General features: G+C 39.0%; 4 protein-coding genes and 1 long non-coding RNA gene across 5 annotated transcripts; 4 read left to right on the top strand and 1 right to left on the bottom strand.

The window, feature by feature from the left end:
• Positions 1-1,127: 1,127 nt before the first annotated feature.
• Positions 1,128-22,426, top strand: LOC129437431 (uncharacterized). Its single transcript, XM_073863229.1, has 4 exons — positions 1,128-1,252; positions 1,350-2,173; positions 2,260-2,664; positions 20,800-22,426. Exons 3-4 carry the CDS (start codon positions 2,592-2,594, stop codon positions 21,942-21,944), a joined length of 1,218 nt encoding a protein of 405 aa, XP_073719330.1. The 5' UTR covers positions 1,128-1,252; positions 1,350-2,173; positions 2,260-2,591; the 3' UTR covers positions 21,945-22,426.
• On the top strand, positions 4,189-9,839 carry LOC129436675 (uncharacterized). The gene is made up of 2 exons (XR_012367687.1): positions 4,189-9,358; positions 9,604-9,839. It is a non-coding gene; the product is annotated as an uncharacterized lncRNA (long non-coding RNA).
• Positions 22,427-28,905: 6,479 nt separating the features above from the next.
• mxf (myxovirus (influenza virus) resistance F) lies at positions 28,906-62,469 on the top strand. The gene is made up of 20 exons (XM_073863066.1): positions 28,906-28,928; positions 29,230-29,305; positions 29,373-29,440; positions 29,546-29,619; positions 29,688-29,761; positions 29,830-29,901; positions 29,966-30,096; positions 30,201-30,407; positions 47,464-47,672; positions 48,060-48,194; positions 53,211-53,376; positions 53,900-54,036; positions 55,865-56,063; positions 56,292-56,370; positions 58,754-58,876; positions 58,955-59,087; positions 59,186-59,344; positions 60,646-60,722; positions 61,221-61,487; positions 61,868-62,469. Exons 1-20 carry the CDS (start codon positions 28,906-28,908, stop codon positions 62,090-62,092), a joined length of 2,634 nt encoding a protein of 877 aa, XP_073719167.1. The 3' UTR covers positions 62,093-62,469.
• A 702-nt stretch (positions 62,470-63,171) lies between these two features.
• pgm2l1 (phosphoglucomutase 2-like 1) lies at positions 63,172-93,128 on the top strand. Its single transcript, XM_055195652.2, has 14 exons — positions 63,172-63,900; positions 64,782-64,949; positions 71,190-71,296; positions 72,046-72,130; positions 75,030-75,113; positions 77,110-77,303; positions 78,650-78,839; positions 79,283-79,380; positions 79,486-79,666; positions 84,549-84,642; positions 85,570-85,699; positions 86,660-86,849; positions 86,940-87,073; positions 92,767-93,128. Exons 1-14 carry the CDS (start codon positions 63,799-63,801, stop codon positions 92,867-92,869), a joined length of 1,860 nt encoding a protein of 619 aa, XP_055051627.2. The 5' UTR covers positions 63,172-63,798; the 3' UTR covers positions 92,870-93,128.
• Positions 93,129-100,872: 7,744 nt separating this feature from the next.
• Positions 100,873-103,137, bottom strand: LOC129437294 (olfactory receptor 52E4-like). Its single transcript, XM_055195450.2, has one exon. It carries the CDS (start codon positions 102,026-102,028, stop codon positions 101,027-101,029), a length of 1,002 nt encoding a protein of 333 aa, XP_055051425.2. The 5' UTR covers positions 102,029-103,137; the 3' UTR covers positions 100,873-101,026.
• Between the last annotated feature and the right edge of the window lie 18,759 nt (positions 103,138-121,896).

The raw sequence follows: 121,896 nt of genomic DNA, 5'->3' as shown, positions 1-121,896 counted from the left end.
TGCTATTATTTTGTAAAAAGTGTAAAAAGATCTTGCTGCTTTTACACTATTTTGACCAGCAGGTGTCGCCTCGCCAGCGTTTATGGTGTTTCGAACGCTTCGAAAAGTTTAGCTTCTCCCAACACTAGGCGAAAGTGTCCGACCCTTCGTGCTGCACAACAGCTTCGAGAAGCCTGTCGCCGATGATTGATGGCTGATCCCGACAATGCATGCTACTTGAGGTCCTTGAGATCTTCAGTAGTAAATTTACAACAATTGTTTTTGAATAGTATAAAGTGCACGATCACCAACATTAGACAAATATTATTTTAAATTTATAAAGAACATTTCATGACTTACCAGCTGGCAACGTAACTGTTACGTCCTAGGTCATTTCATTACCATTACAGTACCAAATCACACTCACCTGCGCTGTCTGATCGCTGACGTCACACATGAAAGTGAAAGTAAACCAGCGTTTAATCCATTTTATGCAGGTACAGTGGATTGTTTTTAATAGTGATAATCAAATGTTATATAGAAACGCGTATAAAAGCAATTGCAGATACGTTGTGTGATGTAAACGCTGGAGGATTTGAGAATGTGAATGCAGTCAGATTGCGTTGACTGTTTTTGACTGTATTCAGGGCTGCGTTCAGCCCCGACAAAACGTTGCACAACGTTGCACAATGTTTATTAAACAGAAACGGCGATGTGTTGAACGCCCTGTTGTGATGACGCAAGGTTGCAACTACGGTAGCTGAGAGGCCATTCTTTGTGTTCTTTTTTAAATGTTTCTGAAGCCTGATGAAATCGTTATAAATGTCTGTTTAATACTGTAAAAGACCCTCAATGTTACAGTCACTGACCTTGCCGTCCAGAATGAAAGACAACATTCCAACTTGAACCCATTGAGCGAGCTGTCTCTTTACTACCGCGTGGTTTTATACATCTTGCCGCTAATTGGGCCGACATTTATGACACACCCACCAAACAAGAGAAAACGCTTCTAAAACCTATTGCATTCCGTTGCACACCGTTTCCAGGAAACATGTCGTTTAACCCGGAAACCGTAGCAAAACGTTGTGCACCGGTGTGAGATTGAACGTGCCCCAGGTGTGTTCAGGCGAGACAAGACGCTTTTCACTTATAGTTTCTCTAAAAAACGAATCACCGAAAGATTTTTATTTTAAATATGCTAAATGTTATTTCTTGTTTGTTTTGTGTTGTCTGTGATTCTTCAAAGAAGCATTTGTGTTATTTTTGTGACCATGTGAGTAGCTTATATGCAAATAATATCATTTATCTGAATTATGTTTATTCACTTTGATTTTGAGTTTGTTTTGTGTCTGAATGTTTTTTTTATTTAGTGTCAGTTGTGGAGATAAAACATGGATCAAACATCAACAGATGAAGATTTTTCTCCTGGATTAAGGTACATTATCACAGGAAAATATAGCAGCCTCTTTTTTTATTATCTAAATCCTTAATACTTCTGAAAATTTCCTTGTACTGTTTTTTGTACTTTTAAAATATTTTTTAAATATGTTTTTATTATAAAGGATATTTATGTAAATAAAAGTATTAAATCTGATCTGTGTTATAGTGACCCTAGCAGCTTATCAACCCACCTGTGGTCTGTGGACGTTGGCGTGAACGATCAATTTACTTCTCATTTCGGTGTTTTTTGGCCGTCGGTAAAACGATGGCTCCGAAATCTTGTTAATCTGTTAGTACAGTCAGTCTTTCGCACAACAGCTGTTTCCATTTCGATGCGTTTTCACAGTGTTTTCGGCGATGTCACGCTGTACTCAAAATGCTGCCGCTCTGGCTCTGTCTTTTGCCACTCAGTGAGCGTAACCGCATTCCCTCTCGCCGACGGTGACGTCATGTGCATACCCTCTTTAGTCCGCCGATAAACCCACCCAAAGAAAGAAAGAAAGAGCGCTCGCGTGTGATGTGTTTGCGTATCCTCGTTGTTTTTCCTCTCTTGCGTGTTTCGTTGAGTTTTAACAGAGTCGTGTCTCTGCGTATTTAATTAAGTGTTTACGAGATGTGCTGTAAATCAGGATCTGATCTGTCTATTCTGGATATATTGAAGATTTCATCACAGTAAAATCTCAGCTGAAGAAAGGTGGCGTTACTGGTGACAACGCTGCAGAGGTCAAGAGGAGATTTAGCAAACAATCGAGAGGTTTGTGCTTCTTTAACTTAATTTTCCTGAATCAGACAACATCAAATACTTTATAATATTACTTCCTGTGTGTGTTGTGTTGTCAGGGTGTGGATTGTTGTGAATCTTCAGTGCATGTGTGATGTGACTAATGATGGGAGTCTGGATTCAGTGTGGATGAGCAGAGATCAGAGCCGCACACCACAGCCACTGCTGGACTCTCTCTGAAGAGAAATCCAGACACACACACAGGACTCCGAGCTCAGTCTGACTTTGATCTGTTATACTGAATCAAAGCCCACAGAAACTCAGGACACTACAGTGTGTTACAGTAATCAGAGCTTACAGGAGGATCAAGAGTCTCTGGATTCTGTCTGTAACACTGGAGAAGAGCAGCAGATCCTGAAGATAAGTTAAACTCATCGACTGCACGAACCCCATGATGAAGATTAAAACTGAACCTACAGAAGAGGAAGAACACACTGAGAAAGATGATGATTTTATTCCATCAGGTATGTGTCCTCAATTATTGTTGTATTTGTACTGTTTTTTTTTTATTGTCATGTAAAATTACGTGACTATTTCACGTATGGACCAACGTGAAAATGTCGCGTTTTTCCGCGTTTGAACGTGAGCATGTCGCGCTTTTCTGTTTGTGTCACTGTCACGTATTGGTTACAACTTTTTTTGTCCTTATTTCTTACCATTGTCGCTTCGGTTTAGGGTTAGATTTACATAAAATGAAATCCTTACCTAAACAAACTCTAACCCCAACGTCAGGCGACAATTGGTTAAGTTTAGAAAATATAAAAGAATAAGTTTGCATCTTTTTTTATAAACCAATACTTAAAGTGACAAATACTTAAAGTGACATATAACGCAAGCACCAAATCTAACCCTAAACCGAAGCGACAATGGTTTGAAAATAGGAAAAAAAGTTGAGTAACCAATACGTGACAGTGACACAAACAGAAAAGCGTGACATGCTGATGTTCAAACGCGGCAAAACGTGACATCAAGTTGGTCCATACGTGAAATAGTCACGTAATTGCGTGATATAGGGTTGTGTGAGTACCTGTTTTGGGTTTGAGTCACAAACTCAATAAACAAAAGACCAAAAAATGTGAGTACTTGAGGGGTTAAGGATATCTTTAATTTTATCCTAAATCACTTACCCCTGTGTCATTCAGGTCCCAGACATTCAGTCAAACATAAAAACAGGAGAAGGAACCAAGAAGAAGACCACGTGTTGGTTAAACCATGGTGGCTTATTTATTTATTATGACTTAAGCCATACCTAATGAAGGCTTTTCATTCATTCCTTCTCTTTTTTTTGTTTGACTGATTGTTTGACATCCTGGCTCAGTCTGTTGCACGATTGCTGAGCCAGGATGAGAACGTGCAGCTGTGTCAAGCCAGAGGGGTATTGCACAAAAGCAAGATAAGGGATCGATTTTTCATTAATCCTGGCTGAATTTAGCCCTGACTTGGTTGCATGAAGGGAGGCAAAATCAATCTAGATGGAGTTACTATGGAGATTTAGGGCCCTATCTTGCACCCGGCGCAATTGACTTTGTCAGTGACGCATGTATCATTCGTATTTTGCACCGGCGAACAGCGGGTTTTTCCCTCCACAGACGCACGTCAGCAAACTAGTGAATGAACTTGCGCTCCCTGGGCGGTTCAGCGCAAAAAAGGAGGCGTGTCCTGCATCCCTGATGCTATTTTGCAGTTTCAAAAAACAATTGCGCCATTGACCAAAAAAAACCTATTCTAAAGTCAGTGGCGCGTTGCGCGAGGTTCATTATGCTATTTTAAGGGTGCATGCTTGACCATAATGTATAGCGTGTGTCACAAGTCGGGGTGGACCCAGATGTAAATAAGGTCACGCCCCTTTTTCCACCTCGAGGAGATTCCCAAAGCCACCCCAATGACCAGACACACAAGGTAGGCATAAATTAAAATGTATTTTATTTAATTTACTTAAAAATAATAAATAGGGCAGGGAAAAAGGGGAAATGTTAGCTTAGCGTAGCGTAGCGTAAGTTCTACCAGGAAACTTGAATGTTACGTCATTCATTTCACAAGGCGCAATCAATCACTCCTGATTCTGATTGTATATAAGCCTCGTACTCACTTGTCTTTGCGTTCGCAGATACTGATGCCAGCATTTACACGCTCGATGTTCAGTGCATATGTACACTAAAGCGTTGTTACCTGTAAACACGCTGATTCAAATGATGAGTGATTTTATCGGGCATTCGAACTGTTTTCCTGGGATTTTCTCATCTCGTTTCGTTTCACCTGCACCATCGCGAGGAGCTCTAACAGAAGGTTAAAGACTTAAAAAGGGAAGTCTTCAAGCTTCCTTAAAAGTGTGTAACCCTGCAGTACACAGGGAAGGATACCACAGGCCGTTTCTTTTTTATGAACAGTGCAAGAACATTTGGATGATCTGTAAAGTGTAACCATAATATTAATTGACTGTCGCACACTCTGAACGCCCGCAGCAGATGTCACTAATCATCATTGATTGGCGAAGCGCTGCACCTGCACGCTGGGAGTCGCCGTGGCGGGTTTGGAAGAATGCTGAAGTTTGTTTTCTCCCTCATCACAGGATCTTTGTCTTTCATCTACAATACCAAATGCTCCGCTTATTATTGGTTTTAAAACGTACGCGAATGTTTTGTGAAGCAAAGACATGGAATCGACTTGGATGAAGAGACTATTGCTCGGGAAATTTCACACATTAAATTCCGCGTGTATGCAATGCATGACATGCTGCAAACAGGCAAATGACGCGGTCTTATGTTCGCGTGTTTCATTGGAATAAGGAATGCGCAAAGTATACAAGCTTCATCTGAACTGTCCCTTTCAGTGTTTTCCTAAAACATCAATAATAAGGTACTATTTATTCATGTAACAGGTCTTGCAACGTCCTATACCTGCTATGGTACTACAATGCAAGTTGCTTAATGCAATCTGTTCATATCAAATGCAAATATTCACGTTAGGTCTTCACTCACCTGACCCTAATTACAGACTTTAAGGATATTGGGATACGCTATTTTACGAACTTTAAATCTTATGGTAGGATACACCATTAATATATCATTGGAGAATAAATCCTGGTCATACAGCTTAAAGTTTTCAAGCCCACATTTTTGCTGCTGAGCAAATCGTAAGTGTGTGTGGTCGAATGGCAACAGTAATGCATATTGTCAATTTTATTGAGCACGGGGTTCAGCATAAATGTTTCTATCTAAAGCTTTGCGCTTTAAGATATGCAGTTATTTATGTACATGCATAAAGTACGAAAACGCATCAACTTATAATTGTACTTCTCAAATGAGACTTTATTCCAGATCTCGGGCAAATCCGAGCTCGGTCGCGTTGAACATGCCATCTATTTATCTGGATTATCTTCTCCTAAGGTAAGCTCTCTTATTCATTATACTGGATTGGCTGATATTGCACATTACATGCTTTTACAACCGAGAGATGGCAATGACCATGTCTCACAGCACGGCATGGAGACGGAGCTGAGGTTGTGTGGTGTATTTAATACAATTAAAGGTGTATTGTGTTATGCTGCCTTCACGTGCTATGGGAAAGATGAATTTTTTCTATTTGTGAACTGGTATTTACCAGCGTGTTGTGTTCAAGTGCCTTTTCCATTTGTGAACTAGAATTTACCAGTTGGCTACGTTCAAGTGCATTTTCCATTTGTGAACTGGTATTTACCATTGCTTTTGTTGTCATTAGGAAAATGAAAGATGGACATCCGGACCGTTATATTGGTAAAACAATTTTAGATTGCTTAGTTCATCTGCTACAGCAAGAAGATGATTTATTGAAACTGAAACGGTAAATAATACCATTACCATTACGTTCTGCTGCTCTCCGGCATTTTGGAAAGGTTAAAGGTAATCTCATCTCAGCTACTCGGGCATCAAAATATTTAATGAGTTGCCCAGTGGAAAATAACACATGAGGGGTGTTCATGTGCATTTTCCAAGTGGGATTTTGGTATTTACCATAATTACGATAGCATGTGAAGGCTGCATTATTCCTGAGGACTTGCCGTTGTTTTGGTCGGTGTGCGTTCTGCGGATGTCTCAACAAAAGTTGAGCCTGTACACCCTCATGTTGAGTTTGTTTGTTATGCAGTAGACCTCACTTATAAAGTCGAAAAACGCGCGCCTTGCCTCTTTAAGAACACGACAGGTTGCGTCAGTTTAAACCATTTAAGCGCATTGTGCTTGTTTGCAACGCAGGCACCCAGAGCATGCGCATGGGTAGGCTACAGCGGATGTCTGGACACTGGTTTGAAGATGTAATGTGACTGCTAGCTTTTAAATCACAGCACGTAATTCAAATTTTAACTGCTGTTGAACGTGGGCAACGTATGTTTCACCCGAAATGGTGCTGCACCAGATATAACCACAGAATACAAACACATTTCCTTCTTGTTTTAACATGGAACACAATGGAAATAATGTCTAAATATTTCTCCGAGTGGTGTTATGTCGAATATAGTGGTGTTCGATTATCTTATGTGTTCCAACTATTCAATAATAATCGTCATATGCTGTTTTAATGAATTCCAACATGACTGAAGAATTGGAATGCATCTGAAATAACTTGTTTCTAATTGAATTCTATGTTTTGTTTAAAGCCTGGAATACACCACAGGATTTTTGCACTCCAAGTTTGTAGCAGCAAACGCTTTGTACGGTGATCATGCTGAATTTCTGACACTGTCAGAAAACTTGTAGGCTATCTTGGACGCAAGACCAGGAAAACGTCAGTCTTTGAACTTCTCCCACCATACGACACTGCACCACCGACGAAGAGCCACGATCATAGAAATCATGATGACTGTTTCACGATGGAAATCTTTCGTCTGGGAAAGCTAAAAATCATGCAGTTATGATTCTAAATGATAACTTTACAAGAAACTTTGTCTGGAATTAGATGCGTACAATCCACTTACTCTGCATCCTCAAGAAAATAGCGAAACATGCATCAACTTTCCATATAACCACATTACACCGGCTGCTAGGATTTAAACCATTATAACAGCACGGACCGGATTCATACATGAGGCAAGCTATTTTAAAACTATATACATGTTTTTACACAGACTATGGGCATGCAGTTCTATAAGTGCTTTATTTTCAGTGCCTGCAATACCATCAGGGCTCTTTATCTACTTCCAGGAACTCTAATTGCAAACGCTGCAAGGATTTGAACATACATTATTGCTACATGTACAAGAAATAAGCTTTCGTTAGTATTGGGCCGTGCGCACTTGCGGCGTGCACGCAGGTTGTCACGTTTCATGTCCGCGGTCATGTGTGGTGCGGACATCGATCGTTTCTGGAATGACAGTGTGGCGGAGGATCTTCATTTAACAAATAATTCAGAACTTCTTAAGTGCATATCATGTAAGACTGTTAGCACAAACCTGTCACGTTTAATCATGCTATTATGGTTAGTTAAAGTTTAAGCTGTAAACTTTCATCTAGAAGGCTATTACTTTCGGAGTACGTCCATCTATCAACTGCACAAACCTACTGATACCGCTCCTCAGTTTTTGGGGGGTCTTAATTTACATTGTAAATGGAGAATTTTATAATCATCTGTGTGTCATGGCGAAGCAGGCAAGACAAGGCAACGGATCCAAATGCAATGGTTTATTTCTTAAAACCCAAAAGTGCACAAAGCAGAACCAGAATGAAGACCAGAATACAGGACTAAAAAGTGATGACAGCAAACTATACTTGACAAAGGACAACTGAAACACAAGGACTGTATATATTCATGTGGGTAAACAAAATAACAAGTCACACCTGGGAAACAATCTAGAACAAGGACCAACGAAATACAAGAACTACAGACATGGATGACATTACAGAACTTCAATAAAGAGTACAAGACTGGGGAAACAAGACACGACAGTGACACCGTGCTATCTTTAGCATCATTCAGATTTGTTTGTAACCATTTAATCTTCTCCCTACTTTTATAATGACAATATAAAAGCATGCATACATCAATTGTCTCTCTTCATCAGAAGCTGCGCTCCTAATTTCAACGTGTGCAGGAATTCAATATGACATTCAATTCAATAATGGCAAGCAATAATCAAGGTATGTCTTAAACAATTACTGGTGGTGGTGGCGTATTCAACCATGCTATATCATGGCCTTTGCACCATTTATATCATTTCTCACTCTGGCATAACGTTGCCTTCTGCGGCCTACGCGGCCTCTCTGCTATCAAGCCTAACAAGGGTTTAATTTCCGGCCTGCGCGGCCTCTATGCTCTCAAGCCTAACGTGCCAGCCTTCTACGGATATCCTCTACTACTGACGTCACGGTCAACATTTACAGACATGTTAATGGTATGTATCTTTTGTCAATACTGGTGGTGGTGAATCTTATTGCAAGCTAAAATGTTGGCTTTTCCTACTAGGCATATCGTTGCCTTCTACGGCCTACGCGGCCTATCTAACCCTGGCATATCTTTGCCCTTCATGGCCTACACAGCCTCTCTCGACACGGCATATTGTTGCCTTCTATGGCCTATGCGGCCTTTCCCACTCGGCATATCGTTGCCTTTTATGGCCTACGCGGCCTATCTCTATCTGGCATATCGTTGCCTTCTATGGCCTACGCGGCCTATCTCTATCTGGCATATCGTTGCCTTCTATGGCCTACGCGGCCTATCTCTATCTGGCATATCGTTGCCTTCTATGGCCTACGCGGCAATTTCTCTGGCATATCGTTGCCTTCCAAAGGCCTACGCGGCCTTTTCTCACTAGGCATATCGTTGCTTTCTATGGCCTACGCGGCCTATCTCTGTCTGGCATATTGCTGCCTTCTAAAGCCTACGCGGCTCTTCCCACTAGGCATATTGTTGCCTTCTAAAGCCTACGCGGGCTATCTCTCAGCCTATCTCTCCAGCCTATCTCTCTCTGGCATATTGCTGCCTTCTACGGCCTAAGCAGCAATCCCATGGCCTCTTACGGCATCCGTCAATGTCAGTAGATAACAATTTGTCTTATCTCTGTTTCAGGAACCTCTAAGAAACACTGGTGGGTACCGATCATCGTGATCAATTTTTGGGGATTAGATTCTGGCCTGTCTTCATCTTCAGACAGGAACCGCAAGAATCCGTGACCCCCGGATTTGAACTATGGTCGGGGCCTACGCCAAAGAACTATACTGTGTTATATTCCAGCCTTGGTTGCTAACTACTGTTAAATAAACTCATATCAATTCTTAACCTATCTTCGAGTCTTTCTGGTAGAAATGTTAGCTTAGCGTAGCGTAAGTTCTACCAGGAAACTTGAATGTTACGTCATTCATTTCACAAGGCACAATCAATCACCCCTGATACTGATTGTATATAAGCCTCATACTCACTTGTCTTTGCGTTCGCAGATACTGATGCCAGCATTTACAACCCACCCTCCCTACCACCATCACCAGGTCGGTTCCGTCCATACTCGAGGGGGATTAGATTCTGGCCTGTCTTCATCTTCAGACAGGAACCGCAAGAATCCGTGACCCCCGGATTTGAACTATGGTCGGGGCCTACGCCAAAGAACTATACTGTGTTATATTCCAGCCTTGGTTGCTAACTACTGTTAAATAAACTCATATCAATTCTTAACCTATCTTCGAGTCTTTCTGGTAGAACTTAAAATAACGGCCCCTCTAGGCTCTCTCCACAGCTCGGTTTCTCAGGGTTCACGCTGGCTCTCTCTCTCTTCCTCCACAGACAGCAGCTGGGACACAAAGGCACAGTGAATCGTTCTCAATTAGTTCTCTCACTTCTTCGCTGATTACAGCTGCTGGTACGTATGGTTCTCCTTCACAACGGGTCTCCTTAGAGCTCACGCTTGTTCTCTCTCTCTTCCTCCACAGACGACAGCTGGGACACAAAGGCACAGTGAATCGTTCTCAGTTAGTTCTCTCACCTTGTCGCTGATTACAGCTTCTGGTACGTATGGTTCTCCTTCACAACGGGTCTCCTTAGAGCTCACACTGGTTCTGTCTCTCTGCCTCCACAGACGACAGCTGGGGCACAAAGGCACAGTGAATCGTTCTCGGTTAGTTCTCTCACCTCGTCGCTGATTACAGCTTCTGGTACGTATGGTTTCTCTTCGCAGCTCTCTCAGCACACTCCTCTTCCCTGTTGATTGACAGACTGAACGGGTTATGCTATACTTCTCAGGGTGGCGGACTTACGATAACTGTTAGGCGCAATGCTTCGACTGGGCAGTGGTTTCCAAGATAGCGCCGGGGACCAAACCCTCTCGGCTAGCTCGTTGGTCCAACAGAGGGGCGAGAGCGTCACGCCGTCGCACCGGGTCGAGCGCTGCCCTTTCCTCGACGCCCGTTGGCGATCGAAAACCGGACCGGGGCGCCCCTTTGTAGAGACCTCGGGGCAGCGGATCTCCTTCGCCTCTAACTCTGTGATAAACAGCACACAGATAAAGTAGCAATGAAACTGGTAATACTCACACCGCCAGTCGTACAGATCTTCACCGCCACTCCTAACACAAATCCGCCAACCGTCTGGCTACGAAAATACTTCAGGAACTACTCCGTAATTTCTAAGGCTGAAACACACTCACAGCATAATCGTACACAGGGTTATTCTAGAATCCGTTTTCCTCTTCAGCGCCCCTAGCGAGTGACTGGAGGCGGGGTACGTCTGACACGACACAGCAATCTCACTGCAATATACACAGCACCACTTCAAAGTGAAATTTCTACATCCAAGACTCACCCACCACGCTCAGTGCACACAATAGACGCCCGTCTTCCTTCACCTCGCTCTGGGCGAGAATGTGGAGATGGTAACACGGCCTAGCAGTTGTTTTCCGTCACTGTGGCTGTCTCACACAAAGATCCTGTGGCTCACCCACCACGCTGACTCAGGGGCAGGGCCACCCACTCTCGCTGGAAAGCACTTAAAAGATATCCAGGTCAAGTACATACAAGGTACATTCAATGAATGAATTCGTTTACTCACAACTGCGGTGCTTCTGTTATCTCACGCTTCCTTAGTTTAACTTCTCCTTACGATAATTCCAGCTACACAGATAACGGTTTCTCCAGTCGTCAATACCACCACTCCACAGATAGGTACTCACGATAGCACGTTCCTTCTTCCTTCACTTCATTCATACAAGGTCAGTCTCCGTTTACTTTCCAACCCGTAAGGTCTTCAATATCTGCATCAGCCGAAATCCAACACTGGTCATAACAACAACGACTTCGGGGTGCTCCTTTTTAAAGATCCACGGCCTGCCTTCCGCCTCCTGTGGCTCTGTCCTCTTTCCAGTCGCTTAGCGATCCCCGGATCAGCAGAGCCTTCGGGCTCTTCAAAAGGTGCGTGTCTTTGTTTGCCTTTGGCAAAGGAGCTTCCCCCGTGTCAACCGCCGCTCGTGTACATCGCTCTCGTGTCAATCGCTTCTCTTTCTGTATGTCAGCAGAGCTATTTAAGTGCTTCATTTTCCCCCAGCCTCCAATCACACCTTGCTTACTTGATGCCTCACACCTGTGGCTCGTAAAGCCCTGTTAGCGTTGCCCTGGAAACCAGGAAGTAAAAAGGTCCGTCTTCATATGTGGCCCGGTGGGGAAACGTTCCGGGCGGAACCAAAACTTCCCTAACTTTGGTTCCGCCCTTAGAAAGATTGTCACCTTGTGACACGTGCACAACGCAAACAAACTTTGCTTATCTAATCTACACAGATGCAACAGTTATTTTACAATAAACAGTTACAATAAAAAATATTAACACATGAGATAAGGGAAATCATTGTGGTGAGCATTGTGGTGATAGTTTTTATTTATTGTGTGGCTGCGTTAAAAAATTCTCATGCAAATAATATTTAAAATATTTTCATAAGTTTGTTGTGTGGCTGTATTACGTTTATTTTATGTAAATAATAATTAAAATGTTTTCATAAGAAACCTTAATGTATGTGAACTTGATTTGTAAGTGTACTTTGGGGTTGGACTGTTTGCGTTTCTTGGCTTTCAGCGGTGAGGGTGGACGCAGCGATGTCCTCTGCTGGCGTCAGGTCATGTGTAGAGGCAGATCCACCTCCCGTTACATGGCGTGCCCGATTTATGCTGGCAAGCTTGGAATTCCCCCATCTCCTGACATCATTGTAGCACTTGGCGCAACGTCCTGAGGATGCCAGCTGATGAGACAACTGTGGCTATTTCCTCCCACGACTGTTTAACCGACGCTGATTTGGGCGGGTTTCTCCTATCCACATACAAAAAACAACTTCTCTGTCTTTGACTGCTCTTACAAGAACGTCGGTCTCCTCGGCTGTGAACCGCTTCTGGCGTGCGCCTGGTAAATCCGTCATAATAATAGTAACCCGCCATGGAACTTGCGCACTTGCGTTTATAGGGAATGTTGGATGACGTTCTGATTGGTTTATTTGACATAACACCCAAACCACACCTATGAATAATGAACCTACTTCAGACCAACCCCTTATTGATTTGCGCCTGGCACAAGAGTTATTTCTCCCACCGGGAAAATAGCAACAGCACCCAAGATCCGCCCACAAAGTCACTTGCGCTTTACACTTGCGTTTCAGATCATTAAAATAGGACCCTTACTCTTTGCAGCTAGCCTCCAGTCTCCAGAGCAGGTTAACAACCAGGCTAAGATTAATCCTAGTGATTAATTTAATTCAAAGAACTTTATACATCCCAAGGGAAATTGCTTTAATGTTACAATTATAGAAAAGAAAGAAATTAAAGAAAAAAGAAATAAAAACATAATTGCCCATCAATGATTTAAAAATTATTAGATAAGAAATATAAAAAAAAGGTAATTTACTTCAATAGTGAATGGTCCCAGCACTTACAAAGAGAGGTTATACAGCCTAATGACCACAGGTATAAAGGATCTTCTAAAACACTCAGTAAAACACTTAGCAGTGATCAGTCTCTGACTAAATGTACTTATCTGGTCGGCCAGCACCCTATGTAGTGGTTGAAAGGAATTGTTCAGAATTGAATTTAGTTTTGACAGTATTCTTCTCTCAGCCACAACATGAACAGAGTCCAGCTCCATACCAAGTACAGAGCCAGCCCCTCTTATTAATTTGTCCAGTTTATTTCTGTCCGCCACCTTCATACTAATTTCCCAACAGACCACTGCATAAAAAAATATGCTAGACACCACAGACTCATAAAACATCCACAGCACATCATAAAATGTGTTCTGATCTTCATCTAAGTCACAACAATAGAGAAACACAGTCTGCTTAAACTAATACCGCACAAGCATTATACATTTTCATGTTTTTATTGAACACAACATGTAAACATTCATAGTGCAGGGTGGAAAAAGTATGTGAAATCCTATGCTAATGACTTCTCCAAGAGCTAATTGGAGCCAGGAGTCAGCCAACCTGGGGTCCAATCAATGTGATGAGATTGGATGTGTTGATTAAAGCTGCCCTGTCCAAAAAAAAAACACACACACACCAGTTTTGAGTTTGCGGTTCTGAAGAAGCATTGTCTGATGTGAACCATGCCTCGCACAAAAGAGCTCTCAGAAGACCTACTGTAAGTCACAACAATAGAGAAACACAGTCTGCTTAAACTAATACCGCACAAACATTATACGTTTTCATGTTTTTATTGAACACAACATGTAAACATTCATAGTGCAGGGTGGAAAAAGTATGTGAACCTTTGGGTTTAATAACTGGTTGACCCTCCTTTGGCAGCAATAACCTCAACCAAACGTTTCCTATAGTTGCAGATCAGACCTGCCCAACGGTCAGGAGAAACTTTGGACCATTCCTATTTACAAAAGTGTTTCAGTTCAGCAATATTCTTGGGATGTCTGGTGTGAATCGCTCTCTTGAGGTCATGCCACAGCATCTCAATCGGGTTGAGGTCAGCACTCTGACTGGGCCACTCCAGAAGGCGTATTTTCTTCTGTTGAAGCCATTCTGTTGTTGATGTACTTCTATGCTTTGGGTCGTTGTCCTGTTGCATGTTCCATCCTCTGTTAAGTTTCAGTTAGCGGACAGATGGTCTTAAGTTTTCCTGCAAAATGTCTTGATAAACTTTGGAATTCATTTTTTCCATCGATGACAGTAATCCGTACAGGGCCTGAGGCAGCAAAGCAGCCCCAAACCATGATGCCCTCTCCACCGTATTTCACAGTTGGGATGAGGTTTTGATGTTTGTGTGCTGTGCCTTTTGTTCTCCACACATAGCGTTGTGTGTTTTTTCCAAACAACTCAATTTTGCTTTCATCTGTCCACAGAATGTTTTGCCAGTAGTGCTGTGGAACATCCAGGTGCTCTTTTGCAAACTTCAAACGTGCTGCAATGTTTTTTTTGGACAGCAGGGGCTTCCTCCGTGGTGTCCTCCCATGAAGTCCATTCTTGTTTAATGTTTTCCTTATTGTAGATTTGTCAACAAAAATGTTAGCATGTGCCAGAGATTTCTGTAAGTCTTTAGCTGACACTTTAGGGTTCTTCTTCACATCTTTACAGGACGACCACACCTAGGGAGTGTAGCAACAGTGCTGAACTTTCTCCATTTGTAGACAATCTGTCTTATCGTGGACACATCGACAACAAAGGGTTTTAGATATACTTTTGTAGCCCTTTCCAGCTTTATGTAAGTCAACAATTCTTGATCGTAGGTCTTCTGAGAGCTCTTTTTTGCGAGGCATGGTTCACATCAGACAATGCTTCTTCAGAACAGCAAACTCAAAACTGGTGTGTGTTTTTTATTGGACAGGGCAGCTTTAATCAACACATCCAATCACATCACACAATTGGCCCCCAGGTTGGCTGACTCCTGGCTCCAATTAGCTCTTGGAGAAGTCATTAGCCTAGGATTTCACATACTTTTTCCACCCTGCACTATGAATGTTTACATGTTGTGTTCAATAAAAACATGAAAACGTATAATGTTTGTGCGGTATTAGTTTAAGCAGATTGTGTTTCTCTATTGTTGTGACTTAGATGAAGATCAGAACACATTTTATGACCAATTTATGAAGAAATCCAAGTAAGCCCAAAGGGTTCACATACTTTTTCTGTACTTTTGTAGCCCTTTCCAGCTTTATGTAAGTCAACAATTCTTGATCATAGGTCTTCTGAGAGCTCTTTTGTGCGAGGCATGGTTCACATCAGACAATGCTTCTTCAGAACAGCAAACTCAAAACTGGTGTGTGTTTTTTATTGGACAGGGCAGCTTTAGGCCCTGTTTACACGTACATGGTTATTTTTAAAGACTGAGAGATTTAGCTTCGTTTGTGCCCCTGGTTTGCACGTGGACGGGGGGCTCGCCTCTGAAACCGATTGTTTCTGGAAACTCCGGCCAGAGTGCATATCTTGAAGATCTTCGGTTGCACGGTTGCATGTAGACTGAGACGGGCTGATGTTTGAGCGGGCAGCGTCGCAGAGTGTGCGCCGGAGCTCGCGCCTGCGTCAAAGGTGCGACCTATGTTTACATGTGACTGCTGCTCTGGGCGCTTCCGGGATCGCATTTGTGTTCGTGCAGGCTCGTTTCGTTGGTTTGTATTTGCAAATACAGCTGCTCCATTGTGTCGAGGAGCATAGACGAGTGCTCGGAGGTCAGCAATTTTACGCGTGTTTGACTTCATGCGGCGCTGCAAGAACCGACAGACGGATGATGTCAAAGTACCGCGAGAACGATTAGAAATTAGACCTCTACGTGTGATTCATCAACTCGCTCTCGCGGTACTTTGACGTTATCGATCACCTACTGCAACAACTCCTCCCTTCAACATGAAGAACCAGTTCGCGTCATCACCAGCGCTGCCGGTGATTGGCTTAAGTGGGCTTGAGCTTCTCTTGACGGCATATATGCACGGGTACGTGTAAAAAACACTTTTCTGAAAACTGACATGTGTGCACGATATTATTTTTGAAACCGGAGATGTTGAAATGTCCGTTTATGAAAATAGCCGCCCACGTGTAAACATAGCCTAAGTCAACAATTCTTAATCGTAGGTCTTCTGAGAGCTCTTTTGTGCGAGGCATGGTTCACATCAGACAATGCTTCTTCAGAACAGCAAACTCAAAACTGGTGTGTGTGTTTTTTATTGGACAGGGCAGCTTTAATCAACACATCCAATCTCATCACATTGATTGGACCCCAGGTTGGCTGACTCCTGGCTCCAATTAGCTCTTGGAGAAGTCATTAGCCTAGGATTTCACATACTTTTACCACTCTGCACTATGAATGTTTACATGTTGTGTTCAATAAAAACATGAAAACGTATAATGTTTGTGCGGTATTAGTTTAAGCAGACCGTGTTTCTCTATTGTTGTGATTTTATGACCAATTCATGAAGAAATCCAAGCAAGCCCAAAGGGTTCACATACTTTTTCTTTCAACTTTATGTCTATTTAATTTAATTTCATCTATCTACTCTTATCTACACTGTGTTCCAAATTATTATGCATCATAATGTATCACATACTGTATCAGTAAGATTTCAGTAAAAAAATTCAGGTTTTAAAGAACTATATTTTTTTAGCTAACTGATATCGATCTCAGACAGGTTTATTTATTAGTTTGCAGGGTGATCTTAGTTAAAGGGGAACCTACTTGAATTTTTTTTTCATTATTATGCAAGTTGTCGTACTTAAAATATGGGTATGAAAACAGATCTTTCTAAAGACAAAAAAGTGTGCATTGTCTTAAAAAGCTATTTATTTCCTATAACAATTTATATTTGCTGGAACTAAACAGAAATCATTGAATTAGATTCATGAGTGATTCACAGTATAGACAGAGGGTATGCATTGACGTCACTTTTTAACAAAATGACTTGTTTTCATAGTGGGTGCTGCGAAAATGCCAGTAAAACTGGCATTTGCCAGTAAAAATTTAGTTGCATTTATTACATTTTCCAAGCATCTGTGCTTTATTAGGTTGTTTGTATTGGGAAAAACATGACTTCACTACATTCTAAAGCATAGAATCATACTGTTTATTCTTTAATATTGAAGATTAAAATTTATTTAATACCCAATTACATTTAAATTGTGTACTTTTATTTGAGTAATGTATTTAAATATTAAATGTAAAACAAAAACGTGTATTTATGTAATATAATTCTTACTCTATTACAATAATATGCTTTGGAATCTATGTTTTCCAAAGAAAAACACGGATAAAATACAAATACATGAAAAAATATGTTTAACTACAAAGTAAACCCTCTGCTTGATAGGGACCCTAGCAACTTATCAACCCACCTTTGGTCTGTTGACGACGTTGGCATGAACAATCAATTTACTTCTCCTTTCGGTGTTATTTGGCAGTGTGTAAAACGATAGCTCCGAATTCTTGTTAATCTGTTAGTACAGTCTATTATCACACAACAGCTTTTTCCCATTTAGACGCATTTTCACAGTGTTTTCGCCGATGTCAGGCTGTGCTTAAATGCTGCCGCTCTGTGTTTTGTCACTCAGTGGGTGTAACCGCAGTCCCTCTCGCCGACAGTGACGTCATGTGCATACCCTCTATAGAAGGATTTGACTATGAAGGATTTTTAAGGAAAAGGCAACAATAAAAATGCCACTGCTAAGAAGCAAACATGCTGGTGTCTCTATAATACAAAGAAGATCTCAATACAGGATCGTTCAGTGCATAAAGCTATATTTCAACCCCACCCCCAAACTAAAGCTTCCAAAAATACAACATTTGCGGTGAGCTCAGAATAGATGAAGCTTTCAAACAGCTTTATTAATTTCTATAATACACTGAATACTAGAGATGAATGTCAGTCTGGATTGTTGGTGAATAGCCACTGTGTTTAAACAAGGTTGTAACATTATGAATAGGTGGCAGAGTAATGATTTGGACTGGAATATTGGGAAGTAAGATGGTAGGTCTCTTTTGGGTCCCTGAGGGGGTCAAAATGACATCTAGAAGATATGTAGAGTTCCTATGGGATATGAAAGGATTCATGTCATCTGAAATAAATTTACTTTCATGGAGGTGGATAATACACCATCCCATGCTGCGAAAAGCATCACTGACTATTTTAATTCATATGGGCATAAAATAAGAAAAAAATTAAGGTATTACCACCATCATCCGTTGAACTTAGACCTCTAAACAGTCTTTGGAGCATCATAATATGAAAGATCTGTGAGGTGGACAGCACTATAATTCATATTCAAACATCAACTCTGGGATGCAATAGTAGCATCTTCAAGTAAAATAAAGACAGAAACTATGTATAGACTTACAAGTTTAATAATTGGGAGAGTTAAAGTCATGTCAAAGATATGCTCATTATTATGTAACTTGTGTTAAATACATTTTTCGATTTACATGCACAATGTCATATAAGCGTAAAATACAATGTGTAAACTTACTGACTGACTTACTGAAAAAATAAACAAAAATGGCATCCATCCCAGCAAATAAGAACATTTTGCATGCTGGTGACTTGATGGCAGAAAGAATCTACGCTTTAGGTAAATAGTGTCTGCTGACAAATTTTATTGTCTGTACTGGTTTTAGCCATATATCTGGCACACGAATGGTTGCAATCCACTGCACCAATGGCAATAGGGAAAGCTGTAACACAAAATAAAGACTGTTCGACTGTTCTCCCAGTCAGATATTTCTCATGCCTGAATCCTAGTCTACATATTGACCTTGTTATGTACTCAATTGAAACTGCCTTCTTCATCAACCATTTCTTATCTCAACAACTGCATTTATAAATGTATTCATCAAACTGCTGACACCAGTCTTCATAATAACACTAAAATAACCGTATGCATTCTTGGATGGATGACGGTATGTCTATTTAAATGCAGGACCATGAAGTGACTAAACACATAAATATCTAGTAGGATTGACAGAGGAACTAGCTGATTAATCGGAAATGGTATATTATTTCTATACCATGCTGTGGATGTTTTATGAGTCTGTGGTGTCTAGCATCATTTTTATGCAGTGGTCTGTTGGGAAATTAGTATGAAGGTGGCCGACAGAAATAAACTATACAAATTCATTTTCAGGAGCTGGCTCTGTACTTGGTATGGAGCTGGACTCTGTTCATGTTGTGGCGGAGAGAAGAATACTGTCAAAACTAAATTCAATTCTGAACGATTCCTTTCACCCACCACATAGGGTGCTGGCTGACCAGAGAAGTACATTTAGTCAGAGACTGATCACTGCTAATACTGGGTACATACCAAAAGATTCTTCATCTTATAAGATGACAAACAAACGTGATGACAGAAAATCCTAGATTTAACTGTTTGCTCCTATAGTGTGTGCTATTATGTGTCAAAGACATCACACCACACACAAACAGATTTTTAACCAGAGTCTCGACTGTGAACACAGGAAATCCCACATAATCTCACGAGACTTCAGAATAAGCATGGCGGACGATATACAGGAAGACATTTCAATTATAGTGCTTGGAATAATTTTTACAAGACACGTTGTAAACATTCGTGCTGTTGCCACAAATCAATAAGCTGATCTTCCATCTCTGCTGTCCACATCAACTTTGGCCGTTTCTCAATCCGAAGGCTGTAGCCTGCGGAGGTCGCATATGCAGGCTGCATACATCATGAAACCTGGTTTATTCAAGTTAACTGAGCATTACATTCGCAAGTCACAAGTATATTACAACAATATACGATAAACTAGGAATAATAGTCAATTTTATAACTGTTAATATTCTGAAATAAGACAGTCTTGATGACGTCTATGCAGTCTGGAAATGCGACCTACGGATTGAGAAGTGGCCTTTGTGCTGCGCCATGACTGTTTCCGTCTTCCCTCATCTCGCTTTTTGATTGAAAATGGTTTCGTTTCACGTGATAATCTCAATAGCTTGCTTGCGTTTGTCCTCGGGATTCCCCACACACACATCAGGATTTCTGATTGTAAATATTCAACATGTTGAATATTTACGATTCGCGATCGGTGCGGCTCAGACATTCTTCTGAGCAGGTTCGAACACTCTTAACACACCTCACACGAATGGACAATCTGATAAAATAATCTGTAGAACCATCGCGATACTCGGGACATAGCTAGGATTGTCGGAAAGGGGGAAATCGGCCCCGATTATCTTTTGGTGTGTACCCAGCATTAGTGTTCTACTGAGCGTTTTAAAGGATTCTTTATACCTGTGGCCATTAGGCTGAATAACTCATCTTTGTTAGTGCTAGGATAATTCACAATTGAAGTAAATAATTTTTTTTTATATTGGTATAGTTTATTAATTTTTAATGTCGTATCTATTCGTTTTTAAATCATTGATGGGCATATATTTAAATGTATTTATTTAATTTTATTTTATGTCATTTCTTTTTTCTTTCTTTTCTATGATTGAAACACAAAAGCAATTTCCCCTGGGATACATAAAGTTCTTTGAATTGAATTAATCACTAGGATTAATCTTAGCCTGGTTGTTAGCCTGCTCTGGAGCATCTTGCTTTTGTGCAATACCCCTCTGCTTTTTTGTCTTTGGATTTGCATGCCAGAATCTCAATACTTCATCCTTCTTTGTGTAAATAAGATTGAAAAGACAATTTAATTGTTTCATGTTTCTTTCAGATGTGAAGAGTGATTCATGTTGTGATGGAGAATTAACATCCTCAACATCAAAAGAGCGACTGACAGCACAAACTCTTTCCTGTATCACCTGTGGAAAGACATTCAGCTCACAGAGACATTTAGAGAGACATGAGAGAAAACACGCAGAACAGAAACTCTTCACCAGATCTGAGATCAGCTTTACTACCTTACAAGAGAAGAAACTTCCTTCAGAAGAGCACAGAGAGAAGAAGCAGCCGTTTCACTGTGGGAAGATGTGTGGCTCTTCTTATCTAAATGTTCACATGAGGACACACAGTGTTGAAAAACCTTTCTGCTGCACTGAATGTGGAAAATACTTCAAAACAAATCAAATTCTTCAAGTTCATCAGAAAATTCACACAAGTGAAAAACCTTACAAATGCTCTCATTGTGAGAAGACATTTTCTCAGTCAGGTCACTTAAAAGTGCATCAGAAAGTTCATAATGGCGAGAAACCTTATCACTGTAGTGTCTGTGGGAAGAGTTTTAGTCAACAGACTACCTTACTAAATCACGAGAGAATTCATACAGGTGATAAACCTTTCAAATGCTCGCAGTGTGACAAGACATTTACTTATTCGTGTAACTTAAAAGTCCACGAGAGAGTTCATACTGGAGAGAAACCTTATAACTGTTGTCTCTGTGGGAAGAGATTTAGTCAATGGCATACATTACTAAATCACAAGAGAATTCACACAGGCGAAAAACCTTTCAAATGCTCTCAGTGTGACAAGATGTTTACTTATTCATGTAACTTACAAGCCCATCAGAGAGTTCATACTGGAGAGAAACCTTATCAGTGTGGTGTCTGTGAGAAGAGTTTTAGTCAACAGGCTACCTTACTAAATCACAAGAGAATTCATACAGATGTAAAACCTTTCAAATGCTTGCAGTGTGACAAGACTTTTTCTCATTCACGTTACTTACAAACCCATCAGAGAGTCCATACTGGAGAGAAACATTACGTCTGCAGTCAATGTGGAAAGAGCTTCACTAATTCATCTCAATTCAGAGTTCATGAGAGAGTTCACACTGGAGAGAAACCTCATCACTGTAGTGTCTGTGGGAAGAGATTTATTCAACGGTCAAACTTACTAAAGCACCAGAAACTTCATACAGCTTGATAAACCTTTCAAATGCTTTCGGTGTGGCAAGTCGGGTCACTTCAAAGCCCATCAGAGACTTCATACAGAAGAGAAACTTTAGGAGGCTGTTTACACTTGGTATTAAGATGTGTGGGGTTTTTTTTGGCAATCGGATCACAAATAGACGAGAGAGACAAATTCTGTTTACACCTGGTATTAAATCCATCTCTGTTGTCCACTTTCGACCACTTCTGTCATTATTACTGAGAGGGGGTGGTCTGTAGAGACTGTGGGCGAGTCTTTCTGCTGTTGTTTAAATGCGAGCGAGAGTAATGAGGAGGAGTTTACCAGTAGTTACGTGCGGACCGCGACAGCCGCTTGCTTATGTTGTTACTGCTGAAACCGTCTATAGGGTTGCCAACTGTCACTATGAAATACAGGATAAATAGTGGGCATACCGCAGCAGTGCGAGTATAGGTTTGTGTGAATATACAGGGTATTGTGTTAGGGGAATAGTCTGCTCATTTTCAATATTAAAATATGTTATTACCTTAACTAAGAATTGTTGATACATCCCTCTATCATCTGTGGGCGTGCACGTAAGCGCTAGAGCGCGCTGCGACGCTTCAATAGCATTTAGCTTAGCCCCATTCATTCAATAATACCATTTAGAGATAAAGTTAGAAGTGACCAAACACATCAACGTTTTTCCTATTTAAGACGAGTAGTTATACGAGCAAGTTTGGTGGTACAAAATAAAACATAGCGCTTTTCTAAGCGGATTTAGCTACATTTTATGGCGTAATAGCACTTATGGGAGTACTTCGACTCGGCGCAGTAACACCCTCCCTCTCCCATTATGAGAGGGAGAAGGGGAGCGGACTTTTCAGGCGAGTCGAAGTACTCCCAAAAGTGCTATTACGCCATAAAATATAGTTCCTCTTTTAAATCCGCTTAGAAAAGCGCTACGTTTTATTTTGTACCACCAAACTTGCTCGTATAACTACTCGTCTTAAATAGGAAAAACGTTGATGTGTTTGGTCACTTCTAACTTTATCTCTAAATGGTACCATTGAATGAATGGGGCTAAGATAAATGCTATCGAAGCGTCGCAGCGCGCTCCAGCGCTTACGTGCACGCACACAGATGATAGAGGGATGTATCAACAATTCTTAGTTAAAGTAATAACATATTTTATTATTGAAAATGAGTAGACTATTCCTTTAATCTACGTGTGACCAACTAAAAAAAAACTGTAGTTTGCAGAGTCAACATTAAATAACAAATAAATTAATTAAAGCACAGGCTGTGAATCATGCACGAGAATGTCCAAGCAAAGTTGGAAATGCTTTTGGGGCATTACCAGGGGGCAACCTTCCGATCTCTCTGATGAAGCCAATACAGAAGTGATTTAAACTGCAATTCATCGACTGGCCGATAGGGGCAGGCTCCAAAAGGGAGTCAATTCCCACACTGAAAAAAATGATTCATTGAATTTAATAAATTTTTTAAGGTAAGTGGTTGCAATCAATTTATTTAAGCTACATTTAAACAAAAGTTTTATATTTTATTTTACTTTACTAATCTTTTTTGTTTAAATGTAGCTTAAATAAATTGATTGCAACCACTTACCTTAAAAAAATTGATTAAATTCAATGATTCATTTTTTTCAGTGCATATACTTTCATGTTAAAATGGCCAACTTTACAGTAGAAAATAATATGTTTACAGCCTGGTACAAAAAGTGTTTTTGGTCTGTATAGCTAATTTTGCCCTTCATGACAACTGTGAGAGGGATGAATTTTTTGTAACTCATCCATTTAAATTATATTAAGACTTAAAGTTCTGCATAATTAAGGGCGTGGCCACTTGAGTGACAGCTGAACAGCCACTGGCGTCAATAGAGTCAAGCTAGGTGGGCGTGGTTTCAGAAACCAGTCACCTCAGCTTCACCCACGTCCCACCTCTTTACCCATTCGGATATCCGCGAGTGACGCGCGGCCAAGATGGTGACAGCAGGCACCGCCTACTTTGAAGGATTAGTACATTTTCTTAAAAAAATCCAGATAATTTACTCACCACCATGTCATCCAAAATGTTGATGTCTTTCTTTGTTCAGTCGAGAATAAATTATGTATTTTGAGGAAAACATTCCAAGATTTTAATAGACCCCAAAGCTTAACACTTAACTCAACAGTTTTTTTCATCAGAGTTTCAAAGGACTCATCTCAAGTGACCAACGCCAGCGTGACCTCACACAATGGGCCCTATTTTAACGATCTAAGCGCATTGTCTAAAGCGCACAGCGCAACGTCTAAATGGGCGTGTCCGAATCCACTTTTGCTAATTTAACGACGGGAAAAATCGTTTTTGCGCCGAGCGCATGGTCGAAAAGGGTAGGTCCTATTGTAATGGGAGTATTTTGGGCGTAACGTGCAGTAAACCAATGAGAGTCACAGATCTCATTCCCTTTAAAAGCAAGTTGCGCTGGCGCTATGTCTAATCCCTATTTAGATGACGGACTTTGTAAACTCAAAAACTAAACGGAGGTAGAAGATCCCAAGTTTAATATTATTTTTAAATATTTGTGTTGTTTTTCCCTTATATTGAAATTGTTATTTTTTTATTAAAACCTTTAAAACCCGTTTTCTTTTAGTCATGGAAGTAAAAAGCAGGCTTGTAATTGCTTTAAATGTATGGCTATCCAATATCATCAAAAAATTATTTACAAGTATGTAAGATAAGGTTTGTACTCTAAAAATACTTTATTTGTAACAAACAGGAGATAAAGAAATTACAAACGGCTCTCCTCACGTTTCAGCACTTTGGACAGCGGTTTTTTTTAGCAAAGAGTTTTTTTAAGCATTACTTACAAATGTTTCTCATCTCGCCATATCCACAGGTACATCATATACAATAAATCCGTGAGGTAGCATTAAAAAAAAAAACATTTAAAAACAGACGCATTTGTTTAAAGCAAAGCATTTATTTACTTATCAGGCTGCAGGTAAAGCAGCTCTTTGCGCCTTCTAACGTCTCATAATCAGTCCTCATTTATAAATATGTTCAAGAGACTCAATAATAATCTCTTAAATTCAATCCTTTAATCTTTCATATTTAAAAGCATTTTTGTGCTGCTGCGCATTTATGTACTTTATGATAAGCAAACCCGCGTTGTCCTCCCGTTTATAGGCGCATATTACTAATGCGCTCTTTAAATAACATTAAACATATTGCGCCATTGACTTTAGACTTTAGACCAGGTTTTTGTTGGTCAATGGCGTAGTCTATTTTAGTTGCCTCAAAATAGCAACGCGCCAACAATGCGCCTGAACACACCTCGTTTTTCAGACCAGAACGCCCATGGGCGCAAAGGGGGCGCAAATGCTTTGCTATTTAAACAACGCGGCGCTAAACGTGAAAATTAGGGTGGAAACTAGCGAAAGACACTAGCTTCGCGCATTGCGCTGCATTGCGCCGGGTGTAAGATAGAGCCCAATATGTCATCAAGAGGTCACGGATGACGAATGCGAAACTACGCCTCAGTGTTTACAAGTGTGGAGAAAGAGGACCGTTCCGATGTTGTTGTATGTAGAATGATAATAATTAATGTCTTTGTGTCAGTTTATTATTTAAAATGGTCGGCAAATGTGCATTTCATATATGTAACACATGACCTTTCTACGTCACTACACAATTACGTTAGGTCGCGCTGGCTTATCACAGGACCGGATATAGACGAGAAACTTGTGCTTTAAAAGTGTATATTTTTTATTTTTCTTTCTTTTTCTTTTATTTATCGTTTTGCTAGATAAGACACTTATGCCTCGTTTGGGATCGTTTAGAGTCCTTTGAAACTCTGATGAAAAAAACTGTGTTGAGTTAACTGTTAAGCTTTGGGGTCCATTTAAGTCCTTTAAAATGAGAAAAATCCTGGAATGTTTTCCTCAAAAAACATAATTTATTTTTGACTGATCAAAGAAAGACATCAACATTTTGGATGACATGGTGGTAAGTAAATTATCTGAATTTTTTTTTAAAGAAAATTGACTAATCCTTTTACGATCTTCAGAAACATATGGGTGACGTCAGAGACATTATGTCCATCTTTTTTTACAGTCTATGGGCATTACAGATTAAGGCGAAACAGCTAAATAATAATTAATTATTAATTGTAAATTTCATTAATGTTAGCATTTACTAATACATTTTTTTAATCAAAGTTAAAACTGTTAGCATTAGTTAATGCACCATGAACTACCATCAATTACTGTAATGACATAAACAAAAATTAATAAATGCTTATATACACTACTATATTTTTCTGCTATATTTTTCATTGTTTGTTCGTGTTATATAATCCATTTACTTATGTAAACAAATACAAACTTTTTTTAAAGTATTTCAGAAATTTGTATATCATATTATTCAGTACACATAAACGAATAATCCAGGGTCTGTTCTGTTCACACAGACACAGCTTACAGTCACAGATAAATATAAACCCTGCACGAGCATCTCGAGTCAAACTAGTGTACAATTCGCACAGGATGCCTGTAACCATAGTGACAGGTGTAAATTGAATGACTGTAACCTTATCAATAAAGTATTATTTTACAATAGAGGGAGCACTGAGCAATTTTAGGTAGGGATGCACCAATTTGACTTTTTCAGTCCCGATACCAATGCCTGAGCTTTGTATTTCTGTCAATTTTGGTTGTCATTTGGTAGTAATCAATCGGCAGGTGTCGCTATTTTACAAGATAAGCAGATATTAAAGTTTGAAAAAGATGATTGTGGAAAATGGATATTACTTGTGATAGTAAAAGATAATGAGTTTTAATGAGTTTTATTATTTTATTTTCATATATCCTTTTGCCAAAATTGTATGGGGAGGAGATTTTAATACAGGGTTTGATGAAACACATGATAGATGGCCTCCTAAGAGAAATTCTGGCCATGGTAGTGAATTGGCCAATGTATGTTCTAGATTGGGTATTATAGATGTATGGCAATATAAAAATCCAAACAGGGAGGAATATACATGGAGTAATAAGGATTCATCACTGTGCTCACTTATTGATTATTGGTTAGTGTCTAACAATATCATTAATAATGTGACCTCAGTCCTGATTGAACCAATGACAGATCATAAAGGAATATTTATTGAAGTAGGTTTGGTGCAAGGTAAATCAGATAAAATAAATAATAATTATTGGAAATTAAATAGTAAATTGCTAGAAAATGAAGGCTTCTAGATACAAATTAAACAAATGATTGAAAAATAGGACAGTTGCATATTGAGAAAACTTGTAAGGAAATACTGGGAATTTATGAAGTTTGACATTAGAACTACAGCTATTAACCAAGGAAAACTTATAACAAAATGTAAAAGAGAAATCAGTTATTGAGGACATTTTAAATTTGGGTAAAATAAAAAAGGAAGCCTTGAGTGTTACAGAGATTGCGAAATTAAATGTATTACAAACTGAATTAGATAACATATACAGTATTGTTCAAAATAATAGCAGTACAATGTGACTAACCAGAATAATCAAGGTTTTTAGTATATTTTTTATTGCTACGTGGCAAACAAGTTACCAGTAGGTTCAGTAGATTCTCAGAAAACAAACAAGACCCAGCATTCATGATATGCACGCTCTTAAGGCTGTGCAATTGGGCAATTAGATGAAAGGGGTGTGTTCAAAAAAATAGCAGTGTCTAGCTTTGACTGTACAAACTCAAAACTATTTTGTACAAACATTCTTTTTCTGGGATTTAGCAATCCTGTGAATCACTAAACTAATATTTAGTTGTATGACCACAGTTTTTTAAAACTGCTTGACATCTGTGTGGCATGGAGTCAACCAACTTGTGGCACCTCTCAACTGTTATTCCACTCCATGATTCTTTAACAACATTCCACAATTCATTCACATTTCTTGGTTTTGCTTCAGAAACAGCATTTTTGATATCACCCCACAAGTTCTCAATTGGATTAAGGTCTGGAGATTGGGCTGGCCACTCCATAACATTAATTTTGTTGGTTTGGAACCAAGACTTTGCCCGTTTACTAGTGTGTTTTGGGTCATTGTCTTGTTGAAACAACCATTTCAAGGGCATGTCCTCTTCAGCATAGGGCAACATGACCTCTTCAAGTATTTTAACATATGCAAACTGATCCATGATCCCTGGTATGCGATAAATAGGCCCAACACCATAGTAGGAGAAACATGCCCATATCATGATGCTTGCACCTCCATGCTTCACTGTCTTCACTGTGTACTGTGGCTTGAATTCAGAGTTTGGGGGTCGTCTCACAAACTGCCTGTGGCCCTTGGACCCAAAAAGAAAAATTTTACTCTCATCAGTCCACAAAATGTTCCTCCATTTCTCTTTAGGCCAGTTGATGTGTTCTTTGGCAAATTGTAACCTCTTCTGCACATGCCTTTTTTTAACAGAGGGACTTTGCGGGGGATTCTTGAAAATGTAGATTAGCTTCACACAGACGTCTTCTAACTGTCACAGTACTTACAGGTAACTCCAGACTGTCTTTGATCATCCTGGAGGTGATCATTGGCTGAGCCTTTGCCATTCTGGTTATTCTTCTATCCATTTTGATGGTTGTCTTCCATTTTCTTCCACGTCTCTCTGGTTTTGCTCTCCATTTTAAGGCATTGGAGATCATTTTAGCTGAACAGCCTATCATTTTTTGCACCTCTTTATAGGTTTTCCCCTCTCCAATCAAATTTTTAATCAAAGTACGCTGTTCTTCTGAACAATGTCTTGAACGACACATTTTCCTCAGCTTTCAAAAGCATATGTCACACCCCGGGGCTGGCTACTATTTGGCTAAAGCCACGCCCCTTTTAACTTCCACCTCGAGGAGGTCCCCAAAGCCAACCCAATGACCAGACAATGACGAGTACAGGTAAGTATAAAACGAACTTTATTTATTTAAATATTTAAAATGAACTTGGGAAAGGGGCAATTAAAACTAATGCTCTTGGCTCTGCCCTCCAGGTAGGCCGTGGCCCGGGAGAGTAACCGGAAAAGGGAAGGGGGGGCAACAGGGGTCCAGAGCACTGCAGACTGAAGGGGTGTGCGACTCGGGCTCCTGCCTGGTCTTAGCTATCCGTGGCTTCCTCCTCTTCCTCCTGGCGGCAGAAATAAAACAAGATGAGTGTTGAGTGTTGGGCCTAAAGGGTCCTTTTAGCGTACCTTTCTCCTTGTGGGGTTTTCCCTCTGTGCGTATTCTGGGGGGGTGGTGGTAACAACGTTCCTCTTATCTCACATGTATCTCTTTCCTCTCCTGTTCTTACAGGTGGCTGCAGACACAGGGAGTCGGTCACTACCAACTGCGAGGGACCTCCCCTCGCTTCCACTTGGAACGGAGTCGGGTAAGTATAGGGTTCCTTCCTTCTTCTCTCCCTCTCTCTCTCTCTCTCTCTCTCTCTCTCTCCACAGGCGGCGATCTCCTCTTCCTTGCTCCGCCGACTACAGACTGGGCACAAGGACACAGTTAGTTGGAACTGGTATGTTCTCACCTCTCTGCTGGATACGACGTGCAGTAAGCACGGGGTGAACACAGTTTCTACTCGTGTCGTTCACTCTCTCTCTCTCTCTCTCTTTCTCCACAGGCAGCAGCTGGGACACAGAGACACAGTTATTTGGACTTGGTCTGTTCTCACCTCTCCGCTGGATTCAACGTACGGTACGTAAGTACTGGATGCACGCGACTTCTCCTCGTGTCGCTCCCTCTCGCTCTCTCTTTCTCCACAGGCAGTAGCTGGGACACGGGGACACAGTTATTTGGACTTGGTCTGTTCTCACCTCTCTGCTGGATTCAACGTACGGTATGTAAGTACAGGATGCACGCGACTTCTTCTCGTGTCGCTCACTCTCGCTCTCTCTTTCTCCGCAGGCAGTAGCTGGGACACAGAGACAGTTATTTGGACTTGGTCTGTTCTCAACTCTCCGCTGGATTCAACGTACGGTACGTACGGGCTGCACACCGCTTCCCTTGGTGTAGCTCACTCTCTCTCTCTACCTCTCTACAGGCAATGGCGGGGACACAAAACACAATTATTCTGGACTGGTTTATTCTCACCTCTCCACTGGATGCAACGTACAGTAAGTACGGGGTGGACAACGGTTGTTCCTCTCGTGGTGCTCCACACGTGCCAATTCTGTACCGCACGTTCTCCGTCCCTGTCAATCAAATGACTTAGATAGATTGATTCGGATTAAACAGGGTGGCGGACTTACGACAATTGGTCTTGCTCGATGTGTCAGATGGGGCATGCGGTTCCTATGTAGCGTCGGGGGCGAACCCTCTCGACGAGCTCGATGGTTGCAGAGGGGTAAAACGTCGCACCATCTCACCGGCCCGAGCGCTGCCCTCTCCTCGCTACCCGTTAGGCGGTCGAACACCGGACAGGGGCGCCCCTTTGTAGAGACCTCGGGACAGGCGGGATTTATTACACCTCTCTCTCTGCAACGGTAAGTATTACACAGATGAAGGCATCAACAACAGTGACCCCTGGTCGTACTCACACATCCGCGAATCCTCCAGCTCTTCACCGCCACTCTTTAATCCACCCAAATGTCAAGACGGAAAATCGTTCCGGGGCACCACACCGTTACTTTAGGCCTGAAGCGTGTCCACAACATATAATTTACTGGTTTCACTAGAACCGGCAGCCTCTTCGTCCTCCCTCGACGAAGTGTGCGAAGGCGGGGGTTTGTCTGACGAGACACACAGCAATACACAGCAATACACAGCACCACGTCAAAGTGAAAGTTTCCACAGCACAAAGACTCACCCACCACACTCAAGTGTACACATAGGACGCCCGTCTTCCTCCACTTCGCCTAGGTCTGACTGGCGATGAATAATACAGCCTAATTGGTAGTTTTGTCGCTGTGACTAGCTTCAGCCAATGTTCCTTCGGCTCACCCACCACGCTATCCTAGGGGTAGGGCCGCCCTCCTTCTCCTGGAGGTATACGCTATAAAGATAGGTTAGGATACAATGCGTCTTCAACTGAATATTGGTACTCACGAATGTTGCAAACTCTTGTCCCACTGTCCTCCGTTTTGGTTCCCACAAACAGTCGACTCCAGCCACAAAAACGGCGTCTCTTCCCCCAACAGGGTTACTCAGCAACTTCCTGTATCTCAACAATTTTCCTGCAGGTATGTACTCACACTAACTCCGTTTCTTCTCCTTTTGTTGTGTCTCGGTTTACAGCGTTTCCGTTCACTCTTCAACCCTTAAGGTTCACGATGTCCTCACAACCATGCAAGCTTCAGCCTGAGAAAGAGAGCTAGACAGCCACAATCAGCGCACCGGACGAGCACAACACAGCACCTCAACACTGCACACAAAACGAGCCCCAACTGTGATTTAAGCTGGTCTTAAATACTGCCCTGTTCAGCGTGTCCTCCAATCACCAGCCGCTCCTCATAACTACACACAGCTGCGCTTGATTTGTTGATTTCTCCGCTCGCGGCGCTACCGGAAGTTCCGGTGTCCATCTTTTCCGGTCCGGGTGGAAACACTTCCGGGCGGAACCAAACTTCCCTAACTTTGGTTCCGCCCCTGAAAAGATCGTCACCTTGTGACACATGTTCAACAAGTGTTGGCTTCATCCTTAAATAGGGGCCACCTGATTCACACCTGTTTCTTCACAAAATTGATGACCTCAGTGATTGAATGCCACACTGCTATTTTTTTTTGAACACACCCCTTTCAACTAATTCAACTAATTGCCCAATTGCACAGCCTTAAGAGCGTGCATATCATGAATGCTGGGTCTCATTTTTTTTTCTGAGAATTTACTGAACCTTCTGGTAACTTGTTTGCCACGTAGCAATAAAAAAATATACTAAAAACCTTGATTATTCTGGTTAGTCACATTGTACTGCTATTATTTTGAACAATACTGTATGAGGATAAAGCAAGAGGAGCATTTGTGCAATCTAGACTTAAATGGTTAGAAAAAGGGGAAAAAATAAATGTTTTTTGCCTCGAGAAGAGAAATGAAGAACAGTGAATTTGCATATTGTCTTAAAATTAATGATCAACAATGAAACGGTAGATAATCATTTAGTCATTTCAAACTATGTTGCCCAGTTTAATAGTAATTTGTATTCCTCCACCTTGACTACTTTTTTTTTTTTAAATAGATCAGGATTTTTTGTACTTGTGTGATAAAGAAATTTATATTAAGGAGTTGAGAGAGTGTATTAACCTGCTTAAAAACAACAAATCACCCGGCAACGATGGGCTAACAGGACATTACAAGACTTTTTCAAATGAACTTTCAACTTTTTTATTATTAGTTTTTATAGAAGCAATAAATAAATGTGAATTGCCAGCTTCATTAAAACAAGGCGTTATAACATTGATTCCCAAACCTAACAAGGAAAAGTTATTTATTGATAATTGGAGCACAATCAGTTTGCTCAATAATGTAAATTGTTTGCAATGATTTTTGCCAGAAGATTAAAACAAGGTTTAAACAAACTCATAGATGAAGAACTGTCTGGTTTTATGCAAGATCAAAAAACTTACGAGAAGTACTGCACATACAGGTGCTGTGCAACAAATAATCAATGGAAAACCAACAGAAAGACGCCGGCACACTGATAATATGCTCCAATATAATGATTTAATGTTGCAACGTTTCGACCATTAAATCGTTATATTGGAGCATATTATCAGTGTGCCGGCGTCTTTCTGTTGGTTTTATCCAAGCCGTCATATTAGGAATAATATTAGACTAGTCTTTGATATGATTGACTATAATCAACTTATAAATGATGACAGTTTTATTTTATTTATTGATTTATCTGGGACTGGGTATAGTTATTTGCAAAAGTGAAAAACAAAGAAGCCGGTTAAATTTTGAACCAATTATAAAAAAACAAAAAGAAATGTAATTTGTGGTTAATGAGGGATATATACATTTTTGGGAGAGTATTACTGTCAAAGGCAGAAGGTATTTCCAGATCTGTATACACTTCTTTATCATTAGATGTGCCTCCTATTGTAATAAAAGACTTGGATAAGATGTTGTATGATTTTATCTGGAGAAAAAAGCTATAATTCAATTGATATAATTCCGGTTAATCTGGCAGGTTTTCATAGACAGGCACTGTTAGCATGGAACTTGTTATATAAACACAATTTCACACCACACAGTTATTGCATTTGGAATGACAAAGACATATTATTTTAAAACAAATCACTTTTCTATCAAACCTGGATTAACGAGGGAATTATTTTGGTGAAACAGTTATTAAATTCTGATGGGTATGTGCTTTCATACACTGATTTCAATTACCAGTTAAACCAAGAGAATTTGCTATTGTTCTTGATGTTTCTTTTAAATTCCAAAGTGTTGTATTTTTTTTAAAGAATTCTAGTTCATTGCAAATAATATGGATGACTTTTGTGGTAGTATATAAATTGGTAATGCTAATATCTTGAAACAAAAATAACAATTATAAGAAAAACCCCTTGTTTTGTTTCTTTTCCTGCAGTAAGATTTTGGTCTTCCTTATTTAATAATATATACTGGGATAAAACATGAAAAATACTGAACAAATTTTGTGTCAGTAATAAAATTAAGGAGGTGTCTACATAGAATTTATCCTGTTTAACATGTTTTGGGGAGATTTAAGCTTAATATTTCATATGCTTGTGAATTTTGTGGACAGTAAAAGGAAACAATTTTGCATCTGTTTTATCATTGTATCTACTCAAGGCTTTTCTGGAAAGATAAGATATAATTTGGAAAGTAATGAACAATATATTATACAGCTATTTATTGTAACATATACACAAAACAAAATGGACGCTTTGTAAACCAAACCTGTCACATTTTATATATAGTTCCCCTTTGGAGAAAGTAAAAAACAAAAAAGCTCTGAATACAAAATACTTTAAAAGTACTCTTTTTTGTCTTTTTTTGTCTTTTCTTCTTTGTTAACATGTGAATAATTATGTGAATAATACCTCATGTTTATATGGCATTGAACAAAATGGGTTTTCTACTTAATGTTGATATTCGATGTAACATATACTGTATGTAACACTGTAACATGCACAAAATACGGAACAAGTTGTGTCGCATAATTATGTTTTATTGACGTAGTTCATGAGGAACGCATCAAAATAAACGAATCAATTGTTACCAGATGTCGACCATCAGTAATCAACAAACTCTAGTATCACCACATTGCAAAACGTTTATTAAACAGAAACGGTGATGCATTGAACACCCTGTTGTGATGACGCAAGAATTACAACTACGGTATCTGAGAGGCCATTCTTTGTGTTCTTTTTAAATGTTTCTGAAGCCTGATGAAATCGTTACAAATGTGTGTTTAATACTGTAAAATACCATCGATGTTACATGCACTGACCTTGCCGTCCAGAATGAAAGACAACATTCCAACTTCAACCCATTGAGCGAGCTGTCTCTTTACTACCGCGTGGTTTTATACATCTTGCCGTTGATTGAGCCGACATTTCTGACACACCCACCAAACAAGAGAAAACGCTTCTAAAACCTGTTGCACGCCGTTGCACTAGTGATGCAAAGTCCGATTCATTTTCGCGAACCGGCTCTTTTCGGACAGTTCGGCTCATTGAACCGGTTCAAAAAGCCGATTCACCGGTTCCTGACGTCATCATGAAATTACATTACTATACGCATTTATTGTATCAATGAAACATTCAAATAATGTCGTTTGTGTCAACACATTAAAACATTTAGATAAAAAGTTTTTTTGTGAAGGCATAGCTGATTTATTGCCTTGCATTCACAAGTTAGTAATGTTTGTGGTCACAGTTTAAGTCGCGGATCATAAATAATTAATAAATCGTAAAAAAAATTTGACAAACCTACAACTTGAATAAGATTCCTAAAAGACACTGATGCACAATTACGGATATGTGTAAGTATAAATAATAAATAAACTTGTGTGTTAAACTCATTGGTCTTCCTTAAACAACTACAATATGATTTGCATGCAAAATAAATCGTATCATAACTAAAGCTTTCTAATAAAACAAGCATATCAAGAAACTAATAAAACAAGAAACGTTGCGCATCAGGCTCGTTCAAATCCTCGGTGATTCACACGCAGTGTCAGCAACTCATCCGTCAGAGTCGTCGGCAATCCTCGCCTCGGCAATCATCGACAAACTTCGTTCGGTTCTTTATGAGTCCGACGTGCTATTTCGGCTGTGCGTCCTGCGTCATCAACCCGGAACCTATGCCCAAAACTAAAGTTCGATTCAGTTCGATTTGCGAACCGGCTCGACCGGTTACTTCATGAGAACCGGCTCAAAAGAACGATTCGTTCAAGAACCTAACATCACTACGGGCTGCGTCCGAAAACTCTAAATTGCTGCCCTCTGAGGCAGCCTTCCAAGGCATCAAGGCATGTCCGAATTCAATGTTTGGTTTACTTCCTGTCTCCGGAGATACCTATGCGTGGACGTACATTAAGAATGTGATTGGTCGAGTCCAGTCGAGTTCGAAAAAATAAAATGGCGGCCAAGGACGCGACTGGGCCACCAATTTAGTGTAAATAAAGGTATATTTTCACTTTTTACACCGTTTAATTGCATTTCTAGCGAGAAATTAGTATTGTAGTTTTCAAATATGTGATTAGTTATCACAAAGGCGCTCTCTGTTTAAATTTCAAACACGCTGCCTTAGAAGTGTGTCCGAAAGTCTTTCTCTGAGCTACCTTCATGCCTCCGAAGTCATTTCCTCATGAGGCAGCAAGGCAACGAGTCACTGCCTTGAGTTTTCGGACGCAGCATACGTTGCACACAGTTTCCAGGAAACATGTCGTTCAACCCGGAAACCGTAGCAAAACGTTGCACACCGGTGTGAGATTGAACGTGCCCCCGGGGCCTATACCATGAAGGTAGCTGAACAAACTCGGGGTTACAGGATTGGTTTTGACTTGACAAAATGCAATCAGGCTTTATTGGTCCCATGAAGCGGCTTATCAACTTTCTCTGTCAACTCAGGCTTTGATCTTTACGCTATGATTACTCCACCCGCGCGTGCACATAAAAGAGTGACATTGGCACCGAACAACCAATTGGAATAGAAAAGGGAGAGAGCACGTACGAGCAGTGTATTTTTTTTTAGCGGAGGAGCATGAGCTAATTATACAAAAGTATGAAGATTATAAAAATTTATTTCAAGAGCGAAATAATACTGCCTCTGCTCTTTTTAATATATATAACATGTAGGCATAACATGTACTTCATTGGATAATATATTTAGGTACCCAAAGTGAAATATGCTTTTTTTAAGTTAATGTACACCGTTAAATTTGTTAATAATTTTATATATATATATTTTAAGAAATGTAAAGATAAAGTGAAAGGAAAAATAAAGATAGTAAGTCCGTTATGAGGAAGTGAGGTAATGGAGGAAGAGATGGGTTTTTTTAGCCGAGTCTTAAAGACAGCTACAGAATCAGCAGATCGTGTCATGACCGGCAGATCATTCTACAGTTGTGGAACAGTTTAATGGGCAAGCATTTAATGGGCAAGTAGGAGTGCTTCGCCTTCTGAGAATATAGTTCCCCAGTATGTATACTGTTAAAAGATGGCTGTGACTCATATAACCTTGCTATTTGCACACGGTGTGACTAAACAAATCACAACAGATATATAGGAAAATGTTCACGTTATTTTGTCACTTATTGAGAGCAGTATACTAGCTGGAGCTATTCACTTCCAGTCTTTGTGCTAAGCTAAGCTAGGGGGGGCTGCTTCAGACAGAGTTCCCTTTCGAGAGCGGTCACTCGACATTGCGTCCGCTGACGCTATGGGGAAACTCCTCCCTCTTCCGGTTTCTGAAGCTTTTATTGAACAACGCCAGTGTTCTGGCCAATGCCGCCCATGACAGCCTTATAGGGGCGGGACTTCCGCTACTATATAGCCTGTTTAGGCGGCAAAATACTCAGATTCTTTCTCTTCACCGTGACTGAAGCGTCTCGCCGTAGATCGTCGCACTTGTGAGGGACGCAAGGATCGCGTCCCTTACACGCGTTCTGGCAGAATTTTACAAGGATTTTGAGCTTCGCGCCTCGAGTGAAGGACCGTGTATCTTATGGACTCCGAGATATATCGAATCACTGCGTTCTCGGCAGCAAACCACCGCCGCCAGTGCGCCGTTGGTGGCAATGCTGTCAAACTGAGGAGAACGTCGCGTGCGTTCCACGGTAACGTTACCCGCCCTATTAGCCTCATACCCCCGGGGTATCCGAGGTTACGGACGCGGGAAAGACACAAGGCTTCCTTTCCCCACCTACGCAGTGCGGAAAATGCCACAGTGTGCACAATACATTTATACCGTTGCAATACCCTCTCATATATGTTTGTCCTGTACTTATAGCGTGCTTCGGCCGCTCCCCTTACATGATTAGACCCCACCCTGGTGTCTGCTTTGTAATTTAACGCACTTCGGCCAGTGCTAGCATGCACAGACCCCCTTCGGGACCGGTCGCATGCGAGCACAGCGTGCAGACGGCTCCTTTCATAAGACCTTCACCTGCGACATGGCCGTCTGTGACGCTTGTGTGGATGTAACTTAATATTTTCCTTGGCTTCTTTGTGTGATACAGTGCGCTCTGGCTGATTTTAGACGTTTCAGCCATTAGCACAGCGGCTGGCCTAACATAACATTATGCTCGCCTCGGCTGTCCCGCGTGAGCCGCGCCCATTTTGGCCACGTCACTACGCGCGCTATTTTGCGTAGCGTCATACGTTCACAAGGACCTGCTATTCTTCGGACGTACTGAGGGGGGCAGCAATACACCATTAATGTGTCTAAGCTGCCGCAAAATTATACGAGAAGAAACGTTACGTATGCAGAGAGTTATACTTGTGCCTGTTATCCATGCTACACTTATTGCTCTTCGTATGATCAGTGATGGTACCGCATCACACACCACACACACATTCACGCCCCTCGTCTGTTTCGGGTGACGACGGGAATATGTGTTGGCTATGCTTAATGCTTTCAGATGTTGTGTTCAATGGCCGCTGACGGGCAGCGAGCTACCAATCAGCACAACATCCTTCTGTGCCATGTTGACATTCCCTCTGCACTTGTCCTCTTTCAACTATGTGCCAATTGAGACCATATATTTAGCAATATACAGCTCTTACGGAGGATACATAGCGCACAGCGCTCAGCCATACTCTGAATGTGCCCGTTAAACACGCGCTGCAAAGAAAAAGGGGGGAGGATAATGTCGGGTTTGATCCTTCGCACTGAGTAGCGATCCGTATCAAAACGCAATGCACAACTCACAGTGCTCAACCCCGCTCACCATGCATCCGTTACACACGAGCTGCAGAGCAATGGGGACCGACCGAGTATAGCGAAGTGTGTTGAGTGTGGCCGCTCGCTTCGCACAGCGATCTGTCTCGACACACACACACATCTAAGCAGTGCACAATGCATCTCGCACGCCCCCGATTGGTGGCAACGTTGCTCTATACTTACGGATTGCACTATATATATATATACACATTTCTTATAGCAGCCTATACGTCTGGCTATTAATGTATATTTGCATTGAATAGAGGCTTATTGTACTGCATTCCACTATATATATACTCATACGTATATTTATATATATTTATACATTAATAGCAGCCCACACGCCTGGCTATTAATGTATATCTGCATTAAATAGAGACTCATTGTACTGCTTGGCACTATATATATACTCATATGTATATTTATATATATTTATACATTAATAGCAGCCTGCACGCCTGGCTATTAATGTATATCTGCATTAAATAGAGACTCATTGTACTGCTTGGCACTATATATATACTCATATGTATATTTATATATATTTATACATTAATAGCAGCCTGCACGCCTGGCTATTAATGTATATCTGCATTAAATAGACTCATTGTACTGCTTGACACTATATGTATACTCATACGTATATTTGTATATATACACATCATTAATAGCAGCCTACACGCCTGGCTATTTATGTATATTGGCATTGAATAGAGAGGCTATCTCTCTCCTCACTCATCTTGCTCTTAGCTCCCTGGCTGAATGCAGTGAGCCGATGCGGATGTAAACTTGTAGGAATTATGTTGCTGTACCAACAGAGGATTACTATCATGCCTTACACATCCGTGCAGTGTTCGGGCAATATCTCACTACAAACACAGGTATCTGACTCCCTGCGTGCGCGTGGCGAGCTGTTACTAAGTTGTTCATTCTTAAGGAAGTGTCTCTCTTTCTCTCGGGTTCTGCATCCGACCTTGCACAAAGCAGCAAGCCACTGCAGACCCAGACTTGGTTTTTATATGGCTCTATGTGCGGCAAGTGAGCCAGTGCCCTTCAGCGGATCACTCCGCTAGATGATTCACACACGTCTGGGTTGTGCACTATGTGGTACAGTTCAGGAGTTTGCAACATAACTGTACAGCTGTTAACAAACTCTATTAAATGGCAACCTTGCTTCAAAGCACACAGTATGTGGCACCCGACACACACAGACGACCGGTTACTATCCGTTCCAGTGTATAAGGAGTGTATCTCCTCGCTCGGTGCTATTGCAGAACCTAGCTCTGTTCTTCCATGGCGCTGTGTAACACACCATTGCTTTATGCCACACAATATGTAACTGGAATCCTGTGCGCTGCAATCCGTTACAGAAATGTCCCAGATGCGTGGAGTCGAATCTGCACTTGTATCCTGCATTCAGCCATCCAAGCGGTGAGCTGTGACAGTTTTGACTGGTCGGCCATCAGTGCATGTCTGAACACACAACCCCTGTGGCCCTACAGCAGCCTCTCAGGCACATATGGCTTGCTCGGCGCTATTATGATTTGTCATGGGTTTGTAACGTCTCCATATGATGGGTGGCTCACACACCTATGTTTAGCAGCAGGCTTGTTCCACAGCTGACAACATATACTATAATAGGCACACGCATGTGTGATCGGAGCCATTGCAAACATGTCAATATGGAGCTACAACATCCCGATTGCTCGGCAATGTTTAGCCCATTACCTTACCCTGTACAGCACTCAATTCCTCCCTTGGCTAACGCTGCTGTGATACAGAAGGGAGAGAATTATGAACACCCGCTTTATAGGGTATTTGTATATACTTTTACCCAGAGCGGCTGCCAATTTGATTCGACACAGACCACCCCAGCTGTGCAGTCCTGTCGCACAATCAGCGCAGCGCGCCGGTACTGAGTCTGGAGTTTACGAACGGGTAATATAGTTTTTACCTGACGAGAGAGGTAGAACAGCTTGTGCAGCCACTATTCTCTCACCGTTGACTATGACCTCTGTTGTGATAGGAGACTACTAGCCACGCCGGTGGTGCTTATAGCAGGTTTTATGTAGACCCGCACACATTCACAGGGTGTAACGCTGTTCCCTCTTAGCTGAGTGTAATGCGCATCCTGCTATCTTATTGCCCGTTTGGGATTGTACCAACCAGCCACAGACACACTCCTTTGATTAAAGTAGTTTCTGCATGCGTGCGTGTGAGCATATAAGCACGGTGTGCATGCCAGCTTTACGTTTATGTGTTTCATGCGAGCCGTCCCCCTCAGGAGCACTCTGGATATGAGTCTGCTCTGAGATATTCCACCCGAGACACTGCTGTGCTGGTGACGAACGCCTCCGTGGTTGACCGGCTTACAAGTTCACAGCGCACTACCTACTGTACCAGACAGCAATTTGCGTCTGCTCTTCATTAAGCAACTTATGCCCTGGCTGCCGCAAATGCGACACAGACTTAAGGGCTGTTAAGGACTTTAGAATGTTTGAGATTGTTTGGACGTAATGAATCAGTACATGATGGTGGAAAGTGTAAGCTTTGTCCTTATCAGAGTTGCGCTTTGTATGAAACACGTTGTGCTCGGCCAAGTGCCAGCGGTTATGTGTTGCCCTATTTTGGTTTTGCTGCTTATACACGCAAAATCAGTAAGGACAGCGAGCCCTTTCTACAAGACGCCCTCTTTACGCAGCACCTGTAATGGTGTGAAGCAATGACTACGACCCGGTGCACTGTCACGTGTCGAATGTTCTATCTTTGCAGCAGTGCACAGATGAAGGAAAAGTGGGCTGTCTACCCCAAAAGTTTTTCATGCAGCTATCACTGCATTTCATGCTGGTGCCTTGGGTGCGCAGTGGCCAGGCACAATTAATTCTCTTAAGTGAGAGAAGTGGCCAATCATTTGCATATTTTAGTGCCGTCATGGGCTGTACATGCCCTTAAGGGACTATGTGCCAAAACCACCCTCAGCGCAGTTAGAGCATAGACGGTTGCATAGTACCTTCCCATCTAGCTGATGTGAGCTGTGCCCGGTATGAGTCTTATACATTTATCTAAGCACTCCGCTCTGACATTACTGTTAGAGCAACTCTTTATGCTTCAGAGATGGGCTGTGGCATTTGTTAACGATCGCTGTGACCTGCCCAGCTCATTCTAAGAAATTTCCCTGCTCCACCTAAGCAGTCAGCTGCTGGGATCCAGCTGGGTTCACTGGATCATTAGGTGATAATGAGGGCAGCACATTACTGCCACATTGGCATAGCAGTGTTATTCTAATTCGGCAGTCGCACTATCCGACGCCTCTTCATAGTTTGTACTGGATGGCCAGTACAGCTGATGTATTAATATGGAGCCGCGTTTTCGCTTCTTCCTTGTACTTTCACGCTAGCTATCTTGGCCATCGTGCATCATATGTTAATACCAGCAAATACTCTGCGTGGATATGCTTGCTACCGCCCACATTGGGTCGGCCTAGCCATTGCTGTTGTAATGTTACAGGTTGCTTATCTGCTGTAGGGCTGCAATAAGACCTACATGCAGCCTGTGACTGTATGCATTCTGTTCTGTATAAACTCTTGATTGAGTCCCTAGAGACTCAGGCATCCAATCTACTGTGCGTTGGCTTACACAGACTGGACGGGGATTAGGCACCGACTCAGGCATTGTGGTGCACAGACTTGAGTAAGCTTCACTGGAGCTGCTCTTCGCTGTTCTCACGGCGTGTTTGAATACATTCCCCATAGCGTCAGCGGACGCAATGTCGAGTGACCGCTCTCGAAAGGGAACGTCTCGGTTACTATCGTAACCTCGGTTCCCTGAGAGACGGGAACGAGACATTGCGTAAGCCGCCGTGTCACTGCTCAGATCAGCTCTACTGTTCGTTCAATCGAAAGAATCTGAGTATTTTGCCGCCTAAACAGGCTATATAGTAGCGGAAGTCCCGCCCCTATAAGGCTGTCATGGGCGGCATTGGCCAGAACACTGGCGTTGTTCAATAAAAGCTTCAGAAACCGGAAGAGGGAGGAGTTTCCCCATAGCGTCAGCGGACGCAATGTCTCGTTCCCGTCTCTCAGGGAACCGAGGTTACGATAGTAACCGAGACGTTACAGCATGCACGGAGATGAGAAAGGTATGTGTGGACATATCTAACTCTGGGGGATACAGTGAATAAGCTAAATTCCCAAAATGTGGGCGTGTTCCTTTAAGTGACGTTTTATAAAAAAGTGAAAAAAAGAAAGTAAGTCACTGTGCTTTCCCTAATAAACCAGGGTGTCATTTTCAATATGGTTGGGGAAACTCCATGTCCTGTAAAAATTAATATAAACTGCAAAGGGAATATTGGCTGTTACTGTATTTTCTTCAAAAAATGTAAGCATTATATAAGCCAATTTTATCTTAAATATTTTAGTCAATAACTAACCCTTGTAAAATGTACTAAACTGCATAGCTGTAGTAAACTAACTAACAGGCACGTGCACACATAAACATCAAAGGGGGCTTGAGCACCTGCCCTTTTTATTCACAACTGATGTCTGTCTGTTTCTTGTGTTTTTTACTTGTTACTTATTTAATTTAACATTAATTTATTCAGTAATCATTTAAATGAGATTTAAACTCTTATAAAAGAAAAATAGCGCTATTTGTGGTACATAAACGGTTAACAGATGAGTCCCGCCTCCAAAACTCACATCGCTAATATGATTGGCTTTATTCCAACTTCTGTCAAGCTGCTGAATTCCAGTAGTAAACTTTAGCAGACTAAAGGGCAGTACACTCGCACTTTTATGCACTTTGCACTTTAATTACCATGGTCAGTATATAGATGTTGAGTTTATACCTTTAAATGTGCTCTGCTGTTCTTATCCTCATGTTATCTTCTATTTTACTGTATTGTCTTTGTAACTTATTTTGTGTTGTTTTTAGAGGGATTTTAAGAGTTTTTGTGTTTTGTTTTGTTTTGTGTTGTCATGTTGTAATGCAACAGATTGTAGCGCTAATAAAGTGTATTCTATTCTATTCTATACCTTTCCTAAGTCCCGCCTCTCTAACTTACTTCGCTTTATGATTGGTCGTGTCTTTACTCGTGCTGCAGTCGCGCTTGTAGGAGCGCCAAAGCTCAGCCGAACGAGACGCGATATGCATGATTATGCAGGCAGGCGACCGGTGAGTGTGTAAGGAAGAAAGCTCTTTCTTATATTAACAGTTTTATGCACAAAATATGGGACACGTTGTTACACGTAACGATTCAGGGACATTGTTTTCCACGACAATCCCATATTAACCTGAAGAGTTGCAAACTTGCAACAGTATAGTGTATGTCGTTTAAACAGACTGCTCATAAAATAATAAAGCACAAACAATAATAATATAATTGCTAACTACAGTAGTAAGCTTTTTTTGCGTTTTTTGTAATGGCTGTTAAATAAGTAAACTATAATGTGTTATACTGGAGTGATGATGTAGATTGGGGAGAAATCTGATGGTTCAGTATTTTACTTGCCCAGTCTGAATTTTTACTGACATCACAAAAAAGTAAAATATAAAATACAAATAAAATAGGCCTAATCTATATTTGTTGTTTCTGACATGTGTAACCCTAATAAATATGAAACCTTAAATTAAAGGTGCCAAAGGATGTGTTGCAATAATAGGCTATGTTAAATTGTTCTTTGAAAAAGAAGGCACTTTATTAAGTGCAAAAATTATCCAGAAACGTTTTTACATGTCCATTTACAAGCCTAGAATTTGTCATTTGAATGAAATGGTCTATTTTTGCCCTATTTGAAAGGGTCATGAATAATAATGTTGAGCTCTGCTCTGATTGGCACTGCTCTGAGGCTCATGCCAGAAGCTCACATTAGTAAACAGACCTTATATTTTGAGCCCTTATCAGATAAAAATACAGATTTTGATTAACAACTAATTGCAAACTAATAGAACTTCAGCTAAACGCTAGCATATAGCATTTATCGGCATGTAGCACTACTCAGCAGTCACAATTTTGTTTTTAGCATTTTAACAAATTTGTCATTAATGTGTAATTTAATGTTTTCAAAACATGCACATTGTGTAATGGTTTCCTTTGCTGCTCTATAAACCTAGAATACTAAGGAGAACATGGTGTCTGTGTGAACTGATTATTTTGTAGACATCTTTTAAAAATGAAACAATTGCGTGAGTTTGAGGAAGATCAAATAATTAACTTTTTAAATAAATTTTTAAAAAGGAAGTCAAAATTGCGTTAATATATATACTTTTTTTGTTTAAAAAAAGAAAAAAATACATAATTATGAGAAGTGCCCTTTATTTCACTTGAGCCCCTGCCCCTCAAAATGTCTGTGCACGTCCCTGCTAACTAATACAATGCTTACCAGTGACGATTTAGCTTTTGTCAGTATTCACCCTACAGTCTTTTTCCTATCCCACTGAGCAATGTGACATCGAAACAACATATTTTGCACCTGAAGGTGCTGACTGTGATCCCAGACAATGTCTTTTTTCCAGCGTCTATTAAACGTCCAGTATTGAAGATCATTGAACCTCTGTATAGGGGCTAATTGTATTCCAAATAATCACAAATAACTTTGTACTCATACAAAGCCCAATGAAAGAGAGCGCATCTGGGGAAAAAATAAGTCAAGGTGCTCTATGGTCTAGGGCTAATCTTAGTCCAACAAACAAAACTTAGAATGACCATTGCACTCTTTTAAATAATAAAAAAAACATTATTTTAGATGGCTACATACAAAAGGTATATGAACTCTTCAATGCGTTTTGGCCCATGCCTTCCTCAGGGAGCGTGACAAACAAATTCAGCAACATGTGAAAGGAGTTAATGTCATGTGAGTAGTCACCAGTTGTCATGTGATCAACATCTCCATTATAGCATTTAATGTCAATTTTCTGCAGATGTCTAACCAGCCACGGTAGAGACGTCAAAAAAAGTTATCTAGGTAGGCACTCAAATGTTGAACTGCATATTGACATTTAACTGGGGCCATTGTTAGACATCCAAATCGCGGACCTACAATCACAGAACAGAATCGGAACAGAATCGTTTATTTAAAATAATGATAACCGGTTAATAACGTTATTTTTTCGTTCTTCGATAAGATTTCTGTGCAATACTCAATGAGGTTCACTTCCGGTCGTCGTTGACTCATCGGAGAAATGAGAAGCTTGCCACCAGCAAGTAGTCTACTCAAGCCCAAGTCTCTAATGCTCAATCATAAGAGGGAAATATTGTAGGCTACCAAATATCTCAAGATGTTTGTTTTTTAATACTAATAAGTGGTGTAACGGATCGCAGTTTATCCGTGATCCATTCCGTACAGATCACGACCCACGGTTCGGCTTGCATGCGATTCATGGATTAATACACTAATTTAAATAGGGTGAAAGTTGATTATTTGCATGTGTTTCAAAGGCTTGCAAATGTTAACAGTTAAGTGATTTTAAACAATTTAACCACAGAAAGGCACTAAAGTGAGAAATTTTCTTTACGCACAGATGCACATGCAGTTGAATTTGCCTGGTCCAACTCCAATCAAACGTGATTATCCCTATGCCCTTTAAAGATCAGAACTCTTGATGTATAAACTTGAGAGAGAGTTGCACTACTGTGTCACTACTGTGTAAAATACATTTGGTGAATAAAGCCCTGAAAAACAATGTAATTTTCACTTTATGTGGAGCGAATGTTTATGCTGCACCTTCTTCCCGAAGCGCTGTTTGCAATTTGTCCTCCGTCTGTGTGTGTGCGCATGTTTATGTGCACTCAACAAATGTAGGCATGTGAGAATTACAGTTATGCCGCTTACATAATGTAGCCTTTTCTAATGTTTGATGACAAGACTTAAGGAAAATTATGTAGACTAATAATTAAAGTTTAATGTCTTAATGATCAGTCTACTTATATGTATGTCCCACAGCTGACGTGGAAGGTTATTAACCGGTTCGGGAACTTTATTTTTTTGTTCTTATCGGTTCAGGAACGTCAATTTTAGGGTTGAACCGAAAACAGGAAACGTTAAAATACTGTTTCTGTTTGGAACGAACCAATTGGAAAAAATTTGGTTAAAAGCCCTGGAGATGGTAAACATATGGATCACATTTATAGTTATGATTAGGGTCACAGGGAGTGCTGGAGCCTTTCACAGCTTTCTCAGCCTAATGTACTTTAGGGGAAACACAGACAAAACAAATTAGATCTCTTTAATATGTCAATTATTTCCAATAAAACTGCAAACAAAAGTCAATATTATTGAAGATTTCATTATGAACACAAACATTTCTCATCAAATTTACCCAAATACAGATTATTTTACCTATTCAATCTACATTTATTGAGCAGCTCCAAACAGCAGCATTTGTATGCATTATTACAATTTTCTCATTTGTTTCTATTTATATTTCTCCTAAGCTATTTTAAAAGAAACATCTGAGACTAAGTTGATACTTAGAACTAAGAACTATCATGGGAAATTAAGTTATTTCTAAAGGTGAAAGCAAAACAGTTAGTGCCGAACAAACAATGACCTTTGGTTTTATTGGTATAATTTGTGCTTTATTGGTATAATTTCTGAATAGGTCAGTTAAAATGAAAGGTCATGTAAAACATATATAAATATCTGTGGGATCATGTAAGTCATTTGCTAAGTAGGTAAGCACAAAGTAAGGAAACAAGCATTTATTTTTTTATTATGTGGTGTATGTTTTTGTATAAAAAGAAATGCATCACTGTTTCTGTAATGTAAACAGAGATGTTGTGCCTTTAGGATTTTATAACAAAAGTTATTTCATTTTACAGTATAAACTTGGGTTAAATTAGAGTTTCTACTTTAAATTTCAGAAAACGATGGATGGGGACAAACTTTCAGACCATGGTTAACAAAACGAGGAAAGGTACATTTTCAGCGTTTTAGATGTTTTAAGTTTGACAACTTGATATACAAAATAAATACTTTAAAGACTATGGAATAGCTGAAACGGATTCATAATTTAGTATTCTTTAGACATTAACACAATACAATTTGAGTATCGTTTGTCTTTCATCTTTTGATATATTTTCACTGGATGTGTTTTGTATGTGTTTTGGTGAATACCATGAAAACTGTTTAGAAATGTATTTAATGTCATTTGATATAATGTAAATATTTTCTTCTTTTAATTAAAAGCTTGCTTTCAGACACACGAAATAATGGAACGTTCCACAATCCTTTCATCGAATCTGTTCAACCTTTGATAGAGTTGATTGACTCGCTGAGGTCGATTGGCATTGATAAAGACATTGGCCTACCATCCATTGCAGTGGTCGGAGATCAGAGTTCAGGAAAGAGTTCAGTTTTAGAGGCACTCTCTGGTGTCGCACTGCCTCGAGGAAGTGGTAAGACCCTGATGCAATGTCTTGCTTTCATATCAGCCCCTTGTAAAAGAAGGCGACTTAAACTGAACTTAAAGGGATAGTTGACCCAAAAATGAAAATTCTGTCATTATTTACTCACCCTCATGTTGTTACGAACCTGTATAATTTTTTTTGTTCTAATAAACACAAAGGAAGATAATTTGAAAAATGTGTGTAACCAAACCGTTCCTGGACCCCATTCACTGCCAAAGTAGGAAAAAAGAATACAGGTAAAAATAAATAGATTTATACAGGTTTCTAACAACATAGTGAGTGAATGATGACAGAATTTTCATTTTTGGGTGAACAATCCATTTAAGACCTATATTGGATGATTTCATAAGAAAAATATGTTTGATTTATTTTCAGGTATTGTCACACGCTGTCCTCTGGAGCTGAAATTGCGGAAGATCAAGAAAGGTCCATGGTCAGGGACCATTTCTTTCAGTGGTCACAATGAGACTTTTCAGGATCCATTAAAGGTGGATCAACTTGTTCGAGAAGGTATGTGACAAAACCTTGATAGAAAATATTCATTCTAATTTAAAATATAATTTATTATAATTGAAAAGGACAGTGGTGAGGAGTATATTTGAGGAGCGTCTTTATTTCGTTGATGATACTTCAATAAAATTCTGTTAATGGTGCCAAAGAATGCATTCAAATAATCTGTTAAATTGTTCTGTGATGTTTACATAAATGGTATGTAACTTTATTAAGTGCAAAAAATATCCAGAAACGTTTTACATGTCCATTTACAACCCTAGGTATGTCCTTTGAATGAAATAGTCTATTTTTGCCCTATTTAGAAGGGTCATGAATAATAATGTTGAGCTCTGCTCTGATTGCTCTGCTCTGCTCTGAATGCACAGTAAGGCTTATGCCAGTAGTAGGGATGGAAATTATCGATTAATTCATTAGTTGATTGATCTTATCGATCGATTAACAATTGAAAAGAAAGTGACAAGATGAAAACAACTATTTTCTGTTACAAACTTTCACATAGCATCTTTAGGTTATAAAAACATAAAAAATTCAAATCCATAAGTTGATTTTCAAAGATTTATTATAAAAAAAAGGATTATTTTTTCCACAAAATGCAATAAATCCATGACAAGTTTTTATTCAAAATGCTATAAATCTATTAAATCAATAGCCTATATAAATGTGCATTCATCTTTGCCATGTTATATTCATTTAGTTGACTAGTTGTACACACTAATTAAAAATATAAACATTAATGTTATTAATCAAAACACTTACTTCGTTATATTAAGAACCCTGTCATTGCGGTTATACTTGCCGTCGTCGTCGTTTAACGTCTTTCACATCGATCAGCTGTAAAATGTTTTTGGTCCTGCTATATTTTTGTTGACTTTGAGTAAAATTATGGAAAGTTTTTCATAAGATCCTCTGGGGTCAATGTTTTAGCATGAGAAGCTTGATGCTGTCGGGTGAACAAGCACCCGTCTCCCAAGTGCCTCTCAGGGAAATTATTAGATGTTGATGGCTTACGTTTCTTTCCCATCACAGAAAACCACCACAGGTTTATCAATGTAATTAAAGTATTATTTTGTTTTGTTTGTTGATCACGAAGTACAAAGTAGATGAGGAAAACTAGGACTCCATGTATCAGCGCGCCGCCATTGTTTGTTTACATTGAGTGAATGGTGCGCTGTAGGATTTATTGCGTTCTGTAAAAAAGGGGGAGTGGCGTTTATTGCATTTTGGGAAAAAAGGGAGAAAAGATGACAGAATAACACGGCGGATATTGGATTTTGCGTAAAATTAAGAATTTACTTTTAACTACTGACCTGATATAATACTGATTTTGGCAGTAACTCATTTTTTTCCAAAATGGCGTTTATCGCGTTTTGGAACCAAACTCTTCATATATATATATATATATATATATATATATATATATATATAGTTATATATATATATAGTTATATATAGCTATATATATAGTTTGGAGTAGTTTCCAAACTAAATAGCTATTCAGGGGTTTTTGCGTCTTTTTAAAGAAAGCATTTCTCCTGTGTTCGCGGGTATATTTGCGTTTTTTTTTAAAGATGGCTTTCCACTCATGTGTTTCGGGATGTGGCAAATATATGGCACCTACGGATGGTGACGATCCCTGCATGATGTGCTTGGGGGTGGCACATGCTGAGGCTTCGATCATGGATGTGTCATGTTCTCTTTGAGGGAACATGTCCATCGCATTCTTACGGTCAAGACTCTGCTACCTCAAGAGGGGTGGAGTTCCCATTCCAATGCCCCAGTCAATGCCACCCTATGTGTGGTGAGCCGCATTGGGCTCGGAGCGCGCCAACCTGAGGATTACAGTGAGGTATCCCCCTGACCCCTCCAGGCTATTCAATTGATTCTTCTGGGTGGTTTGCGCTGCACCGCAACACTCCCCCCGGTGCCTTTCTTTCCGGAAGTGCATGAGGAGCTTAAGAGATCCAGGGGGGCAGTTAAAGGGTACACAGTGGTTCCCTCGGTAGAGCTGAACTGCGCAGTGCGATGGACCTGGCACTCCGTGGACCAAGATTAAGTCGCAGTCCCTGGACCGTGAGATGTCCACCCTGGTGGTCCAGAAACGGCATTTCTGGCTGTCCCTTCCTGAATGCCCCCATTTATTGGGCCTCTTCCTGCAGTCGTGGGCTACGCTCAGCAGTCATCCGTCACATCCTGCCCCGGCAGAAAGCTGGCTCAATCGAACCTGGTTCCCAGAAGTAGTTCTCCTTGTGACAGCCCCTCCCTAGTGCATTCCTCAGAGGAAAGACCTCCTCTTTTAGAGACGTGGCATCCTATAACAAGTCCAGGAGACTTACTCTGGGCACTGGAAGGGGCAGCTACCGTGGCACTTTGGTAGGGATTCCCAATTTGTCGGTCATCGAAGTGACATCATAGTGACCGACTGAAAGGGAACATCTCGGTTACAGATGTAACTCCTTCCCTGAAGGTAGGGAACGGAGATGTCCCGTCCCCTCGCCATGGTTACTGTACCATTGTTGAGGGGGCTGGGTCTCTTATGCTCGCCTCCTTAGCAAAAAATAAAATGCAGTTCAGCTGCCGACTGTATTCTCTCCCTGGTGCGGGGTGGCCGGCATATGCAGATACTGCATGCCAATATTCATTGGCTCTTTCTCGTTACACTCGAGGCAAATTGGTCTCTCTGGCGAGTTCACAGTTCGTCGGTCATCAACGTGACGTCTCCATTACCTACCTTCAGGGAACGAGGGTTACATTCGTAACAGAGACGTCCTCTATTAACAGTAATATTAAGTTTAGTTACATTCATAGCAGCACATACCATATTATGAAAAACTTTATTACGAAACGCTTTAATCTTACATCTAAATGAGCTTGTGCTGCCCATTGATGCCAGTTGTTCAACATACATGTGTAGTTTTAGTCCACAAACATCATACATATATAGTTCTCAGGAAAGTGCCACAGTACTCGTGTAAATTAGTACCATAACTAAGCGGTCCAAAAGTGGGTTTTGTAACATGCAAGAGACAAATAATCTGAGTGGACTAGATTTCACAAAATAATCAAAATATTCAGGCGCAAAGGATTATGAGTATTCCTCACAACATGAACTAATAATTTTAAATTCATTTAACTTGAATGTTTTAGTTTAATGGATTTTGTAAGCTTAAAAGTTAAATTAACTAAACTTTTTTAAGCATTGGCTTCAAAACACAAAATATTAAGTGATTTTTATTTGATTGTTTAAGTAAAGACAATATTTGGGTTAACAGTGTGTTATGAATTGGTAGGAGGATGAACCCAAGCGCAGACACGGATACAAAAAACACTAAAGACTTTATTAAATAACAAAAACCCACGATGGGGAAAACAAGACAAAACAAAATATAAACTAATGACTAGGGATGGCTCCCGCGAAACTGACGTTTCGACACTGTGTCAAGATCCCGAAGCGTAAATGTTTCGAAACAGTGCTCCGAAATGTGATTCGAAACACCCGTGTCACGTGATGAAGTGATTAGAAACACCAAGCGGTACATTTCACAAGTGTTTCGAAAGGTGGCGTACCTGTCGAATCTGCGTCGAATCTTAAACTGACAGGGTAGGAAACAAATCTGACAATACCTCATGCGTTTTTGGCTAGATCAAATACTATAAATTACTGAAAAGAAGTCATTTTTCCTCATAGGTATGTAACAGAAGCTGGTTGAGTTTATCAACACAGAACAATTTATATATTTGAATAAAGATCTTTATATGTAAACAATGTGGCATATTATGGCTTGATATATATATATTCTATTTTTTTTTATTAAATAGACCCGAATATCCTATAGTTATCGACAATTGTGAGCCTAAAAGCTCATGTAGTTGTCAAACAGATGTTAAAACAACAACAACAAAAAGCATTTTATTATGATGACATAGCGCATGCATTTCCCGGGTTCGATCCTAAGATCTACGCATGAGAGTCGTGAACACTATCCACTCTCCCATTCTATCACGTGTGTCAATCAAACAACATGTGGGATACAATTTGTCAGCGCTCGTCTAAAATCTTGTCAAGGCTGCTTCATGTAAAGACATGCAAATGACCGCTAGGTGTCTCTGCGGAGGCGGTTTCGGATTGATGTTTCGAAGCCTCGAAACATACGGCACAATTGATTCAACTGTTTCAGTGTTTCACGAAGCCTCGCTCTGCCCACCACTACTAATGACAGGTAAACACTTTAACAAAACTAGACTGACTTCACAAAAACAAAGAACACTAGACTGGGCTTTAACTTGACATATACTTGACTCTGTACTCACAGGGAAACAGCAAGAAACAAACCCGTACAAGACACCAAACACAAGAGCCGTTTCTCAATATGCGTTCTTGTCTGTACTTGTGTTCTTGTGGACTTGTGAAACGTCATCAGTCGCGGCCCAAGTACTGTTCCAATTCAAAGTTCGCATCAAGCCCAAGTTCACATAAAATCCCCGGATGTGTTCTTGATCCGCCCATTTTATCGAGGATGCATCAGAGGAGACTTGTGTGGACATATGACAGTGAAGTTTCCCAGAATGCATTTCGCGTCAGAAGTTCGTTCTTCCGAGTCTGAACTTGCAAGTCCGAACTAGGAAGGACACAAGTCCGAACTTGGCGTACTTGGTATTGAGAAACGGCTAAGGACTTTAAATAGGGAAAACTTAATGACACACACCTGAAAAGAATCATGAGTAAGGGATCGGGGAAAAAGTGACGAGACCCGGGAAATGCGTGGTCAGAATAAACCAATACTAAAATCACGCATCTTCCACATAAAACATTGTACTGTCAGAACCCTGCCATGCTGACTAGATCTAAATACAAACAAGAATCTGGCAGGATCCTGACACAGTGTTGATGCCCCCAGTATTAAATATGTTAAATGAATGAAATCTTCTTTATAAACTGTATAAATGTACTGCTAGATGGATAGATGTATGCCACACTATATTACAGTCCTTGAATTTGTAACATATTTTTAACAGCTCAAAACAAGCTTGCTGGAAATACAGTAGGGATCTGTGATGAGCTCATCACTTTGGAGATTTCATCTCCTGATGTGTGTGATCTCACTCTGATTGATCTTCCTGGTATAACACGCGTACCTGTGCATGGCCAACCTGAAGATATTGGAGATCAGGTGAGTGTTGTGTAAAATCTTATCTCCTTTAAATTGGATCATCTGAAACCTTTATATATGAGAGAGTGAAGTAAGATGAGACAGGAAAAAAGTAAAATGAATAGAGCTATATTTTGCAAAGTGTCTTCCTAATGTTATAAAAATAAATTTATGCCACAAAACTACACATATTTGACACTTAAAAAAACTGCTCCAATCAGTTTGTGACTGATAAAATTGCTAACAAAATATTTGATATTTTATTTTTTCTAGATTAAAGCCTTAAAGCAACACTATGTAGTTTTTTTACCTTTAAATAATGTCTCTAAAATTATTTCAGTGATAGAACAACTTTTAACTGGACAAATTGTACTGTTGCTGCAACCTGAGCAGCCTCCTAGCTGCTACAAGCACCCTCTGAAAGTGGCGATGGAGGGTAGAGCACACAGCCCCGCCCCTCCCCCTGCCTGCAGAAGAGTGTCTGGTACCAGACACTGTTGCGCTTTTCAACCCCATGGGGGAGCTGTAAGTCATTTTTACATGGAAACTACATAGTGTTGCTTTAATACTGAAATTTATTTCCAAGAGTGCAACCATCAATTTAGTTGTTGTACCCTGCAATATTGACATAGCAACAACAGAAGCACTAAGAATGGCACAAGAAGTAGACCCTGAAGGACACAGAACTCTTGGTATGTCAACTTTAATATTACACATTTCTATCAATCTTACTATGTAATGCGCAAGTAATAGCACATACGTTTGTGTGAGAACTGTATGTTCATTAGTCGCTCTCACTGGTGTCGAAAGTATTCGCATTCATTACTCAGGTAGAAGTGTTTAAAAAGACTTCTGTAGAAGTTGAAGTATCAAGTTTTCTACTCATGTAAAAAGTGTTAAAATTTAAAGTATAAAAGTAAAAGTAATGTAAGGGGAAAAACACCATTATGGACAAAACCACATGGGCCTATTGTGCACTAACCCACCTTCTCAAAAGAAAAAAAAAACATTTTTCTAAAATTAGGGATGCACTAGACCAGTGGTTCTAAAACTTTTTCAGTGTGTCCCCTTCCTTGTGTGCATTGCATCCCTTTGAAAATGTTTTATGTCATACATTCTAAAACTTAAAATAGGAGTAATGGAGCTATTTTTAAAATGTAAGGAGTAGAAAGTACAGATAATTGTGTAAAAATGTATAGGGTAGAAGTAAAAACGTTGGATGAAAAATAAGTACTCCAGTAGAGTATAGATACACAAAATTTCAACTTAAGTAACAAACAGTGGCAGCTGGTCAATAGGGGATGTGGGCGAAAGAAAGAAATCTACTTTAACATGTTACCAAAAAGTTAAATATATAGTGCAAAATTAATACAAAATAAAATCACTTAGCTGTACTGTTTCACTGTTAGTCATGTTATCATTGATGAAAAAAAATAAAAATCCAAACTGAGATTGTTTGGTGTGTGTGTCATGTTTGTGTGTCTGGGGCACAACACAAACATGTAGGTCAGTAAAAAGGGTAAAAAATGTGACCTGAGGCTGAGCTCTTAAAGGCTGGTTTCAGATTCACCCTGGGGCGCAGGACTGTGCGGCCCAAATCCTCTCACTTATGTTGTAAGCGAATCAATATTGTGTTTTTTTACGTTTTGACCTTCTGTGATTGGATCGTTGTCAGAGTCTCATAACCGCGTTGCAGATTGTTGTGTTAATAGATAGCTACAGTACTGATCAGTGAAAGCAAGTGAAAAATCTTGAGATAAAGGAAAATATGATTTTAATTTAATTTATGAATAAATAAAGGATTAAGAAGCTTGGACCAGATTGACCAATAGAGTCAAATCATTGCAGTCTGTGTAACTTCTCATGGCAAATGGAGTTGGCTAGCTGCAACCAATAGAAATATAGCCTAGATGTTCTTCGCTGGCTGATTACGGAGAAACATACGATGTAAACCTTAGTTTCTTAGTTAGCTTATCTGTTCTCTTCACAAATAAATAAACACATTTTGACTTGTATGCTCGTATTTTAGGTTTATGATTAGATATGTACGTGTGAACGAAAACAATTAAAACATGAAATGACGGATAATAATAACTCACTGTGACGGACTCTTTACAACGCTGTTCATCAAAAAAATTACAGAGATTGAAAAAGTCTATCGCAACCTCTGGTGTGTATGTGTGCGAATGATTACCTTGATTAGTTCATTAAAGATTCATAGTACATTTGATTTGTGGTTTAACAGTTGACTTTAGCTAAGCAGTAATGATATTCATCACCTGATAAATGGCTATTTCAGTCCTGCATTACTACAGTAAAAGTTCACACAACAACAGGTACATCATTCAATTTTCCCTGTCTTCATGGTATAGTAACATCTGTAACACTTTTCAGTGAGGATAGCCTATATATTTTAACATTATGAAACAGGTGGATAATGAATTTCTTTAACATTTACTATAGCTTTATGATTCCTGCTTATCCTAACCTTTTATCTCTGTTTTTCTTTGAATGGGTTAGCAATTCTTACAAAGCCGGACCTCATTGATAGCGGAGCTGAGATTGATGTCTTAAACATTGTGCAGGGCAAAGTCATTCCCCTCAGCAAGGGTTACATCATAGTGCGATGTCGTGGTCAGAGTGACATCAACAACAAAATCCCTTTTGATAAAGCTATGAAAACTGAAATGGAATTCTTTAGGAACCACCGGTATTTCAGGTATGTATTGTCTTAAAGACAAGTAAAGACCGGTGACCCAGTTGTTTATTTATTGTGACTTTTTTTACCATTAAAAATCTTGAAAGCAAATCAAATTTATTTAATTAAAATTGAAATAAATGTTTAAAGAAATGTTAAACCTTGAGAAATTGAAAATGAAAAAGTTTTAAAGTTTTTAAAAATATTTATATATAATGTTATAAGTAATTATTTTACTTTTCATGACAGTTCCCTGCTGAATGAAGGTAAAGCATCTACTAAATGTCTGACAGATAAACTGACCAATGAACTTGTGGATCATATTAAGGCAAGCACTAACAAATTACCATAGTAACTTTCCTACTACATCTTATTTAATTAATAGGCATTGGAAAGGATAACGGAATAACAGTTTACAGACAGTCAGAAACACAGAAAACTGTTACAATGAAGAGTCAGAGGATTAGATTGGATCCATTCAGAAGTTTAATGGGGTAAAATCATAACGGTAATATAGTGAAAAAATTATAAAAACAAGCATGGGGTCAAAACACATAACCCCCATAGATCTAAAAATAAAGAGGAAATGAAGATACAAAACTTTGCAAAGAACAACATTAAAACAGATCTATATATACATTGAATGTTAATGAGGCAATAGGAATAGAAGTGCATAACAAAAAGTTTAGGCAAGGGCGCCCTCATGTGATAAGGAAGAGGAATGGTAAGATAATAGGCAGATATATGGCCTGGTTTAACAGAAAATGCTTACAGTAGCTAAAACCAAGACTAGGCCTTAGTTAAATGAAGGTGTTTTAGCATCTTTTATAAACATGCCCTTAAGAAAACCGTTAGTGTTTATCTTGAGACAAATCAAATAAATGAAACTGACATGAGATCTGTCAGTGCAAGTTACTTTCAGTCGAGACAGCTTAAACATGTGTTTTAGTCTAGGAAAAACTTTAATAAATTGTAATATTATTGATATTATGAACTCATTCAAATCTTTAATCTTTCTAAATAAATTATAAACGTAACGTGATGAAAACGCTATAAGAAACACATAGAGGGATCAGACTTCGACAGAACACCGGATATCTTCTCTAATTATTTTCTATTCAAATTATTAAAAGATTTTCAGATGATTTCATCACTCCAGTTTGTCCGGTTGAGGGCTTATTGCAACCATAAACACCTACGTTTATCTTCAAATGGTGTCTTCGACGACGGTATACTATAAAAATGAAGGTCATCTATTTTGGGATTCCTATTCTGACACTCAACGGCACAACAAAACATTTTCTAGTGAGTTATATTGTTCGTTTCACTCGTGTCTCGTTCATTTGCACTGTTTTTCTGCCACTACATGCGCGCGTGACGTAACTGTGACGTCTATAGGGCTTAAATACACCAACTACAGTATTTAAGGAAACATGACACAGCTGAGATCAATCAAGATGGAGAACAGCTCACAGAGCAAGCTACAATATTTAAGTGTCAAAGACAAATACAAATAGATACATTTAAAAATGTGAAGTAATAGGGGTGGTTTCCCGGACAGAGATTAGCTTAAACCAGGACTAGGCCATATCTTAATTAGGAAATATAACTAGTTTGAAGAAACATGCCTTTCTAAAAACATTACTTGTGTGCATGAGGCAAAACAAAGGGCACAGAGGGCACAGATGTATTTTATGATATGTCAGTTCAAGTTGTTTTCAGTTTGGACAGCTATTACATTAATTGTAGTTTAGGACTAGTCTAATCCCTGTCCAGGAAACCGCCCCATAGGCACATGACATGAGTGAGATTTTAAAACACCATTGCATGAGTGCAAATGGTCATGTGGAAATATTTATTATGTATTTAATTCACTTTTACATTTCTGACACAACTTTTTAATTTAAAACCCATCAAATTATTTTTTTGGGGAGGGGCAAAAAGTTCTCCTAAATACCTGTAGATATTTTCAATTGAAGCCCAGAAGCAACGTGGAAAAAACATGAGCTGTGTCCGAAATAACCCCCTATACCCTTATTCACTATTCCCTACATAAATCCACTAATATAGTATATTCAAATGAGTGAATAAAAATGAGTGAATGAAATTGCATACTTGAGCTCACCGGAGATGCTGTAACATGGACCGAAATCTGCCGAGATGAAAGATTTCATTTTACTTGAGCCTCAGTGGATGAGTAGCCTCTAGACATCGGTTGTACACTTATTATTGCGGTGCATTGTGGGGTTGAATGAGTGCACTCAACAATGTCCAGTATGATTTTGTACACCACTAAAAGTGCACACTATTTAAGGGTGTAGGGGGCTATTTTTTTACACCGCCATAGTGAAGAAGAAGAACAGTTTTATTTCCTTTCTTCCTGAGCTTAAGGATTTTTCTCTTTCAATTTTTTTCTCTTTAAATCGTTTTTCTCCAAAAAAAATTATTTTCCCAAAACTTCTTTGTATCTTAAAAAAGTTTTTTTCTCTCTTCAAGAGGTTACACAATACATGTAAAAACAAAACAAAAAATGGAAGGGAATTTTTGTATTATATTTATTAGAAAAAATTCTTAGGCTCATGCAGGATGGAACTAAGAAATTTTTTTCCTTACCATGTTTTTCTTTTTTTTAACATTGCACCTCTACCATAGTTTCCAGTGTTTTTATAATACATCTGCTAAATATATCCATCAATATTTTTCATGGACAGAAATCCCTACCATACCTGACTGAGCAGATTCATACTAGAGTTCTTAATGTGCAACGAGAGCTTAAAAACTATGAGGAGGGTCCTCCTCTGGAAGAAGAAATGATGGGACCTTTTCTCAGTATGGTAGGAGATCAGCAATAAATATTCTTTAATGGAAATATTATAGTATAATAATACATACAGTATATTGCTCTAATATAGGTTATAATGGAGTTCAGTGATTTAATAAATAAACTGAGAAAAACGGGGCATTCAAAAAACCAAAACATCTATAGGCTCCTGCGTCCTGTGTTCAAGAAATGGGACACGCTCCTGAGAGACACAGAAGTATCATGTGAGACAAGATAAAAATCATTTGTAACTTTTGTAATATGTTTTCATTATGTTGAAAACTGCACATTGCATGACTCTTTAACCTGACTTATTGTTCAGTCACAGCAAAAGTGAAAGAAATGATAGACAAGTACAATGAGATACATCGTGGAAGAGAATTGCTAACATTCACAGATTTTTGTGAATTTGAGCGTGTCATCAAAGAACATGTGGCAGATCTTCAAGAACCAGCTATGAAGATACTAAATGACATACGAGGTAAAGTGTGCATTTGATGATATGCTGCATCTACTTCTATATTAAAGACTGTAGATAAGCAAAAGTTAGTATGCCAGGCGAGGAGTACAGTACTGAATGTCCTTGAAAAGTACCTGGATTACCAGCTAGATTTTTTTAAGTTGACATTTGATGGACATTTTAATAGTTACCATGAGGCTACGTGAGGAGTTGTGAAATAAAAGTGAATAAAATAAAATTAGCAGAAATCTATGAACCGGGCATCATAAATCCAAGGAAATACGTGTATGTTTGAAATGCATCCACACATACTACATATAGGACGTACAGTTTTAACAATAAAGCAGTTAGTACTTCATCTAATTCAGAAATTATTTTTTATAAAAATATGTTATCTGCGAAAGTCGTAGGACCAAAAAATGTTCAACAAATCATTGAACTCGGGCCGAATGCAATAATTGGACTGCATGCGTTTTATCTCCTCCTCTGTGAAAGTGTTTTGAATGCCATTGCGCACCCTGTTTATGCAGACACTATACATCATCAGCGCGTTCATGTGCACTCACCTCCCGTCTGTAAACAAAGGGTGAATGGCAAACTCTCCTGCTGAATTTACAACCTGCAGGAGCCACAAAATGAAAGACATCTTTTGAAACAACAACGACGAAACAAAACAGCAAAGAACAAAAACCTGAATTAACATTGGTAACTTACTGCTTTTCCACAAAATGGAAACAGCTGCGGGAGACAAAGGGTCTAAAAGGGTCGTTGCAGTGTTTCTTTTGGATAGGTAGGTATGCGGTATGATTCTATTTAGTATTTGTGTACCTTTACAAATTAGTGTAACAATGTTTTCAAACATATAAGCAAACTACTACGTCCACACAACCGAAATGTGCTGTAGGCCTATCTAATTCTGATTTGTTTGTTATTTTGGTAATGTTATTCACTTTGTACTGCAAAGTTTTCTGGGCTTCTGTTCTGTTTGCGTTCATGTGTTTTGGAAGAGGCATGGCTTTGGATCGTGATTTCAGTGCTAGTACGCTAAAGTTAGCAATATTCAAAATCAGATACCCTGCCTTTAATTTCTTATAATTGTGCAGGACTGGAGTATTTTGTTGTGTGGTAAGTGCTATGAAAGAAAGTATAAAATTGTCTGTACTTTGAAACTATAAAAACATTATTTTAAATGTATATTTTCCGTTTTGTGCTTGCAAGGCAAGGTTGTGTTGGGCAGTGTGTGACTTACCCATTATTTAATTAAGAAGAACCATTTTCTTCTATGCCATACAAACTCAAATGAGATGTTTTTGCATTTCCAGAGATTGTTCAGAATGAGTTCAAGGTGGTTTGTGATTTGTCTTTTGAACAGTACCCTCAACTGAAATACATAGTCTCTGTAAGTAAAAAGTAGTATTATTAATAAACGTTAACAATAGTCAATGCATTAGCTAACATGATCTAATATGGGATCAATACTTCTACTCTACAGCATTTATTCATCTTAGTTCATAATAATTTTTCGACATTTACTAATACATTTTTTAAATCAAAAATTGTAACTGTTAATTTTAAACCACTGGTAAATGCACAAAAACAATTGTATTGGCATAAACTAGCATTAAGGAAGATTAATAAACGCTAAAATATCCCAGTGTCTTTCTTTATTTACTCTTCACGCCATTCCAGCATCTCTGGCTATATTCATGGCAAGAACCAGTTAATCCATATACACAAGTTGATGCACACACATGTTGGGAGAGAGGCAATTTGGCACCTACTGAGCCACTGTGCCGCCCCAAATATATTGATTATTGTTAGATAATGTTAGCTAATGCATGTACTTATGTAAAGAAACAGAGCATTAATGTAACTAGTATTATTATTATTTTCTCAGAACATGATTAATGACATTCAGTCAAAACAAGAGACCAAAGTGGAGAAAAGAATCAAAGAGTTTATTCAAATGGAGCAGCTAGTCTTTACCCAGGATAAAGTATTACAAGAGAAACTCAATGTCTCTGACGTTCCTCGAAAGGTTGGGATAGACACCAACGGTGAAGGCCTCTATGATGATAATTGTGACAAAATATTTAATTCCAAAAGCTGTGCCTCGGTGGATACTAGACCTCTAACTCCAGACAAACTGGTTCTCTATTATAAGGTGGGTTGAAACTCCTTAATGGGCTGGCTATTTAGCATTTAATGACAGGGAAAAAATTATGGTTAATAAATCTCATATTACTGCTGTTTGAGCATATAACTATGCCATATCAACAACCTGTTGTCAATTATTACTTACATATACTGTAAAGTGTTTTTAAATTTACTTTAAATACACATATTTATAGTATACTACAGTATTTTTTCGTACTGGAATGATTCAATGCAGAATGATTAAGTCTCTGATGCACCTTAACTCCTGAGTGATAAATACTTTAGACAGGAATGCATAGAGGTTCCTCCAGATGGATCCACCAATCTATCTCTGTTATATTTTTACAGTGATGGTTACATTAACTCAATTTTGTCTGTCTCTATAAGGTAGTCTATCAACGCCTCACAGACTATGTGCCTATGCTGGTAAATCTCTTCATGCTGAAGGACGCAGCTAAGAGTTTGCGACATCAAATGATGGAACTGAGAAATGGGGCAGATGTGGTGAAACTGCTCAGTGAAGACTCAGAGAGAGCACGCAAGAGGACTGATCTACATAAACGTCTGCAACGTCTCATACAAGCTCAAAACCTGATCAGCAGCAAACTCTAAGACATCTGTTTGATACTACATGAATCAGCATCAATTTAGCATCAGGAAAAATAAGTCAATTATATAGGTTTAGATAATTAAGTTCATGCAGATTATAAATGTATAATTTATTTCTAAATTTGATGAAAATGAAAAATGTGCACAGTGTCCATCATATTATCAGTGGTTAAACATATAAAATGGTGATTATATATTTATGCACATTTCCTTATAATTGTAACCCAGTCTGTTAAAACCCAGCTAAATAATTTTATATTATGTAAAGAACACTCTGTGAAATTTAAACTCGAATTCTTTAATATTGATTAAGTAAGGTAATGTCAAAGATTGAAATCAATGTTTATTTTGGTATTTTTGTGGAAACAATTAAATGTAATGGCAATTATCATTAATTTCAGTATGTTAAATGAAAATGTGAGTACTTTATCTTGATATCATTTACATCAATAAACACACATTAGCTATTTTATCATATGTTATGGCTATGACTCATTTGATGCTTTTAATCTCATAATTATTTGGAGACTTTAGTATGGATTTCATAGACAGGGTAAATCTAAGATATGTCAATGCAGAAACAACTGGGGTGAACAGGTAGTAGTACGCTTACAAATATCACTAAATTTACATATTTGTCTTGAGTTTGTCTTGAACATTGTTAACGCTGAAAATGAATAGATTGCCTTAAGAAAAAACTTTTTAATTACAACAGAAAATATTAGGAGCTTGCAAGAAGTTAACCCTTATAAAAATGTACCATGCTTTTGTGGTAAAAGTGAAGTAACCATGGTTTTGGTGTATTGATTACTATTTTTACTAGCTCCAGTAACCATGTAGTAAAACCATGGTTAATTTATGCTCATAGCGTACCTGCAAACTAGCCTATCAAAAAACTACATTTCCCAGTATCCAACATTTATATGCTCCACCTTTTCCTGAATCATCCTTCTAGCAACATTCGGCACTGCGTAGAGCGATCTTCTTGTGACGCCAAAGTACCGCGAGACTTTCTCTGACTTGCGTGATTACGCTAGAAACTGACCCCTCTCGCAGAATTATGATGTCATAGGCTGGTCGGTCTGCGCACCGTCGCATGAAGTCAAGCACAACTAACAGTTTGATAGTCAGAGCGGATTGTAAGTGAAGCAAAGCAGCGGCGCCTTTTTTATTCTAGACATACATTCGCGTTGCATTATTGTTTTTATATTATAACGGAACTGCCTCCGATCATTGCCAACCGCACTTAGGTCAAATACACAGCTAATGCTAACTGCACGCGGCTTACCAAATGCTCTGGGCGCGGAAATGCTTGGTAACATTTAATGTGCACTAAACACATTAGACCGGTGCAACTTATTAGTACGACATTCTGTAACCAGAGGACATTTTAATATTTAATACGGCGAGCCAATGACGAACTCCGATTGGGTTTGTTGACACGCGACGTACAGCACTTGCTCTCTTATTTTGACACCCATGCGACAGTGCGATGGGTTGAGGTTGTCACGACTTTAAAGATTACAGATCCACGTTTGTCCGATCGCGTTCGGCTGTGATCTATTTGAGTGATACGATCCGTGACGTCAGCCGGTTAATCGTTAATTTCCGATCACGCCGCGCGTAACGACGTTCAGTCGCGCCGGCTTGAAGCAACTGGGACTTAAAAAGTTCCTGTCTGAGGACGCTGGTCTGGGTTCACCGGTGTCATGGGGTCTAACGGAGACCTAAATGCAAACTCAGAGTGTCTCAGCAGCACTGGGGATTTGATCCTCGACAAAGCGATAAATCAATGGATTACCTGGGATAAGGTGAGAATGCCAGTGTGGTGATGCCAACCGTTGCTGTCAGTTGTTTTACTGTGTTTTTATGTTTGTCATCACCCGGTTGTGTTCATCAATTGTTAAATAAGGAATCGCCTTATAAATAATTATCATGCTTTTTTATGGGCATTATCATAGAGGGGAAAATAAAAATAGAAAATCTCTAAAACCGTTCAATATTGTATTGAACTGCATTGCAGTGCCACCCTGAGTTCATATTTTGCATATTGTCTTCAGCGTCGTAGTTCAGTGAAAGATATTATCAATACCATTTGATGCATTAACTATGCAGACAACATTTAAAGCACAGGGTACTTTTTTACTTCATTATTTAGGTAATGTGATTATATTTAGTGAAGAAGATTTTGTCTGCTGTTGCCAGCTCTTCATTCAGTATTTCTGGGTGACCTTTCTCTGTAAATGTCAAGCTTAACCAGTACTGCATGACTGTATTTAGTAGTTTCGGTACTGAGCTGCCAGCTATCATTCATGGCATTAAAATCCATTAGCTAAGCAAAAATTGATGAAAAGTTGATTTGTTAAAGTGTTTTGCATACTTCTGTAATTTCTTATTACTCATGTTGTTTAAATGCTGGAATTAATCCAAAGCGTGGTCTATGTAGGCCACAGATATAGGCTTTCAGTAATGTAGAAAAGGAAATATTTTATCTCCATCCTGAATACTGAGAAAACGTCTATGATTAGATTCATTACCACTAATTCACTGAGGTAGGTGCTGGGAAGTGTGTCTGGTTATGGCCTCTCTTCATCATTTCTGTGTCAGGACCTGAACAAACAATTGACTTTGATCTGGCCAATAGAAAACAGTGTCCTGCAATTTTGTTTGAATGTTTGTCTGTTGTGTTTAGAATCCACAGACGCTGGAGCAGATCCTGTCTCTGGTTCGGGAGGGGCGCGTGGCTGAACTAAAGAGGAGGTTGTGCTCCAGGATGACGTTTGGAACGGCCGGTCTGAGAGCTGCCATGGGTGCAGGGTTTGCTTGCATCAATGACCTAACCGTCATCCAGTCTACACAGGTCAGCCCAGGTTATCAGCATGCAGATGCGATTGCAATGTTTACATCAGTGCAGAATAATTGTGTCTGAAAGTTGTGTCTTCCTAAATAGTGCGCTATGAACCATACAGGGTGTGAGTGATTTTAGACAGAACATGGCAGAATTATTGAGGTCTTTTAAGGAGAACACATTAAAACACATTAGTTTTTTAGCTTGCATGTTACACAAACTAGATTATTCATATAGTGACGCAGCTGCAGTGAGTGTTTTTTTGCACTTGTGTGTTCCACACTGCCACTCCTGCATATGCAAAGTGTCTTATACAGGTGGCAAGATCGCAAGCTAAGCTTCTGCCTGTTGCGTACCATTTAAACCGTACGAAATAGATGACTTTAAAGGCAGAATTTTTTAACCCAAAAATGTTTTTAAAGACACTTAAGGCCTATTTACACCAAGAGCGAAATGAAGGTGCGCTCTTGTCAATAATGTGTTGTAATGAAAAAAGGAACTCATCTGTAGTGGTAGTGGGATACTGGAATAGCCACTATCTAATGGTGACAAAAATAGAGATTATAATATAATAATAATAATAATAATATTTTATTGAAATAATAATGTTGTGGTTGGTGGGTGTGGCATAAATATCTATGAAAATAATTTTAGAAAATGTTATCATATGAAGAGCCCAGATGCAAAACCATTGCTTTTGAAGTGAGCATTTTTTTAATCAGACTCTTAATGGATTCTGCCAACACACTGATATTTCTTATTGGCCTGAGACTGTGACTAAGCGGATTTGACTCAAAAGTATTTAATGAAAGTATAATACGTGCTGAGACATTCAATATTTTTTTCTTATTTCTCTTAAAAGATAACTCTCTCCCACCTTCAGAATGAAAATTTACTGATTATCTGTTTTTTTCAACTGAGTTTCAAAGGACTCTAAACGATCCCAAACTAGGCATAAGGGTCTTATCTAGCGAAACGATTGTCATTTTTGACAAGAAAGATAAAAAATATTCACTTTTAAACTACAACTTCTTGTCTAGATCCGGTCGCCAGGGTGGCCCCACGCAATATGTCATGACGTCAAGAGGTCACAGATGACGAACGTGAAACTCCGCCCCAGTGTTTACAAGTGTTGAGAAAGAGGACCGTTCCTACGTTGTTGTATGTCAACTGATACTAATTAATGTCTTTGTGTCAGTTTATTGTTTAAAATGGTCCGCAAATGTGCATTTCATATATGTAACACGTGACCTTTCTACATCACTACGCAATTACGTGAGGTCGCGCTGGACAGGGCCTGGACAAGAAGTTCTGGTTTAAAAGTACATTTTTTTTCTTGTCAAAAATGACAATTGTTTTGCTAGATAAGACCCTTATGCCTCGTTTGGGATCGTTTATAGTCCTTTGAAACTCCGTTGAAAAAACTGTTAAGTGTTGAGTTAAGTATTAAATGTTGGGCTCTATTAAAGTCCATTACAATGAGAAAAATCCTGCAATGTTTTCCTCAAAAAACACAATTTCTTCTCGACCGAAGAAAGAAAGACATCAACATTTTGGACGAAATGGTGGTGAGTAAATTATCTGGATTTTTTTTAAGAAAATTGACTATTCCTTTAAAGGAATAGTCTACTCATTTTCAATATTAAAATATGTTATTACCTTAACTAAGAACTGTTGAATCATCCCTCTGTCATCTGTGTGTGTGCACGTAAGCACTGGAGCGCGCTGCGACGCTACGATAGCATTTAGCTTAGCCCCATTCATTCAATGGTACCATTTAGAGATAAAGTTAGAAGTTACCAAACACATCAACGTTTTTCCTATTTAAGACGAGTAGTTATACGAGCAAGTTTGGTGGTACAAAATAAAACATAGCGCTTTTCTAAGCGGATTTAAAAGAGTAACTATATTGTATGGCGTAATAGCACTTTTGGGAGTACTTCGACTCGGCGCAGTAACACCCTCCCTCTCCCATTATGAGAGTGAGAAGGGGAGCAGACTTTTCAGGCGAGTCGAAGTACTCCCAAAAGTGCTATTACGCCATAAAATATAGTTACTCTTTTAAATCCGCTTAGAAAAGCGCTGTGTTTTATTTTGTACCACCAAACTTGCTCGTATAACTACTCGTCTTAAATAGGAAAAACGTTGATGTGTTTGGTCACTTCTAACTTTATCTCTAAATGGTACCATTGAATGAATGGGGCTAAGCTAAATGCTATCGTAGCGTCGCAGCGCGCTCCAGTGCTTACGTGCACACACACAGATGACAGAGGGATGATTCAACAGTTCTTAGTTAAGGTAATAACATATTTTAATATTGAAAATGAGTAGACTATTCCTTTAATGAACCACAAACTAAGCATCCGCTATAGACGGTTTCATCGGACGCACGTGATACACGTCTGGATCTGAACCTTACTTCCTGTGTCGTTGGGTTTTAATGGTCTGACTAGTTGCTAAACTGATCTCTTGAATAAATGCCTCGTCGAAAATAACCCCTTTTTTTGTTTCCTAGATAATCTATGTGTTGTTTTTTGCTTGTTATATAAATAAACTACGTTTAAAGAACTTTGTTGTTATTTATTCTTAGCGGAGTTTACCGGAAGTTACGTGTGGAACGCGACAGCCGCTTGTTTATGTTGTTACTGCTGAAACCATCTATATGTAGGCTATATTACTTTCATATCATATGACTTATTCATTTTGTTAATAACGAATAATGTTTATTCTCATCAAGATCTGCAGTTGATTAAAATGAGTTTATTTATCTGTGGCTAAATTTATTCACCAGCACATCTCTGGAGACTCAATACATTTTGTTTATTGATTATTTGATTGTTTTACCATTTTAAAAGCTGCACAAACTTTAATGTAAGGTTTAAAACATCAAAATTAAAAAGATTATATTAGTAAAACTCTGTAGTTGTGTGGCTTTTGCACTTTTAAAAGTACACTTTTACCCTAATTAAGTGCCTCATTTAACTGTAATAGGTGAAAAATCGAATTGAGTAAATTTTTCGTTTTTTTATCGAATTAGTCGGTTAACCGAAAAATAATCGTGAGATTAATAGATTATAAAAATAACCGTTAGTTACAGCCCTAATTAAATAACATCCTGGCTCTTCCTCGCTTTATAATGGCATTGATCATGATGATGTTTTGAAGCTCCAAAAGTGGATCCATCCATCATTACAGTAATTCATATATAATCGAATATGTCATTGTCTTTTAAAAGCAAAACAGTTTGTGATGGGGAAAAAATTATATTTTGAGCTTTACGACACTTTCATGTGCTCACGCGAAACTTACTTTCATGTGCTCACGCGAAACTTACTTTCATGTGCTCACGCGAAACTTTCTTTCATGTGCTCACGCGAAACTTTCTTTCATGTGCTCACGCGAAACTTTCTTTCATGTGCTCACGCGAAACTTTCTTTCATGTGCTCACGCGAAACTTTCTTTCATGTGCTCACGCGAAACTTTCTTTCATGTGCTCACGCGAAACTTTCTTTCATGTGCTCAAGCGAAACTTTCTTTCATGTGCTCACGCGAAACTTTCTTTCATGTGCTCACGCGAAACTTTCTTTCATGTGCTCACGCGAAACTTTCATGTGCTCACGCGAAACCTTCATGTGCAGATTTTTTTTTTTAAAAGTTTAGTTTCACTTGCTCACATGAAACTATGGCGCGCGCACGTGAAACTATCGCGCGCGCACGTGAAACTATCGCGCGCGCACGTGAAACTATCGCGCGCGCACGTGAAACTAAACTTAAAAAAAAAATTCTGCACATGAAAGTTTCACGTGAGCACATGAAAGTTTCACGTGAGCACATGAAACTAAACTTTAGATTTTTTTTACTCCAATGTCACCTTAGGGGCTCGGTACATTTGTAATGTAAACAGACAATAAAAATTCTAGACTCAGATTAGGGATGCATTTGAATGTTTGGCAACTAAAATTATTCGGCCGAAAATAGAACAAGTGAAAAGGTAGAATAAATGTTACCGAACAATGAGGTCTTTGATGACGTGATCAAATTAACTAGCGCAGAGAGATGCGCAAATGCAGCAACCATGTTGTTAAAAGCATTTTAAAGTGTCAGAGAAAGACGCAAAAACATACAGCACTACAAGTTCCATTTATTATTTACAATCGAGACATCCTGAACACCATGTAATGTATGAAAAAAGACACGGCAGCGATGATCCTGGGTATTAATCTGCTGAATGCACGAGCACGGAGAACGAGTGACCTTAGCTCTGCATCTCATGTCATAGAACATCAAAGCAGTATGTAATAAAAACTTAATAGATCCTGTAAAGTTCTACAATGACAAACACGCTTTTATTAAACGAGAGTGGTAAGTGTTTATTAACAAAAAGCTTTTTGTTAGGCCGCTTTATTGTGCTCTTTTTGTTCTGTCATCTTCTGTCAATCTTGTCGCTTTCTGTCTCTTCCGCTTAGATTGTGCTTAACCGTGCACGCAAGCACGCTTCATCTGCCTAACATACAGTGCTGTATAAGTGTCATAGGTTTGTTAAGGCATAGAAATTAATAGGTTATTTGCATTTTTCCAGCATTTGCTTTTCTTATCACAATTTTATAACACTCTTATGACTTTTGGATGTTCCATTTACACAGTGATTAATGGTATCATTCACTGTCAGCTCCACTACTATCTGCAATGACAATTTCAGGCCAAATCTTTTATCTTATTGTTTTGTGAGCTTTTTCCTTTCTGTGAAGTAAAGAATCACTTCCAGCAACAAATGAACTCTCAGTGGGAACAGACTTTACACCTACCAGAAAAGAACATAGTGGAAAAGAAACAGAGAATAGTGCAAAAGCAGACACAAGCAGTTTTGGTTCCTTCCACTGTTTGACTGTTCTGACATTAGCTAAGTCTAGGGTTTTTTAAATTCTATTATTGCATGATATCAGAAAAACGCTTTGGAAAAGAGAGTCGGGCCGACTACCAAAAACCACTTGTAGCCAACAGAGTTTTATAGTACTTAAGTATTTTTACTTTCTACATAAAAGTAAATTTTCAATTATTCGTATTTTATTAGTGTTTTTCTTTGGAAAACATACATTCCAAAACATATTATCATAATTTTTACTCCACTACATTTCATAATTCAAGTTTTTGGTTTATATTTAATTTTTAAGTACATTAAACATCTAGTAATTTTTTGTACTTTTACTTAAGTAAACTTTTTTTTCGTACTTTTACTCAAGTAAAAGTACACAATTTTTATGTTATTAGGCATTAAATAAATTTTAATATGCAATATATAATGAATACACAGTATGATTCTATGCTTTAGAATGTAGTGAACATTTTTTTGTAAAGAAAAGTAATTTTTTTCCCAAGACAAAAACTCTGATAAAGCACAGATGCTTGGAAAATGTAACTAAAATACTTAAGTATTATACACCTCTGGTAGCCAATCAGCAGTAAGGTGCGTGTCTACTAAACAACATCATTCCCTGCGTTGTGTATGTGTGGGGCGGGTCTATCAACAGAAGGTCCAGATTCTATTGGGGTAGGGGCTTGTTTGTTTAGGTGATTTCAAATGTCAACATTGGCTTTCAGAGATCATGGACCCTGCCATTTAATATAGCTTTTTTTGTAATGGTTTAGGTACAATCACTGTTTCAATTTTGTAGGTGTGTGGTGCTGGGGTGCACTAAATGATACTATAATTTCTTTTTTTTTAATGTTACTATTGCAGTTTCCTTATGTAATATCAATTTCCTCCTCTTATGCAACTTTTTCTTCTTTTTAAGGTCCATTTCCATGTATAGTTTAATATGACATCTGTTATTTATCATTATTTACTACATGGTTGATACTTTTCATTGAATATCAAACAAGTTATTAAATTAGAATCTATTTATGAAGACAATAAAATTTGCAATAATACTACTTATTATATGTACTATATATTAATAATTTCCCTGTTTTTGTGATTTTTCTTCATATTTCTTGTAAAGCTGCTTTAAAGCAATGAAACATTGTAAAAAGTGCTACATAAATAAATGTGACTTGACATGGTTTGGGTTCTTATACAGCACGTGAAGAAAGGGGTCAGGTTAAAGTCAGACAATTTACTTTCATTTCCACTATTTATTTGCTGCATCATGAATTTAATTTGATCCCCATACGCCTGGACTCTTTAACTTTTGTCATCAGTTTTGGTTTTATTTTAATGTGGTTAACACTGCCTGTCTCTTATTATCCTTACAGGGGATGTACAAATATTTAGCCAAATATTTTCCTGACCTGAACACAAGAGGCCTGGTGGTCGGATATGACACACGTGCCCAAGCAAGCAGTGGCTGCACAAGTGAACGGTAGTGTTTTACCTTTTACTTCACTATTGTTCCAAGCAGAAATACTTTATATATTCAATGACATCAATCCAACAAAACATATTTGCTCTTTATATTACCAAAATATTATACTAGACCATCTAGACTAGATTATCATCGAGACCAAATGTTACAGTCAGACACATCTGAGGGGTGCCTCGGGTGCGTTTGATTAGGGTTGTAGCTAAACTCTGCAAAACACCGGCTCTCCAGAACCGAGTTTGGGCACCCCTGATCTACACTAATTATTTATCAGTTTTTTACACATGCAAGTTTTTGTTCTGGAACCTAAAGTGGTGGAAGAGTGATGCATGTATTATATCAAAGCGATATAACAATTTTTTGGGTATTTTCTTAATCAAACATTTAAATTGGTCATTTCATTTTTGGGAAAATCAGTATGGAGTTGGTTGTAGATTCAGACAGTGGGTTGGTTAGAAACTGTCCCAGTTTGCTAGCAAAATTGATTGTCAAATGGATCAGATCGAAAATAGATCTCGCCTACTGAATGGAACAATAGTGCACATGATGAGCCCATTCACTGTTTACATCCTTTATGACTGTTTACATTTCTAGAGTTAGGAGAACAATGGTAGTGAAATGTCACTTGCTGTGTATATTTTCTAATGATTGTGTAACATTTCAATAGCATGATGGAAGAAGTCTACAAGTGTACAGAGTTTTGTAAGCATACACATTTTATTTTTATTTTCTCTTTGCTTTATCTGCAGACTTGCGAGGTTGACCGCAGCTGTTATGCTTTCTAAAGATATTCCCGTCTATCTGTTCTCTACATATGTGCCTACCCCATTTGTGGTAAGACAGTGTTATTGATGGATATGTTTCTAAAATTGAGTCAGTGTAGATTAGGGTTTTATCTGGAACCTTGAAACAATGACATCTTACTTGATTTTACTTGATTCTTACTGACATGGCTGAATTTCTCAGGGGGTGGGTGCTGAAGTAGTCATTTACTCAACCAGGTGTCATTCCAAACTTAAATGACTCTGTTTTGTTTTTCAAGACAAATAGAATGTCATATAACTAATATCAAGTTGGATTCAGTATATATCTGTATATTATGACTAACATTGCAACAAGGTATGGCTCATTAATCATTTGCCACAGACTCAGTTTTTTGTTTTAACAAATACCTATCGGATACATAAGCAAATTTACTGTAAAATGACTATGTCATATCTGTGATGTCACAAGTGTTGTTTACACAATATAATATGGCACAGTGCTATACACAACAAAGACATTATGTTGGCACCTTCAGTAATTATTAGCATAAAAGCATTTTTGAAAAATAAATCATATGTAATTAGTGTTTATTTCTCAAATACACATTGGCCACAATTAATAGCATCCCTAAAAATTCTTATAAAAAAAATGAACATTGTCTAGCCATGGCTTCCTGTTTTTACATGAGCATAAATATGAGGAAAACCAGTTGCTAAAGTTCCTCAATCTTCTCTGTCATACATTCTCTGTCACAAAAAAACAAAAGAAAGAGATTGTTGAGCTTCACAAAATAGAAAGTGACTTTTGAAAAATAGCAAAACATCAACTTTTTTATTTAAAGGGGCCATGGCATGAAAATGTTAGCATTGCCACTTTGTAGCTGTGAGCAAAAATTATGTAATTGAAATTTGGCCCTCCTTATGATGTCATAAGGAAATCTTATTATAATAATACAGCCCCCTTAAAGGAATGGTCAATTTTCTTAAAAGAAAAATCCAGATAATTTACTCACCACCATGTCATCCAAAATGTTGATGTCTTTCTTTGTTCAATCGAGAAGAAATTATGTTTTTTGAGGAAAACATTGCAGGATTTTTCTCATTTTAATGGACTTTAATGGACACCAACACTTAACTCAACACGTAACAGTTTTTTTCAATGGAGTTTCAAAGTATTCTAAACAATCCCAAAAGAGGCATAAGGGTCTTATCTAGCGAAACGATTGTCATTTTTGACAAGAAAAATAAATAATATGCACTTTTAAACCACAACTTTTCGTCTAGGTCCGGTCCAGCACGACCTAACGTAAATGCGTAGTGACGTAGAGAGGTCATGTGTTGCATATATAAAACGCACATTTGCGGACCATTGTAAACAATAAACTGACACAAAGAGATTAATTAGTATCAATTGACATACAACAACGTCGGAACGGTCCTCTTTCAACACACTTGTAAACACTGGGGCGGAGTTTTGCGTTCGTCCTCTGTGACCTCTTGACGTCATGGCGTATTGGGTGAGGTCACGCTTGCACTTTCAGGACCGGATCTGGACGAGAAGTTGTGGTTTAAAAGTGTATATTTGTTATTTTTATTGTCGAAAATGACAATCGTTTCACTAGATAAGACCCTTTTGCCTCGTTTGGGATTGTTAATAGTCCTTTGAAACTCTGTTACGTGTTGAGTTATGTGTTGGTGTCCATTAAAGTCCATTAAAATGAGAAAAATCCTAGAATGTTTTCCTCAAAAAACATAATTTCTTCTGGACTGAACAAAGAAAGACATCAACATTTTGGATGACATGGTGGTAAGTAAATTATCTGGATTTTTCTTTTAAGAAAATGCACTATTCCTTTAATATGCACTATCCAACCACAGCACTGCCATTTAGTGCAGAGAGAAAGAGAGAGAAAAAAATAATGAATAGCAACAATTGAGTTTGAATTGCAACAAACCACCATCATTGTGATCAGTGTTTGCGCTTCATCAGCTCATTTGCATTTTAAAGGACACACCCAAAACGATTTTTGCTCACACCTACTAAGTGGCAATGCTAACATTTTCATGCCATGGGCCCTTTAAATCTTTAGGGTAATAATTATGATGTTACCTTTGTCCAGTGTCCACGCTAACATAAACTGCCATGAAATTGAAATTAAAAACTTTTTTTTACCAATACCGTACACTATGATGCCTGAAACATGTTGATTTTGTACAAAGCTCTTCAATCTGAAAAGCACAGTGTCCTCTGTTTGGCCATCTTAAATCTTTTATCTTAAATTCTTTAAATATGAAAACATAGACTCAAGAATTATAATAATGTCGGTCTTGTCCATGTCAACCGGCCCAGGAAGTAAACTCTAACCTACAATCTGTGTATTTGTTGTAGTCCAAGAAAAGAGATTGACGTTGAAAACGATATCTCACATCACCATTTACTTTGGTATTTTTACCTTTTGCATATCATTAACATGTACTAATAAACACTTACACACCAAAAGAAATGTAAATGTAAAAAAATGAGTGGGGTGAACTGAAGAGTAGCGTCCTCGAGAATTTTTAGATTGCTTGCCATTTATTTTTTAACTTCATCTGTAGGAACTGCAGGAGAAGACTCGCAACTGTTATCTTGACAAATAGGAGGTTGCAAAAGTATTCCATAATAAAGAGGACAAATAATTATGACCAACTTGTATCGGAAAACATCATTTATAATAAGACCACCCTAATTTTAATTTAAATGAAAGGTTACTAGGTATAATATTGATGTTATTGCTAAAGCTAAATGATAAAAGCTAAAGCTAAATGATAAAAGCACATTTACGTTTTGCATCCAAATTTGAGTAGAAATAATAAATCAAATACGGAATTTGTCTGGTTTGGGAACATTATATAAAGTGATGATGGGGCTGGAATAGTAATAAAGGTGAATAGATTATATGAATTGTCTTTACATTTTGTTCCTCCAGCCGTATGCCGTGGTGAAGTTTGGTGCTGCAGCTGGAGTTATGATCACTGCTTCTCATAACAGAAAAGAAGACAATGGATACAAGGTTAGTGGTTTTTTTGTATATTATTGCAAATGTATTTATTTAAAAAAGAAAATTATATGCAGGTGTTGAGATCAGTCTGCTGGCCGACCAATAGGGCTTATTCGCAAACACCGGAAGTCGCTAACCGCGGCCATCTTGTTGACATGACATCTGTCCTGCCCCTAGCCGCACGTAGATTTGAGTCGAGGGGAGCAGTAGCCTAATGGCTTAATCTCGTCTGTATTAAGAGAAGATGAGCTTGATTATTGTGGAACAAAATCAAATAGACCCAATAGCCTTAAGTAAAGATCCGTCCTTATTGCCAGCCGTAACTTATCCGGATATTTATAACTATATCGTTCATACAGTATCCGCATTCATCATACAAGCACTGTAGGGCCGTTCACATTATAACGATAACTATAACGATAACTATATCATCGTCCACATCACCAAACAATACGTTTATGCTAATTCGCTCACGGCACTCGCGCAAATCACTTGCCTTTAATATTGCTTGTAATAGAAACTTTTGCAGATGTCCTCAACGCGCTGCGTTTCGCGTAACTCTAAACAGTGAATCTAATAGTTTGTGTAATCTCTTACCTTTTGGCATAACAGTTAGTTCATGTAATAGATTAAAAAGCATTACGTAGTCAATTTTCACAGCAACTGGACGTAATCTAATGTTATAGAGCTCAGCAATGAGCTCACTGTCATTTTAAGTGCTCGTGCACTTGAAGTTCAAACAGATTTTAATGCTATCAATGGTTTATCCTTCATCAGGTGGGAAAAATCGCTCAGAAAGTGATCCCAATGATGTCGTTCATTGTATCTGTATCATTATAGTTTTGGTGTGAGCTTCACTATTCTCTTTAATATAAAACGATTTTCAAAACTATATTTTTTATAGTTATCGTTATAATGTGAACGGCCCTTAATTCCCTAGTATCAATGCCAGACCTATTATGTTCATATAGTTATTAATACTATATGATATGATAACTGTCTCAATTTATGGCAGCTTATTTGAAAGAGCAGTTTCAGCCACTGCTTACAGATAACCATATGTGATTATTATGAGGACAGATGCTGTGAGGCATATATCCCTAACGTTACCTGTGGTAAAATGATGGGGACAGACTTTGCTGTGGGGAGTCTCTCCTTCGCTGGTTCAACTCCTCTGTCTCCTTTCATGTTTTCTGACAGTCGTTGTCACATAAAAACTAATTCCGGGGTTCTTTTTGCTGTTGTTAGAACATCCGTGTATAACACCACACACCATTGCGCGGTTTAAAAAAAATTACACCGATAATACCATGCATAATACCCACGCTGCCTCGCTTGTCAATTGACAGACTGACAGTGTCAACAATATGGCCGCCACGAACATTGATGACGTAGATCGAATAACCCCTATAGTAGATTTAAGGGAGTGTTTTGGAAACCTATTTGAAAATGTATTATTTTTTATCTTGTTAGTTGTTGTTAGTTACACATTTTTACTTTTTACCTGAAATCTGAATTGACCATCATTCAATTTTCTAATGTCTGTGATACTTAAATAAAATTCTGATTATTGCAAAATTGTATGTGCTCTTTCTCCCAAATGACTTTTCAAATGACATGTCCCTCTTACTTTTCAATCCCTTCCTTTTCAACCATCTGGCTCTGTTTTGGGTATGCATAGACTATTTTTTAAGTAGTCAACTTCTAAATTATTAAATCACATGCTACTCTGCATATACAGCATTTTTTCTCTTAGAAATGGATTTGTATGTTGCATTTTATATCATTATAAAAACATAAATTTGTTTTATATTTGTGGACTACTTCACTCAAATATTAAAATTCACCCATGATTTACACACTCTCATTTACACACATGCACATGGTTTCCATTCTTCAGCTAAAAGAAAGTTATGTGGTTCTCAAAATGCCAAACTATAAAAAGCATGTACATTCATTTTTAATGATTATTATTATTGTTATTTTCAACTCTTGTTGTTTTATGTAGGTTTACTGGCACAATGGTGCGCAGATCTCCTCACCACATGATAAGGAGATCTTGCGTTGCATTGAGGAGAGTCCCGAACCCTGGCATGAGTCTTGGAACGAGGGCCTAGTTGAGAGCAGTAAGCTAATGAGAGACCCACTGGAGGAAATCTGCCGCTGGTACATGGACGAGCTAAGAACTGTCTGCTTCCACAGGTGCAGTGTCCTTACTGTATTAAGAGAATAAATGGAAAACCTAGGCACTAGTAATGTTTTTTATTTCATACATAAGGGTTGGGCTATTTAGCTATTACATATTTTTTATGCAGGTATATGTGCAAATCACAAGATACAGATCAGTGCAGTGAGGTCAAATATGGCGACGCGTTGATAAGGTGGAATGTCATTGGTTAATGTGTGTCTCTTATTTGTATCCTGTCATCACAAAGGGCAGGAACGGTACTGTAAGGCAGAGCCGATCCTCCCTATACGCAAGGTACGCAAGCTGCGTAGGGCCCCGAACCACTAGGGGGCCCCGTTGCTCTTAACTTCATGTGGTGCTGCACAGACAGATGTCACACAGGCGTGTGACATCACAGAGGCGTTCGAAACGCCTTTCTACCTGCATCGTGATATATGGATATATGGTTTTCTAACAAAGCTATCCGCCTAGATCAGCATAGAATAATTGCAGTAATATGTGACCAGCTGCAATTTAAATCTCATTATTAAGTGATATACTTAAGTTGCATATCTCTAAACAGTGAATCTAGTTTGTGTAATCTGTTATCTTGTCTATTGCTGTAGTCAGTGTAGTAGAATAAAAACATTTGGATTCAATTTCACTACTGGATAACTTACGTCTTTGCATTGACTTTGCATGTAATCTACTCGCGCAAATCGATGAATTCGCATCTGGTGTAAACCCACAGTAAGGCAATTTTATGTTATGGACCTCTGCAATGAGCTTCTCCACAGTGTCACCTGCCATTTCAAATATGTGAGCACTTAAAAAGTGCTCCAAAAGTGATCCCAACTATATTGTTCCTTGTATCTTTATTATTATCGTTGTGGTGTGAACTCTGCAATTCTCTTTTAATTTAGAATGATTATTAAAACTGTAGTTATCATTATCGTCCTTTGGGCTGTTGAATATAATCGTTTTTACGATGCCTTGCTGATGTGAACGATTATTGCATTGATGCATAGAAACAAGTTATTTAGGATGTGAAGCATCTAATCTTAACGTTAAAGATGCTACATTGCATTTCTACACGATATGCACCTTATCAAAGAAACAGAAAGGAGTAAAAATTAAAAATGTAAAATCGAATTGAATTTACACCCCTATCATCCATAGTGTGAAAAGCCCTGTAGGCTTTACATAAGTCTGTAATTATGCAAGTGCACTTTGCAATATTATATTCTACTTTTTTAATTCACTCTGTCTATTAAATTTACTTAAATACTAAATTTAACAGTTGTGTTTTATACTGTTCTTCTAACGATTTGTTTTGCTGTGTAGGGAGGTTGTTTTGATCCTAAAGTCTTTATCATTACAGAGAACTTAATGCAAAGTCACCGCTGAAGTTTGTGCACTCATCTTTCCATGGTGTTGCTCACAATTACGTCCAGAGAGCTTTTCAGCAGTTTGGCTTTGCTCCTCCAATACCTGTTCCAGAACAGAAAGATCCGGATCCAGATTTTTCCACTGTCAGTTGTCCTAACCCAGAGGAAGGAGAATCAGTTCTGGTAAAAATAATTGTTGTTGTTACATTTATATAGCGTTTTTCTGTAGCACTCAAAGCGCTTTACATATGGATAAGGGCAGTTCTTTTCAACCACCACCAATGTGCAGCATCCACCTGGATGATGTGACGGCAGCCATATTGCGCCAGAATGCCAAGCTTATTGGTGGAGAGGAGAAAGACTGATATAGCTGTCAGTATATGGGGATGATTAGTAGCCCAATGGGCAAATTTGGCCAGGATTGATTCATTGATCAATGTTTAAATTGATTATTCGTTTATAAAAAAATACATAGCAGAATACTCTTTAATGGGTGAATTAATGTATGCAATAATAAAATATAACTTATGGCACATTAATATTAGCATCAACATCAAAGAATACAATATTTACACATTTGTCCTCTTACACAGAGTATTTTAAATGACATTGCTGTGGTTTTCTAGGAGCTTTCTCTTCGTTTGGCTGAAAGAGAAAAGGCGTCTGTTGTGGTGGCCACTGACCCTGATGCTGATCGACTGGCTGTTGCAGAGCAAAATGACAAGTATGTTGTCCTGTGATCGCATAGGCAGTATTTTAGTATTTCAGATATAAAAAGTAAAAATATAAATGTAGGTTTGAACTGAATTTCTAATATTTTTATGGACAGTTTCGGTTGGAAAGTGTTCACGGGAAATGAATTGGCCGCATTGCTAGGCTGGTGGATGTTATTTAATTGGAAGGAAACTCACCCAGATCCAGCGGACACAGAGAGAGTGTACATGCTGGCCACCACCGTTTCCTCCAAAATACTGAAGGCCTTCGCACGCATAGAAGGTTTTCATTTTGAGGTTTGTGAAAGCTGAATTATCAGTATCCTGAATGCGTTTGAATGTTTTTAAGAATCTTTGATTCTTACTTAGGAAACACAACATTCTAGCCATGATGAAAAACACTGATTAGAAGAATATGATATGAAAATGAGGTAGGTCAAGTTACAGTTGCAAATTGGCATTAGTGCTAATTTTATGGTTGTGTTTGCACCATAGCCTTATCTACATATTTGTGACCATGTCTGTGGCTCATAATGTAGAGCAGTGGTTCTCAAACTTTTTAAGCGTGCGGCCCCCTTTGTGTATGGTGCATTCCTTCGCGGCCCCCAAAAGAAAATTTATGATCAAAAAAACAGTTCTAAAACTTTACATTTTAATCAAACAAAACATTAAATTAAACAAAGTAGTGCTGCCTTATTTTTTTAGGTTTAATTTCACAGAATTCATGATAAATTAATGTATTTTATAAAATGTTATAAAACTGGGGACCCCCGTCACCATCTCGCGGCCCCCCTGGGGGCCCCGGACCCCAGTTTGAGAACCACTGATGTAGAGCATCAAAGTTTGATTTCACATTGACTTTAATCTTTGGACTTACTTAGTCATTATTAAAGAGATCGATCTTTCTTCGTTCTTTAAATTAGTGAGTACGATTTTGTCACAAAAATTACTTTAGCTGTTTTTTTTTTTTTTTTTGTTAATGAACAAGCAACAAGTGTTTCTAACAATCTTAGTTGTGCATGGTTGTATCCCTTTCTGTCTCTCTTAATATATATGATGCTAACGTCCGGCAAAAAGCGTAGAACCCAATAGGCGAAACTTAATAGAACATTGGATCACCAGTGCCCAGTAGCTTCTTGCTGTCGCTATGGGATTATCAGATGCTTTGTTTAAAAAAATTCACGTAAAGCTAAAATCCAACCTGAATGTTGACATTGACTACACAGAATAACATACAATGACTAAAGAGATCATCAAATCCTTTAAAACCATTTATTTTACAAACTTTATCTTTATTTAACATACCATATTTTTCAGTCTATAAGCCGCGGTTTTTTCCATAATTTGGCTGGTGCTGCATCTTATAGACAGGTGTGTCAGTATGAATTAATTTTGACATTTATGAGGCAAGAGACAACATCACCGTCTACAGCCGCAAGAGTCCGCCATATGCTGCTTCTGTATTTATCACATCACACCCATTCTTCACTCACTTCACTGGCTCCCCATTCACGCCAGGATTGAATACAAGGTCACCCTTCTCACTCACCAGTGCATTTATGGAAATGCTCCCTCATATCTGAAAGAATTAGTCACCATATAAACCACAACCCGATCCCTCCGTTCAACAAACTCAAACCGCCTCCTCCCTCCCAAGACCAAGCTCAGCACCATGGGTGATCGGGCTTTCTGTTCTGCAGCTCCTCGGGTCTGGAACGCCCTCCCCGACCATCTGAGGGTATCTCAACATACTGAGACTTTTAAAAAAGGACTAAAAACATTTCTGTTCAGCAGAACCTATTTTAATTAACCTTTTTAAACTGTACGAAATATTTGGGAGTGTTTTTTTTATGTTTTTACCTGTTTTTTATGATATTTTTATGACATTTACTGTAGCACTTTGAGATTTGCCATAAATGTAAAGTGCTTTACAAATAAAATCTATTATTATTATTATTATTATTATTATTATGTAATTCAGTGGATTCAGTGATGTGGAATGACGAGTCTGCAAACTTCCCGCTAGTTGGCTTGTTCGGTTAATTTAGACTATTCAACCTTTCAGGTAAGTTCTGTATGCTATGGTTTATCGTTTAAATAACTGATAATATTGCTTTAACGTACAGACATCTATTCAGCCTGCTGTTCTATCTGCTGCTGTTTAGTTGAATAACTCGCCTTTCCAGATTAAATGTTTGTTCTTCGGCTTGAATTTTGTGAAATCATTTTCTAAATAAACGCGACGTATAGTCTACTGTGACTTATATATGTTATTTCGTCTTACACACATTTTTGAATGAGTTGGCTTATACTTCGGTGCGGCTTATTGTCCGGAAAGTACTGTATTATGTCAATTGGCACCTTTAAACTGAGGTAATTTACTTAATATTTATTTGCATGTTATCAGAAATACTCTACTCTAGAAGGATTTTATTGATTCTTTGCAGAAGTCTACCGAAAGTGAAGGGATGGTTCCGGTGTTTGGCACTTTGGGTCTCATTTCTGGTTTGTTTTGGATGGGCTGCGGTGATGGACACAGAATTTTTGACAATGGGTCGTGTCTTGACTTTTCGACTCATTTAGACGCGTCTCTTTACTGCTTCAGAATGGAAGTCAATGGCCATGCACAAAATGTCATTAAAACAACACTTATCGTTCATTTTCAAAACTGTACTACTCACCGAGTGGTTCGTGGTGTTCGTTGATGATTAAAAACAAATATATTGGCGCAATGTATGATTTCAATCCGTGTTATTTGCTATAGTGGAAATGTTTTTTCAGATACCTCACAACCGCGTATATACTTCCGCTCTATATTTGAGTCTGAAGCATGAATGAACGTAGTCCAACAAACTGTAATAAAACGGTAGCATACTTTCAAAATCAACTTTATTTATAACACTTACACCATCCAATATGTTTCATCAGCAGAACAATAAAGAAGATATTTTGCAGAAACCCCAGTGCTCCGTCATGCAAGTCAACAGATCCGCACACTTTAAGAGCTAAAGCATATATATCCAATACTAGGGGTGTAACGGTACGTGTATTCGAACCGGACCGTTTCGGTTCAGGGCTTTCGGCACGGTGCACACGTGCACCGAAAGGCCGAATGCATTTTGTGTGCGCCTGTGCGGAACATAATACGTGCATTTCCGCACGAACATATTAAGTGACTGAAGTCTCCGCGTTCAGCGCAAGTCTTCTGTCAAACATATAACATAATTCGGCCCGCAGAAAGATTTTTATTTACTTAGTTGTATATCCGTTTGATTATTGATGTAAACGTTTACGTGTCGTATCTAAAAGCGCATGTTAAACGCGTGTCAACGCGCTGCTTTGTTCTTTCAAAAGTGCGTGAGAGGATGCGCGTCTTTCGTTGCTACGCATTCATGAGACGCGCTTTCTGTGACAGCGAGAAAAAGGAATGCGTGATCAGATTTTTCATCTGCATATCACGTCAATCATATCATTGTGCCAATGCGATCAGCTGGTCGGGACAGAGAAGAGCTGTAACCCGGGCTTACTCAGCTGTCACTCAGCTGCGGAGGGGTTCGTTACAGCTTACATTGACGACACAAGCAAAGATTAGGAGAAACATGCAAAAGATCAAAGATGGCTAGGTATGCAGCTCACTAATCTCAAAATGAGTGTATAATAAGTATATCATCATGTTGCTTGCGATGCAGTTACACATAGAGCAGTAATATTATTTTTATACAGAGATGGTACATAGCCAATTCAATACTGTGAGTTAAACAATCCAAAATAAATCAAAACAGAAAATTTTTGGTGGCAAAAATGTAGGCTAATAGTTCATAAATGTATTCAGGAATTGAATTTGTTAGTTCAAGGTTTTAGTAGAAAAAGTTTAAGAGAAGGTTAAGAAAAGAGTTACCTTCTGTTATAAAATAATGTAAAAAAGAACTTTGCAGTAGTATTTTATTTATTATTTTTTCATTTTATATATATTTTATGTTATATTTTAATAAAAAGTGTTTAAAAAAGTGTAAACAAATTGTAAAAAAAAAGTTTATAGTAATAAACAACCTGCAGTTTAATGTTTGCATTTCTCCCTTACTGTACCGAAAATGAACCGAACCGTGGCTTCAAAACCGGGGTTCGCACCGAACCGTGATTTTTGCGTACCGTTACACCCCTATCCAATACAACAGTAATCCCCCATAACTCCGTGTGACATATTGACGTCTTGTGAAGCAAATCAATCAGTTTTTGCAAGAAACTGAACGTTATTTACAACACTATTAGCGTGAATGCCAAAGCAGGAAGCGCGTTTTCCGTTTGAGGCAATCTTCCACTGGTGCCGTTTGGTGGCTGTTGGCTATGGATGTTGGTCTCTCTGCGCCACCTATAGAGCGGGAGCATGAAGCGCACTTCCTGCTTGGCAAAAGCTCTGCATTAACGCTGTAAAATATTTATATATATATTCGAATCTCAAAACTGAAAATCTAATGTCAACCCACGGAACGAATATTCGAATATTCTGGTCCAGCCCTACAAATATGGGAAAAATGTATTCTGAGAGAAACCGAGCGAAAAAACAACAACCACATGTAAACAAACAGACCCTTACTGTTTCCCGGCGGCGGAGTGATATATCAGCGAGCAATGAGTCTTCCAGAGAAGTCAATGGAATTTTACAAAATGCCAAATAAAACACGACAGAAACTGTATTTCGCTACACAACTTTTTTTTAATCATCAATGAACACCACGAACCACTCGGTGAGTAGTACAGTTTTGAAGGTGAACGTTGGGTGTTGTTTTGATGACATGTTTGTGCATGGCCATTGACTTCCATTCTGAAGCAGTCAAGAGACGCTTCTAAACGAGTCAAGACACGACCCATTGTCAAAATTTCTGTGTCCATCGCTGTAGTTCATCCAAAACAAACCAGAAATGAGACTCGGGGTGTTGAATACCGGAATTATCCTTTAAGTTTGTGCCACGAAAGCCGTTTGTTTATGTTGTTGCCACTGAAATGTCTATATTTTTGAGTGGTTGGTGGAAAATTTAAACTGAAAATTTAACTGGGCAGTTTCTATTAATGTAGTTAAACCCACCATAACGGATACAAAATCAGCATTGGTGAACTATTCTTTAAACGATTTCAGGCTGGTTATTGAATTTCTCTTTTTGGTTCTTTGCCTTCATCTTAGGAAACATTACCTGGATTCAAATGGATCGGGAATAGAATCTACGAGTTAACGAAAATGGGAAAGGATGTCATTTTCTCTTTTGAAGAGTCCATTGGTAGGTGTATTTTTAAATACCTGACATGAATAGGTCACAATCATTAAAGTGATAGTTTACCTAAAAATGAAAATCAAACCTATCAGAGGCCCTATTGACTTCAATAGTATTCTTTTTTTCACTACTGAAATCAATGTGGCCTCTGGTTGGTTAGTTACAAACATTCCTCAAAATATTTTCCTTCATGTTCATAAGAACAAATAAATGTGTACAGGTTTGTAACAACATAAGAGTGAGTAAATTATAACAGAATTTTCATTTTTGGGTGAACTATCCCCTTCACCACCTGTCCTGGATCTATTTCACATATTAAATATTCCTCAACACAGTAACATGTATAAATGTAAGTTTTAAAAGTTAATATACCCTTAAATCTTAATTTTGTGCAATGTAACATGGATGATGAATGATTGGGCTTATGTGATAGTTCTGTGTTTGTCATAAGCTGGTAAACTCTCCTCTGGTCTTCAGAAAAATCCCCCAGGTTTTACACATTCTTTGCTTTGCCAGCATCTTCTGCATATTTGATCCCTTTTCAAGAGTAACTGTATAATATTAAGATCCATGTTTTCACACTGATCATTGCGGTAACATAGTACAGCTTTTTTGAATGGTTAAGACTGGGTACATTTAGGTATTTTTCGGTAAATTGAATTCAGTCATTCTGTGTTTTGGACCATATGTAAATGTTGTTGTGTGAAATACAGATTTAAAGACTTTTTACAGATTTACAGACTTTATTTTACCGAAATTATCAACATTTCCCAGATTCTTTATATGTATGCAAAAATGATGACCCCAATGTTAATGTTGAATAATGTGTAGTTTTGCATTTGACACAAAGTGGTGTTTAGATGACAGCCTGGTTATGTTTTACAATTGTGAGTGACCAATGAAGATCTACTTTATCCTTCATTTTGGTGTCAGGGTTTCTGTGTGGAAACATGGTTCTTGATAAGGATGGAGTCAGCACAGCTGTTATTGTGGCTGAGATGGCTGCTTATCTACACACCAAAAATCTTTCACTGAGTCAACAACTGTGCAACATCTATGAAATGTGAGTAACTACCACATTTTTTTCTTTCATACATATCAGTTATGACTAAACTTTTAAGTTAAGTGAAGGAACCATTGTATTCATAATTCATGATTTGTTGCATTGAAGTGTGCACATGATAATAATGTTCACTATTGTATTTAAATGCCCCTTAACACTTTCCCCGGCATTGACGAGTTAACCCGTTAATTAAGAGAAAACGCTTCCCTGCCAATGACAAGTTTTTCCCGCAATCCGTATTTACGCTATTATCCACCAGGTGGCCAACTTATAAAACCATGAAACAACCCCTTAGGTCAATAGTTCAAACTCGCTGTATGTTTTATCATTGCTCTGAATCTAATCTCTATCAAAAGTTTTTCATAAAAACAAAATTATCTCAGCTTTTTGTTCAAAATATTGAAGAAACCTACCCATATTTGGGAGGTGGTATAAGAGAGCAAATAAAGATAGGATGAAATGTTTAGTTTGTTTGTTTGAGAGCAGAGGGTCTGTTATTTCATTTGATATATTGTATGTCTATATATTTAAAGAAGAGCATTTTCTGAAAGGCATTAAACTTTTGTGAAAATCATAAAAAATGCTGGCATTGGCTTGTAACTTAAAAAAAAGAAGAGTTTTAAGAGAATAAATTCACCACATTACTCACCCTCCAGTTGTATAAATTTCTTTGTTCTGCTCAATACGAAGAAAAATATTTTACAAATGATAATTACCAAACAGTTGTGGGGCACAATTCTCTTTCATTGCATTTCTTTTTTTTACTGTGGAAGTCAATGATGCCCTAGATCTGCTTGGTTACAAACATTCTTAAAAATATGATAACAGAATATTTATTTTTCAGTGAACTATCCATTTCAAAACATTAAATCAAATGTAATAAATGTCTTAGTTTATATCGTACAACTGTATTATCATATATTGTTGTTCATATTGTTTTCTTTACTTTTTATCTACCAGATACGGCTATCACATTTCCAGAACCTCCTATGTCATCTGCAACGAGCCCCTCACTATTAATAAAATATTTAGCCGTCTACGCAACTTTGGAGATCAGGGTGTATATCCAGGATTATGTGGTGGTTACTGCATCACACACATTAGAGACGTGACCACTGGTTATGACAGCAGTCAGCCAGATAAAAAATGTGTATGTCAATTTAAATCAACATCTCTATTTTCTGTGTTTCAAGTTTAATAGAATATTAAAAATAAACAAATATTTTAATATCTTCTTTAGGTCCTTCCCTTGTCAAAAAACAGCCAAATGGTCACATTCACATTTCAGAATGGCATTGTTGCTACTCTTAGGACCAGCGGGACTGAGCCAAAGATCAAGTATTATACAGAGTTTTGTGCATCACCAGGAGAACGGTTTGTATCTTGTTTTCATATTATACCACGGGTCTGTTGAATGCTGCATTCTGATTGGCTGAGAAATGTTCTATGGGTGTTGATTATTTTCCTGTAAACCGCACACCTAACTTGTCAAATGTCTTAAAAATAGGCACCAGAGCAATGTTTGTGGTAACCGTGGTATAAGCGGAATAATTGACTCCGGTCCTTTGAATTATTTGAAAATAATGCACACCTGCGGTGTAACTGCACGACGCGAATTACCACCTTGGTGTGCATTATTTTCTTATAATTCAATGGCCCGTCGTCAACCATTCCTTACGTAATGCACATTACTTTAGATCAGTGTTGGGTACCCCCTCCTAGAAAGTTTTAGGGGCTGTCCACACGGAGACGCGTATCACCGTATACGTATAAATTTGTTATCGTATTGGCGTTTCATCCACACGGATCCGGCGTTTTGGGAGACTGAATCCGCTATTTTTTGAAACCGGGTCCTAAAGTGGATAAATCTGAAACCGACACCCTTGCGGTTTCGTCTGTACAGCCAATCCATATATTTTGTGAAGCGAAAACATCATCACGTCACGTGTCGGAAGCGTCACACGTAACAGCAACAACAATAACGGCGGACTACGTGATTGTGTTCGTGCTACAGAAGCTACTGTTGGAAACTTTTTTAGCGAAGACCAGGAGACTTGGATTTCCTCGAGCAGTAGTCTTTATCGCAGAAAGCGTTCTTGGAATCAGAGCATAGAGCTCGGGGTGCTGCAGTAACCAAGTCTGACTTTGGGTAGACATGCATTACATTTAAAGCCATTCGAAGGGGGCAGTCCCTTCAGATTGAAACAAAGCCTTTAGATTACAATATAAACATGAAAGAGAGGTTACAGTCAGGCAAGAAAGGACAGCTGTAAACGCATTCCTGATCATCCCCCTTTGATCAGTTAACCATTCCAGCGGGAAGGGGTCTGTGTAAACGCATCCCAGATCATCCCCCTTTGAGTAGATAACAAATGGTCAATATGCCCTATTAAAACAAAGACATGCATTCCAGCTAATAGCTTCCATTACCTTACTGTTTCTTTCATATTTAGGTGAACAGATACATATGATAATAATTAATAAAACAAAAACAATGACTTCAAATTATATTTCAACAATTCCCCCTTTGAGAGTTCTTAATAACTCTCACATTATTAAATCATAAACCTTCATCAAGTCCATTCTTTGACATATGTTGGTTAACATAATGTCCCATCTTCTAGTCTTGTAACATTGGAAGTTACAGTCAAATTTGACATGTGTGAATTGGAACAGAATATCATGATTCTTTTTTTTCTGGAACCAAAACTGTATACTGAAAGTTCTGCAGTCCTTGAATGTAGATGCGCTGTGTTTTGCTGCTAACAGTTGTTTCAGATGTTACAGTATGTTGATTTTTTTTGACTCTCCAAATTCTTCGCGAAATGACTCTTTTGTCCACACTGATGGCTTTCCAGGGTGACTCACACCAGGGTGTCACTGTCATGTCCAGTATCTGCAACACAAAAAGAAAGACACGAAAGAGCAGTACTCTCATACTACATTTTATGTTTAAAATATCCTTGTTATCATATCATTTTAACTTCCTTGTGATCGTATAGCCTTATAGCCTTAACATCATTGTGATCGTATAGATTTTTTTTTTTTTTTACCCTAGTCTGTTTTAGTTTGACACCTAAGGACCAGGTGAGGTGAGGATGAACTACATGAGGGGAAAAACCTATGAGGGAATCTTCACCACAGGGTTTGGCCCCCGACGCTTATTGCATTCGTTTCTGCCCTGGGCTCCTCACTGTTCCGTGTGTCCTAGTCTGTCCCTATCAACTATCAAAATCTTAAATTCTAAATAAACTCATCCCCCTTTTAAACTGTAAAATAAAAATTCTTAAACAACAACAACAAAATCCTCTAAAGAAACATCAGTCATAGTAGACATCATCCAGATTTCATCCTTGTCAAATTTAATACAACAATAACCTTTCACAGCCTTAATGTTTAGACTCTTAGCAAGTTGCCCCACAGATTAGGTGTAGACGGGAGGGGCTGCTTCAGTATTGTAAGCAGGCTCTGTAAGAGCTGAGAAACACTGTTAATTTCTCCAAGTATCTTTTTGCCTCTCCTACACTCTTTTAAATAATGTCCTTGCTTCCCGCAGTAGTGACATTTGATTTCCCTCCTAAGACATTTATTTGGCCCACTTTCTTTGTTAGCCTTATTCAGCAATGCTGCTGCTATTTTGACATTTGTCTTAACATCAGAATCTCGTTCCCAAGTGGTTAATCTATCCAAATTGCCTCTCAGAGTTGCATTGGACCATGTTAGGTCCAAGAAGGGCAGAGCATTTCTGTATTCAGATGAAAGGCCATCAAACCATGTGCGGACTAGTGGTCCCTTATTATTTAATACATCCTCTGGATTATTTGCTATCCCACTGTATGCTGCAGCTGACTGACAAAACCTTTCTGTGTATTCACTCACAGTTTCATTTTTTCTTTGCACACAACTTGTGATCTTAGTCCAATCAACCTTTGGTCCAACAATGTCCCTCAGTATGCCTAACACTCCTTCTCTTAACCCATCTTTATTTGCCTCCTGTAACTCATAACTTTTAACAGCAGTTTCAAAAGTACTGAATTCTGATTCAGACAAAATTTGTGACATAAGCTGCAGTATGTTAGCTAAAGACAAGTCATACAAGCGGATTTTTCTGGACAATGCTCCTCTGAACTCAGAAAAATTAGCATATGCTGATGGCAAACTCTCAGCAAGTCTATCTATTGTTTCTGGAGCTACATCTTGTAGCTGAACTACTGACATTGAAGGAAATGCAGTTCCAACATTTTCACTTTGAGCCCTTTTCCTTGCTCCACACACCTTAACTGAATCACATGCTTTGTCACTCGTATTATTTCTGTGAATAACACAAACACTGTGTTTCTGTCTAACAGACTGTAAGTCAGGATGGACATCTGAGTGTTGTTTCTCATTGTCTTCTGGTGAAGATATGTTATGGCCTATCTTCTCATTAGGAGATATGGCATGAGAATACAAATCTTGAATTTTCTTCTCTAGTTTTGCAATACACTCAGTTTGCTTTGCAGCTAAAGCCAAACTGTATTCTCTGTAACAGTAGATAATGCCTTTTGTGTTGTTCTTTCTAACACAGGCCCCCAAAACTTTCTTACACTCTTCAAGAGTCCACGTCCTATCTGGATCAATACCAAATTTCTGTGTTAGATTCTGTCTAGTGGATTCTGTCACAATAGAATCCATGTGATTATTCAGGACTGAGCTAAACTCATTGTCTGACCATAAAGGGGTTGCAAGTCCACCTTTCTCAGTTGTGGGAATCAGTCTAGGATGCCTTTTAACCATTTTTACCTTTAAGTCGATTTCTTTTAACAGACAACCACTGTTGTTAATCTCCTCCACAAATTAGAGGATAGCCCAAAATCTTTTCTTAAACAGTGGATGACCTATTTGCTCTTATTCATCTGTAGCCTTCTCTGATACACAAAAGATACACCAAGCTTCTTCTCTGACCAAGCAGAGGAGAACCAAATTCTTCTCTGTCTGAACAGAGGATAACCAAACTTCTTCTCTGCCTGAAACAGAGGATAATCAAAATGTCTTCTCTGATAAACAGAGGATGACACAAATTCTTCTCTGCCTAAACAGAGGGTAAACCAACATTTGTTAACAGAACCCTGCAGCTGTTTGTTAACACTTAACCACATGTACTGGTCTGTAGAGGTTCTTTTGATAGAGTGACACTCACCAAATCAAAGTTGAGCTGAAAAAATCAGTCTGGAGTGATGTTTGTAGATATTTGGTGAAATGAGAAGCTATATACGGGTCTCGGCACCATATGTTGGAAACTTTTTTAGCGAAGACCAGGAGACTTGGATTTCCTCGAGCAGTAGTCTTTATTGCAGAAAGCGTTCTTGGAATCAGAGCATAGAGCTCGGGGTGCTGCAGTAACCAAGTCTGACTTTGGGTAGACATGCATTACATTTAAAGCCATTCGAAGGGGGCAGTCCCTTCAGATTGAAACAAAGCCTTTAGCTTACAATATAAACATGAAAGAGAGGTTACAGTCAGGCAAGAAAGGACAGCTGTAAACGCATTCCTGATCATCCCCCTTTGATCAGTTAACCATTCCAGCGGGAAGGGGTCTGTGTAAACGCATCCCAGATCATCCCCCTTTGAGTAGATAACAAATGGTCAATATGCCCTATTAAAACAAAGACATGCATTCCAGCTAATAGCTTCCATTACCTTACTGTTTCTTTCATATTTAGGTGAACAGATACATATGATAATAATTAATAAAACAAAAACAATGACTTCAAATTATATTTCAACACTACTAAAGCCTACTAGCTTTATTACAGCAAAATCTATTGCTTCTATGCAATTGTGGTGACCAACAAGCGATAATGGACAACACTATACGTTGGTTATGCGCATGCTCAAAGTCTTCTTCTCTGTGTATAGTGTATATCTGTGGCAGAATTACAGCGCCCCATACTGGTCCGGCATATATACTACACCGCTTTCAGACGGTTTCAGCGGTTTCGTGTTTACGGATTATTTTTTTAGAGCAAGGGAAAAAAATGATCGGATAGGGAATGCACCGGCTTCGTGTGGACATAGCCTTAGATTTCTCCTTATTTAACACACCTGATTCAACTCGTCAGCTTCCTTTCAGAATGGTTAACATGTCTCCCTAACAAGCTGATGAGTTGAATCAGGTGTGTTAAATAAGGAGACATCTAAAACCTTCTGGGAGGGGGTGCTTGAGGACCAGGATTGGGAAACACTGCTTTAGATATTAGATTTTTTGTTTGTTTGGGCTTTAGTACTGGACAGCTGGTATTATATTGGCTTCAGTGAAGACTTTTGGTTTTATTTTCCAAATTCTAAATAAATCTATAATACTTTATGCATTAAGGCACCATATGTAAGATTTTTGCATTCAAATATCCCAGCATAGCACAGTGTTATGAATTTTGTTCACATTTTAAAAGTGTCATCAAGCCACACATTTCTTATTGTTTTGTGACCTCTAGTGGTGAAATATAACCATGGATGCTGGTTTTAAGAAATAATAATAAATAAATACCTTTTAAATAGTGACTTAAATTTTGGTCAGTTTTATGCATAAATCAAGATATGAAATATACCATATGATATAAAGTCTTAAAAGGGATATTTTGATATTTTTGGTGAATAATATGTCATATTAGAAGGTTGAGATTTTGTTTACATTTAAAGACATCACAAATGAAAGTATTTTGGGTTTAGAAGGCTTTAAGGTTAAGTAAATGCCAAAATTGGAACTTTTGGGGGCGGTTTCCCGGACAGGGATTAGACTAGTCCTAGACTAAAATAAATATAAGAGCTCTCTAAACTGAAAACAACTTGCACTGACATATTTTAAAATACATCCGTGCCCTTTGTTTTGCCTCAAAATGCACACAAGTAATGTTTTTAGTAAGGCATGTTTGTTAAAACTAGTTTTATTTCTTAATTAAACTAAGGCCTAGTCCTGGAGTAAGCTAATCCCTTTTTCAGGAAACCACCCATTGGAGTTTTCATTTTGCATATCTTTTTTATACAGAAACCTTAATGATCAACTTGATTTGATTTGTATTATTTTGCAGGGATATCTCCAGCCTGGAGGAGGAATTAACAAAAGTGACCACAGCTGTAGTGGAAGAGTTTTTAGAGCCCGATAAGAACAAACTGATTCGCAGATCACTATAGCTTTATTTTAGATGTAGCGGCAAGTTTGTTGTCCTCAGTGGTATCCTGTTAAAAATCAGTTCCAAAAGCATTTCAGTGAACCGTCCTGTGAATATTATTTTAGCACTGTGAAATGATTTGAAGCATATTTATTTTGTGTCTCTCAGTCAAAGAAGAATATGACTGCTTGTTTTTGTTTTCAAGTGATTTGTTTTCTTTTGAACACCACTGTGAATGGATCTCAGTCAGAGAGAATAAAGTTTTATTCTGTAGCGTTTTTTCAAGAACTTAAATTGGACTTGGTGTGTTCTGTATCATTTGTATTGTAGTTCTTTTGTAGGACCGTCGTGATTTGATGAGCTTCATTACTCATTTGTTTTCTCTGAGACTTTACTGATGGAGGTGCTGCTACCTTTTAAAGCTCTATGAGCATGTGTATTTGTGTGTATTTATGAGCTTGCGTGCATATATAGAAATATTGACGCTCGCACACAGTGTTTGTAAGCATTGATAATCAGGAAAAAGGCAGGGTGGCATTTTGATGCTTTGTTTTAATATGCTGGAAACGCACAGGGTTTGCAAATAAGTGGAAGCTGCTACTGTCAATGTCAAGACAAATATTTTAAAAGAGCATATGATTTGTTTTTGAAAGAACATAATTTATTTTGTTTAATGGGTAGATTTTACACTACTAGATGCAATGAATGTATGCCTTACATTCTCCTCCCTATTCAGTTGCTCCTTATGTCTCATTTAATGTCAAGAGTGAGTCAGATGACTTTGACTTTATTGCGAGGAGAAAGATTTTATGGTTCAGTCTTTAGCCATTTGGTCACTCCAATACCAAGCAAAAGATGTAAACAATTTTGCTAATACTTCGCTTGCAGCCCCTGCTAAAAGTAACAATATTTAGGCATATTTTTCTTGCTTATACTGTAGTTTAAATGCAAGTGCAGTGTTCAATTTAGACAATAATAAATATTTATGAAATTGCAATAATAAACTGACAATTTGTTGTTTGCTTTATGTTTTCAATCTGAGACATGTTTTTGTTTTATGGTGTTTGTACCCTTTCTGCATAAATTTGAATGAACTTATAATTTTAAGATTGAATGTGTGCCATTTAATACCCAGACTGCTTGTGTTGTACTATACCGTGTGCACATTACAAATATTTCCCATGTTGTTTGTTTAAAAAAATGTGTGTTAAACAAATTAGTGTTTTTCTTTTAAACATTAACAAAAGTTAATGCTCAAGATTGGCATATAGAGTTACCTATATAACATTTTAGGTAAATGAAAAGAAATATGTTTTGTATAAGGAAAACCTTTTGGATTAGTTTTCATTTTGCATTATCACTTCAAACTGTTGTCTGTAAATATGTTGTATTTGTAAGGAATACAACCTTTGAATTATAAGAAAATAATGTTTTCTTATGATTCAGGGGACCGGAGTCGATTGTTCCTCTTGTGCCACGGTTTCCAAGAGCATTTATTCCTATTTTTTGGACATTTGGCGGGTCAGGGGTGCGGTTTAGTGAAAAATAATCAACACCCATGGAACATTTTTCAACCAATCAGAATAAAGCATTCGACATTTGACGCGTGGTATAAGTAATAATATTCCTCTCAAAACATGTTTAAATGCTAATTTGAAAACATGAACTGTGTTTGCCTCTTTCAACAATAGTCCATTATATTCTAAACCTGGATAAGTTGAATTTACTTAATTTTTAAGTAATGTGTACTGATAACTTTATTCGGCAGTCCATGTCCCAGACTCAAGATGGCGCCAGTGTATAAGGCATGTCGTGCTCATATCTGCTGGTCTATAATCACTCTTTAACTTTAGAGCATCAAATAGGCCATTTTGTGGTTTATTTTCCATAGACAATATCCTGTAGTGTGCAGAATATAAAGTGATAGGAAATTATGTGAAATTGTGAACCCTATGAAAGTAGTTTCTATTCCACATTAATTTGTCAAAAAAATGTCATTTTTTAATAAAGACATCATCAAATGTCATTATAACTTCTTTAAGGTCTGTACACTGACACAATGGGCTTAAGCTAACGATGCACAAACAATTATAATCTTTCAAGTCATCATTGAACACATTCCATTAAAAGTTCACATTAAGAGTGTTGTGAAAAATAAGTTTACTTCCCTATTTTGGTTTTGTAATACGAGTCCATCTGTTGTCCTTTGTATAATGCTGAGATTCATCTTTTCATGCTGTCATTGGAAAGGGTTCAAATAGCTATACAGAGGATGCTGGAGTACAGCATGTACTGTAGGACCTGGAGGATTCTTTTATAAGCCATTAGGCAGTTTAATGGCTCAGACTCATGAACAAATGTCATTTTATTTTTAACCAATACTTAAGTTGTCTAATCTCCAATGTAATTTATAATATTCTGTATGTCACAGTCCTACTGTTCTCTTCACCTATTCTGTGGGCCTACGCACTTGCTTTCTGTGCTCTTCATATTCATGACTGAGTAAACGGAGTAGATATTTCATATAATAAAATATAATAAACTACATTTCATCCCATTTTTGTAGTCGTAATATCCTGTGTGGCTCATTCCTAGGTTTCCTTTACTTGCTTAATAATTTTCCATCATCATGACTTTGTCATTATCTTATTTACTTTCAGTATGAAATTACTGTCATATATAGCCTATAAAGCCAAGGTACACAGAGCCTCATCCGGCCCATTGCAATTTACTATGCGGCTCACAGCTTTTTGGGCTGTCAAAATATTCCAGTTAAAACAATTGGAGTTGAAATCTGTTATCTGAATCTGTTACAATATCAAATATATAAAAATTATTTTAATTTGTGCATTAAATTTACAATGTGATGCATCGTGGGACCATCAAACAGCCAAATCATTCAAACTAATTTGTGAAACCAATTTAAATTAATAAAATTGCATTTATTCTTTTCATATCATCATATGGCATTTGCATCAGGACGCTGTTATGCAAAACTAAATGCGACACACACACAGAGATGCGCACACACTAAAACTTGCGCTGGTGTTCATGAAAATCTGTTTAATAGTACTGTGTTTGTAACAGTTTGTGTTAGGGTACCTTATCTTCAAGACAATTGCATCATTATGACAAAAGATCGGTGAAACTACAAAACGAGTGAAAAACCTGTATTCTCATTCTATGGACAAAAGCTTTGCGATGCCCAGTTCTAATTAACAGGTTTGACTACTTTAGTAATTTAAATGCGCTCTAAGCGAATTGACGCGTTTTAGACCATAAAATATTTTTTGTTACATACAGCAAACATCTCCTCACTATCTGCTTGCTGCCTGTCTGCTGATCAAACTGTAAAAAACCGCGATCTCTGTAGACAGCTCAGCCTCGACAAATGGCAATATCAACATAGTGGCCAAACCTAGCACAACAAAACATAACAAAGTGTTCCAGCCAATAAACGACAAGAAGGATTTGGGGGTGGGGGTTGGGCGCGTTCATGAAAGCACGGACGGGAGAGGGAGAGGGAGGAGTTAGCTACGCTCCGTTTGTTTGAGAACAGTTCAAACATCAACAGGAAGTGACGTCGCACATTATTCGCTTAGAGAGCCTTTAAGTGAGCACAAATCTCAATCCTATAGCATGTAATGATATTCTAGATAAACCAGCCGAACATTTTTGTTATGAAGTCTTTATGGTGTCTCAAAATAGCACAGTGAAGTACAATTAGATGATCTTAGTTCATCTTTAGTACTTCTTAAGTACAAAATTAGTGTGCGAAAATAAAGCACTTTAAGTACGCTATGAAAGTGTACAACTTTTTCACCTGGGTATTGATGGTCAATTCGGACGGGATTAGAAATCTCAGTAAAACATTCAGAAGTGGGAGGGATAACGCGATTGCGCAGCGCGTCACCTCTCTCATTGTCACGATTTTGACTTTTTTTAAGTTTGTGTCATGTTATTAAAGGCGGAGTCCATGATGTTTGAAAGCCAATGTTGATATTTGAAATCACCTAAACAAACACGCCCCTACCCCAATAGAATCTGGACCTTTTGTTGATAGACCCGCCCCACACATACGCAACCCGGCATTTGATTTGATTTGATTGGCTATAAGTGTGTTTTGGTAGTCGGCCCGTCTCCTTTTCCAACGCGTTTTTCAAACATTGTGGACTCCGCCTTTAAGGAACTGATTTGCCACTGACTTGTTTTTCCGCCTAGAACACAATTAAATGCTTCTTTGAGTGCTTTAAAATTTGAAAGAAACACGCAAATAACAGGAAATGACCAAATTTATGTGTACAGTATATTTACAGCTGGTCTATTCGCACTGGATTAGTATTACCTGAGGTAATTTTTCCGGACCTTTTTACAGAAGGTAAAAGTCGCTGTAATGATTACTGACATGAAGCATTCGGACGGGACTAAAATCAATGAGAAGCTCTGATAAAAATTGCTTTACCCCACCTCCCTATGTAAAACTAATCCCGTCCGAATAGTACTAAACATGCATCACCCAAACCCATCAATCACTTTATAACACAGTCATTTCAGCACAAAACAGTTACAACAAAAATTGAAACAAAATCCCTTAAAATGATATAATATTAGTATTTGGTAGATTGTAATAACTTGAATAGATAAACATGTTTATTTATTCTTAACACCATTTCAGCATTTATGGCTGTATTCATGGCTAGAATTAGTTAATTGTCATGTTAAAAATGCAGGTTAGGTGAATTGGGGATCATCAACGTGTGTATAGTTTTTGGACTGTGGAAGGAAACCATATACTGTAGTTCCCAGAGTTAACCCATGTTGACACATGAAGAACATGCGTGAGCTCCACACAGAAAGACCTTCTGACTCAGCCAGGGCTTGAAACGGGGATCTTCTTGCTGTGAGACAACAGTGCACGTCACACCTCTCCTCAACTCTCTGCATTGGCTACCAGTCGCTGCCCACATCAGGTTTAAGTTATTGCTGGTGCTCACAATTGGTCACTGGCTCTGCACCAACATACTTCCAATCACTCTCAGGGGCTGATCACACCAAACGCGCTAATAGCAGTTGCAGGCACACGTTTTTGATGTATTTTCTATGGGTAGTGAGTTGTTGGAACAACCGGACTGCACTGAGTGACACTGTCTCCTGCGTGTTTGTGCACCTCTCACCCTCGTTCAAGGTCAAAGCAAGCGTCCTCTTTTTAAAGTTTCGGCTAATATGACAGTTAACAATGAAAGAGTGCTCACCTCTGTGGTTGCCTAGCAATATAAAAAGCAGCGCTGCGTTGCTCTTTTTTAAAGTGACCAAAAACAGGCAGGGCGCCACACCTTGCGTTTCTAAGCATTTAAAACACATTTGTTGTGATTGGCCCCTTACACATCTACAGGTCATCAAAAATAAGATAAACAGATTTTTAAAATGACAAGCGTGGACATGTCCTAGTTCAATGGTCAAAATATAATTTAGATCTTATTTGTTATTAACTATGAATTAAAAAATGGGGACAAAACCTTATTGAATGTTTTCATCTTTTTATTGTTGTGGAGAACAGCACACTAATGAATGGGACTGTACCCATCTGTAAAAGGGACATCTGGTCACCTTAAAGAGTAACTAAACCCTAAACCAGGGGTCTTCAACTACTTTTCTTCGGGGCCCAGATTTTAAAATTGTAAATATGACGCGGGCCAAACTTTTACCCCTATTTTTACTTTTGATATATTTTTTACTTTTACCATATATGTGTGTGTGTGTTGTTGTCATTTTTGTTACTTTTGTTGTAGTATATTTGAAAAAAAACATATTAAAAACATGCATTTTCAAAAAAATTTGAAATTAATTACTTTTAATTACTGAAAACTCATATTTTCTTTATTAATATTTAAAAACAATTGCAGTTTAACATGTAAGAGCCAAATGTTAATAGTAAAAGTGTAAAAGATCAACACTCCTAAACATATTTTGTTTATAACTGTTTACTTTTATTAATTGTTATATGTCAAGTATTCACAACATATAGCCAGTCTTCACCTAATGACTAAAATTGCACTACATGTTTTCTTTTTTAATATTTTATAGATATATGGGCTAAACAGCCTTTCCATTGTACATTACATACAGATATAAATGTCGGAAGTTCACCCCCTAGTGGCAGTCGTAACGAAAATGTAGTTTAATCGTAAATCTGTCATGGGAGAGAACCTTTAATCTACGAATATATGTATAGTTAATAATTTACTTACCAGTAATTAAAGTATTCAAGTGTTACTGATAAAGTAAAACAAAAAAATAATCCGGTCGCCGCGTCACATGCGTGTAGTCGCATAACGTTATTTTCTTGAATGCATCCAAAGCTCGAATTGGATCAGATAATTACGCACCCGCAGATGGTTGGCACCACACACAGCCCCTTTCTGTGTTGTCTTGTACAGTGGAAAGGTAAAAGTAACCACGCTGAATTTAAATCAGACTATGGTCGTTTCTCAATAAGGCTGCAGCCTCCGGAGGTCGCATTTTCAGGCTGCATACGTCATTAAGTCTTATTTCAGAATTTTAACAATTATAAAGTTGACTATTATTCTTAGTTAATCGTAAATTGTTGTAATATGCTTATGATTTGTGAATGTAATGCTCAGTTAACTTAAACTTGATGACGAATGCAGTATGCATATGCGACCTCCGGAGGCTGCAGCCTTCCGATTGAAAAATGGCCAAAGGTGACCGGCGGGCCGGATAAAGATGATTGGCGGGCCGCACTTGGCCCGCGGGCCGCCAGTTGACTAGCCCTGCCCTAAACCAACTTTTTTAAGTTAATGGTCTGTAAAAATGATGCTTTATTAGTGCTGTTCATTGATTTTAGTACGTTTTTTGACATTTGGATATAAAGTGTTTCAATACTGCAATATATGGTGTAAAAACGTCTGAGTGCTGCCCTCTTCAGGTTGAACGGTGGCTACTGCAGTTGAATTTTCCTATTGGATGTTGGGTCCAAAAAATGACTTGTGACGTAAGCAGGTACAAGCTCACCACGCCCTTGTTACGATCTCACAACACACTTGGTACGAGCTAAGTTCGTCCCCTCTATCTTCGTTGGGATCTGCCCACTTTTCTTGCATTTTTCAAATATTGCCAGTGGGTGGAGTCAGGCTCTGAACAGGGATATAGTTACGCTTTAATCGAGAACCCTCTGGTCAGTGATTGAACGACGTTATATGTGGTACCTTTGTTAAAGGTAAAAAAAAATCAAGAAATTTATTATTAACCATTCCTTGACCATCTCTCACAACATCTAAAAACATTTTTTTGAACACCTGTCAGGAACGTGAAAAGCACTCTTTCTAAGCATAAAATGCCTTGTACAGCACTTTCTTTCCTATGACAATACGCTTTTCTGTTTTCCTCACTCTTTTAAGTCGCTTTGGATAAAAGCATCTCCTAAATGTAAATGTAGTAAACACACACACGCACATTTACTTAGCTATCTAAATGGGGACATTCCATAGACGTAATGGTTTTTATACTGTACAAACTGTATATTCTATCCACCTACACTACCCCTAAACCTTCACATTACAGAAAACATTCTGCTTTTTTAAAAAAAACTTTCTTTTATTTTAAACCAGTTTTACAAATTAGGACATCCCCAAAGGGAGGTTTTTAGAGATTTTGTCAGGCTTTGATCACTTCTGGGTACAAATAATATGTTTAAGTAGGTACACACACACACACACACACACACACACACACACACACACACAAATTATTATCTCATTATTATTATATTATATTATTATAAATGATTATATCATTATCTCATTTTTGGCAGAGGTGGCATTTAGAAGCTTTTGCACCTGAACTCTTAATATATAACCCAGTCTAAATTCTTTTTCTGTGATTAACTTTTTTCTTCATAAAATCATCCTAGTAATATAATTTGAGTCAAAAGGTTATCAAACATAATAAATGATTTTACATAAGCAATACAATAATAATACATACATACTGAAACAAAATATTCACACTTTATAAAAGAATAAAATCTATGTTTGAAGTTATTAATATACGGTAAGCTCTAATGATATGGAAGTTTTAATGAAAGAAAACTTTTATAAAGTTTTTAAGAAAAAAAAAACAATATTAAAACACAAGCAATTAATAATTATACTTTATCAGACTACCATGAAGCTTTTCTATGGCAAATAAAGTTTTTGCGAATATCAGGAAAGTTTAATCCATAAACAACAGGGTTTAATAAAGGTGGTATAATAAGAAAATTAAGAGAAAGAACAACAGTAAGTGTTGTGGGAAGCTCACCATCCACAAATCGACTCAAAGTGAGCTCACAAAAAATGGCAATTGAGAAATTGAAAAGGATCACCATGTGAGGGACACACGTTTGAAAAGCTTTGCTTCTGAACTCTGGTGAGCTTCTTTTACAAACAATAAGGATTTTGACATAGGAATAAAAAATAAATATCAAAGGGATGAAAACAGTTGTGATTGTCACAAGAAGACCATAAATATTAATAACAGTATTGCGCACACAAGAAAGTTTCACAATGTCATAATTATGGCAGTATACTTTGTACAGTTTGTTACCGCAAATAGTCAGTCTGGCAGTTAAAATACTAGCAATACCAACCATAATTAAAGGATAAGTCCAGTTAATAACCATAAATACAGTCAGAGATCTTGGAGTAATTATGTTATGATATTGTAAAGGTTTACTGATTGCAACAAGTCTATCAAATGCCATTAATGTTAATATTGTAAACTCATACGATGCATATGTGTATATGACAAGGACCTGCAAATAACAAGTTTCACGGGAGATTGTGTGTATATCAGACAGCAAGTCTGACAGTAACCTTGGGAAAAAGGCAGCTGTACCATACAAAGAGTTAATGGACAAACATGCAATCAGAATGTACATGGGCTGGTGTAATGTCCTTTCCTGACGTATTGCAAGAACAATAAGGACATTCAAACATAAGACAACACAGTAATAAATAAAGGCTAAACTGAAGAAAATGTATCTCATGTGTCCAAGATTTTCAAACAACATGAAATAAAAATATGTTCCGTTGTCCATTTTGCTTGTGTAAAAAATGTTGTTTTCAACAAGGATAAGAGCAATAAAGATTGCAAATAGTTTAAGCTTAAAAATAAACAACATTGATTGTTGTTTATGTACTTTAAGTCATGCTAACCTGACCATATATTATTAAATAAATATCTATATCTAACAATTAGAAAACCATTATTTGAAATTCTGTGAAATTACCATCACTGCATCTTTATAGAAAATGCTGGAGATTAGACCAGCATCGTTGTGTGGTAGATGGACTGTGTCTCAGTAGTACATGCTAGTATTTTTAAAGTATCTAACCAAGACTCAGGGGTTTGCTGTGATTATGCAAAATAAAGCCACAAGCGCTTTGATTGGTCCACCAGAACCCCTCCCGTCGGGTAAAAAAACTGCGTCATAGGTATTTCCATTTGCGACTGCGAAAACAAAGATGAGCTAAGTTGAGGAGTGATTTATCTCAAACTGAAATAACAAAAGTAAAAAAAAAGTTTTGTTGTGAGTGCCCCGCACGTACGAGTGTGAAGCCTATGAATGAAAACACGTCATTATTCTCTTCTCATCAGTTCACACGCACCAGCGCAGTGCGTACACTGGCGTGGAGCAGAGTGCTTAACCCCGGACGGCCCTGGCCCAATTTAAACCCTGCATATGTATCCGAGTCCTGATCGGGAGGTAACGTCCGATTCCGATCGAGTCTGAAACCACGTGATCGGGCACGATTTCCAATCACGTGTTCGGATTGGGACATCCCTACAGGTTAGTATTTTTTTTTACTTTGAGTTTTTTTTCTTTTGGTGCATTTAAAGTGGAGTGATCAACTGCATGTTTTGGAGTGCTCATTTTAAGAGGTCAAGTGTATTTCTGTGGGTGTAATTCCTGGTGTGGCATAGTAGGAGCTTACATGTAAGATATTTGCTCTTGTTAAAAAGCTGTACCGCTCTGTCACATTAAGCACACCTTTGTCTTGGGCCTTGGTTCTTTTCCGCTTCCCCTCCTTCTCCCGTCCATCGGCCAGTTGCCCCAGCACCTGGTCATTTCGCCACCTGAACCTTCAGTGAGGCCTGCCCAACAGGACAACAGAATGTGCTCCATGTTTGCTGGTCTCTCGCACAGCAAACAGAACGGATCCTCTGTCAGTCTTCATCTTTGGAGGTTTGTTGGTGTTGGCAGCACATCGTACATGGAGCTAAGGAGGAACTTTATCTTAGCATCCTCAATGATCTTGGAGACGACGCTGTTGTGCTCGATGCAACCGGGGACTCAACTTCTTGGGTTAATTTAACCCCATATGGGTTCTGTCCTATATTTACCCAGCAGTTAGGTTAAAAACAACCCAATTTGGGTTGTTTTTAACCCATTGTTTTTTAGAGTGCAAGGAGCTCTGACAAGTACTAAGTTACAAGTCTTTTTTTTTTGGTAAACTTGACCACCTCCTTTTCCCTTCTCCGTCTATCCCAAACCCATCCTACTCTGGTGTATCTTCAGCTATATACCTCATCAAGCCTATGAACAGAATTATACAATTTGGCTACTTGCGTACAAGACATAAATCATTGGATCACCAGTAACTTCCTACTTTTTTTTAAAGAAGACAGAGATACTACTCATAGAACCAACAAGCCATAAGCAGAATATTTTGGAGTACAATTTGCAAATATGTAACCTCAGCAAATAGAGTAAAAGACTTTATATAAGTAAAAGGCATTATATTAGATAGAAATCTCTCTTTTGAAAATAATATCTCACATGTCACAAAACAGCCATATTACACCTTAGAAACATTGCCAAGATGTGGACCATAGTATCTGTCTCTGATGCATAGAAGTTTGTTTATGTATTTATGACATCTAGATTATATTATTTTAATGCTCTGCTGGGTGGTTGTCCAGCATCCTCAATAAATATATTACAATTAGTGTGAAACGCAGCTGCTAAAGTTTTTACCATGTCACGCAAGTTTGATCATATGAGCTCAATTTTAGTATATTTAACCTGTTTACCAATTACATTACTAATTAATTACAAAACACTGCTACTCACTTTTATAGCTCTAAATGATTTAGCTCCTACATTCTTAACAGAACTTCTACATACACACTTTTAACACACAACAAACCATCACGCTCTTTAAACTCTGGACATTAAGTAGTTCCTATGATAGCAAAGTCCACCAAAAGAAGTCAAGCCTTTTCCTACCTAGCACCTAACCTGTTAAAGGAATAGTCTACTCATTTTCAGTGTTGAAATGTGTTATTGCCTTGACTGGGAACTGTTGAGTCGTCCCTCTGTCATCTGTGTGTGTGCACGTGGGCGCTGGAGCGCGCTGCGACGCTGCGATAGCATTTAGCTTAGCCCCATTCATTCACTGGTACCATTTAGAGATAAAGTTAGAAGTGAACAAACACATCAACGTTTTTCCTATTTAAGACGAGTAGTTATACGAGCTAGTTTGGTGGTACAAAATAAAACGTAGCGCTTTTCTAAGCGGATTTAAAAGAGTAACTATATTTTATGGCGTAATAGCACTTTTGGGAGTACTTCGACTCGCCTGAAAAGTCCGCTCCCCTTCTCACTCTCATAATGGGAGAGGGAGGGTGTTACTGCGCCGAGTCGAAGTACTCCCAAAAGTGCTATTACGCCATAACATGTAGTTCCTCTTTTAAATCCACTTAGAAAAGCACTACGTTTTATTTTGTACCACCAAACTTGCTCGTATAACTACTCGTCTTAAATAGGAAAAACGTTGATGTGTTTGGTCACTTCTAACTTTATCTCTAAATGGTACCATTGAATGAATGGGGCTAAGCTAAATGCTATGTAGCGTCGCAGCGCGCTCCAGCGCTTACGTGCACACACACAGATGATGGAGGGATGTATCGGCAGTTCTTGGTTAGGGTGGTAACATATTTTGATGTTGGAAGTGAGTAGTCTATTCCTTTAACAGCCTTCCAGATACTGTTCAGGGCTCAGACACTCCCAGTACAAATCTACATTAAAGACACATCTCTCGCATATGCATAATTGCATACTGTAACTTTGTGTTATATTAATGAGTAATGACCAACTTGCTGAAGAAGGCAGTGGCCAACTTAGTACCGTGGATGAAGGACTGTAAGAGCTTTTAACACACTAAAGAAGAGTATGTGTTCTGGGCCAGTCTTGCAGAGTCCAGACTTCTCACAGCAGTTCCTGGTACAAGTTTCCTTTGTAATGGGAATTGGGGCAGTCCTTGCTCAGGGAAGTGCAAAAGAAGAGAAGCCAGTGGTTTACCTCAAATACAAGCTATCTAGAGAGACTTGATAATCCACTATATAGAAGGAGTGCCTTGCCATCAATTGAATTGAATCTTTATTGTCAATGTACATCGTGTATTCAATGAAATTACATTGCATTCCCGGCCAGTGCATAATAAATATAATAAATAAATAGAGAAGTAATAAAAGTAATAAATCAATATAAAATAAAATAAAATAAAAGAGAAACAAACAATATATTCTACCATTGCACATGATTTAGAGATATTAAGAGATCAGTGACCTAATGACCAAAGGACAAAAACTGTTTTTCAGTCTATTTGTCCTGCTCTTAATGCTCCTGTATCGTCTGCCAGAGGGCATAAGTTTGAACAGGAGTTGACCTGGATGTGAGGGGTCGGCAGTGATTGCCTTGGCTCTTCTGAGACACCGCGTGCTAGAAATGTCTTCCAGTGTGCATAGGCGACTGCCTATTGTTCAGTCTTAATTACCCTCTGCAGGTTTCCCCTGTCCGCCACTGTACAGTTGGCATACCAGACTGGACAGTCTATGTTATTACCTAATTGGCTGAGAATTTGACCTCAAGACTAACCAACAAGCCATGACCTGGATCTACTAAAGAACCATAATACAAGGGTAGCGACAGAGTAATCACATTTAAAAAAGGTCCTCACGTAAAAAGTTGCTCACATAATATTGTAGCCCAGTTTGTGCTGAACACACTGAATTTTCAAAACTTTGAATCAATTTAACCAATTGCTTCGCAAATTGATTCAGTTTTTTGAAGCGTTTGAAACACCATACATGCTGGTGACACCTGCTGATCAAAATAATGTAAAAGCAACAAAATCTGTCTAAACATTTTACACTGTTACAAAATAATAGCAAGACTTTTCTTAAAAAAATATGTTTTTGAGAAATACAATTATTTAACTTAATTATACTTAAAAGTGTATTCTGTGTTTTTAGTTTTATTTAGGGCAAACAATTCATTAAAAATGTATTCCCTTTTAATAATGCACATGTTTCTCATTCAATCTCTCTATAAAGAAAAAGTAGGCAAAATAGTAGTGTTATTAGTCACAAGGATGAATGTTTAAAGCTGCAGTCCGGCACTTATTTGGGTTTAAAAATATCCAAAAAAAAATTTTTCAGAAAATACATAACCTGCCAGTGTTCAAAACTATCTGCTTGCCTTATTTCCAGTGGTACTGGTGGAAATTCGAGCACGTGTTTGCGTCATTACGTAATTTCTGCACACATAATAAAGGAGACCAGGCTAGTAGGTTATATTGTGTGTGAGGATGATGGAGGTGGATATTTATAGCCTTTTCTCACAGCACTTGGTGAACATCTGCAGTGCTTAGTTATATAAAAAGCTGTTTTCAGATGCCCATCGACTGATTGTCTAGCTTCTGTTTTTAGTAACGTTAATGTTTTTAAGCGTGTGTTTCTGTAAACGCGTACAAACTGATTGGCATCGCGTACATGCAAACAACAGCTCAATGTATGGAATCATATTACAACACACACTTAAAATATCCTGTAGTGCATCCTTACTTTCAAGATATCATAATAGCGAATGTAATATCGTGTCTACTGCACGACATGTAGAGAAATACATGCCACGTGAGTAACGCGTCCTCGTTTGTAAACAATACATACACGGACGCGTGTAACTTACCCGCGTGACGTGTAATAAGAATATTACTTGACAGCAAATATAAAGGAAAATAAATGACTTACTTACTTAATTACTTCAAGGAATTTATCTTCCTCCAGTCAATCTTCCATTGATCTGTAAGGTCTCCCACTGGGGAATCCAATTTAGTTTTTAGTCGAAACAAAAGATTCATACATGTAACATGTTTCGAAGCCTCATGAAAGCAGTGCTTCGAAAGCGACCATCACTATTGGGCACAAATTGAAAAACAATTGGCAGCTATTGTATTTAGATGTGAAAAATTTTATCAGTACATATTTGGTAGACACTTCACAGTAGAAAATGACCATAAGCCTTTAGAAATGATCATGAAAAAACTCTAGCTGACACTCCTCTCAGACTCCAAAAAAATGCTCCTGAAACATGACAGTAGTATATAAAAAGGAACAGAGCTCCAAATAGCTGATGCTTTAAGCAAAATAATCAGTTCCACACAGATGTTGACACAGGTGATAATGATATGCAAGTGTTCACCGTATCTTCACTGCCCATAGCACCATTTCGTCTGATGAAAATAAAAACAGAAATGAGAAATTATTCCATTTTGCACATCTTTATAAGTTTTGTCCTAAATGGCTGGCGTAAAGACAAACGTGACTTACTGGGATTATTGTGATAAACTGTCTTTCGAAGATGACATACTCTTAAAAGGTAACCCCTTCATCATTCCACAAAATAAAGATTGAGAGAAATTTATGTTACACAAACTCCACACCAGTCACCAAGGCATTAAAAAAAGACTTGCAAAAGACATAATGTTCTGGCCTGGCATGTCGATGCAAATCGCTGACCTGATTTCCAAGTGCCAAAATGTATACATAAGCCTATAGGGCAGGGGTGACCAATCCTGTTCCTGGAGATCTACCCTCCTGCATATTTTAGTTCCAACCCAGCTTCAACACACCTGACTCTAATTTTTAGGTAGCCCTGAAATGCTTGATTGCCAGGTTTAGGTGTGTTTGATTGGGGTTGGAGCTGAACTCTGCAGGACAGTAGATCTCCAGAAACAGGGTTGGTCACAACTGCTATTTCATCCCACAGAGGCCGTGGCAAAAGGTGGGCTCTGATCTTTTGAAATGGATTCAGAACACTTCATTGAAGTGGTAAAAGACAATTTTCTATACTGTAAGTAAATCGGGGGTTAATACTTTAGTCTGGGGAAATATTTGACAGTGCACATTGAGTTGGAGATCAGGTCTTCATTATGATTGGTTGATCAGGGACTAACCAGTGACCCAACCATTACTAATAAATGTAGTTTCGCATACGTCATCCGTGACCTCTTGACGTATTGATGCATTACGTGAGGTTGCGATGGCGCGCCACAGGACCCGAGGAAGACGAGAAGTTGTGGTTTAAAAGTGCATATTTTTTATTTTTCTTGCCAAAAACGACAATCGTTTTGCTAGTTAAGGCCCTAATGCCTCGTTTGAGATCGTTTAGAGTCCTTTGAAACTGCAATTTTAAACTGCCTTAAAACTGTTACGTGTCCATTAAAATGAGAAAAATCCTGGAATGTTTTCCTCAAAAAGCATAATTTCTTCTCGACTGAACTAAAAAAGACATCAACATTTTGGATGACATGGTGGTGAGTAAATTATCTGGATTTTTTTTTTTAAAGAAAATAGACTAATCCTTTAAGCCAAATAAATGTCCTGAACAAAAATAGGCCCTGCCATACTTTCTATGTAGTGTGATTGGGTGCCATATGGAATATGTTTCCTGGTACTTACATCACTTACATTTGAAAAGATGGCCCGGAGCAATAGTAAATTTCTTTGGAGCAATAGTAGAAGTGCAAAAGCAGGTGTACAAACACAAGTGTTAACCTTTGATTTCTCATCATATCCTCAGCATGTTTGTCCGTCATCCTCACCGATGGCGACATCTTTGAGAGGAGTCGATGGACCGGAAGTCGACGGTTGTAGTGACCGATTCCTTGATTTGACTATCCATCAGTCACAGGATTCGTCACTCCCTGAGTACTCTCTGAGTCCAAAAGGTGAGATGAATTAAACATGTAACCTACATTTATGCTGACGTTAGATAGAAGATCTGTAATATTAGTAGATGCCTGTTTTTATGGCCAAGTGTCGTAATAAAACGTAAAGTACGTTGTATGTGCGGGTGTCTACTGAAAAAAGACACCCAACTAAAGTTTTCTTGTAGTTTAACTTTATTAATTTTTAAATTTGAAGGATCAGAGAGAAAAAGAGTGATAGTGTGAAAACACAGAAATGCACAAGTGTATAAACACGCGTTGTCTCATTTAACCTCTTTTTTTTAACACCCTGTCCACAGTATGTTTGTCCCTCACTGACATCGAGGTTGACATTGGAGTAAATGAATTGGAAGTTGACATTTGTAGTGATAGTTTCCCTGATCCGATTGACATCGATTCACGGGATTTGTCACTCACTCCTGTTAACAGGCCAATGGATGTGGACGACAGCCCAGAAGGTAAGAGGAAATCGATGTGTAAACTAAAGCCTCGCCAATATGAGTTTTTTTTTTTTTTTTGGGGTGATAACAGATAGGGAGTAAAAAAAGGCAGATAATGAGATATAGTTCGATATTCTTATGTGTATATTATAGTACAGTACACACAGTATATTATACTACAGTACTGTAAACAGAGTACACTATATACACTAACAGAATGTACTATATATAAATAAAGCATTTTTTGCAATGATCGCTCAAATGTGGTGATCAACACTTAAAATGATGTGACGAAGATGTAATATAGGCAGGCGTGTTTAACAATTTAATAATAAACTTTATTATCCAAAATGAGTCTGATATAAGTGCACTAGTAAACTTGACCTATTATAAATAACTTTAAAACACAAACAAAACAAAACATATATAACTTGAATCATTAGCAGTTTTGATGAGAATAACTTTATATTGGACTTGAAAAGGGATACTTATGTCAGTAAGTCAGTAGCTACGTTTACAAGGACACCTTTAGCCTCCATCGGAATGAAATCATTCTGATTGATAAATCCTATCATGGCGTTTACATGAACACTTAATAATGCGATGGGATTGATGTGCGTGTTTATATGGCACAAGCGTTAAATCAGATTTGATCATTTGACATGCACACATTGCACAAATATAGGTTCGCGCTGCTTCAATATACGCATACAATCATTGTCGTCCTAAAATCGCTTTGTGTTTATTTCAGGTCATAATTAATAAACGACGAGCACACGGAGCTTTGTGCTGATTATCAAGCAGCAGCAAAAACACCCATTCACATGTGTGCTGCTGAGACCGTCGGCGAGAGCGAGTCCAAACATGTGCGTTTGTGGATCAGAGTGTAAATCATTGACTGACCGGAGAACGCCGTCTCGTATCACTTTACAGAGGATTGGAATGAGATTAGGAAAATTTAAGAAAGAAAAGACAGTCGCCTCATGTGATTCCCTTTAATGAAACAAACTCGTATTTTTTGCGTCACACGTCATTACGCCAATTTTACGTTATTGCACGTGTGCATATGCTCCACACTCCAGTCCAGTAGATGGCAGACATGCACCTTTAAGTGGGTTTGTCAACCGCCATAAAAAAGAAACTAAGAAGAAAATTGCACACGCGCGGAGCGTCCCAGTTTCAGTTATCAATCCGATCTTTTGAGTGGATTACAAAAGGTATAAACCACTCCTCGGCTTGGCTCTTTTTATTCCGATTAAAGTGTTAACATGGAGCATTTTCATTCGGATTGAAAATTTATACCGCTTACAATTGTCCATGTAAATGCAGCTGCTGTTTATTAGCTTTACAGTAGGTTATGTACTTTACAAATTAGTTAGCAACTTACCGTTAAGAAGACAATGTTTGACTGACAACACACTGATTTAATGTGTAATGTACTGCACAACATTTTTATAATGCGAACCCACAGTGTTTTGTGTGGACTTTAAACCTTCATAAAACTAAAGCATCTGCTCTCCGCCTCTTTCATGTTGTGAGGGTGTCATCTTAAGGGCTATACAACTGTTCCCATAAAGCCTTAAATGTATAACAACGCTGTATTTGACTTAGTCCTAATCTAATGAAGATTAAAGATCAGGGCTCCATTTATCAACCATGCTTACAGACAGATGCGTGCTTAACAGTTTTTTGCAATGTGTGTAATTTACCAACTTGCACTTATACAAACGTATAAATGTGTGTAATTATTCACACAACTCTGAGGATGCTTACGTAGACGATCTAGCGGTAGAATAGCGATACTACTCCGGACTGTCCCCAGTGTTAAAACAACACTTTGTCTATTTATTAACCACACCCAGGTGTTAAAATTATTAGTGTTTATAACAGCAAATCAGTGTTGACGTTAATAATTTATTGTGAATTGTCGTCAAATTGGTGTCTATCCTTGACCCAGTGCAATGGCTTATCTTGCGTTATTGGAAGACATTTATTTAATATAAAAATAAGTAGGGGTGTGACGGATCACAAAACTCACAATTCGGATCACATTGTGGTTTTTGAGGCACGGATCGGATAACTTTTTGCATCAGCAAATAAAGGGGGGGGGATCTAAAAACAAATAAATAAATTACAAACATTTATAAAAAAAAAACAAAGTTGCACATTAAGTAAGGTCTGAAATTAGCATTAGGTACAGAAATGGAATCAAATGAATAATAACCACTGATAATAACACTGTATTTATTGTCTAAATTAATTACAATTATAATTCTTTTAGAGCTACAGAAGTGATTTTCTCTTTGTCTTGGGTTGTTTGATTAACATTAATGACACAGAGTTAAGTAGGTTAATTGAGGTTACTGTCGCTTTAAGAGAAGAACGAACCTGGTTTCTGCCTGTAATCTATAGATACACTTAAGACATAAATGTTTTTTTATACTGTTTAGATCATTTTGTTTGTATATGCGCTGTCAAGAACAGAAAGATTTTATGTTCGCTTGCTTTTGAAACGCGTCTCTACGTGTATGCACTACTGAGTGCACTTAAACGTGCGCACACACAGACAGACGGAGGCGCAGCATAAACAGTCGCCCCACATAAAAACATTATGTTGTTTTTCATGCTCTATTCACCAAATGTATTTTATTGGACTATAGTATGAGACACAGTAGCGCATCTCTCTTCTGATCTTTAAAGGGAAATAGTGATGATCACGTCTGACTGGATCTGGAATGGACGCATTCAACCTCATGTGCATCTGTGCATAAAGAAAGCTGCTCACTTTAACGCCTTTTTTTGGTTAAATTGTTTAAAATCACTTGAATGTTATCATTTGCAAGCCTTGAAACACGTGCAACTGAGAAGCTTTCCCTATTTAAATTTGCGCATTAATCTGCGAATTGCATGCGAGCCGAACCGTGGGTCTTGATCTGTATGAATCACGGATCAACTGTGGTCCGTCACAGCACTGTGTTGTCAGCTTTCCTCCTTATGAATTGAATTGATGATATTTAATGTGCGGTCAGAGGTTTTTTTTAACAGTTTACTGTGTGGTTCTCTTGGTTTCAGAACAAAATGGCGCAGGGAGAAAGAAGGCAGGAATCCGTGGGTTCTTTAAGGGAACTTGTGAGGCTGTGAAACGTCTCTTTCTCCCCAGCCGGAGTACTAAAGTGGAGTCTATTGTTCCCTCACTGCAGCCGGACAAACCTCGATCTGATGGAGGGCTGTCCGTCCCAGTTGTGTCCGGTCTCGAGCAAAGTTCAGGTTCCCACTCGCTCGAGGATAGACCTGATGCGTGTCCGGTCGATGAGGAAAATGCAGCCGAAGTTTGCTCAGTGCCCGATCAAACTTTAAACACGGATTCAGATTTTCATAGAAAAGCGCATGTATTGGATACATCGGACATAATGTCTGCGTCCTCTGTGCACAATGCTGATGAAGGTGTCCTTCAGAGGAATGGCGCTGAATCACTGAGAGAACAAATGCTAGCAGTGCTAGACTCTTTTCTGCCATCTGATATACAGTCTATAAAGGTGGAGGATACCAGATGATATAGACATGAACACTGTGTAAAGAGACACCTGGTATTTGACACTGTGTTGTCAAATGAAACTAATGGAACCTTTAATGGGATCAACCCAAATGGTAAGAGAAAATAAGACAAATATACAAGGATAAGAGCATCATACAGTGATGATAGTTTTGATTTGCATGCACAAGTGTACAAACGCAAGCGTTGTCTCATTTAACCTCTTTTTTTAACACCCTGTCCACAGTATGTTTGTCCCTCACTGACACAGAGGTTGACATTGGAGTCAATGGATTGGAAGTTGTTTCCCTGATCCGATTGACATCTGTTCACGGGATTTGTCACTCACTCCTGTTAACATGCCAATGGATGTGTCACACACTGTGGACGACAGCCCATAAGGTAAGAGGAAATCAATGTGTAAACTAAAGCCTCACCGATATGAGTTTTTTTTTGGAGGGGTGGTGATACAGATAGGGAGTTAAAAGAAAGATAACAATATATATTGGCCGATTTCATCCACACTAACTGAAATAAACAGTATGTGTTACTTGAATCCAAACTCATCCACCAGTAACTCATTTCTGTGTCTGTAAAGTTCCTAGTTTTTTTCTGTTTTTTTTGCAATTATTACGGTGATGGATAAAGCACAATCATGTGACTTATAAAGGGAGGTGTTGTTACCATATATGGTTCATTGGAGGCGTTTCCGAATGCAAATGACCGTGAACGAGCATGGTGCTTAAAGGAGCATTTCACCCATAGAAACATTAATCTTTATTGAAAGTGCGTCATATTTGTAGTCGAAATGTAACATACATTTCGAATTTGGTGCCTATTTGAATGAGAAAAGGGGTGTTTGTAGTCTCACTCCCTCAACAAAGATATAGCACTTCCTTCTTTCAATGATGCAAAATGATGATTTTTACATAATTGAAAGAAGGAAGTGCAACACTAAAATCTGTATTTCTCCTGTCTCAGTGGCAACTGGGGAAATGATGCACGACCATTCAAAAACATGACTGGCGTTCTAACTATACAAAGATAAATGCAAATGGGTGAAGTTTCCCTTTAAGATCGTGTGGGATTTATCAACAAGGATTACTTACTGATGTGCGCACGTTTGATAAATACAGGTTTTTTTGGACTTGCGCACAAACTAAATATCATTCGTAGAACAAAACATAGAACATTTTCTACGCACTGTTGATAAATGAGCTCCCAGGATTTGTTTAAGATAATATCTTAGTGTTTAATAATAAAGAATCAACACTTTTTAATATATTTTATGTTTCAAATTACAATTAAATGAAGTTTATTTAGTTTATTATCTAAGGTTGGTAGGAGCATGGTCATGTAAAAAGCCACCCCTCACCTCCGTGTCACGAATTCGGTTTGGTCGATTGCTTTGCTTTGGGTTTTTGTGTTGTGTCTGTGTGTGTTCTTATTTTGACAGCTTTCATGTGCGCGCCGTTTCACTCGGGTGCTCCTCCCTTCACTCATCATTCTCACCTGCGCCCGCACCTGATGGTAATTATTTCTCCCTCTCGGTTTGGTATTTAATTCCCCTCTTCCTGCAGTTCTCTGCGAGTCCGTTGTCATTTGTTTATCGCCATTCTAGTCTTGCCCTGTTTATTTGTTTTCTAGTCTAGTTTTTGCTTGTGCATTCTGTCGTGTTTTTGCCCGTGCTGCCTGGTGTGCTTTTGTATTTTTCTCTGCTTCAGGATTACGCTCTGTGTTCCTCTGCTGTGCTGGACTGTGATTGACAGATCTTCAGGACTGGCGCTGTCCAGTGGTGCTTGCTGACCATACTCGCTGCTTGTTCAGAGACACTATTGACTGTTTGCTACTATCTGCTCTCCCTGCAGTTTACAGCGAGTTTTTCTCGTAGTGTTGGTATTGTGGATTATCTTACCATTGTAATCTACCACTACTTCTCCCTGTTTTAATACAGAGTTGTCTTCACGTTGGTTACGATCAGCGATCTCATCACCCTGTCTACGCGCAGCGGAGCTCGTCACAGTTGGAAGCTAGCGAGTGTCAGAAATCAAGCATCACCGCGCTGTCCATTCGCCTGTCAGCTACAGCAGAGATTTTTTTCACCCTGTCATCAAGCAGCGGATACGTTCCTGATTCAGCAGAGATTTTTTTCACCCTGTCACCAAGCAGTGGATACGATTTTGCAGAGATATTTTTCACCCTGTCATCAAGCAGCGGATACGTTCCTGATTCAGCAGAGATTTTTTCACCCTGTCACCAAGCAGTGGATACGTACACGATTTTGCAGAGATATTTTTCACCCTGTCTTCAAGCAGCGGATACATTCACATCTGAGCTCTCCAGCTAGACTCTTTACATATTTTTCACCCTGCTCTTTCAGCAGCGGATCTCCTCTCTCTCTCTCTCTATCTGTTTTGGTGACTTATTAAACACATTGCAATTGGATCCTTGTCTGTTGTTATTTCCTGACAGACGGACTCGCCTAATATGGATCCAGCAGATGTGGATACGGTACGGAATGCACTCGCACAACAAGGAGCTTGGCTGGGACAGCAGGATTCCCAGCTTTCTGCCACCACTCGAGAGGTTGAGGGTCTCACTGCCAGGCTTACAGAATTAACCACCCAGATGGATCGACTGCGGCTGGAGTCTCGCCGTTCTAATGAATCAGAACCTCACATCACTAATCCTCCCACTTATGATGGTGACCCAGGTTCGTGTCGTTCCTTCCTCTCTCAATGCTCTCTTGTGTTTTCTCTGCAGCCACGAAGATTCACTGCCGAAAATACTCGTGTGGCTTTTGTCATCACTCTTCTTACCGGAAGAGCTAGAGAATGGGCAACGGCAGTATGGGACACTCTGTCTCCGTGCTGTCACTCATTCGAGGACTTTAAGACGGAGATGATGAGACTTTTCGATCGGTCAGCACAGGGGGAGGCGGCTGCAGCCCGGTTGATTCGGTTGAAGCAAGGTGACCGAACAGTCACGGATTTCTCTGTGGAGTTTCAGACATTATCTACTGCGTGTGGTTGGAACGATGCGGCTCTACGGGCACAATTTTTGGAAGGATTACGAGACGATATCCAGGATGAGATTACCGTTCACGAGATTCCTCGCACTTTGGATTCACTGGTTGAGCTGGCTCTTCGCATTGAGAGTCGTATGTTGTATCGCAGCCAGCGCCAGTCACTTCGTCACCGGGTTTTTTCTGATGAGACCGTTACTTCTGTTTCTCATTCTAACCCTGTTAATCCTGCTGTCCCCAGCGAACCCATGCAACTTGGCAGAATGCGGCTCACACCTAAAGAGAGAGAGAGGAGACTCAGCAATGGACTGTGTCTGTATTGCGGGAGGTCTGGACATCTGGCGAGGAGCTGTCCGTTAAAAGCCAACGCCCACCGGTAGGTCCGGGAGTTCTGGTGGGCACTGCTGTGAACGAAATCTCCTCTTCTTCCTCCACGCATCTACCTGTCACAGTTTCTTTTGAGGGTACGGATTTTTTGTCGAGGGCTCTTGTGGATTCGGGAGCTGAAGGTAACTTTCTGGATGAGAGGACGGCTCGAGAGTGGGGACTTCCGTTTTGTGAACTCAGGGTACCTCTGGCAGTATGGACACTTAAAGGACAACAGACTGCACAGGTCACTCATTGCACTCCACCCGTAAGTCTTTTTATTTCTGGTAATCACCGTGAAGAGATTGTGCTTTACCTTCTGCATGATTCATTATCTCCCATTATTTTGGGTCATGCATGGTTGGCACAGCACAATCCTCACATTGATTGGCAGCGTAATGTTATTTTGAGTTGGTCCTCTTCATGTCACGTGTCCTGTCTTGGTGCAGCTGTTTCGGGCTCTTCTTCTGTTTTTCAGGTTCCAGCGGTCGATCTTACTGGAGTCCCGGCGGAGTACGCTGATCTCTCTCAGGTGTTCAGTAAAGCCCGGGCCACTTCTCTGCCTCCTCACCGGTCATACGATTGTGCTATCGATCTCCTCCCAGGCACTTTTCCGCCTAAAGGTAGACTTTATTCTCTGTCTGCTCCTGAGAGAGAGGCTATGGATAGTTACATTAATGATGCTCTTCGCGCCGGTCTCATTCGTCCCTCTACCTCTCCAGCTGGAGCAGGGTTCTTTTTTGTTAAAAAGAAAGACGGCTCTCTGCGTCCGTGCATAGATTACAGAGGGTTAAATGACATTACTGTTAAGAATAGGTATCCCCTACCTTTAATGTCTACAGCCTTTGAATTGCTGCAGGGAGCTCGTGTTTTCACCAAATTGGATCTACGCAACGCTTACCATCTTGTGCGTATTAGAGAGGGAGATGAGTGGAAGACAGCATTTAATACCCCGTCCGGACATTTTGAATATTCCGTTCTGCCGTTCGGGCTTTGTAACGCCCCTTCTGTCTTCCAGGCTCTGGTCAACGACGTGTTGAGAGACATGATTAATAAATTTGTCTTTGTGTATCTCGATGATATTCTCATCTTTTCTCCCTCTTTACAGATACACACTCAACAGGTTCGCAGAGTTTTACGGCGTCTGCTTGAGAATCAGTTATTTGTTAAGGCGGAGAAGTGCGATTTTCATAAGGAGTCAGTTTCGTTTTTGGGTTTTGTTATCGCCGCCGGAGAGATACGTCCGGACCCAGTTAAGATTAAGGCGGTAGCCGAGTGGCCGATTCCCGACTCACGTAAAGCGTTGCAACGTTTTCTGGGTTTCGCCAATTTTTATCGGCGGTTCATCAGAAATTTCGGTCAGATTGCTAAACCGCTTACTGCCCTCACCTCCACTAAGGAGAGTTTTTTCTGGAATCACGATGCTCAGGAGGCCTTTGATAAGTTAAAGGTCCGGTTTATCTCTGCTCCTGTGCTTTCTTTTCCAGATCCTAAGGCTCAGTTTATTGTTGAGGTGGATGCATCTGATGTCGGGGTAGGCGCCGTCCTTTCTCAGAGGTCCTCTAAGGACGGGAAGGTGCACCCTTGCGCCTTTTTCTCCCATAGGTTAAATCCCACTGAACGAAACTATGACATAGGTAATCGGGAGTTGTTAGCGGTCAGACTGGCTTTGGGTGAATGGCGTCATTGGTTGGAGGGTACCTCGGAACCCTTCCTGGTCTGGACGGATCATAAGAATCTGGAATACATCCGTTCAGCCAGGAGGTTGAACTCGCGACAGGCTCGTTGGGCTCTCTTCTTTGACCGGTTTAACTTTACCCTCTCGTACCGGCCCGGTAGTAAGAACGTTAAGCCCGATGCTCTCTCTCGTTTGTTCGAGGGTCCCGATGCTGTGAGAGCCGAAACCATCCTTCCTGAAGGAAGGGTGGTTGGAGCTCTCCGCTGGGGAGTCGAACAGCGGGTGAGGGAGGCCGGACGAGGGGTAGAAGTGCCAGAAGGGTGCCCGGCGGGTCTGTTGTGGGTTCCGGCTGCACTCCGTTCCGAGGTCATCCGGTGGTGTCATGAGTCCAAGTTTGTCTGCCATCCAGGAATTCGGAGAACGTTGCTTACCGTCCGTCAACGTTTTTGGTGGCCCTCTATGAGTCAGGATGTCAGACAGTTTGTATTGGCCTGTCAGGTTTGTGCACGCTGTAAAACCTCTCATCAGTCACCTGTTGGTCTGCTTAATCCCCTTTCTGTTCCCTCCCGCCCTTGGTCACACATAGCCGTAGATTTTGTTACCGGCTTACCTTTATCTAAAGGCAACACCGTGGTTCTTACGGTGGTGGATCGCTTCTCCAAAGCGGTTCATTTTATTCCCCTGCCCAAGCTTCCCTCTGCCAAAGAGACGGCCCAGGTATTAATTGAACACGTTTTTCGGTTACACGGTTTGCCTACTGACGTGGTATCTGATAGGGGTCCTCAATTTGTTTCCCGTTTTTGGCAAGAGTTCTGTAGACAGATCGGTGCCACTGCCAGCTTGTCTTCAGGTTATCATCCGCAGAGCAACGGCCAATGTGAACGTGCTAATCAGGATCTCGGTCAAGCCCTCCGCTGTCTGACATCGCGATATCCGAATTCTTGGTGCCAACAACTTCCCTGGGTAGAATACGCTCATAATTCCCTGCCTGTTTCATCTTCCAATATGTCCCCGTTTAAAGCCTCGATTGGTTATCAGCCCCCTCTTTTTCCCTCTCAGGAACCCGATGCGGTGGTTCCGTCTGCTCTAGCTTTTGTTCGGCGTTGCAAGCGCACTTGGAACAGAGCTAGGTCAGCCTTGTTATTGGCAGCGAGACGAACCAAGGCCGCGGCCGATCGTCACCGGCGACCTGCCCCTCGTTATATTTGCGGGCAGAAAGTATGGCTTTCGTCCAAGGATCTGCCTCTCCGGGAGCCTTCTCGCAAACTTGCTTCTCGGTTCCTTGGGCCATACACTATCACTAAGGTCGTTAGTCCGGTGGCGGTTAGGCTCAGATTGCCTCCTGCTCTCGGTCGGGTTCACCCGGTTTTTCATGTGTCTAAGATTAAACCTGTGATTTTTTCCCACATTAACCCTGTTCCCTCTGCTCCCGCTCCTCCTGCACCCCGACTAGTGGACGGGTCTCCTGCTTACACTGTCAGGAGATTACTAGAGATGCGTCGTCGGGGCAGAGGTTTTCAATATTTAGTTGACTGGGAGGGGTATGGTCCGGACGAGAGGTGTTGGGTACCGGCCCGGGATATTCTGGACCCTGGCCTGATCGAAGACCTCCGTCGGCGACAAGGTAGGCTCCTTCCTGGACCGCCTTGAGGCGGTCGTTGGGAGGGGGGTACTGTCACGAATTCGGTTTGGTCGATTGCTTTGCTTTGGGTTTTTGTGTTGTGTCTGTGTGTGTTCTTATTTTGACAGCTTTCATGTGCGCGCCGTTTCACTCGGGTGCTCCTCCCTTCACTCATCATTCTCACCTGCGCCCGCACCTGATGGTAATTATTTCTCCCTCTCGGTTTGGTATTTAATTCCCCTCTTCCTGCAGTTCTCTGCGAGTCCGTTGTCATTTGTTTATCGCCATTCTAGTCTTGCCCTGTTTATTTGTTTTCTAGTCTAGTTTTTGCTTGTGCATTCTGTCGTGTTTTTGCCCGTGCTGCCTGGTGTGCTTTTGTATTTTTCTCTGCTTCAGGATTACGCTCTGTGTTCCTCTGCTGTGTTGGACTGTGATTGACAGATCTTCAGGACTGGCGCTGTCCAGTGGTGCTTGCTGACCATACTCGCTGCTTGTTCAGAGACACTATTGACTGTTTGCTACTATCTGCTCTCCCTGCAGTTTACAGCGAGTTTTTCTCGTAGTGTTGGTATTGTGGATTATCTTACCATTGTAATCTACCACTACTTCTCCCTGTTTTAATACAGAGTTGTCTTCACGTTGGTTACGATCAGCGATCTCATCACCCTGTCTACGCGCAGCGGAGCTCGTCACAGTTGGAAGCTAGCGAGTGTCAGAAATCAAGCATCACCGCGCTGTCCATTCGCCTGTCAGCTACAGCAGAGATTTTTTCACCCTGTCATCAAGCAGCGGATACGTTCCTGATTCAGCAGAGATTTTTTTCACCCTGTCACCAAGCAGTGGATACGATTTTGCAGAGATATTTTTCACCCTGTCATCAAGCAGCGGATACGTTCCTGATTCAGCAGAGATTTTTTCACCCTGTCACCAAGCAGTGGATACGTACACGATTTTGCAGAGATATTTTTCACCCTGTCTTCAAGCAGCGGATACATTCACATCTGATCTCTCGAGATAGACTCTTTAAATATTTTTCACCCAGCTATTACACCAGCGGATCTCCTCTCTCTCTCTCTCTCTCTGTTTTGGTGACTTATTAAACACATTGCAATTGGATCCTTGTCTGTTGTTATTTCCTGACACTCCGTCCCTTGACAGTTTTTTGCAGCATCACGTCACGCTCAGTTAATACATCTATCCCAGTTAAAGAGGGGGAGTACTAAAATTCAAAGCTTAAAGCCCTCCCCTCTGACGGCACGCCAAATATGCTTTATTATCTTGTTACACTAGTGATTACATGTTAATGCATACTCGTGAAATAAGCTTTGGCATCAAAAACTAACAACAAATCGATTTAAGATAAAAATAAGAGTTTACTATGTTGGAGAATGGTTTTAATGAAGTCTGTAGGCTCCACTGTTTTTCAGATGTGTTTTTTAGCTTTGACATCACTGCCAAAAGTTTCCTGTGCTACAGTCTTAAAGGTGGGGTGCATGATCTCTGAAAGCCAATGTTGATATTTTAAATCACCTAAACTAACACTCCCATACCCCAAAAGAAACTGGGCCTTCTTTTGATAGACCGGCCGCAACCCAGGCAACAATGTTGGTTAGTAGACACGCCCCTCACTGCTGATTGGCTACAAGTGTGTTTTGGTAGTCAGGCCGACTCCCTTTTCCAAAGTGTTTTTCAAAAATCATTCACCCCGCCTTTAAGAGCCAAATGCACAATAATAACAGTGTTGTCAGCTTTCATCCTTATAAATTCGATAAACTGTGATGATATTTAATGTGCGGTCAGAGATGTTTTTAACAGTTTACTGTGTGGTTCTCTTGGTTTCAGAACAAAATGGCAAAGGGAGAAAGAAGGCAGGAATCCGTGGGTTCTTTAAGGGAACTTGTAAGGCTGTGAACCGTCTCTTTCTTCCCAGCCGCAGTACTAAAGTGGAGCCTATTGTTCCCTCACTGCAGCCGGACAAACCTCGATCTGATGGAGGGCTGTCCGTCCCAGTTGTGTCCGGTCTCGAGCAAAGTTCAGGTTCCCACTCGCTCGAGGATAGACCTGATGCGTGTCCGGTCGATGAGGAAAATGCAGCCGAAGTTTGCTCAGTGCCCGATCAAACTTTAAACACGGATTCAGATTTTCATAGAAAAGCGCATGTATTGGATACATCGGACATAATGTCTGCGTCCTCTGTGCACAATGCTGATGAAGGTGTCCTTCAGAGGAATGGCGCTGAATCACTGAGAGAACAAATGCTAGCAGTGCTAGACTCTTTTCTGCCATCTGATATACAGTCTATAAAGGTGGAGGA

Source organism: Misgurnus anguillicaudatus, chromosome 24 (assembly GCF_027580225.2).
Source record: "Misgurnus anguillicaudatus chromosome 24, ASM2758022v2, whole genome shotgun sequence".
Classification (NCBI taxonomy): Eukaryota; Metazoa; Chordata; class Actinopteri; order Cypriniformes; family Cobitidae; genus Misgurnus; species Misgurnus anguillicaudatus.
Note: the sequence above shows the minus strand (reverse complement) of the source record. Positions and strands in the feature narration are given on the sequence as shown.

Coding starts and splice junctions, on each gene's coding strand:
- LOC129437294 (XM_055195450.2), bottom strand. CDS start 102,028: ATGTTGTTTATTTTTAAGCTTAAACTATTTGCAATCTTTATTGCTCTT.
- pgm2l1 (XM_055195652.2), top strand. CDS start 63,799: ATGGGGTCTAACGGAGACCTAAATGCAAACTCAGAGTGTCTCAGCAGC. Junction 75,114..77,109: donor AAGAAGACAATGGATACAAG/GTTAGTGGTTTT, acceptor TGTTTTATGTAG/GTTTACTGGCACAATGGTGC. Junction 84,643..85,569: donor CTCTTTTGAAGAGTCCATTG/GTAGGTGTATTT, acceptor TTTTGGTGTCAG/GGTTTCTGTGTGGAAACATG.
- mxf (XM_073863066.1), top strand. CDS start 28,906: ATGCTCTTGGCTCTGCCCTCCAG. Junction 28,929..29,229: donor CTCTTGGCTCTGCCCTCCAG/GTAGGCCGTGGC, acceptor CTGTTCTTACAG/GTGGCTGCAGACACAGGGAG. Junction 58,877..58,954: donor TGGGACCTTTTCTCAGTATG/GTAGGAGATCAG, acceptor GCTCTAATATAG/GTTATAATGGAGTTCAGTGA.
- LOC129437431 (XM_073863229.1), top strand. CDS start 2,592: ATGATGAAGATTAAAACTGAACCTACAGAAGAGGAAGAACACACTGAG. Junction 2,665..20,799: donor TGATGATTTTATTCCATCAG/GTATGTGTCCTC, acceptor TGTTTCTTTCAG/ATGTGAAGAGTGATTCATGT.